General features: G+C 47.0%; 2 protein-coding genes across 4 annotated transcripts; one reads left to right on the forward strand and one right to left on the reverse strand.

Annotated features, from left to right (window-relative positions):
* Nucleotides 1-12,421: 12,421 nt before the first annotated feature.
* On the reverse strand, nucleotides 12,422-108,359 carry LOC119180726 (defense protein l(2)34Fc). Of its 3 annotated transcripts, none has more exons than XM_075875336.1 (5): nucleotides 108,225-108,359; nucleotides 15,135-15,378; nucleotides 13,595-13,728; nucleotides 13,182-13,273; nucleotides 12,422-12,521 (listed from the first exon to the last, which is right to left on the reverse strand). In XM_075875336.1, the coding sequence occupies exons 2-5, from the start codon at nucleotides 15,334-15,336 to the stop codon at nucleotides 12,452-12,454; spliced, it is 498 nt and encodes a 165-aa protein (XP_075731451.1). In that variant the 5' UTR covers nucleotides 15,337-15,378; nucleotides 108,225-108,359; the 3' UTR covers nucleotides 12,422-12,451. The 3 variants fall into 3 exon arrangements, with proteins under 3 accessions (XP_075731451.1, XP_037287754.1, XP_037287755.1); XM_037431857.2 differs by lacking the exon at nucleotides 108,225-108,359 and adding an exon at nucleotides 26,300-26,562 and having other exon boundaries at nucleotides 15,135-15,375; XM_037431858.2 differs by lacking the exon at nucleotides 108,225-108,359 and adding an exon at nucleotides 26,300-26,562.
* Nucleotides 39,776-87,376, forward strand: LOC142774902 (neprilysin-2-like). The gene is made up of 25 exons (XM_075876046.1): nucleotides 39,776-39,790; nucleotides 46,547-46,866; nucleotides 48,454-48,563; nucleotides 50,472-50,922; nucleotides 52,305-52,547; nucleotides 56,131-56,249; nucleotides 58,059-58,106; nucleotides 60,348-60,518; nucleotides 61,428-61,502; nucleotides 65,858-65,981; nucleotides 67,588-67,660; nucleotides 69,249-69,428; nucleotides 72,234-72,451; nucleotides 73,049-73,304; nucleotides 75,754-75,867; nucleotides 77,126-77,203; nucleotides 78,203-78,318; nucleotides 79,518-79,576; nucleotides 80,522-80,573; nucleotides 81,995-82,062; nucleotides 83,476-83,591; nucleotides 84,994-85,071; nucleotides 86,301-86,408; nucleotides 86,472-86,566; nucleotides 87,235-87,376. The coding sequence occupies exons 1-25, from the start codon at nucleotides 39,776-39,778 to the stop codon at nucleotides 87,374-87,376; spliced, it is 3,429 nt and encodes a 1,142-aa protein (XP_075732161.1).
* Nucleotides 108,360-144,179: the final 35,820 nt, after the last annotated feature.

Here is a 144,179-nt window from a genome sequence, read left to right on the forward strand (position 1 = left end):
TCGCGTATCATGTCGTCCGTTAGATCACCGAAATTGCATGCTCCTACAAGACTTCTCAGCGCGGTGACGTAATCAGCCGCAGTCTCACCTGGGGCCTGCGTACGTTGACGGAAACGGTGACGCGCTGCAGTGACGTTCAACGTGGTTTTGAAGTGACCTTCCAGCGTCGCGATGGCGCGGTCGAACACATCAGTACTAGGGGACGTTAGTGTACCTGCCGCAGCGCTCGCAGGCACGAGGCACGGGTCGTCAGTAGTCGTCAGAGTCTGGAAGATACGTTGTCCTTCCAAGCCCAAGCAGTTGAGCAGGATCGCCTTCCGACGAATGGCAGGTAGGTCGAAGGCGCCCGAAGCAACCATGTAATTCTTGAAAGCCTGGATCCATTGCTCCCATGGAATGTCCGAGTGTCCAGGTGACGACAGGAACGGAGGTGGCGGCTGTAGCCCCGAAATACTCATCGTAGAAGATGGTAGGCAATAAACGAGGGCACAGATGAGGTTCAGGCCGGTAGCACATGGGCTGGTGAATCCTCGTCGCCAAAATATGTTACATCGTGCATAATGAATAGCACAGCATAAACGGAGACATCTTGTTTATTTCATCTTCTTCCTTCTCCCCCGTGGCGGCCACCGAGCGCGTGCCACCGCACAGCGCTGTAGTCGGTAGCGACGCCTTATACCACACATATATCCGTCATTGTTTCGCCGGTCGTCCGGCCATCCGTCTGTGGTTGTTCTTATGTCCTTAACATCAGTCCGTGGTTCACACTTTCGTTCATTTATCTGACGTTTGTCCGTGCCTTCGTAGCTCACACTGCGTAAATCCTGGCATAGCCGATTAATTTCAGTCCTAGTTTTTTTTTTTTTGCTCTGGTGTTTTTACAAAGTCGGGTTCAAAATCGCTGCACAAAAGTTATTTAAGCAGGTCCTGCCACACTTCAGCAGAGTGGTCAGAAAACTCTGCCAATCAGTGGTCGATGCTCCTGTGAAGAACCGAGCCAAACGTAATTGCGCAGCACTTGGTCGGGAGTTTACAGTTTTCAGTCAGCTAGAAATCATTTCTTTTTTCTACAAATGATGCGATATACCCAAAAGACCATACTACACATCCGAATTCATGACTACTCTCCGATTCGAACATCGTGACCTGCATTCTTAACATGGCCGGCGAGTGAGTTCGCCACGTGTCCAAGCGCACAGGCGATCACTTTGAATGTATACGATGCACGTTCGAAAAAAAAATGTTCAAGATCATGACGCATGCGTGACGTAACTTCTTTCCCCTGTGCTTAGTTTACAGCGCGTTCGTCGAGACGATACAAGATACTAGTAATACTATTTGGGGTATCGCGTCCCACATACACCATATGATTAAGCGGGGCAAGATAAAAGGGAAGGCAAATATCGCGTTCGACATTATTGTATCTCCATTTTTACTAGGCAATTTTAAAAATTTTTACAGACGTCGATTCAGGAGGAAACATATTTTTTAATGAAGCCATACAATGTTGCAGGAACATTTTAAGGACTTCAACATAAATGTTTTGCTACGTAGTCTAGTGTCTACAGTACAAAGCTCAAGCCCCGTGTGACATTACGGCTGAGCTCTCGGCTGCCACTGGTGTGTATGAAGTGTCCACCTGTTTAATGGAAGAATAATTAGCGAGGAAGAGACAGTGCCGGGATAGAAATCCTAGCGAAGGAAAGAAACAAACCGCTCGCTCGATCATGTACTTTATGGTTTAGGACCTTCGTACCGTGGCAAACGCTGATGTAAACAGCGAATCTGGATAGCCTAACGTCATCGCAAGGCTGAGCGGAATAGAACATCGCAACGCGATTCGCCAAGGCTGAGCGGTATTTTACTTGTACCGCACTCTCTCCCTTTTTCGATCATTGGGCAGGTTATTCTTTGCCGACGGGTTTTCGGCGTATTCGAAGCGCATGGCTTTATTGCCCGCGCGGTATTTCGGGAATGTGTATAGTTTACACTCTCGTAAAGCTAGGGCGTCCCTCGGAGCGAACGCGTCTTCACCCATTTCCCAAACATTTGTAAAACTATGATCGAGATCACCTATCCGTAGGTGATTTTCCGCAGCTGAATAATATTAGCTTGAATTGTTGGTTGTTGATATCTGTTTCACGTTCTAAAGCTAAAATATGATTATGAGAGACACCGTACAGTTGAGAACTCCCGAAATTTCGGCGATCTCGTGTTTTTTTTTTCCTCTGAACCGACAACGTGCAGTACATCAGCCTCAAGAATTCCGACTAACTCGAAATGCGAGTTCCGCAACCTGCATCGAATCCAAATATTTCACGAACGTTACGTTTATATTCACAATGCGTCTACTTACTATTTGAACCTGAGCTGATATTTTCAGTTCTCGCTCTGTTTTGTTTTTCTTTTTAGTAACTAGCTGTACCTTCTAAACTCTCTCGCAGGCTGCCTCCTAAAAGACTGAAGGCGCGCTCCGGGTAACAAGGGCGCGGATTTAGTGCTGTGCTTCGACCAGCGGACCTGCTGGACAACCTTCGATTTGGCCAGCAATGGTACCGAAGACTCCTTTACCGTCTGCATTAACTCAAGCGTGGCCATCGATCTTCATAAGTCAGAAGCCAGCGATGAAACGGGAAGTTTCCCGACGCCAACTCAACATAACTTGGTCAACCATAAAAGGCGGACGAGACCGATTTGCGACGACAAACGTCCGATGCTACACCGTCACCACTGCCGACTACATCGTAAACGACGTCTGCGATGTTCGCTGGATGTGGGCCGTGTGCTCAATGCTAGAGAAAGCGTCTCAAGTCGAACAAGGCGTCCATGAGACGTCCAAAACCGGGACGAGACCGATCTCGACGACTGCGGGCACTCGCGGAAGCCAAGCCTCCCAAGTATACCTCGCACGTGGCCACGTGGTCACAGACGTCATCGACGTATTCGAGGCGACCACTGCCAGTCATGCAAAACGCCGAGGTGCGCAGAGCGTTCAAAAGGTTCGCCAATCGCCCGAGATTGCTGAGGTCTACCTCCAACTCGCACACGACCATGTCATCACCATCGGCGACCTTAACATGAAAAAGGTCTTACACCGAAAGCAAGGTACTACGGCGACCTCGGTAAATGTCGACCACTCTTCGGAGAACGGCACCCATGGCACCTTGGAGGCTGTCGACACCGATGCCGCCGTAGACTCCTCCTGGGTCTCGATTCATACGGAAGATCGGCGACATGAACCATGCGGTCTGGGCCCTCTGCCCGGTTTCCAGCCACCACGGCTTCCCGGCTTTCCTGAGTGGCTTCCTGCAAAGTGGTTTCCGCTGCACCATCCAGGACCAGCCACCACAAGTCCGTTGATGAGAAGTCGCCCGGTACGAGGGCCCCACGAGCAGACACCGTGCATGACATCGAATCGGGAATTCCGACTTGCGTTGTCACCACCACCAGTCCGACGGTAAGTTCATAAGTTCACGAAAGAAACAGGACGAAAAATTATTGACTTTATATTCAGGACATCAACTTAGATTTGGACCACTTCTGTTTTGTTAGAACGTGTTTGAGCTCATATTGCACGGTTATCCTAATAGCCGCGCATTACCACCAACTGAGCCGCCTATTACAAAGGGCATTGCAACACTTTAGCCATCTATTTTACCCAAAAGCATTCCATCATTCAGTAATGTTCTCATTCGAACATTACAGGTACGACCGCGGGCAGCCTCTGGCGACCCAAGTGTGGTGTCGTGTCGGCACGCAAGTCATCCCGGGCCGTGGGGTGGCTCGCAACCGAGATATTGCAGCAGTGCTCCAGAATTCAAGACGTGGAGGTCACTGTATAGGGCTACCATGCCACGGGGCGAGCCCGTATACCTCAGTTCCCGGTCCTCACAGACCGAAAATCGACCGGTGTGATGCGCCTGCGGCCGCCGACACCGCGGCGCACGACGACGCGGCGCAAGTTCTAGGCGGGCCGTGTCTCAGCCGCCATGGTCGCGACCTCGACTGCTTGAAGATGCCCCAGGTGAGGTGGGAGTTTCTATAACAGTAACGTTGTTGAGCCACATCCGCACTCAGTCATTCGCTCATTGATGGCAAGGGCGTATTTTTTGAAGTTAATCATGTTTTATCTCAAAGTTACACTTCGAGACGTTCAGGAGGAGAGCTGTCGGAAGCCAAACTAAATGCTTAGGCATCCGCTGTCCAGATTTTCCAGTCGAGTTGCGAGATAGAAACATGGCAAGGAGAGCGTTGGTGGAGCTGAGTGAGAGTTTGCGAATCCCAGTGTAGCGAATATACAGCCTTCCAGAAAAGGAATAGTGGCGTGGAGAGGATGACAGTGTAGAGAGGAAGAGAGCACAGGCAAAGCTGTGACTGGAGTGAAGCTCGGGCTGTGGAGAGAAGTGGCGGCTGAACGCTGTCCTGGAAAAGCTGAAGGTCTCGCAATCGTTTCAGATTGTTTGGCAATGGTAAAGCTTGATGATTCGAATGATATCTCTGGTTTAACGTCCCGAAACCGCCAACTGATTGATAGGCACCTTAGTGGAGGGCTCCGGAGATTTCAACCACCTGAAGGTTCTTTAACGCACACCCAAATCTCGGCACACCGGCAAACAGCATTTTCGCCTCCATCGGAAATGCAGCCGCCGCAGCCGGCATTTGATCCCGCGACCTGCGGGTCAGCAGCCGAGTATCAGGAACCTCAACGACAGCGCCGTACAAGAAATCACGGCGTTTTTCAATGATCATTGGCAACGTGGCACGCTTCCTCCTGAATGGAAGCACGCGGAGGTCATAATGATACCGAAGCCGGGCAAAAAACTTCAGATCGAAAACCTCCGACCAATATCCCTCACTTCCTGCCTTGGTAAACTCTTCGAGCGCGTCATCACTAATCGCGTGCAAGATTACCTCGAAGACAATGACCTTTTCCCGCACTCAATGTACGGGTTCCGGGCACATCTTTCAACGCAAGATGTACTGCTACAATTAAAAAAAGTCATTGATAACGCCCCCCAGCAAGGAGAAAACATTATCTTGACTTTAGACATTAAGGGCGCATTTGATAACGTTAGCCACCAGGCCATACTTGAGGGCCTCGAGGCCCTTCATTGTGGGCAGCGCGTCTACAGTTATGTTCACGCCTTCTTGTCGGACCGCACTGCCACAGTCGGTTTCGGCTCCATCCGATCAGATGTTATCAAGGTTCCGAACAAGGTCACCCCGGAGGGCTCAGTGATTTTCCCGCTACTCTTTAATGTAGCTATGGTTGGCCTGGCACATGAATTCCACCGCATCGATGGCATCCATCACGCAATGTATGCGGACGATATCACCGTCTGGGCCACGCGGGGGTCCCTAGGAGAAAAAGAATATAACCTGCAGCAGGCAGCCACATGCGTCGAACAATACGCGCAGGCACGAGGCCTGGCCTGTGCAACCGAAAAATCTAAGCTTCTACGAATTTATCGACGCAAGCTCCCACCATCGACGCAGAACAACCAAGGCTCCCGCCTCCAGGTTGTCCTTGCTGGCAAACAAATCCCAGAGAAATCCACCATTCGAATATTAGGCATGTGGGTACAGTCGAACCACCATGTGAATCACACACTTTCCCTTCTCCGCACCACTACACTGCAAGTGGCCCGAATGATATCTCGGGTAGCCACTCGTCGCCATGGCATGCGCGAGGAGGACAACCTGAAACTCATACGTAGCCTCGTGGTCAGTAGGGTGACATACAGTTTGCCCTACCAACGCCTCACCAAGAGCGAACAGGGCCAAGTAGACGCAATGCTCCGCAAGGCCTACAAAGCGGCACTCAAGCTACCACCGGGTACTCCTTCTAGCAAGCTCCTCGCATTGGGCCTACACAACACCTTTGAAGAACTTTGTGAAGCGCAACTCGCCACAAAACTGTAACGGCTCAAGCAAACACCTACAGGCCGTGACCTGCTCCTACGCCTCGGCTACATCAGCCAGTTTCACGACGCAGCTCGTCGCAAGCCCATTCCGGACCAACTTCGTGCCACTTATAAGGTCGCTCCCATCCCCCGCAATATGGATCCCCGACTACATCAGGGCCGGCGGGAAGCTAGAGTGGAAGCCCTCGAGCGAACTTATGCACACGAGAACACTACGTACTATGTTGACGCCGCCAACTACGACCATGCAAACAATAAGGCTGTAGCCACAGTCGTGGAACACACACTCACAGAACGTACCAACGCTTCCGTGCGGTGCCGCAACATCACCGATGCTGAAGAAACTGCCATCGCGCTCGCTCTCGCCCTCGGCTACAGACAACGAAGGTCGCTGACAGTTCTCACGGACTCTCAAGCAGCTTGCCGCAACTACCTACAGGACGCATCAGCCAACCCGCTCTCAGCGTCATCATGAGCGTTACAGACACTGGCGAGCATTCCATTACACATCCACTCAGAATTTGGCATCGGATTATATGGACTCCGGGCCACATGGGACTGGAGGGGAATCAGGCAGCGGATAGGGTAGCTCGAGGGTATGCGAGCCGAGCACCTTCCAACTCCGCTCCTGAGGAACTCGTTCCGGTCCCTTGCGACTATTCGGCCATCCTAAACCATTACAGAGGACTTAGGAAAGCTTATTCGCTATTACACCGAACACTAAATAAAGAGGAATCGGTCAGCTGGAGGCAAATTCAAACCAGCACGTTTCCAAATTTGCACATCCTGAGTAAAATGCACCCCTCGGCATACTCTCCTCTCTGCCCATGGTGTTCAGCTAAAGCCACTCTGTACCACGTCACGTGGGAGTGTCAGGTCATTACAGCCTTACAACCAGTACAAAATCCAACAGCGGAGCGATGGGAGGAGCTGCTGGCCAGCGAGAACCTGGAAGATCAATTGAGTCTGATCAACCGGGCCCGCAGAGCGGCCGCTGCAAGCGGAACCCTGGACTAAGGGCCCCCCCCACCGCAAGCCAAGCATGCCCGACTACTCGGAGCTTCTCCGCAGACAATTTCATGTAATTAAATAAATAAATATGTTTCCACCACCACCACCACCTACGTTAGCCCCTAGACCACCGCGGTAGGGGAACGGTCAAGCCTAAACCAATATTCATTAAAAATCTGTTTTAACACCAAACCGTTTATTTGGCACTCGTGATGTTAACTCAGTGTAAGCTGTGCGTAATTTTCCACGGCCGTTAACGTTTATTTGTTTCAACCAATTTTCTATACTTACTCCCTACCAGGTGCTCTAAATGCACCACTTAAAGAGTTGGTCACACCACTCCCAACAATCGTTTGGCTTGATTGGTGTGCGAAATTCGGTGTTTAATTTGTATTTCAAAAATATTCAATGTCACGCTGCCACGCTGGTTGTGACCCGCTGGTTGTGACGCTGGCTGTGACGAACGTTGTTTGTGACCCGAAGGCACGGAGCTCACGGCGTCAACGCTGGGAAAGGCACGCGAGGCAGGTGACTATTGCTGCAGAGCATGAAGACACTCCCAAAACACTCTTTGATTCCTGAGGCTGCTGCCTCTTCGTTTAGAGCGCACATCATGTCACACAACCTGATGTGCACCACGAATTTTCGAGAGGAAGAGATGATGTCTATAGTTGCCCATCAGTTTGTCTAGTTCCGAAAGGTTTCATGTAATAACACGTGACACTGTTACATACTACCGTCTTTCTTTAGCTGCGTGATGCTCTTATATAAGCGGATTTATTGTAACTGCATGATAAGGTGCTCTTGGTTATGATCGCTGCACCAAGCACACGTAATGTGTGAGCAAGGCATGCGTGTCCTACTCTAGCCATCCTTTTCCGTAATAAAAATAATTAAAATTTCCGCGACGACTCGCTAACTAGCCCGCAAGTGCGTTTCAACCACGATTAACAAATGCTTCAGTAGCTCGTGTACGCACTTGATGGTCAGACGCGGTGGATCAGTGACGACTGTGTTCGGCGGTTGGCCCGAAGGACGCGGGATCGATCTTGGTCGCGTCGGTTGCATTTCGATGGGGGCCGAAATAGTGGAGGTGTGTGTAAGATGCTGTTATGAGTGCACGGTGAAGAGCACTGTAGATGGTGGAAATTTCCAGAGGTCTGCTCTACATGGCGCGCTTCATGATCTGATTTTTGGCACGTCGAACCCCAGATGGAAAATAGTTATTTGCTAAAAGAGATGGTGTAAAAGGAGATTATTGTTTCTAGGTCAGTAGTGGGCCTATGCAAGGGCTCCGCTATGATAACTCCCAATAACTAATCAAACACGCGGTTTTTCAGCGCGTCGGTATCAATTCTTGTGTTTTATGAACGCAAATGCGAGCACTGCATGTTGTAACAACATTTTGTGTTGCGTATTTTTTTCCTGCTCCAATTACTATAGTTCGTTTTGTTGCTATATTTAAAGTTACGATGAATTATGTTTTCAAAAGCCACTTGTGATTGAATTAAATTAAGTCATTTAGTTCAACCAGTTACAAAAGCTCCCTTAGCGATGTCACCATCTCCGATTAGCAAGTCCTATGAATTAACTTATCGCGTGGCTACGAAAAAGATCTAAAGTCATCAATGGTTATTGGCATAAGCCGTCCCCGCGGCGGCTCTTGGTTTTCATTTAATTAAGCGCACGCTTCTTTTTAGAGGCGTCATTATGAAAGCACCAAGGTTTGAACCGTTGTCCATATACTTCGTTTTTTCATAGACTACCCGCACTATGCAATAACGGCCCGAGCGACTCAATTTGTTGCTGTCCATGCCAACTAGGATATCAGCTGGCTTACTTCACTCTCCTGTCTACACTAGTGACGTCTTAGTGTATTTACAGAACTTGACGCATATCATCTTTCGCTCTATCACTCGGTGTGCTATCGCTGAAGCATCGTCTATAAAGCTGCATTCACTCGATGGAATTTGGACGATGGGTTGTTGTGTAACAAGAAACAATGAGCGTAGGCGTTTCTGAAGGCCTTACACAAGGAATATTCCCAGCCAACCATTTCAAAAAAAAAAGTCCTGCTTACGGGCCTGACTGGATGGAGCACTTAGGCTAGCCGGAAGTCGCAATTTTTTTTTCTAGGCTGCCCTAGATAATAGGCCAGCTAAATAGCCGCCTTCTCCAGAAAATTCTAGGGTCCTCGCCTACTGTCTTATTTTATCACATGAGCGAATTTAAAAATGTGACTTTCGGTTGAATTATGTATGTAAACACTTCACTCGCTAATTAAACAACAAAATCTTTAACGAGTCGTGAACTAGCCATATCGGCTACAGATTCGGGTGCTTCCACGGAATTTCTGTAAATCATATTATTGAAAATAACTTTCTTCTCGTTCTACTTCCACCCGGTCTTCAACACGAGCAGCTTTGTGGACGCTGTCGCAGTTTGTTCAGACAATCAGACTAAATGAAATACCAGCGACTCTTTAAAAACAGTGTTCATCTGTGATACGTGGACGGTGCTGGAGTCGTCGCCTTGTTTTGTTTTGCACCGGGTAGCCCCACAGAGGCTACTTCTGGTTGACCTCCCCGCATTTTCTTTTTTTTTTCATCTCCAGATGGATGACAGCAGACACGTCCTAACTTACGGTGAACACGTTTCATGGCTCTACACGCAGGTCACCCGGGGCACACTTCAATTTTGAAATCTGTCGCTGGCCATAGGAGGCAGCCGTCGCCTGTCGAGCAGTCGGTGGCAGCGGCAGTCGGGGAAGCCACCCTGCGAGGTCTCGCTGAACGAAGCGGCCCTGGCTATCAAGCTTGCTCCGCTACCGGTCGCTCAGGGCGCGGCGGCGCCAAGTGCAGGTGGCGCCAGAGACTGGGCGTGCTCGCCCACACACCTGCAGGTGCCTTGGTGCTAGAAGCGAAACTGGGTCGGCAAGCCTGGCCTGACGCAGGGGATAATTTGCGAAAATGTTTTCTTATAAGATACTATTTCAGCGCGTTCATAAATGACGTTTGATTGCGAACGCTCGTGTTGTGTTTATTCATGAAGCCATTTCAATGCTTTCGTCGTGTACAGCTCCAGTATGGTCTGGTGTTAAAGCATTTAGCGGCGAGCTTGATGTGCACGCTATATTGGTTTACAGTTTAACTATGTGTAACTGAGATTTCCCCTTTCTATGAAGTATGGGACCTACACTACAGCTAATGCGAAGAGGCGACACAAAATTAACGAATGGGAAGGGTTTAGTGGATTACACCACAGCATTTGACTCCAGCCAATACTAGAGCCCTTCTCGAAAGAAAGCGTAGATTTCAGATAATGGTGCTTCAAGGTTATAGAAAGGCTCACAGGAGGGACCAGGGAGAGTGATTTTTTTTTCTTTTCAACTAAAACACCTGGCGAGTCCTGGCGACGCTGGCATTCGAACACAGACGTACTTCCGGCATCGGAGGACGACGTACAAAGCGCCACTGGTATCGCTGAGCTGCTTTACCCTTCCCTACTCCGCGGAAAGACGTCGGTCTTTAAAGAAAGTTTCACGCTTGTGCAGTTCATCAGACATGAAAACAAAATTTCTTTATCGAAATGGCACGACACGCACACAATCCGTACACTATAGGCTCGTATGTGAAAGCCTCGATGGTCTACCACTGCGGTTGAGGTGACTGTGGATACATAAACTTTTTCTAGCACGTGAAGAAAACTAACTGAACAGTAGCCACTGATAGTGGCAAAATAAACGACATCTTTTGAAGCGCGAGGCGGACCGTTTTCTTTTATTCAATCTGTACGGCGGTGGTACAGTCATACGGGATGTTTGTGCTTTCGTCTCGAAGCGCGCGGCATGCACGAATTCCGTACACTAGCCTCGTATGTGTAAAAATCAATGGTCTACCACAATTGGAAGCTTTATAGGAGCGGAGCTCCTTTGGCCCGCATTCCGCTGTCGCCGTCGAAGCTCCCAGCAAGCGCGCCGAGCAAAACAACAGGTGCGCGCTCCCGGCGACAGATGGCTCTCGCCGCGGCACGCATGCCGCGCACTCACTTGCGGTGTCCTCGCCATACAGTTTCCCACAATACTTACTAGAGGGAACTCTGGCGCTAGTGTCTATGGGAGTCGCAACACACGGCGCTTCAGCGAGCACGGGACTGATGGGTAGCACACACACATTTGACCAATTTTCGTACTTCTGGCCTGCTTCCGGCTCCGTGTGTGTTCGTGTGGCGTGGAGCTGTTTTTTTCACGAAAACATAAATTAGCAAATATTCACCGTTTGCGCTTCACAACCTTTATTCTTTTAAGCTTACTATTTTGAATCGAGTCCCTAAGTTCAAAAGGGTTCGTTCTTTTCTTTCAAAACAAAACCGTAACCAGTATTAAACGAAGCCGCAAGTACGATTCGCCGCCCGCAAGTACGAAGACTAGGCAAACGTGTGTACTACCCATCAATCCCATGGTCGCTGAACGATGGCAGCGCCAGAGTGCCCTCTATAGTTAATTTTGAGAAACTCTATGGTCCTCGCCACCAAGCGGAACAAAAGTTCTCCCCGCCTTACTGTCGTCAGGAAACCAGAGGCGTGATGCAGGCGCATGTTCATTTGCGTCCCATTTCTAAGGAGCTTCGTTCATCGGTTGAATTAGTAGATAGAACCACAAGTTTGTTTGTTTTTTGTTTTTAAATGCACTCTGAAAATCGTTGTCAACCTTTTCAAGCGACCAATGGCCGATCCTGATAGCTTTGTACCTGACGTCGATTGCGATTACATATATGCGATCCGGATCTTGCTTGGGAAGGTTTTGTGTATACGGGGCCTCTTCCCAGACGACGATTGAAAAAGTAATACACCTCTCAAAAAAGGCCGAAAAATGTGCACTGTAAAAAAAGGTTAAAAACTGAGTTGCACCATCCGTTCATACAGTTTTCCTCAATGGCAGCATTCATACGTGATTCTAGCACGATTCAAGCGTTGTACATTTTAGCTGTTGAGATTTGTAATCGCAGGAAATAAGAGCTCATAGATTTGGCAGTGCAAATAAATGAGAAAGAGAAAGAACAATTACGAACGCTTTTGATTTTTTTTTGCAGATTTTTACATATTTTGGTTCATCAAACTTTTTTGCCCTTTTCACCGTTTTTTAAGGAACATTATTATTGTTCTTATCTGATCTCTTCCTCTTTGAGCAAGTGTTGTATAAAAGATATTTACATTATAAGGTGCAGTGTGGCCAATCCCCCTTGTGGGTATGGGCCAAGATCTTCTAGGCGACAAGACAGAACAAGATTTCGCTGTTCGCGCTGTCAAGTTTTCATAATCGTCCTACGCCAACTAGCCCGCCTATGTATACCATTCGGCAAGCCAAGGCCTGTAAGATAAGCCGAAATAATTTGCCCATGCAGGCACTGAACACTAATTGCGCGTTCTCCATTTTTAAAGATAGGCCTTCTTTTGTTTGCACCGTTAGATTCCGTAAAGAACACCTATTCGCGCTGTTTCTTTAGTTTTATTATTGTTCACTGGATGAACACAGCGTCGGAAGTGATGCCCTTCCAGAAGACGTACGAGGACTGCACCACGGTGGCACTGAAAAAACGAGATTTTAAGATATTCATTAGCACAACGAGTTGAAAGATAGTTTTTTTGTTGTTTTTTCACTTCCTTCTGTTTTATCCATGTACAGATGATAGCTGCACTGGAATCGCACCCCTTCTCCTGAAAAGCGAATCGGCCTGCTAAGGACCCCAAGGTGCTATAGAGGTTGTCTGAACAGTGGCTAACACCCACAACGGAAATTCGCCCGGAATCGAGAGGTTTTATACATAGTTCCGAAAATTGCAGTGGACAGCATTTCGTCTTCTTAATCCACAAGTGATCGTTCAAAACCGATACCGTAGGATTGTTGAAATAGTGTGCGCTAATCAACACATAATTCACTTTGACTATGTTCGTCAATAGTTCCTCGCCATTGTTGGCGCCTTACTTTACAAAGGATTAGTCGGTGCCATCGAATGACCGCGTGACTGACCGCTATTCCGACCCCTAACTTTGCGGAAGACGGTGTTTTTTAAAGAAAATCTGTTTATTTTGTTAAGAAAATAAAAAGTAACGTTTATTCCGCTATTAGTTTGGGCCTTGCTTTCTCACTAGCACCTAGGTTCTGTAGGCTCGAAAAAATGATCTAGTGGGGTGCGCTGGTATTTCGGTTGAGCTAGTAAACACACCTATTTAACCAGGATCTCTCACCTGAAATACACCTGTCCGGTGTATCCGGCCGGGGCAGTCCAGGTGACCACGACCTGTGTCTTATCGTCCCTGCTGTTGTGAGTGATGGCGTTCTACGGGAAAACAACAGGAACGTTTATTGGGCGATTGTCCGATCAGACAAGGTTGCTGCATAGTCCACCTGAACAGATCGTCTGCCTATAGAGATACGACATTTTAATCAATTTTATTAGTAGTATAGCGATATCTTATAAAGAATAAATTAATATTAAGCACGTTCAGTAGCTTGAGTAAAACTGATGATGGCCTCGAAGACATCTCCGGGGATAAAAACCGAAAACGAGATCTTCATTTCATGCATGGTTAAGGCAATGAATGAGTCTCGTTAGAAAAATTATCGATAAGCTGCTGGTGTAGTGCACGAAATCGCTCACCGCGGCTCCTCCGGGGCAGTCCAGAGTCTTCGTCTGTGCGTCGGGCGTAAAGGTTCCCTGCAGCAGCTCGCTGGTGTTCACATCGCGGGCCGTCAGAATGACACCTTTGAACGGCGTGCTACCGTACACTTGCACTGAAATAGAGGAAAGCGACTGATTTCTCCCTAATATCGGTGCCTCCGGATAATGATAACGCGGTTAATGATAACATAATGATAACGCCGGTTCGTCTCAGCTGTGTCAGCAGTTCCAGATCACCTTACGGCAAGTACGGCGACGCCACACCACGGCGATTGGCCCCGAGCTGATTTAGTCGGCAATGCCTGCGTTGGCCACCATTATTCTATTACGTTAGCAAACGCATACAAACAACTCTCGCACCGAAAATTTTCTCCGATCAGGGCATGCGAAGCAACTAAACGGTACGATATTACGGGTACTTCTGAAGAAAGGTAAACTTAGACGCAAGGGCGAAGTAGTGAATGCGATAGCAACAAATTGTAATGTCAATATGTAGTAAGTCTAGCAGATTACTCATTTAGGACCCGGTCTCTTGTAACTACAAAATGATGGCTTAATGAAACAGGGCCACTCAAGCCAGCGAAGCAATTCTGCGCACTCTGTCACTTCAAAATGGGGTGGTGAGAGTACAAGAGAGACAGACGTCTAGTTCTGGACTTTCGAGAAAGCGCGCGCCACGACACCCGTTTGACAAAAGTTCGAAGTTGCAACACAGGAGACGCAGCTCTTCCCACCTCCCCTCACCACAGCGCCTTCGTGCTCCTATACGAATCCGATCGGCGGGTTTTAGCTCTGCTTGAGCTCAGCCTATCAGTAGGCTTCGTAAACTTTCGCTTGCACACAGAACGTGCGACACGCCGGGCTATGCTACCTAATTGGAAAGTGAAGATTCCTTATAATCAATCGAAGTATAGATTCAATATCCTGTAGTTCAAAAGGAAGGGCTGACGAAAAGGTAACTGAATGCCTGAGAATGAACCCATACCAGTCCAGAATAAGGTATTGCACAACACTCGGCCTGTCTATGTAAAGTGACACACGAGTATATTAAAAACATAGACTCGCTCTCTGGATTTCGTGCCGACCGGTTGTGGCCCCACGATCTCCGACGACAGCGCAGCTCTGGCCGACTGAGCTCGCCCTACGCCATCTCCTGACGCCGACAAGAGCTCTCGCTGAGCGGTGTCCCGTTTTCAGACTCGTGTGACCGTGTCCATCTTTCCTATATCCTTTTTACTTCCGCCGTTTTCTATCGTTCGTTGTCCCTGCGCCTCCCTCTCTCCTTCCTCCCTCTCTATTTCTTTATCTTTTAATACTATCATTTTATTCCCTTCTCTACCCCCGTCTCTCGTGAGCTACTGTTGAGGCGTCGTCCCCCTGAGAGACAGTTACGGGGCTCACTTTTCTCTTTTTTTTTTTCATTCAAAATCACTCACACATAGTAGAAACACAACACCTAACACGGAACGTGACTATAGAGTGTTAACTCCTGCCGCCATAAAAGGCGCGTCCTACTCACCAGTGACGCGCCCACCCTGGTTAATATTGGCGGGCGTAGCCTGGATGGCGTACGGGGACTGGGTAGCTTGCGGTTCCGCTCCGCCGTGCTTGGGCAGTTCGCTGTTGCACGCGCCGACAGGTGCGCCCGATTTGTAGGCCCTCACGGTAGTGGGAAGCAGGCAGGCCACCACGACGAGGCAAGACACGACCGCAGAATGCATTGTCCCTGGTCTCTCCTTCTCGTCAATTCACGAAGAACCCTGCTGAAGGAGAAAGAACATAGACAGATCTTTCAGAGGTCGATCAAGGAGGATTTTAAAAATATGCTGGAGTGGAATCTCCTGCAATGCCTCGCCAGCAGAAGTGAAGCCAGCTTTTGCCACTGCCAAGATGGCGGAAACGTGCTCTTTTCTGGTATTGCCCACTTAAAATCAGATGGCTTTGACATGTTTATGTAAAGGTTACGTTAGTTCTGTATTAAAAGAGGATTATCCCCGACGAAATAATACACAGAAACGAGTATGGGTGACTGAATCTCCAAAACACTTTGCCTACAGTTAGAGGCTTATTGAAGATAATTCGTAACACTAAGACGCGCTTAAAGCCCTGTGCCACCCGAAAAAGTTTCCACATTACACTCCTTGAGCATGCGAAAGATACGCTCCATTCTTAATCGCTGAACGGTGATACTTTATCACGCCCCTAGTAAGATGGCCGCCACAACCACCATCTTGCCAGGCTTCACTCCTAGGCAACGATTTCCACTCCAGCATTTTTTTTTCCCCACCTTGGGGTCGATCGACCAACCTAGATGTAAGCAGCTTGTAAATCAATGCGCAGATTCAGACACGTCTTTAACAGACTGTACAGGATAACCACAGTGGTGTGCACGCTGGCATATACAAGACGACACTGAAAACAGCAGCACTGGCGCACTTGTCTGTTCTAATCAAACCAAAGAGATGACTGAGCAGACCTTTCATCTTTGCGTCACTGGACAAGTAATCACGTGCCGTCAGTCCATTGATGTATCGTTGATATAAAACCAATCTTCTTGACAACGGCCATTACTTTCACGGTCGGCTTCACCTGGTTTCGCGGGATCTATATACTCTACTATAAATCTGACGATGTAACTACTATCGGTGTGCATCGAAACGCGAACAGAGGCAGGCATTCGCAATGGTGAGTGCGCGCCGTCCAGTCGTCACTATGAACATGCGAGCACAAGCGCAGTTACACCAAACACCCGATGTGCGCACCTCTCAATCGTGATCACTGCAGGGCAAAACCATTGCAAATGCTTCCCGCTCTTCGCGTTTGATTTTACGTCCGCAGTAGACCGCTGACTTAGCAGAAACGAGAGCGAACTCGGAATCTCTGGTATACGACAAATACAATGCTCGACGTATCATCTGAAGATATTGCAGAACTCTTGTGCCGGTAAATAATAAATAAATAAATAAACAAATAACAACATAACAACAGCATTATTAATATCTGGGATTTGCAGTGCCAAAACCACGGTATCTGAAGCACGCCGTATTGAACGACTCCGGAAATTCCGTCCACTTGGGGTTCTGCGCATCGGAAGGCGACCACCGCGGCAGGATTTGGAAGCGCGACTTTCGGGTCAGAAGCTGTGCACTGTAACGTTTGCACCACCAGCGCGGTTCGATAACAATAAACCCAACACGTGCGCGGCAACTCGAAAAGAAATGCTATCTGGTCGATCGCTAGAACTGTTCGACGCGACAGCCCTGCTTGTACGTCATACGTGTGCCTTCGTGACGAACGTTCCGCAAGCCAAGTGTTATCGGCAAGTTCTATTACTGGTTAGCTTCAAACACGAACGACCCCATTCCATTTCTTTCTCTCTCTTTAACGTTTTCTTGGTAGGCTTAACCAAGAAACAGATCGCTAGCCTCCAGTACACTAAATAGCATACTCATCACTTGGTAGGTCTTAATTTACTATTAACGCATTCGTCCTTAATGAAGTTTGCAACCTTCGCAACGTCCGTCTCTTCTCGTTCGGGAGTGTCCGATTTGTATCTCCACCTCAGCACAAGCGCTTCTTAATGGTTGGGGCGCCCTACATCACGCCGGAAACGGAGCTCGGGGACAATCGGCTACGCGGTGCGCATGCATTACTAGTTCGATGCTCGGTTCATTACGACTGCGTCTGATGCGAATAGAGGCCATCGAACGACCATCAAGATTTCTTTACCGTCTTGATCACCTGGTACGCTGATCCGACCACAAACTCTCGGCGAGGCAAGTCGAGAGTTCCTAACATTATATAGGAAGTTACTCCCACATGTCATATCTTGTGACGGGGAGTCTTAGTGCCGGGGACCTTAAGCCACTTACGTACGTATGCTATTGAGTTCCTTTTTACTCACAGTCGCATCCTGGGGAGTACGTAGGAATGCAGGGGCTTACGTACTCGAGTGCTTTAGGGCACTAGAACTAAAGATTTCGAATATATATATATATATATATATATATATATATATATATATATATATATATATATATATATATATATATATATATATTTAGTGCTGGGTCTCTAGAAGGCTTGGATACGCACGCCATCATCGAATACCCATAGGGCACGCCTAGGTGTGAAAAGGAACACGAAAGCGCTCGTACGAAATTGGCTTAAGGTTCCCGGCACTAAAGAATACCAATTCACAGTCGGCCCCAGGGTTGTCGCTGAATGGAATTGCAACGGCGCCAGAATTCAAGCCAATTAATCGTAGCCTATTGTAGCCAAGGTAGCCATGTCATTGAATATTATCGCGCAATTTGTAACAAAATAGAACAGGAATGATATGAACGGAGTCTTTAGTATTGATAAAATGAATAAAACCCTTTTGAATAAGCAAAACGAGGAATTTCAAAAAGTTAGTCAGTGAATAGCCACGACGCGAACAGGACATCTTAGTCGCCAAACAGGTCGAAAAGAGCCATCGCTGGAAACCCTGCTCGGCCCCAAGCTATTTTAGTATAGTCCCTATAATCGTCATAGAATAGAATTTTAGTCAGCAAGACCTGCGCTCAGTCTTGCTGACTACGTCAATTTTGTGAAGTCATCATATTGTCACTATGCCTTCATCGTGATATGAAGTATAGTGATGATGTCATCGCTTTACTCATCACTGGTGATGTCAGCTACGGAGCAGAAACCTGGATACTTACAAACAGGGTTCAGCTTAAATTGAGGACGACGTAGCGAGCGATGGAAAGAGAAATGGTAGGTGTAACCTTAAGAGACAAGAAGAGAGCAGAGTGGATTAGGGAACAAGCGGGGGTTAAGGATATCATAGTTGAAACCGAGAAGAGGAAATGGACATGGGCCGGGCATGTAGCGCGTAGCCAGGATAACGGCTGGTCATTAAGGGTAACTAACTAGATTCCCAGAGAAGGCAAGCGGGTCAGGGAGAGACAGATGGTCAGGTGGGCAGATAAGATTAGTAAGTTTGCGGGTATAAATTGGCAGCAGCAAGCACAGGACAGGGTTAACTGGCGGAACATGGGAGAGGCCTTTGACCTGTAGTGGACGTAGTCAGGCTGATGATGATAATGATGATGATGATCTCATCGCATGGTGTTGTCGCGTCTTGAAAGTCGGGACATCACGGAGGCATTGCGAAACCAGGCAAGGTGCAGAAAGCTTGCTGCGCCTCTGATGTTGGAAGCAGTGCGAAAAACGCGCTAGGCCAGAAAGGAAAAAAAAAAAGAACAAGGAAATAGCTTTCGCCTTCGCGTCGTCTTCATCAAGCGCGTTAGAGACACTGCGATTCCACGGCGTTTTCAGATTTCTTAGCATGCTAGCCTGTAAAGCGAGCGCGTTCAAAACGATCGTTTAGGTGATCGATAACAGGGGCTGTATGCGGACGTCGAACCCATGCAGCGCACTTGTCTCGATCATTGGGGTCATGGCGACGTCGCCTGCGTGCGTCTAGCCTCGCCGGGTCCATGACTCCATCGCATAATCACGGCGCTGCCGCGCTTGCAGGCGCACGTACCGCAGCCCAAGTAACGGACGATCTCGACGAAAGGACACGTTGTATATTTATTCCGGCAGCAACTGCTCCGTCGACGTCTCTGGAACGACTCGATCGGCGATGTATCGGTGTCATCTCGTTGTGCACAGTCTAGCACCGCCATTATATACAGCGAAGATCTCTCGGTTGGAAGCCGCGTCGCGATGAGCTCACCGGAGAAAACGAGCGCCCAGTGTTTCGACACTGCATCTCGCGCCAGTCCCGATTTGCGAGAAGCAGAACAGGCTGTCCCTGCTTCGCAAAAAGGGGACAGACGCGTCACCGACCGTTTGGCGATATATCGCTTTATCTTCTTCTTTTGTTTAGATGCGTTGCTGCGGTAAACGGCACAAAGGGCTTTGCGCATGCGTTTCGTATGAACGCAGTAGACATGCTTATTGATAATGCTGGTTTGACGTGTCATTATTGCACGCGGCGGAAAGAGAAAAAGCACGGAAGAGAGTAGAACGACAAAGCCACCTTCTCGAAGAATTAGCACCGACAAAACCGAACGCCAGGATGTGGTATTCAACGCCCCCTCCCCCCCTTTTTTTTCTCATTAGAAAAACCCGAGAGTGCCCGGTGTCACTGTTAATGAAAACTAGTACTTTATGACTAAACAACGTACCAATCACACACAAATAAGACGCAAGCACAAGGGCTGGCTGTTGGCGCCATGCATCACTTGAACCTGTTCGATGTGCGCGCCCCGCCGCGGTGGTCTAGTGGCTAAGGTACTCGGCTGCTGACCCGCAGGTCGCGGGATCGAATCCCGGCTGCGGCGGCTGCATTTCCGATGGAGGCGGATATGTTGTAGGCCCGTGTGCTCAGATTTGGGTGCACGTTAAGGAACCCAAGGTGGTCGAAATTCCCGGAGCCCTCCTCTACGGCGTCTCTCATAATCATATGGTAGTTTTGGGACGTTAAACCTCACATATCATCATGTTCGATGGGCGCATGATTTCGTACTTTGCGCGCTTTTTCATCAAATATCACGGCTCACCAACTAACCGTTCGCTATAAGTAATAAGCAAAATCAGCTCCTCCCACGTTTAAGAAGGACACTCCGTACACTGGATTCGTGCATGCAAACAAGTGAAGCATGATAAGAACTTGTTCTTGGGCGAATTGGTGTTTACATAACACGATAATTTTAGCGCTACAGAAGACGACGTACACATATGAGAAACTAGGAGCTACTAACAACCGACTTACTGCAAAGGTTGCAATGAAATGTAAGCGCAATTGTGAGCAGACTCAGTGAACACACATCACAGTCACACCACGCATCATGCAAGTTACGTGCGTGTGACGTCCAAAAACCTTAATTTGTTATTGTACAAGCAGCCAGAGGTCTCCTAACGCAGTTGCTTCCCTTCTTCTAGATATGGTACACCTCCCACAGTTCAAGAGCTTATCACGTCTCAAGGGGCGAAGCTCCTTAGAATTTCGCGCTCCCGTAGCCACCTTTAGTGTCGATAACGCTGCGGCGCTCTTTCCATTGATAATGCATGGGAGCGCATAGTGGGATCAAGGAGGATTTAAAAAATAGCTGGAGAGGAAATGATTGCGCAGAAGTGAAGCCATTCCTCTGGCAAGATGGCGGCTGTAGTGGCCATCTTACTAGGGGCATGATGAAGTATCACCGTTCAGTGATTAATAACGAAGCGTTTCCCTCGCACGCCCAACGAGTCTAATGTGGGAATTTTTTCGGGTCACATAGTGCTCAAAGTGCGTCCTACAGTTACTAGTTTTCCTCAGTGAGCCTTTGGTTGGAGGCAAAGTTCTTCGAAGATTCAGTCACCCATGCTCGTTTCTGTGTGCTATTTCATCGGGAACAACTATCTTTTAATATGAAACTAACGTAGCATCTACATAATATATGAAAGGCATTGATCTTTAGGTGGGCACTATCGAAAAAAGAGCATGTTTCCGCCATCTTGGCAGTGGCAAAAGGTGGCTTCACTTCTGCTGGCAAGGCATTGCGGGAGCTTCCGCTCCAGCAATTTTTATTTAATCCTCCTTGAGTGGGATGAACTGAATACGAGATGCCACTGCAGTGCTCGCTGCGGGCTCTCGTGTGACAGGAGACCGCGTTCACTCTTGCGTTGAAATGCGTTCGCTCTTGGCGCGCTTCCTCTTTCACCGGCGCGTCTGTGTGGTTCGAGTATGCGTGACGTATACAGACAAGGCGGCGGATCGGAGGATTCAAGAAAACGACCGCAGCGCGTGCGCGCCATTTTTACACGATGATCGGCTGGGCTTACGGAGGATTCACGGTTTCCCGATGTACCCTCCGGAGCGTGGCCCACTTATCATCATTCACTCCGGCGATATGCTGCGATTGTTTTCATATCACATGCCCGTAACCTGACAGGTGGTGTCACCGTGATATGCGCTCGCTGCGTCTACGCACCATTGTACTTATATTTCATTGAGCATTTTCAATAAGTCAGTTTTAATACCGGTGTCACACGATCACTTTTGCCCCGCCGCGGTGGTCTAGTGGCTAAGGTACTCGGCTGCTGACCCGCAGGTCGCGGGTTCGATTCCCGGCTGCGGCGGCTGCATTTCCGATGGAGGCGGAAATGTTGTAGGCCCGTGTACTCAGATTTGGGTGCACGTTAAAGAACCCCAGGTGGTCAAAATTTCCGGAGCCCTCCACTACGGCGTCTCTCATAATCAAATGGTGGTTTTGGGACGTTAAACCCCACAAATCAATCAATCACGATCACTTTTGATCACGATCAAGCCTGATCGGGATAAAATTTTCACGATCGTGATTGGCTACTTTACACGAGTTGCAGGAGGTATGGCCAATCACAGCAGAGAAATCTGATCCCGATGAATCCTAATCGCGATCAGTAGTTCAACGTGTGACACAGCCATTAGTAGCACCTGTCTGTCGTCATGAGCGCTAAAATCACCATGTTACGGAAACTTCCATCCTATCCATCTTGAACTTCAATTTTTGCATCTATCTTGAAGCGTTTATACAGCACCTGACTTCGGTTAACTTAGGCGTCGCCTTTCCCCATTTTCGTGTTCAGTGCTTCTCAATAATGATAATGTGCTTCCTGCGAACCAAGCTCTCTAATATCGCGTAAAATTCAGGGTCAACGAATCACACAGCACTGCGCTTTCCTTCCATTTGTCGATGTCTAGCGTTTCGCCGCAACGAAGTTCAAGACAAATCCCAACGAACCACCCAAACCTGCCGTCTTGCTGCAATATACCTCGTTGGCACAAGACATGCGCGTACACGCGCTGTAGCGAACTAAATCTCTGCGTTGCGGTTGCGCTGCGCTAAACGGGCCATTTGGGGGAGGCGAAATTTGCGTAATGCGCCGCTGCACTATCGGCCGAGAAGCGACAGTCGCATTGTGACGAACCATTAACCTCTCAGCGCCCGCGGCTCTCCTTGGCGCGCGGTTCGATGCAGCCGCGTACGGCGGTGCTGCATACGCATTCAAATGCGCATGCGCACTTACAAATAAATCGCTACACGGAAGGATAGTCGATTAGTGCCACTCCCCCCCCCCCCCCCCAGATAAAAAAAAACTAAGAAAACGTGAAGCCTTGAGAAGTATTGCATCATGTTAAGTTGTAACGGGCATTGCACAAGTCGGCAACGGGTGGTAGCGACCTGACACGAGCCTGGGGGTCAATGAACTTTTTTTTTTTCATGGCATAAAACAAGCGAGTCCGCCGCGCTGTTGTAGCGGTTACGATGCTCAGCTGCTGACTCAAAGGTCCCGAGTTCGATCCCTATGCCACAGCGGTCGCATTTCGATAGAGGCGAAAACACAGAGGTTGTGTATACTGTTCCAAGTCCGTGCACACCATAGGGAGCGCCAAGCGGCCGAAATTTCCGGAGCATGCCACGACGGCGTCACTCATAATCATATCGTGGTTTTCGGCCATGGGGACACGGCCGTAGAGTGCGGTTTACCTGCGTGTCATAAGCGACGTACGGTAAGCATAGCCCTGCACCATGTCAACTGTGCCTCGCCGGTGTCTAAGACGAACTGGACAGCGTGTTAAGTGTCGAAAGTTCGACTTCCGACTGCACAGTCGCGTTTCAGCGTCTACACGTAATTAGGCCAATACCGACGGCCAGAACATCGAACATGAACGGTGAGTAATTTTATAGATAGTAACGCATCTTTTAAGACGCTGCTCGTGTTTTTGTTTATCGGCAAAGGGTTCGTTATCTAGTGGAGAACGCGAAGACTGAACTTGTGTAAGGCCTACGAAAGCCAGCACAAAAGAAATCAAAAAAAAGGACTATACTAAAACAACAAGCAATGGTTACAGGTCACAACGTTGATTAGATGAAACATGAAATGCACTGGCGCAATTAAAACACAGTTGAAGGAAGCTACTTAGATGCGATGGCAGATAGCCCAGCTGTGCCCCACCGGGGTGGTCTAGTGGCTAAGGTACTCGGCTGCTGACCCGCCGGTCGCGGGATCGAATCCCAGCTGCGGCGGCTGCATTTCCAATGGAGGCAGAAATGTTGTAGTGCCGTGTGCTCAGATCTGGGTGCACGTTGAAGAACCCCAGGTGGTCCGAATTTCAGGAGCCGTTCTCTACGGCGTCTCTCATAATCATTTGGTAGTTTGGGACGTTAAACCCCACATATCAGTCAGCGCAGCTGTTTGGCGTACTTGCACTATCATCCTGATCGTTATCATCATTCAGTACTGCGCATAATTTCTCAAAGAGCTATAATTGTCGCGCTGCTGAGCTCAAGGACGCGGGTCTGATTGCATATTACGGCCTCTGCATTTCAAAGACGGACGAAACGCGAGCACACATGTGTATTTGAATATAGGTCACGTTGAAGAGCCTCAGATAGAATCAATTCACTCGTAGTTGCCCCCGACGGCTGGTTTGAGAATAATATCATGGTTTCAGCTAGCAAAACCCAATAATCACAGATTTTTTTCGTCTCTCTGCCTCAGTTTTCAAACCACAGTGCACCATCGCGTTATGTGTCCTACGTACGCATTACAAGGTTTTGCCAGGTACATTTTTGTCTTTAAACGTCGATAGTAGGACATTGGCCACGCACTTGTATCAAGCCGCCGAATCCCACTACGAATTGTAAGATTGGAATTCTGAAAGAGAGAACGAATGCCAACACCAATACTAACACCTGAATTTCCTCGAAACGAGCTCTTTAATGCTACCACGATAAAAGAGTGATTGAGATCATTTTATCCTAGGCACTGCTGTACAGCCCTACTATAGACCACTAGTTAATTACGACCACATGGCCTGCAAAACTCAATTTCATGCTCTCGTTGTCAACCAGAATATCGGATAAACCATTCTGCATTTTAATACATTCCGCTGCCGCCTTCACGTCTTCTAACGCTTTATGACTTGGTGGAGCTAAACTGAAATCGGTGTACGCTTCTCTTTACAAGAGTGGAGGAAAACTCGCGTTCAGAACCTGACGGTGCGTGGACTATCTTCAACGGTTTAAGACCATTTGAGTGTTTCCCAAGTTCACTCCGAAAGGCGTAACGTAGAAATATTTGGTTTCATGAATACGTATTGAAAGACAATTCCCATGAACAATTATTTTTACATATACGTCTTCAAGTAAACGTGAAATTCGTTCTATTGGAACGTCCCCTTTTGGTGTGGTGGTTTATTCCCATTAAAAGTCTCCAATAAGACAGGCCAGTGTTACTTCGTTTGTAGGGGATATGAAGCCTTAATGCGCCTTCGTATCTCACACTGTAGGCCCGTGTGCTTAGATTTAGGTGCACGCCTCGCCGCGGTGGTCTAGTGGCTAAGATACACGGCTGCTCACCCGCCGATCGCAGGATCAAATCCCGGCTGTGGCAGCTGCACTTTCGATGGAGGCGAAAATGCTGTAGGCCCGTGTGCTCAGATTTGGTGCACGTTAAAGAACCCCAAGAGGTTGAAATTTCCGGAGCCCTCCACTACGGCGTCTCTCGCAATCATATGGTGGTTTTGGGACGTTAGAACCGCACATATCATTAGATGTAGGTGCACGTTAAAGAACCCCATAAGGTCGAAATTTCCGCAGCTATCCCCTACGGCGTCTCTCATATTCATATGGTGGTTTTGGGACATTAAACTCCACAAATCAATCAACCAACCAACCAACCAACAAATCAATCAATCAATCAATCAATCAGGGCTTTCGTATCTGGAATATATGCCTTATTGATCTCGACAGATGCAAAGAAAATATCGAATCTAACGAACCGACTTATGGTGAAGTTGCAGCGTCGTTGCATTAGGGTTCAGTTGTAGATACTATTTGCGTCAAATTAAATGGGAATAGTAGCGAGCATTCGCAACGGTAGACTGTGCGCCGTCCAGTCATCAGCATGGGCACGTTGTGCGGCAGGACCAGAATTTTGCGCGTTTGTCGATAATGATCGCCGAACAGCGCGCCCGAAACTACTTCTAATGCTTGCCGCTGTGAACATTTCACTTGAAGCTGAGAGTTCGGGAGTTTTTTTTTTTTTTTTCACGTCTTCTGCATCGACACGAGATGTCGATAGGACAGTGTGTCGGCAAATTGAAACAGAAGAACCATCCTTGTTCACGAGGAAGTCTCCAGAAGGAATCCAAAACCTGCTGTGTCATCATGCGTACGACACGTTTTCTAGCCACCTACACTTCCGAAAGGCGGATTGCCACCGCAAAAGCTACAACAGAAAGTACAGCAGGGAAACGGCCAAGTGCGCAGACCGTAGGTACCCTGACAGGTCGATCAAAATGCACAGGGTCTGTGTGTGTGTCCAACCTGTCTGCTTGTTCTTGCTTTGCCCGTACTTCTATTCTTTTATTTTCTGCCCTGTCCGATTTCAGGAACGAACAAACGAGCAAACCAAAGTTTCATAGTGAACCGAAAGTACCGCCTTTTTCAAACTTATCTGAATCTCCGCGCACGTGAACTTTACATTCAACATCACGTGTACCAAATCTCTCGGAATGAGGCTCCGACAATGTGTCGATAATCCCATCTGACGAACAGTCCTACCTCGTGGATACATCTTCGGAGCAAAGCGAAAACCTTTTGCGTCCTCATGTATACAATCAGTCTATACGAGCAACCGACACTTCCGACAGGCTCTTACCCTTTCGGATCTCCACCGGAGCAGCGACAGCAGCAAGCACAGCGAGGGAACGGGACAGCCACAGGGTCCGGTACGCAGTAAACGGGGACACGCGGTGGCACGAAGTCGATCCGAGTCGTACCGTGTGCTTGTTTGTACGTACTACAACGGCGGTCGACCTCCTTCGGCGCCCGCGGACTTCCGTCGCCCGAGTAACTGTGGCCCCGCTCCGGTGAAGTGTTGGGATCTGAGGATCACGCTGGCTGACTAGTTTTGTGACGAAGCGCGCTTGTCTGGCCTTTTACTTTCGTTCCGGCCGCAGAGAGAGAGAGAGATACAGAGAGAAAGAGTGAATACGCTCGAGTCTTACATTTGGTTCCCTTCGAGACGGGTAGAGAAAGAGTGAAAGAAAGAGGCTTTGCGTTAAGACGGGGGAGAGCGCATTTGTTCGCCCCCAACTTCGATATTGAAGAGGAGAGAATACAGAAAAGAAAAAAAAAGGGAGAGAAACTCGGTGGAAAAGAGAGAGAGTTCTACTACAAAGTCAAGAGTGGGAAGGAGTTAAAGTAAAACAAACGGGTGTGACCTTCCAGTACTTTTTCGAAAGAATTAAGGCGAGAGACATAACACGCTTGAGTAACCACGGAGGAGGGAGCCCAATTGTTTTGGCTTTTCTCTTCGATAATGGAAAGATGGAAACTTGAGTAGAGTGACGAAGAGAAAAGCCTTTGATGAAAGCAAAGTGGAGAGAAGAACAGCTGGAGGAACTTTGACGCTCGCTGCGCGGAGAAAGGACAGTGCAATTACACGAGCGGTCTGTATGGACGACGTAACAACTGCGTCAGGACGATTACGATGTGCAGAGACAGGAGAGGGTAGTGCGTGCGCTAATGTGCGTGTGTTATAACTGTGGTCGGGTTGTGAGGAAAAAAAAGAAGACTGAGAGAGATACAAAGAATGACGCACGGCGACGGATTTGAGAAAGAATGCTTCTTCGCCTATCTTTGCGTCACTGCCACTCTTTTCACTGCGAACAGACAACGCTCTGGTAGTGCACGTGTTCTGGAGTCAGGTTATGATTACGCAAGTTCATAATGTGCCAATATGAATTGAACACCGGCCGACGGAAAGCGATAAGTGGCGACTTAATAATCTGGTTTCTGTAGCGATGCATCTCGCTTATATTTAACTATATTATGCGCATAAGTTATAATACTGTGAGGGGACCACGTGGTTCGTTCTGATGAATGATTACTAAATGTGCAAGTAGTCTCTCTTCAGTCTATTGCACAGCTCCCTCACCCATACGAGGGCTTTCTGCAGCGAACGTGATTTTGCGTCAAAGATCGTCCCACTTTTGACAAAGTGACGCTGTGACGTCATGATGGCGTCATAATGACGTCATACATTCTGGAGGAGGAGGAGGAGGAGGAGGAGGAGGAAGGGAAGAAATGAAAGGCAGGGAGGTCAACCAGACGCACGTCCGGTTTGCTACCCTGCACTGGGGGAAGGGGTGAGGGGATTAAAGGAGAAGAGAGAGAGAAGTGAAGGGCAACGTGTCTGTTGGTGGGACCTTGTCCATTGCACGCTTATAAGCGGTCGCGTAGTCCGGTCGTCTTCAGAAAACTTAGCAGTGCCCGCGTCGCTTTGCTGGCCAGCGACGCGTAGAGCCATGAGCCAAGTATCTTCTCTTCGGAAAAAGGTCTACTGTCTAGTGTCTCCAACGTTTCGCGTAGCAAATTGCGTTCGCTCGCAAAACGTTCACATGAACACAGTAGATGTTCTATTGTCTCGTCAGTGTCGCACGATTCACATTGGGAGCTATCCGCCATTCCTATGCGAAAGGAGTACGCCTTTGTAAAAGCTACTCCTAACCACAGGCGGCACAGTAAAGTTGCATCCTGGCGGGAGAGGTCCGATGAAACTTGAAGCTTTCTCGATGGGTCCAATTTGTGTAGGCGGCGGTTCCTGACACTGGGGTCACTCAGCCAAGTTTCCGACATGGTGTTAGCGAACGAGTGAAGGCCCCTTGCAGCGTCGGTTCTCGACAATGGAATTGGGGTTGTCTGGGCGTCCGCGTGGGCGGATCGGGCAGCATTATCAGCAAGGTCATTACCGACAATACCACAATGTCCCGGTAACCACTGGAACACCAAGTCATGTCCTTTCGATAAAACTTCGTGAATCACTTCTCTTATTTCATTCACGAGTTGTTGATGCTCCCGCTGTCGTAAAGCTGATTGCAAGCTCTGAAGGGCAGCCTTGGAGTCACAGAACACAGCCCATTTTTGAGGTCGGGCTTCCGCGATATAAAGTATAGCAGCACGTAAGGCGGCAAGCTCCGCTGCTGTGGATGTTGTCCTATGCGACAGTTTGAGCTTTATAGTGACCTGGTACGCCGGGATGACAACAGCACCTGTGGAGCTGTCAGCCGAGACCGATCCATCGGTGTAAATGTGGGTCCTCTGGCCGTATTTTTCGTTGAGTAGCGACAATGTCACCTGTCGTAGGACCACTGTTGAATGATGGCTCTTGTTCGTTATTCCCGGAATAGTGAGGCACACCTGTGGTTGTTGTAGGCACCACGGGGGTGACGCTGGTCTTGTTGCGGGAGTGAAGCCAAAAGGGAGGCATTCTCTATGGGCAGAAATAATCTTTGAAAAGATCGCGTGTGGTCTTTGAAGTGGCAACACTGCAACATGGTGACCAGGAACTCGGCAGAGGTGTCTTATGTGGGCTCTCAAATTGTCAGTGGTTATGTATGTTCGAATTGGATGCTCTTTTGCGATCATAATTGCCCCGTAGGTTGAGGTGCATCGCGGCAATCCTAAGCACACGCGTAGTGCTTGTCCTTGCAGACTTTCGAGAGTGCGGATGTTCGTCTTGCACGTACTTGCCAGTAACGGCAAGCTGTAGCGCAAAAATCCCAGAAACAGTGCTCTGTATAGCTGCATCATTGACCTTATCGATGCGCCCCAAGATTTTCCGCAGAGGAACCGCATTATATGGACAATGGAAGTTAGCCTTCTCTTCAGGTAATTGCAGTGGGCACTCCACGAAAGGTCCCTGTCAATAATCACACCCAGGAAGCGATGGTTCTTCTGGTATGGAATATTTTGTCCATTGATGGTAACGGGGTATTGTGTCATGGCTCTGCGGGTAAACGCAACCAATGCACATTTCTCCGTTGAGACGGAAAGACCTTGCTTGCGGAGATATGAGCATGTCAAGGTGGCAGCCTGCTGGACTCTTGCACGTACTTGTAGACGAGTTACAGCCGAAGTCCATAGACAAATATCGTCAGCATATATGGATATGAGGATGGTACTTGGCAAAATTTCACGAAGTCCTACCATCACGAGGTTAAATAAAGTGGGACTTAATACGGCGCCCTGAGGGACGCCACGGGAGATATAGTAATTGGTGGTAGGTCCATCTGAGGTTTGTACAAAAAAGGACCTTCTTGTCAAATAATCCTGGATCCATTGGAACATCCGACCACCGATTCCAACTACTTCCAACGAGTCTAGGATGGCTTTATGTGTTACATTATCATAAGCCCCTGTGACGTCGAGGAAGAGTGCCAGTGGTATGCGCTTGAGGCTCTTCTGTTGCTGCATAAATGTTGTGAGATCAATCACGTTGTCAAGAGATGACCTACCTCGCCGAAAAGCCGTCATGCAGTTTGGGTATACGTTGTAGCGCTCAAGGTACCATTCTAGGCGTGTAAGTATCATCCTTTCCATGACTTTTCCTACGCAACTTGCGAGGGCAACAGGGCGAAATGATGTCAAATCAAATGGTGACTTTCCTGCTTTGAGTAGTGGCACAAGTCGACTTATCTTCCAATCCTGGGGAACATTGCCCGCCAGCCATGAGTGGTTGTAATAGCTTAACAACTGTCCCCTTGCCTCCTGTTGAAGGTTGGCTAGAGCGGCGTAGGTGATGCCATCGGGTCCTGGTGAAGATGATCGTCGGGAAGCCGCCAAAGATGCGTCAAGTTCTTCTATAGTGAAAAGATTGTCCATTTCGTAGATGCGGGGTTCAGGGATAACACTCCTAATGGTGCCAGCAGACAAGGCGGACACACCGGCGATTCGCGTACAAAACTTATTTGCCACTTCAAGTTGGGTGTGGCCTGAATGTAGGGCTAAAGCCATGAAAGGATGTCTTTGTTGGGGAGCCGAGCGCAGGCCACGAATAGTGCTCCAGATGCGTGACAACGGCTTTCGGGGATCCAATGATTCGCAGAATGATTTCCAGCGTTCCTGTGCAAGTTTGTCTAAACGTCGTTGGACTTTTTTCTGTATGCGTCGTGCCAGCCTCAAGTCGCATATTGCTTTCGTCCGCCTGTATCTTCTTTCCGCCCTTCGGCGAAGCGCGCACAGTTTTTCCAGTTCAACGTCGAAATCTGAACGCTTGCCGGTGAACGGGAGGAGACAGGAAGCTTCCCTCATTGCCTCTTTGATGACATCCTCCAAGTTCTGGTCAGGGTCTTCACGGCATGTATTTTCCATGAGTCGCTGAAACTTGGACCAATCAATTCTTCGTATTGTGGTCTTAGGAAAGGAGTTAGTAAGACCTCTTATTCGCATATAAGTTGGAATGTGGTCACTCCCATGCGTTTCGATGTCTGAAAACCAGTGCACTTGCGACCGGAAGTTTCTGGATACCAGAGTCAAATCGAGGCAACTGCTGTACGTAAGGCCCCGCAGGTATGTAGGACTGCCATCATTTAAGAAACATAGGTCATGCTTGGAAGCGAATGACATGAGGTTTCTTCCTTTAGCGTTGATCGTCGAACTACCCCAGATTAAGTGATGTGCGTTGAAGTCTCCAGTTATAACCCACGGGCCCGTAGTTGTTGTCAGTATGTCTCGTAGTCGGTCTTGTTCAAATCGTCCGGATGGTGATATGTAGACACCAATGAGTGTGAATGACACTTTTTCCTTTTTAACACGTAAGCAGACATATTGATTGTCATCATGCGGTTGAACTGCATGATGCACATATGTGAAATCTGTGCGAATGTAAACAACCACCTTGCTGCGTTCCTCGCACGTTGAAGAAACGAAAGATTCATACCCTGATAGTTTAGGAGGTTGTTGCACGTTTGGTTCACATATAACTATCATAGGAATACGATTCATGAATATATACTGACGGAATGAAGAGATGCGGGATCTCAGGCCTCTCACGTTCCACTGCATTATCGACGCTTGTCGGACCTCGTTGCGGAAGGAGAAAATTGGTCGAGCCATGGTTGCTACTGGAGACTCGCAAATACTGGACTTAGAGCATCCAGTACTTGTAGTGCACTCTGAGCGAGTGGAGACTTCAGGCTGCTGCACAGCTTTCGCATGGCATCCAGCAGTGTTCGGAACATTCTGATGACTTCTGTGTCCTCCTCAGGCAGCTTGTCAGCGGCTGGCTGGAGTGATGTGACTGTCGATGTGCGCTTGGGATTTGCAGGTGGCTGTGATTTCGGCAATGAAGGCCAAGCTGATTCATCTGCAACTGTGCTGCTCGTTGGTTTGTTGACCGCGCTGGCCGCCTTAGGTCTGGGAGGCAAGGGCGGTGGAAGAGAAGGGTAGTGGAGTGGTGCTTTCGATGCAGCGTCTGCGGCGTTCTTTGATGAACTGCGGCGACGGTGACGCCTCTTTCGGACGGTCCTGGCAGCCTCTCGATGCGACGAATTGTCTCTGACCATTTGTTTCAATACCGCTATTTCTCTTCGGATTTTGGGGCATTCTTTTGACGAAGCTTCATGTGACCCATGACAATTCGAGCATTTGAGGGTAGTTGCTTCGCAGTCATCCACAGAATGGGCTTCCGCGCAACGAGGACACACCGTCCTATTTTCGCATACGCTTCTCACGTGGCCCATCTTCATGCACTTATAACACTGTAAGGGCTTCGGTATGAAAGGTCGCACTGAATGCCGAAAATGGCCCACCTTTACGTGTGAAGGAAGAGTGTCGCCCTTGAACATGATCTTCAAGCAGCGTGAGTTTCCCAAACGGACAACTTTTGCGATGACGCTGGCTTCGTTTACCGGTTTTACCAGAACATCGAAGTCGGAGCTGGGAATGGCAGTATCCACATCGTAGATGACTCCAGTGACGACGTTAGAGCTCACAGGAATGTAGGAGCGAACTTTCATTCCCCCCAACTCGTTGACGTTGCGCAGTACAGTAAGTGCCGCAGCATGCAAAACGTCGATGGCCAATACGTTCTTACGCGTGTTCACTCTGATGTCTGTGATCTCGTTTGGCACGAGTCCTTCCAGCATCACCGAAACAGATTGCCTGTTGAGGCGCTTCATGTTACCGTCCGGTACCTCAGGGACAAAAAGGATAGTGTTTGTCACGGGTCTCCTTGGCACTCTGTCATTCAACGTACTCGATGACGAAGATGTTCTGACGTTCCGCCTCTTCGCTTTACGGCTCAGCACCAGCTTAAAATCGTCGTCGTCAGAAGGCTCTTCGCTGCTCATTGAGTAACCAAGAGTGCCCTCGCTGTCGCAGTCGCTGTAGAGTCCCGTACGCTTCCTGGATGCGGCCACCGCCGACGCCGCCGTAACTGGCGGACGTCCGTGGGGGTCCACGTCCATCACCGACGGACACGGATGTGATAATCGCGAAGTTCACTTAAAATTAGGTGAAAAAAGAGAGCACCTACTGAAACTGCGATCTGCTAAGCAATCACTTCGTCGTCGTCAGTCCCATACATTCTGGAGATATGTAACATAATTATGAAGTCCCAACGATGAGGCCTTACGCGAGGACAATTTATTGCATTTTGTGACCTTGTTTCCGACGTCACCAATGGTCACTTTAGCGTTTAATAAGGGGTCTAAGGGTTAGGATTTAATAAGGCCATTGATTGCGGACACCTGATCTGTACTTGATTTAACCACGAAATTAAGTACAGGCAGTACCACTGAGAAGAAAGAAATTATGGGCACTAATTAGGATAGCCGGTTCAAGAAAGAGACGCAGTTTGCACAGGCAGCTTGATGCTATCGAGAAATTTCACGGCTAGCATAACACTTGTTGCGTATCCGTATCTAAATGACATACTTAAATAGGCCCGGAGGCAGACGTGAGGAGCTCCATCACAGGGCATAAGAACGCCAAAACGCCACATTCGTCATGGTGGTTCAAAGAGAGCAGTTGTCATTGGAGGGAGTGTGGTTTAGACTTCCTACAATGGTAACCAGCCTCTCCACCCACTTTAACCACCACTCGGCATACTTACAGTTTTTAACTACAGAAGAAGTATTAGCAAACTTATTTCACACATTTCATGCGGCTTCACCGCAGTAGCACGCAAGTTAGAACACGCAACAGAAGTGAGTCAACGAATATTCCGTTTCGTGCCCATGAAATGGCCGAGAAAGCAGCACCAGCTGAACGAAATGCTGATTTTTCTCGGCTTGTTGTTTGCCTCAGTCTCAACGAGTACGATTATTTATCATTTAAAAAATGATAAACAGAGCACGAAGGACACACAACACAAGGAAGAAAACACATAGATGGAGCACTGTGCGTTTTCGTACTTGTGTAGTGTCCCTGCGTTGTTTACCGTCTTTAGTGCAGTGCCAACCCGCCCAAGCTAATATTCGTCGTCGCCTTCTCAGAAGCAGCCACGATTCGTTGACAGCTGGGAGCTGTTTCCGGTCAATACGTTGCCCAGTATTCATCCGAATCCAATGTCCCAGCTGTGAACGCTTAGTACTCACCCAAGCTCTGTTAGTCTTAAAGCGAAACGACAGTTATGTCTATAGCTGAAACGTATTCCTCTTAAAGTATTCCCGCAAGCACACGGGGACAAAGATAAGAAACACAAACGGGCGCAGTCTGATTGATTGATATGTGGGGTTTAACGTCCCGAAACCAGCATATGATCGTGATAGACGCCGTAGTGGAGGGCTCCGGAAATTTCGACCACCTGGGGTTCTTTAACGTGCACCCAAATCTGAGCACACGGGCCAGAACATTTCCGCCTCCATGGGAAATGCAGGCGCTGCAGCCGGGATTCGATCCCGCGACCTGCGGGTCAGCAGCCGAGTACCTTAGCCACTAGCACATCGCGGCGGGGCCGAGCGCAGTCTGGTTTATTACTATTTGGAAAAAAGGTTCACTTAGATACCTTCACATCTGCGCGATCTCAAAAAAAAAAAAAAGAAAACATTACAGGCACACATGACACAACTTGTGATCACATGACCAATAAAAGACGAGACCCAAATTTTTCTCAAATAAGGCACCCGATGGATGGCTGACACGCTTTTATTTCAGCTTGTCCATCACTTCTCTCGAAGTTCCGTTGCGATGCCTATATTCTACTATTATAAAGGGTACTACACATTCACCACAGCATTGCAATGAGTGCGCATCTATACTCTATGTTTTAATAACACCCCCGTAGAATATAGGCATCACAACCGAACATCGATAGAGATAATGAAGTGGTATCACATTGACAAGCTTAAAGAAAAGTGTGTTAGCCACCTATCGGTTAATTTGCTTGAAAAAAGAAATTTCGATCTTGTCTTGTCTTCATAAAGCATGTGATCACAAGCTCTGCCATGTGCACCGCTAATGTTTTACGAGGTTGCTCAGATGTGAGGGCATTTAGGTGAACGTTTAAGAAAAATAAACCAGTTGTTATATTGAACATGTTTTTTCTGATATTCGTGCCCGTGTGCCTACGCAAATACTTCAAGATGAATGTGTTAGTCCAGTTGGCCCTTAAGCACATACGCTCCACTATCGCACCCTCCCCCTCCCTCCACCCTCCACAAACACACACACACACACACACACACACACACACACACACACACACACACACACACAGAGAGAGAGAGAGAGAGAGAGAGAGAGAGAGAGAGAGAGAAGCTGTAGGACTGTACAAGAGAATATATATCCCACATATAGAGGACAGGCGCCCAGCTTGTCTGTCTTCCTTCGTATTCTAGTGTGGTCGTGATTTTTGCGCGAACTTGACTATTCAATTCATACATGCACCAACTAGGCCATCAGTGAATACTACTGGAAAATGTTCGTACAGTACCAATACTGTTACAGGGACCATTCTGAAGAGCACCTGTCGATCCCCATAACTGCAGGTAGACGTAGAAAATCTGTTCGCGCATGGCACTAGTCCATCAAAAGAAGTCAATACAGTCAACCAGCAGTAGTCTTATGCAAATCTAAGCCCTTATTATTTAGACAGAGAGGGAAGTACGGACATGGCGCACACGAAAGTGTTCCTCTTAACGATGAACTCGTCTGTGCACATCACCCTTGCTACCAGTAAGACGAGACACAGAGAACTGTGTGGCTGAAGCGTCTGTTGGCTTAGCACACGCGCATTGCGATAAATTTTGCAGCCGAAAACGCACTCCTCTCGTCCCTTCGAACGTGTGGTCGTCTGCTAGGCGCAAAAATGTTCATTAAGTTACCTCCAGAAAATTTTGAGAACGCACCGATGGCACATTGTGCGCTGTCTATTCGAATCACTACTTTAGCCTGAGGAACAAGACGGATGAAATAATAACACGGACACAGCGCCGAGTACGCGTTGTTATTCTGTCCTTCATTTTATTCCGACAGCGCGCTAAAATAGTGAAAGGAATTACCAACACGGCATAGCCAACGCTCTGTCAAGCTTATTCGATCTCAGACGAAGTTACAATTTGTGGCTGCCCCTTGCTCTGTAAAAGTCCAAGAAAGAAAATGCTCAACGAGAGAGAACACCCACTCTATGTTTACAGATAAAGCACTTACGAATTTACCACAAAACACACGCACTTAACAAACACAGCCCTTTCTCCCTGTCGTCATTTGCATCGCCGGTTTACGAAACGGAGCCGCTTAGCCTTGCATGCAGCTTAGACGCGAAAGCAGCGCGAAGGTGAAAGATATGGAGGGAGGTACAGGATAATTGCGCTACAGATTATTCAACCACGATAAAAAAACGAAACGAAAAGAAATAACGAAGCAACGAAAGGCCCTGCGGCGCATGAGCAACGGTGGGATGAGGAAGGAAGTTGGAAAAGAAGGCGAAATGGCGTGTATAGAGTTTGGGTACGCCACCTCTCCCTCCGCTTACAACGCGGCCGACTCGGCGGCCGTGTTTGTTCTGCGCTGCCAGCGCAGATCTCGAAGAGGGCGACCGATGCCGAGATGTGGGCCAATGACCTCCTCCTCGCCCGAGCCGACGAAACTGCAAGCCCGGCTAACCCACCGCCGCCGCAGCAGCAGAGTCTGCGAGAGAAGTGAAGAGGAAGAAGAAGAAAGCGGTTTCGCCGGGAGCAGGTTGTCGTCGACGAACGGGACTACGTCCCGCTAACCGCGAATGATAAGGTGTCGAGACAGCTGTTAGCTATTCGGCGCGTAAGCGGTTAGGGTGGGAAGATCCGAATCGACGTTCGATTGAATCAAAGCGCGCGTGTCGAACACGGTCGACGAAAGAGGCCGGGATGATTGTAGCGGACGTTGAATAGAATAAGTATGGTAGCACCGTTGCCGCCGTGAATGGCACGCCATTTTGGGGGGGGGGGGGGGGGGGCGAACCTCCTCTTAGTCTAACCTTGCCCTGCGTCAGGCGTAACCAGCAGTATCAGACAGACAGACAGACAGACAGACAGACAGACAGACAGACAGACAGACATATAGACAAACAAACAGACCTACTGGTGGACGGACAGGCGGACGCTCGAACGGACGGAAGCATGGACGGGAGGATGGACGGACGGGCTGACGCAGAGACGGATGGACGGATTCATAGTGAGACAGACAGACAGTCTGCATTTCACACTCAAATGCATTTCACAGACATATGCGATTTTTGTTCTTTTTTTTTGTTCAATGCTTAATGACCGTATACTACTGACTTACCCATGACTTCCGTTTTCCGGGTCATTTTTGTGCTTGTATACGTGTATATTCGACTTCGCTAGAGCGATAAGGTATACTTGTAGGTCAGCGTTTTGTTTGTAGCCTATGACGTCGGGGTCCTCAGCGCTGTTTCTGGATTTATTACGTACAACCAACAAGCCCAAGCTGCCCTTGTAGTGGAATATACTTTTATTGCGATAGCAATTATTCGGACACTCTCCACTGGATTTAGCCGCTGGCGTCGACATCGGCATCGCCGTCACTCACCGTATATGTTTACGTATCTATATATATGCAAACGGAAGAAAAAAATCGAGAAAAAGACACTTGCGCGTGGGATCGAATGTGGGACCTATGAATCGTGAATGCCGGGCGTTAACCACTGAGCCACGGAAGAGCACCTTCTTCAACGTTCAAACGGCAAGCTATTTATATCTACCAATTACCACTGTTGACGGGCATGTCGGGGGAAACTATAATGTTTTCGGCATTACCAGCAAGATGGCGCAAAGAGCGCGCGTCACTACATCGTCATGACGCGGTGGCTCGCGCTCTCATCTCCCACGCGTACTTTGCCCCGGGGAGAAAAGGGGCTGGAAACTCACTCGCGCGCCCTTATCTCGAGGTGGGTAAAGTATTACGTCTTTGCTGACGTTGGGTTTTTACTGGAACGATTCTGTCGTAGTAACCGGGCACACAAAGTTCACTGCAATAGTGGCACAGTCTCTATTTGCGAAAAGGGCGCGCTTTTCAGACGCAGTGAAGTAACATCTGAAACGCTTATTCGCGTTCATCTGTACCTGTGAGTACGTTTCGTGCGTCATTTGTGCGTGAGAATCGCGGAGATCGTTTCGATTTGCTTGCCATTCTGCGCGTGACCTTCAAATGTGTTGCTATCGGGTTCATTGCTTCGCATTTGCGGCAAAGCTGTGACTTTATTCATTCAATTAGTTAGGTAAGTCTAACAAAATAAAAGTAACGCTAACTTTATATTGCCACAGCTCGACCATCCAAGAAGACGCGTGCCACGATTCGCGTTTGTAAAAGCCGCCACACAACTATAGCAAGAAAGCCGCGCCATGGAACGCCGTCCTGCACGCGCCACGATGCTACGCCACGGGACCGGCACGAGACTCGGGGGGGGGGGGGGGGGGGCAGATGAAGAGACCGACGAAGTTCGAGTCAGCGAGCAAGAGGCATTCTTGGCTGACCATATTTAGTTTTGAGTTTACGGGCACAAGTTCGCCCTAAATGAAGAGTTTATATAGTACCAGGTACTATATTTATTCGTAACAATATAAAAACTGAGGAGCCAGTTTGTGTGATGGTAGATGACTAGCAAAGGTGTTTCGCACAAGGCACGTACATAGATGACACAGAACTTTGAACTACCTTAGTTGAAGCGCAATGTTGCTGAGTATCTTGTGGACGCTTCCTTTTACATTAACCACCGTCTTCTTAGCCAATCTCCTATGGTGGGTAGTGCCAGACATAAAGAAGAAACAAGCCATTGTGTAACAAGGATCAAACAATCGACCATTATTTTTTATGGTGTAGTCGCTTCAAGTTATCGCGGAAAACCTTCTTAAAACGGCTGCTAATTGAAGTAGATTGTGTTTTATTATTTCTAATATTCTCTCTTTGGGAGCCTCCTCATTAGGTCATTGTCGCTGGGATACCTGTTTTGCTGTAGGAAAATTCCTTATCGACTCAAAGCGGTTTTCATTGCAAATCTCTCAGTTAGTAATATTTAATTTCTTCTGGACATTTTATAATTAGATATACAAATAAGATATGATATCCTCTATCTAAATACTTCGTTCTTGGCCATTCTTTCCCCACAGTGGGTGTGAGCTATGCATTTAGGCCATAATCATCATCATCACCAACAAGAGACTTAACAGTCTCTACGGCTACAACAAGATTTTTTGGCCAATCCGCCAGAGTGAGTATGTGCCAAAGTCGACAGGCCAGTAACAAACAAACAAGTGAATATCGACACCTTTTGTTCCCTTGGCGAAAGAGTTTCTGTTGAACCCGCAAACAGGAACCCGCAAACCTCCTTCCTCTTTTTGCTAGTTTATGTAACAAAGACGAAAAGAATCAAGCATTATTTTTTATCATTTAATCGCTTAGTTTTTCTGAATAAAAACACTCTCAAAGTGATTTTTACCCTAATTTGAATGGATTTCAAGAATTCTAACACTCTCTGCTTGGGAGTCTCCTCTTTAGGTCGTTGTCACGGGGATTGTCGGCTCCGCTGTAAAAAATGGTTAATTGAATAAGGGCAGTTCCAATCAAAAGTCTCCTAAATAGCATTATAAATATTCTAACCATTAAATTATTCATTTACATAAAATCCATACTTGATCCCTTTTACCTGATTATTAGTTTCCTCGAAAAACCCTTATAGTTGTTGTGAGCCATACATGCAGGCAATCATCATCGTCACAGTCGTTGTCTTCTTCGGGAACGCGACAACGTGGCACGAGACTAGGACCAGCTAAGCTGCTCCCTTTGTTGCTGTGTGCCACAGTTCCAAGAATCTGCTCTATTCTGTACTGCTGTGTCACCGCATCGACACAAGATGTGCCTGGACGATGTGAGTGAAACCATTATCTGTCCCTAGGGTTTCGCGATTTAGGTTGAATATTAGCGAGCTTTAGCGCCGGGGGCCCCAAGGCGGCTTGCGTACGCAAGTCTTTGGGTGCCTTTGTATTTTTCGTGGGTGCGGTTGGGATTATACGCAGTATAGTTTAAAGGCGTGCGTAAGAGAGACCTCGGGTTCCAAATCAATAAAACTCTCGAATTGAGTTTTAGTGCCGGATTCCTCGAGTGCCTTGCGCGCACCCGAGCTCTTGCATTAGGTAGCGTACTCCATGGGAGTGGCTGATGAACAAAAGAAAACGGCGGGAGTACAAAAGAACGCGATAGCTTAGGAACCCTACGGCTATAGACAAATTACACCGGACTTACGTCACGAAAATGTGGTGGCGCTATCTTGGTGGGCAAAAGACGCACTGCCTACCGCACTTTCTGCTGGGTTTTCAATGGTGCATGTGGTGTTCTCAGTCATGCAACGAGGAAAAAAAAACGGTATGCCGTCGAGCTGCGTCACGGTTAAATGTGAGTCGCGTCTCACAACTTAGTTTTGTTTGTTGGCGCACATCGCAGCCCTCAGCACTTGTGGCGGAAGTTACGTGCAGACGTCGCTATAATTTTATCCATAATGTCGACATCGGCCTACCTGTGTTTACAAACGTGGAATGGGCCTATATGAGTTCTCATCATTGATTAATTCTATCAGCGCGACGTCACTGACGCAGCAGCCACGCACCAAGAAAACTGTACCATTCTCCATTTATGCGGCCCCCTCTCATCATAGCCACGTCCCGCATTTTCAGTAACATTGGTAAACATTTAAGCAGCGGAGCTGCTTAAATGTTTACCAATGTTACTGAGATGTTTAAATGTTTACCAATGTTACCAGTGTTATAAGCTGAGAGTTCATTCGTCCTGGACAACAAAAAAAGAAAACCTCACTTAGACATGACGTCACCTAACGTTGCCCAACAACCCACGGCGCATATGTGCGTAGCTTCGCGACCACTTTATCATCTCGCAATCCGGTCTTTGCGCGTCAAGACAGACAAAACGCTGGGCGCAGAGTGCGCTACTGGCGCAGGGCGAGATACTCAGCGGTGCTGGTCTTACTGGCCAGAAGCTCTGAAGCTGAGCGATACTGCAGCTACCACTCAGCAACCATTGCACTCATCTCTGAAGTGGAGGCACTTATCGAATTTGAAGGCTGGCCTATAAAGTAATAGACTGGCATTTGAGTCTGGGCATCGTCTCGTAACACTTATAAATACCTTAGCGATGCCCCAGTAAAACTGAGCGAAACCTATCATAAGCTTTCGAAGCTTAGCAAAACCTCTAAACACCCGGACTTGGCTAGGTACCGATCACCTCCCCTGTGTCTCTATAGCCCTGCGCCATTAGTACAAAAAAAATTCCAGCTTTCACACTTCACTATCCCAAGTGTAGGTATTGTTACGGGAAGCATTTATTAAGTAGACGCCGGTAGGGTTAACACTGCACACACAGCGCACAGGAATGCAGGATAACAGGGCAGCTAAGACAAAGCCTCCACGTCTTCCGTTCGGCGCCATTTCAACGCCCGTGCCAGAGGTGCCTTCCGATAACCATGACAGTATGAATAACTTTTCAGTGTCATTCTAAAGACAATGAGCCGTCCAGCAGGCCCACGGAGCGGCCGATAGGCTTGCCCTTACGATCCCGACGTTGGAGTCGCCCGCTGCGCGCTGACGCGCGCCTTGCAGGACCACAATATTCTTTCGCAACCAACCAACCAATTCTAAAGGCAGTGTTACGGTCGGCCATCTCACATCCACATTTCGTGACATGTTATGATGTACGACGTGATACGAGGGCGTCTCCGATTTATGCCTGAAATAAGCAGGAGGAAAAGCATATGATAACCAAGTAGAACAAATGAAATTTTAAGCTATATGCCAGTTCGTATTTTCCCCTATAAATTGAGGCCCACTCATTACTGCCGGTATATTTACTCACTTGAGGGTTCCACTGGATACTTCTTAACTTATATTTCAGGGCTGGCCCTGAAACACACCGCGGGAAGCGAACCTGGGCTTCGGAAATCGTACCCACACTCAAAACCGTTTAGTGCTTTTCTGCACTGTACAGAATATCTCGCAATATCAACCAGAACGTTTTCTCGCGCTTCTGTGCAGAATCTGAGAAGAGTGATCATCTCCGCATGATAAAATTAAAAAAAATACATCACAGCTACTTTCACTTAAAAGTCAAAAGGGTACAAAATGCGGAGCAGTAATGAGCGCGTGTTTCCCTTCTGTTTAACTGCCCTTTTCTGTTCTTTTGAGTTCTTTTATTGTGTTTATCTTATCTTTTCAGTTCTTTTGAGCATGATGATGTAATCATATTTTCTAACCTTTTCCACTGTTTCTTTGTGATTGATTTCTATTGCGACTATTTTTTTGTTCTATGGGTTCTTCAAACTTCTCTCTATTTAAAAATCTTGGCTGCATCGAGCGCTGCGCATATAACTCCCAACTCTGGCAATTTTCCCCCGTCATTCTCTTCCGTATATCTGTGTCTAAAAGGCCTGAGCGCGTGTTCCGGTGAAAAGTGAGTGGCTTTGCGACGCGGCGCCCCGTCCTGACACAGTGGAGAGAGAAGGCGCGCGGCTGCATGAAACTGCGCGCCCTGGCACCACGTCACAAAGTCACGCACTGAAGCTCTGCGACACGTACGTGTAGTCAGGCCTTAAAGGGACACTGAAGAGCAAAATAGCATTTGCCGTACTGTAAGAAGAACAGTTTCACTACCGCGACTAGAAAATGCGCGAAAAGAAAGTACAGGCGGAGACGCCTACCTTGAGATTGGCGCACCAAACACCATGACGTCATAGATATTGAAGGGGTCTACTGGGTCCTACCTATCTTCTAATCGCAATGTTACTCATCGACGCACGTGCCGTAACGGACCGTCGAACAAGCCTTGCGCAGTCTTACCAGCATAATTATTAACCACATGCCTTCGCTTCACGGTCCTTCGCGATGTATAGAGGTCAGCACACGGTTATCGAACGTGTCTTTCCTCCTCTTGCTTGCATCCTCTACCCCGTCCCTTCTTATTCTCGGGTGGGAGTAAGCACCTCGATGCAGTTCGCTCACGGTCAACACCTTTCCTCGAAGAACGCCTCATCGAGTACCTTTTCAAGGAGCACCACCTGGTATACGCATCCCGACCACGGACGGCAACAAATGAATCGCGAATTTCCGAGACAGGACGAAGGATAATTGCGCCCATTAATGCGCGGCGGCCTCCGCCATTGACGCGAGCGAGCAACGAGGTGTTGGTGAAGGCAAACGGCGGGTGCTATTATAGGTGTGTGCGTGTGTGCGTGTGTGCGTGCGTGAGGTTGGGGGGGGGATGCAGGGGTACCTTCGTTACAAGAGAAGTTGCACGCCGTATAATGGCAATGGCGAAACGTGTTTCATCTCCTGCCGCCGATGATAGAGATGCGGAAGAAGACGATTACCGGACTCGCGCTCGCCCCCGCGACGCCGACCGCCAAGGTTCGCATTACGAAGCTGAAGCTGCTTCTCCGTTTCGGAGGTCGATTGCCTCGCTAGGTCTTTGCGTGCGCATGAAGGGTATGCAAAGCACGGGAAGAAATACTAGGCCAAACAAAGCACTGACTTAATGAACGAGTCAAGCAACCAACAAGCTGTGTTATATGAATATTGTGCAAGCACTGGACCGTGGTGTTGGGCGAGACATGGGACAGTGTTTCTCCCTTCATGGAGGGGGGGGGGGGGGGGGAGTCATGTTGATGACAAATTATCCGCGACATCATACACTTGAAATTGATACACAATTTAAAACAGTGCTCTAGATTGCATAAGAGGCAGGAATTTCAAGCTAAATTTATGAATTGTATGGAACGAAGGTTAGAAAGTCGGATATTCTTACAGCCAGTATTCGTGATATTGTAGTCAGAATACCGCGATATTGCAAGAAAATGTTTCACCAAAACTAGGATCGAAAATAAATTGGTGTTTTTAGCACGAAAGTACAATTTACTGAAAATTCAATTTATTTTATCTGTACTTTTGACTTGAAGGGCCCCTAATTAGTTAGATGTAAAAACTTAGTTGTGTTCTAGTTGTACACGAGTCTTCAGCAAAAAAAAAAAAGAGTCACAGCTTTCCCACAAAGGCGAAGCAATGAATGTGATATCAAAAAATTAGAATGTCACGCGAAAACTGGCAAGCAGATCGAAACGTGCCCCGCATTGGTAACACGCAAATTACGCACGAAACGTACTCACAGGTACAGATGAACGCGAATAAGTGTCTCAGCTGTTACATCGCTATGTGTGAAACGTGCGCCCTTTTCACAAACTGGGACTGTGCAGCGAGTGCAGTGAATTTGTGCACCCGGTAACTACAACAGAATCTTTCCGGTGAAAGCCCAAGGCGTACGATTCCCCCACCACGAGATGAGGGCGCGCACGCATGAGCGTCTACCCTCTCCCCCAAACTGGGCAAAGTTGGCGTGGGAGATAACGCATTAGCGCGCGCCACCGCGTCGAGACGATCTGGCGACGCGCGCTCATAGCACCATCTCACTGGTAATGCCGAAAACACGATAGTTCCCCGAGATCACCATTGCAAACTGTAAGTGGTAGATATAAATAGCTTGCCGTTTCAACAATGAAAGAGGTGCTCCTTCATGGCTGAGTGGCTTACGCCACACACTCCCAAACAAGAGATTGGACGTTCGATTCCATGCGCTGGAGTTATTTTCTGAATTATTTTTCTTTCTTGCGTTGTCATACTTATAGACACGTATACATATACGGTTATCGACGTCGGTCACCGACCTAGACGGCAAACGCTAACCGACGGTGTCTTTATAATTGCTATCTCAATGATAACCGCGAGAATTTCGCGTAACGAGGTAGCAACACGCGTTCAACGATCCAGAAGCGGCCTCCAGTCGCTTCACTCTTCCCTTCTCCAAGTTCATCGGCTCGTTTCTCTCCTAGCCGGAGACAGTCGGTGGATTTCGCGGCTGACGGGATCCCTGACCACGGACTTGTCTAACCGTCTCCCAATCTTCACTTTTCTATCTCTTTTGATCCCACCTTATCCCTTCCCATGCGAACCACTCTCAGGTGTCCCACTTTGCTGGAGACAGTTGCAGAGTTCACTTTTTTTCTTCATTTCCACTTTTGAATATCACTACCCTCCGCTCCTATAGCAGAGTGATCCCGAGGAGGGGCAAGCGTGCGTACCTGCGAGCACACAAACAAGTCCCTATTACGAATGGTGTGATCAAACGCGAATGTTGACATTAGAGAGTTTTAGTACTGCGGAATGGTGCTACGTACGCATCACGCAAGCGCCTTGCGTTACGTGGCGTCGTTTGCCACTAATAGGCTTTTAGTACGCCATAGTACCCGCGTACGTAACGAGCGTGAAGCGTGTTGCGTCATCTGGTAGATCAAAATAGAAGCACGTGATGTTGACAGCCAATGTGAGCCAATCCAAGTGTTATAGCCAGATTATGGCCATATTTTAAGCCACAGAGCCGGTCGGTGCTTGCCTTCCATGCCGCCATTTTGCAAAACGAAGTCTCGCGTTGTCGCGAACTTGTTCGAGAGCGGCGCGATCAGCTCATACGTACGCACGCACGCATCTCATGCGTGCGTACGTAGCGGCTGCGTACGTAACGCGATACGTGCGCGTTGCGGTCTGCGCATGCGCACTACGCAGAACGTTGCGTCCTCACGTACGCAACGCCGCCACGTACGCAGCGTACGCTGTACTAAAGCTCTCTATTACGGGCAACGCCAGGCGTTAACGAAAGGCCAGGAGAGGAGAACGGACTCGTTGTCCTAGTTTGTGGAGCACCTGCGGCCCGTAACGCTGGTGCCACGTTGTTCATCGTGAGATTATTATGAGCGGTTAAAAATTCACACAGGTGGTTTATGGTACAGCAAGCGATATACTATCCCATGTTCAGCGTCCATATGTCTCGAGGCTTACTAGCTTCTCGAAACACGTGGGAACCAGATTGAGGATAGTATATCTCCTGCTGTACGTATTGCAATTGAGTGTGTTTCTTTTATGGGCGACGCTCCTTGAGGCGTGGGTCTGTCCATCCCTTGTATGTATGCCCATCTCTTGTATGAATGTACGTAGCCACCGGTGGCACATACCCGCTTTAGAGCGGGTATGTGCCACAGGGGATGCGAGATTGGAGATGGCGGTACTTGGAGTGTTCACTAGATGGACGCACAGACGGGCGGACAGACTAGCAGACGGACAGACGGATGAACGGACTCACGGATGGACGCGCGGACAGACAAACAGACGCATGGTTGGACGCACGGACGGTCGCGCGGACCAACGGAAGCAAGAACGAACATACGGACAGAAGCACGGACGGGCTGACGAACGCTTCGCCACACTCATCATTATTCACCCCGGGGATATGCTGTGACTTTTTTTGTTGCTTTTCTTTCGCCCCTTTCCGTGTGTGCATATGTTTTGTCATGATTAAAAATTATTAATGAACAATTGATCGCATTTGTGTTGCCCCATTTTTTTTTCTACCACGATTTAGTTTTTTTTTTTTTTTTGCAGCGCACAAAAATTTACGTTGCGTACAACCAATTGACCCCCTATCCTGGCTCTTCTAGTAGTTCAGGGGCCCTTTCATTTCCAAATCTAGTGTTCTCTTATGTCATCTGTAGCTATATTGCGCTTACGCGACGTCGCAGGACTTCGTGGACCGGGAGGAGATGTTCTTCTACTACACGCCCCCCAATCAGCCCGGACAACCGGCGCAGCCACCGCACGTGGTCCCCGTCTCGGCCTCGACCACGTTCAGCCTACATACGCAGCAGCCGCTCAACTCAATGGACCAGGGCGACCTGGCACCCACGCCCGACACCCCCGCGCAAAGCACGAGACCACCGGTCACCAGGGGCATCGCATCCACAAACATGACGCGTTCAAGGGCGATGACCGAGGAGCAGGAAGCCGGGGAAGGGGGCGAGTTCCATCGGGAAACGCCCCACCTTCACCGCAGGACAGCTACGTGCGTTGGCCGTCACTATAGTAAACTAGAACCATGATGGTCCTAGTTCACCATAACCGTCCCCCTTTCCGCATTAACTTCAGTGCTGCGTTTCATTCATAAAGCGCGATGCGGTGGTGGCTAACAAGACTTGTTGCAGTGGATGCGTTCGCTATTGGTTCGCACCCAAGAAAGAGTTCAACGATTTCATAACTCTAATGCAATTTATTTCATTTTTTACTATAACAAATGCAGGTGCAATAAATGAAGACACTTTGGTTCTTTAAACAACAAACTTCGTCACATGGTTGTCAACACGTTGTTCCGGATCAAGGAGGTTGTTCTGGATCACTTAACGACTCTCCGTTTTTGTTTTGTTAGTGGCCACGCTAGGCTCTCCTCAAACGTTTACTACCGCTAAAGCCAAGCGTGTGACGCACGGACTTACACGTTTTGCGAACAGGCCTTCACGCAGAGTACCAGCGTGTTGAACCTGCTGTGTGAAACTTATGTAACACAGCGCATGTGTCTACGTTTGAATTCTAGCAGAACCAAGTGCTCGAGTAATCCACAGCGTGTTGGGCCTTTATGCAACACGCCATATGCATATTTTAGAATTATAGCAGAATTAGGTGCTGGACAACTTGGTATACTTGCTATAGCTTGGAGCAAACGAAAACAGTTGAGAGTCACGTTAAACTCCACGTGCACGGTGCCAAGAGTGCGCAAGTTGGAAAACCGAGCATTCGAGTTCTTCCAGGAGGTGATGAGTCGCAGTGTTGAATTGCAGATGGGCCGATGGGGAGGCTGGTTGGTTTAAATTTTTTAATGAAAACTTTGCGGCGCAGAAAAGCGAGCCACGCGTAGAGCAGGATTGCGCCTGATTGCGTCCTGCTCTTATAGTGTCTCGTTTGTTGGCCCTGCCAAGTTTTCATAATGAGTCCCATAAAATTACTAATAATGAGTATCACATTTCCATGAATCTTTTAGTCGGCCCGTGTGTAGGCGAATGCAAGAATAATTCCTCTCTGAGTACCGTACTCGGGGGGGAGGGGGGACGCGAGGCACTCGGTGATATACATAATGGTGGCCCCATGCATGCTGTCAACATACGTGCAAATAAAAACTGAATAAGTTCAGGCTCGTATAGAAGCTTGAAGATACATGTGAACACGGGGAGTCGTTGAAGGCAATGCTTCAACAAACGTATTTCTTGTTCAGGGCTTTCACAATGTTCACATCTCGACACGTGTGCAGAGACTTATACATCGCCACTACCACCCCACCCCTTAACCAACTTCCTCCCCCGAATAATATTCCGCACCAACTTACCAAACTCCTACTCCTTGGAGGCCGGAACGTAAAAACAACATACCCCTCCCCTCTTTTCTGATAACATACCCTCCCCCACAACCTCAAAATCGAAATCCTTGATAAACTCCCATGAACGTACTTTCACGCCTTGTCAAAGGACGTCCGCGCGCCTCTCTCTTTTCTTTCCTAGCGGTTTCTGCGCTTGATGCCTTTCTGTTTCATTTATACTCATTCCAATGAGCCGCGTTGCTCAAATGGGGCCCATCTGATTGCCCTTACGAATGCTGAACGCAGGACCAGTTTAACTCGCGGACGATTTCGAGCAGCGCCGGAGGGCGACCCTAGAGTGACTCCGCTGGTGTTCCCATATCCTGTCTGGACTCCGGAACAAGCACGCCTCATGGGTATGTATCTGGAAAGATTCAAATAAGCAAGAAGCTCAACATATACTGAATATGCGCAGCGCGAAGAAACGAAGACGAGAGAAGACGCAATAAAGGACACAGCCTGGCGCTCTATGTGTTGTTCATGTATCTTGTCTCGTCTTCGTTGCATTGCGCTGCACATATTCTTTATATATCAAGCCAATGTTCGAACTAGCCCACCAACAAATCTTTTTAGAATAAGCAACAATATCAGGCTATCATGAATATTTCAGGGGATGACAAATTTTCAGAACACGGTGTGTCACCGGAGGTGACGTTTATACCAAACATACGAAATGGCACGTCACAAAATAAAGCCACGTAGTGGAGCGGGCGTGGAAAAACCACGATATCAGTGGATGGAAAGATCCCCCCCGAGTCTCTCGTTCGTTCGATACATCGCCACGGGCGATTTTTTTTTAAATCTTTATGTAACCGGCCGGTTACACGCATAACCACTTTTCTGCGCATGGCTCGCCGGAATGTCTGGGAACTTTCCCGATTTTCTATTTAAAATTTTCAGACAACATTGCTTCACTAGCCAGTCAGTCGAGTTAGTTCGGAAAATAAGAGCGGTCACCAGCAATAACGCTGCAGTGTTCTATGCCAGGTACATAAGCAACAGAGGGAGAGGGTGGGCAACAACCCCTCTCCCACAATTTGTCCAGTTGGCCATATTTTGGGATGATTTTTTTTTTTGCTACGCAAAGATTTTTTCTCGAACAATTAGGCCTTGGACCCCCCCCCCCCCCCCTGCCTCCTTCACTCCCTCGAAAAATAAAATCCTGGCTACGTTCCTTTTCGATACTACATGTATAATTCTGAAGCACCATGCCCACTGATCAGTTCGTTGATGATCCCCGAATGTGCGCCGATATTGTTAGCTGAGGCCCGCCTTTCTTCATGTCACCAATTCGGCCGATAAAGGAGTTTCACCTTTACCAGTTTAAGTACTTGTTCTGTTTCTCGTCACAGCCACGTGGCAATATACCTTAAGGGCTTCCTAATAAATAACATCCGAAAATGAACAAAAAAAAAGCATTCTATAGTCTCCCTGCGTATCCCATTGTCGCGGCACTATTTGTGACGTCGGCAGTTTGTTCACGTGACATCAATATGAAATGCTTCCTCGATTGGTAAATATACGAGATGTTACTGTTGAAAATTGTCTCATACACTCTGCTGTATCATGCACTCATGCAGTCGTATGCGCGTTCTGCCATGTATTGCATGACCATCGTGCGCGATAAACTGGTTTCACTTCGTTTTTTGCGTTAATTGCGACTGCGCAAGAAGAGATAGCAGCGTGTATTGGAACCACGCGAAATTCAAACTCGCTCGACGCCTAGTGCTGACATTCCGTGAAGAAATCGAGATATCTTGAGGAAGAACTGGAGATAGCGCTTGCGAGATAAGTAGTGAAGGCGTAAAGAGATAGAAAGATGAACTTTTTAATGAATAGGTGGAGATGTTTGTGCGTGAATTGATATGTGGGGTTTTGACGTGCCAAAACCACCATATGATTATGAGAGACGCCGTAGTGGAGGGCTCCGGAAATTTCGACCACCTGGGGTTCTTTAACGTGCACCCAAATCTGAGCACACGGACCTATAGGCCCGTGTGCTCAGATTTGAATGCACGGCTGCATTTCCGCCTCTATCGGAAATGCAGCCGCCGCAGCCGGGATTCGATCCCGCGACCTGCGGGTCAGCAGCCGAGTACCTTAGCCACTAGACCACCGTGGCGGGGCACTAGACCACCGCGGCGGGAGTTTGCGCGTGACGGCGAGAAAGCTACTACTGTCTGGTCTTTGAAGTCGGCGTGGTTTAGGAGGTCTTTAGACGCCGCGGTAAATCATGCACAACTGTTGTCATGCGCCATGCGCAGGTTTGGCACCCCAAGCCCCCTCCACCATCATCATACCACCGGCGGCCCCAGCTCCTGCGGCTCCCGCTCCTCCGCCGCCTCCCTATCCTCCGCAGCCGGCGCCTTCCATCATCATCACGGGAGGCGGCGGCGGCAGCCCACCTTGCTGCCACCACCCACCCCCGATGCCCCTTCCACCTCCCCCGCCGACGTTCATCCCGATACCATTTCCCATGCCGCAGCCGGTGATGCCGCAGATGCCGCCCTACCCTCCGCCTCCTCAGCCGCCGGCGCCCATCATCGTGATCCCGCCGGCACCCGCTCCACCACCGCCCCCTCCACCACCTCCTCCACCCCCACCGCCTCCTCCGCCCCCACCCGCAGCGCCGGCGGCTCCGGGACTCGGCTTGCTACCCCTGTTGGAGGGCTTCTACGACCGGGGCGGAGAGCCTATCCGCAAGCGCCGAAAAGTGTACGTACCGACTGAGCGTTCAATATACCACCCGTGCATAAATCGCTCTTCTTGTGAGTAGCACGAAGTCAATTAAAAATAAAGAGTACGAACTGATAATGCCACCTAAATGCACGGAAGCTTCCACTAAAAAAAACAAAACAAAAACAGGCGCTACACGATCTTTTCGTAAGTTAGAACTGTTGAAAACAATCGTGTACTTACCGACACTTTCGGCCTCCCTTTGGTTCGCTCGTGCAAATTAAGGATGCACGATAACTATCTGTATGCGTGTGATAGATCTTTTTTGTACATGGAACCGTCAGTTATTTATTTTTTTGGACCCCAAACTAGCCTTTGGCTATGGGTACAACCAGTCGTGATGTTTCTGTATGTTTCACAGTTTGCAAATAAAGAATTGAATTGAATCTCGTAAAAAAGCTTAAATGTTCTTGCTTATATTAGTAATCTCGCCACGCTGCACTAGCTTAAATAAAATATTTTATTGTTCTGCCCACCTGTGCTCGTAGTTCGCATAACCTATATCGTTTGCCATTTAATTCTAGAGAAGACTTGTAGAAGTAAAGCTACTTTCACTAAGATGCAGTAGCGTAAGTACGCTGTTGTATGGGTGTATCACTCCTCCTTTGCTGGTAGTTGACATTTTGCCAGTGAAGATGTACGGGCCAATATCGCAAAAGCTTTTTCACAATTTCGTGTGGGGTTCTCGCGCCTCATTGTTATCCGGGGGACGCACTGTAGATTGAAAGGACAAGTGCCACCGTAGTGCTTTACCGCATGTGCATACATTATTTCCGTAAATTCTCAAAACTCCCTATTTAGCGTCGACTGGGCACCGTGTAAAGATCATGGGCATGAACGCCAAATATTTTGCGTAGGGCTTGGGGAGAGGGAAAAGGGGTCGTCGTCAGGAAAAGTGACGCCATTTCCATCGGCGCGTAAGGAAGCATGGCTTCTTTGAGACAAGTAAGGGAGTAAGGGTATAAAAAATTTGGAGGACGCTTGAACATCGCCTTCAATTATGAGTAGAATACAATAGCGTAATCGAGCCTAGTGCACATCACCTTCTCAGTTGCTAGCCTGGCTTCTTTTAACGGTATGCCTCGACCATGTCTTAAGGAAACGAATGAGTGTGCTCGAAACATTAGCCATTTGAAGTCATTCTGGAATATCCGCCACACCATAATCCTTCCTTCTGCGAATCAGCGAATGGCTTTTTTTTTTGGGGGGGGGGGGGGCATTTACACGACATGACGGCTACACCAACGGCGAAGGCCCACTCACAACGCACCTATAACTGTCACAATAGAAGCGAGATTCGTAGCCAGGTGCAATTTTAACTGTATTCAGTGACGCTCCCTTTCTTTTCGCCTACTCGACAGGGAGCCTTCAACGTCGTCGTCTTCGTCAGAGACCTCTAGCGAGCTGAGCGAAGAGCCACTGCCTCCCCTGCCGGAGCTTGCCAAGTACGTGCCTCCCGAGGAGCCCTCGGAGGCCCCCTCGGAGCCCGTCGCCGAGAAGTCTACCGTTCTCGAAGAGTGGCAGCCCCCGACACCCGAGAAGAAGGAGCCCGAAATTCCCGGCGGACCGACGGGCGAGGAACAACCGGATATGTTCCCTTTCTTGTGAGTGCCCTTATTCCCTGCGCGAGTGCCTCTTTGCACTTCGCCACTGGTACCGCTGCAGAAATCTATCGTGGAGATATCGCGGTCCACACAACCAGTATAACGCACTTGGAGAGTATATTTTATTTGAGTACCATTATGTTTTGCACCTTTAACTAAACGAACGGTGCTATAGAAGACGCATACGCATGAAAACGATTGACTTGGTGGATACGATGTTTCGTGGCTTTATTAAGTTTTGTCACCACAAAAAAAAAAGAAAACGAGACAACATCGGTTTTACCAATCCAAGATGGCGGAGCCCGGATGTCTCACGGAAAATAGTCTATAGACGAATACAGCTAAAGAAGTCCGGAGAGGTTCGTCCCAGACGACAGAAGTGCGGAAGCCTAAAGCTTCGGCGACTAAAGAAATGGCCCGGCAAATGCACTCTGCGCGACGTTCTTCCAAGGCGGGGTTACCGGCCACACGGCTCATGACATCGGGCTACAGTGAGAGCCATCGTTAATGGTGGCAGTACGCCATGTGTCCATCTGCCTGTAAGGAGGGAATGCCGCAGACTTCTAAAGTGGCACTCAACCATGGGCTACTCAACTTCTTTTGTTTTTTCATTCCGTACTCTCATGAGTCCTCTTTGATTGAACGAATGGTACAAAACGTCCAGGCGGTGCCCGTTTGGCCGGCCAGTCAAGCAGCGACCAGAACGTCAGAATGACGAGTGGGCAGAAAACGCGGTAAATTACGTCCCGTGAAAACTTGTGGAACAGCCAGCGAGCGCCCAGGCTTTCCAAAACAGAATAAAAAATGGTGGTGAAGCCAGTTCTGGAAGAAACGAAATGGTTCTGCAGCCGTTATATGACGGCACATAAAGGTCACACAGTCTCGTGCATTTACGAAAGACGTCAGGAAGGCTAAAAAAGCCTTCTTCTTTGCAGTCAATTGTATTGCCTGCCCCGCTCACACCCGAAGGTCATTCTTGTACATCAAGCGGCTTTCCTTTCCCTCCGGTATCGGTGCATCTTTCACCAAGTGGAGATATCACGTGATGACGGCATCGTTGAGCGTCAGTACGCCGTATTAACGTTACGGATTTCGACGACCTGTTAGTGATGGCGACGTAAGTTGATGACGTCATCGCGTAAAGATGATTTCTCAACTCGTGTCGACACTGTCCACTGTCACTTTTTGCATTGAATAAAAACTCGAAGGCTTTCGCCTTCGATTACGATCCACTACGAAGTGACGAGTACCTACAGCACCAGAAGAATGAGCGGACAGCAATCTTGAGAGTCCTTGCTGCTGGCGGATATTAAGTAGAAATACGTCGAACATTAAATAGAGACGACGTTGCTTCTACAGTTCGACACCTGTATAAGAGGATAGTTAGAGCGCGAGAGCAGAACGACGACAAAGGGACACGAAGGAGACGTCGTCGTTCTGCCTTCGCGCTGTAACTATCGTCACGTCATACCAACTTGCCCGAATCACCACACTCTTTTATAAGAGAGGCTGGTATAACTTTTTATTAGACAGCTGCGTATAAGTGGCACCAGTGTGCCTGCATAAAAATGAGGGTCGCTAAGAAAGTACACACATCGCATTCAGCTTATAAAGGACACCTCACATAAAAGAGAAGCATTTCTGCCCTGTGTATTTCTCTTATAAAAGGCTTCAACTGTACAACAGTAGGTGGACAACATGAGCCAACATTGGCCCTTCAATGGAGTCGTGAAACGCTCGCTGTAAAGTGACAATGCGAAACCGCCGGCGTCAACACTCCCTCAGTAGGTGACGTCAGCTTAAGTAATTCTTTGCCACTGCTTTGCCTATTGAGGATCGCGGAACTCTTCGGTACTTGCGAGTGCGTGCAACTGGGACACCCGTCATCGTCTTGGGCGCAAACTTGAACTCTGCAGCAGACGTCATATTAAGCAGCGTTCTCGTGAAACGCGGACGGCGTAAGGCCGGCGCCGATGAGCGCCTCTTGCGTGCGCTCGCAGATGCCGTAGAGTTCCGCGTGCCTCGATTGGCAAAGCGTTTATGCAGGTCCACTCGGGCTGATGATATAGTTAACGCGTGTGGCTACCGATGGTGTCGCATTGTCGCTGTCAAGCGACCTTTTTACGAGCCCTTTAAAGCACTAGCAAGAAACTAGGCAAGCGAGTGGGGATATAGTTGCTTGCAATTGCATATAGAAAAAGCTCCGCGAAAAAACCAGACACCACGGATAAATGAGTCCTTCCTTGTCGCTTCTTTGTCTATGTCCTTCAGTTTTTCCGTGAACCTCTTCAACTAGCCAAAAGTTGGCGTACACCGGTTAATGATCGCACCTTGTGACCCAGTAAGTACTATAAAGCTAATGAATCATACCGCGCAAGACATTCAGTGCGCAAATATCGCCGATGCCACTATGCTCGGAAATATGCCCATTTGTAGGCCCTAGAAGTCTGCTCACCATTTGTATACGAGAATTCAAGCCGAAACTATGCACAAAGGAACTAAAGCGTTATTTGCATATGATAACAAAGATGTACCTACACAAGCATACACAGACTTCATTTATGCTACAATTTAACTAGCACTGGGTGACGTTATATACGTGTAATCCAACACTGACCGACATCAGTCGTCACTTAGGCGATTTTTCACCGACGTCCAGTAGCCTGCGGCAGGCCACGTTTTGTTGGCGATTGGCGTGGAAGTGAGGTACGACGGGCGCTGGCCTGAGTAAATTCGGTGGGCCAGGGCACCTGTCACCCCTCAGCCCTGTGTACGGGATCAGCTTGCATATTGTAGCGCGTTAAGGCCAGAACACACATACGCGTCGCAGCGCGTCAGAGCCATGGCATTTTGACACAGCGCTGCACCCTCTTCCTACGAAGAGGGCGCGCAGCTTCGCGTGACCCTCCCTCTCTCTCTCCATTTAGAGAGGGTGCAGCGTGGCGTCAAAAGGCCACGCGCTGACGCGCTGCAACGTGTATGTGTGGTCAGGCCTTCACGTTACAGAACCGACGCACGAGCGGACGGAAGGAGATTTACGCGATAAAAGGAGTGGTGATCATATGCAGCCTATATTTAAAGAAACACTAAAGCGAAACAATGGATCAACTTAGGCGTAAATTATTCTTTGAATACACCAGGCTCCTTTATTCGGCCATCATATCTCCACAAATGAAGATGAAAGGCGGGCGCAGCTTTTATTATATATTGCGCCGAAGTCTGTTCACGTGAATTTCGTCGGGACGTCACAAATATCAATGAGTTTTTCACAAGTTTTTAAAAATACATTCGCCGCATTGGCTGAACGAAAACTTCCTGAAATGCGGCTTGCTAATCCACAGTGCTCGTAAGAAGAAGATATAAACTTTGTTTGTTTGTTTATTTACTGATTAAGAAATAGATAGTATAGTACGATATGCCAGGTCATCCAGTTAACGCGAAAATTTTAGTGCATGTTTTCACGCAAACTTTCGATTTTCTACAGTTGTTTTTTTTTTCTGCTTATCGAGCCTCTTCTTCGGGTGACATTCAGTTTCTGTAGTGCCCCTGCGGTAACTTATTTGATTCGTTCTGACCGGCCCAGCGAGGAGCCCCAATACGGCCTGCTGGCCTGGCTCTGCCTGTTTCTGGTGGCGCTGATACCGTGCTTGCTGCTCTTCTTCATCGTCGTGCCAGCCGGCGTCTACCTGGGACTCTTCCTCTGTGAGCATGACTCGCCGCCATATATATCCTCTACATTCTTAATTAGGTCCTGGCTAAATGCTGGCTATATCCAAGAAACCAGACGAAAATGTGCGGTTTCCTGGCTATAACTAGCACTTTCAGCGGGACCTGGTTATGACGGTATATTTCACATGGGATTTGAAAGTTAGCGTTTATTATCGATCGGCAGCTGTTGTGGACAGTAAACAGGGTGCGCGTATTCCGAAAAACGTCGTATAGATGTATTGAAATGAAAAAAATGTAACTGTCGTCTTGCATTAGGAGAGAAATGCCAAGCTCTCAAGAAAATTCGCTTCTAAGCGTCAGTGAACCTTGAAATGTAATTACAGCACGTTTTTTAAAAGCTAGTTTCGACTCCTACTGTACCCTGATGTCATAACACAGTATTAGCTTCTCGTCTCGTGGTCGCGCAAGCTGTGACGTTTTCATGTCATCACAACTAGCGATACTGCTATATACGCGAAGTCACCAGTATTAGCGCTGTAGCCTTTCGTCGGGGTAGTGTCGATGTCGGTATATGCGCTGTGGTAATATAAACTTTTATATCAAAATGAAATGTTTGAGCACCTGATGCGCTCCTGACTTGTTCGGAGCCGTCTCTGCATGTAAGGAATTTGCATGGCGGACTAAACACACTTTTGAAAAAAAATGATGCGAGTGCCCTTTCAAGGCCTTACCACACGACCGCGCTGCAACGCGTCAGTGCGCGGGACTACGCGCCACGCCATTTCCCTATAAAGAGAGAGGGTGAGCAACTTCACGCAGCCACTCGTCTTCCATGGGAAAGGACGCGGCGCCGAGCCTGCACACCAAGCGCTGACGCGTTGTAACGCGTGTGTGTGGTTGGGACTTCACGCAAAAAAAAAAATCGCGGGAGAATACTTAAGCCGATCATGGCTTGCGACATTAGCTGGCCCGGGACATCAGCTGGCTAATGTCAGCTGACCGATGGGAAAACGTAATCACGAAAAAATTATTGTGAATTCGTGACGCCAGCTTAGCCACGCGAGTTTGCATACACTAAATGGCGCAATAGCGAATTTTCGGGTCACTGTGACGTATGCGGGAGTCACGTGTCATTAGCATAAACACGTATGACGTCATAGCACTGCAATAAAACTCTTTATTTATTTTATTTATTTATCAATACTGCGGACAAAAAGTCGAAGCAGGGTGAGCAAAACATACAATATAAAACAAAAACAATGTTGCAAAGTGTTTTTACACAATGTTTCTGATTATAAGACGGAGGGTTACGACCTAAAAAAGAGCAATAAAAAACTTGGTCATAATACAATTTTAAGGAAGTCATAAATCAACAGCTATAGTTTGTGGGCAAAAAAATAAGTAGCGATAAGTCCAATCGAATTTTTTTCTTCAAGTTTGTATTGATTCAATGCCATTTGCAGTTAGTAGTGCTATGGGGAAGTCAGTTGACTTACACTTACTATAAATAAATCGTACTCCTTTCCTTTTTTGTTAATTTTTTTGTGGCGATCCCAAACTATGGAGGAGTACTCAAGTGTTGGCCTAATTGAAGAAACGTAGAACCGGAGTTTAACAATAGGTGGGGCAGTCTAGAGCTTGTGTCGGAGAATGCATGAAACCTGAAAGAAACGGAGGGGTTGCGTAAGCAATACTACCACGTTACGTGTGTAACCCCACTTTACCAGCGCCAGTGGTTAGCCCTTTTAATTCAGAACCACTGCGGCTATCTATAAAAAAAATAAAGCTAGCTTTCCCGCTTTTCGAATAAAAATAACCTTTTTTTTTTCTCTAATCTCACAGATAGTTCCACCATCAGCTACTGCTACTCGGACTCGTGCAAGAGCGACGGTAAGCAACGTTCGTCTACTGTCATCTATCGATAAACCGTCGAATCCTGTCCACGGACTTGCGTATAGAGGAAGTGGCAAATCCATGTCGATGAAGCCAACACACCTACCCCTTGTGCTTCCACTAAACTAGAGGCGTACCATCCGCCACGGTGGTCTAGTGGCTAAGGCACTGGGCTGCTCACCCGCAGGTCCCGGGATCGAATCCCTGCAGCGGCGGCCACATTTTCGATCGAGGCCAACATGCTTGAGGCCCGTGTGCTTAGATTTAGGTGCACGTTAAAGAACCCCTGGTGGTGGAAATATTCGGAACCCTCATGATCATATGGTGGTTTCGGGACGGTAATAACCAAACAATTATTATCATCATCATTATTATTATTATTATTATTATTATTATTAAGTTCAGCGTCTACGAATATGCGCCGTTTCTTAGTGGACATCCTAATTCCGAATATTGAAGTCGCAGTATTTGAATCGAATAGCCACTACTACTAAATGCGAATATCGAACACGGCGCATTTCTTGGGGAGAACCAACCGACTGCACTCTGAGCCGTCTCCTTAACTTAGTGTATACCAAAATTGGAACAGGAGGACATGAGTGTACTATGAAGTGCGAAAAGAAAAAAAAAAGAACATTGCGGCTTTCACTTTCGAGTAGCCTAAAAGCCTAAACACACGTACCCGTTGCAGCGCGTCAGCGCGTGGCTTTTTGACGTAGCGCCACACCCTCTCCATATATACACAGACAGAGAGGGCGCGTGGGTACGCAAGCTGCGCTCCCTCTCACTCCATAGAGAGAGAGAGAGTGCGGCACCACGTCAAAAAAAAAAGACAGGCGCTGACGCGCGGCGACGCGTGCGTGTAGTCAGGCCTCAAGGCGGGTGTCACCCACACGCGGTCTTCGTGGTAGCGATATGCGGCTCAAGACACGATGTCAGAAAACCCTCCCCCTTTCTCTCTCCAATTCCTACCTGAAGAGAGACGGGGCAGTTCTGACCGAAAATGAAAGTTTCGCTTGTAACCTTTATTTTACTGTAACTTTGTGGCAAACGCGTGCATCAAGTAAACACGATTTATATCTAATCCAGTTTTGCAAGTTAACGTCTACACGGCGAAATTTTTACGCTTTGTCTGCAACCCCCCCCCTTCCACGGTACTTACGTACTTACATCGGATATGTGTAACACTGGCTTTCTGAACCACAATGTTCACAAGTATAACCGCAGTCACCAAATCGAGGTGGCTGGGCATCGAGTTCACCGGGTGGCTGATTCGTGTGACAGACAGACATACAGACAGAGAAGCAGGCAGACCGAAATTTCTACGTTGAAATATTCGAAGAAATTCGCAACTCAAATGAACATGAGAGGGCGCTGCGGAGTTGCAGCATGACGGATTCACGGAGGTCACCGTCCCCTGTCGCTAACACAAATATTAGGTTTTCTGTAGTGTGATTGAAGTTCACGCTGTTTTTTTAAAGGGGGCGGGTTGTTGACGCTGAGCATCTTAATTTAGTCGGCACCAGTGGTCCCGCAAGCACGAGCGGCGTTCTCGAAGTGGTCACGTTGTGTGTGTAATGTACATGGCACACCACGTCTCTGCGAAATTCGTTTGCATACTTCGGGCGCCACAGCGGCATGTAGTCACTGGATACAATGGCCATTTATTAGGTTCTAGTTAGCAAGTTAACACTGGTGCCTCACCTGGAATGAAGAAATCTGCTTGGCCATTCGTTTTTTTCTTCACGGGCGGCATTATCCTACCGTACTCCTACCGTGTACGACTGGCGCGTAGACTGTTTAGACCTCAGTACGCAGCTTCCCTATACTGCCGCTAGGTGCCACATCAATTGCAGTAGGGTTGACAGGCGGGCTAGTTGGTGCAAATTCATAATGGAATAATTGGAAGCGCAAACCAACGGGACACAAGAGAAGAGACAAACAAGCGCAGACTGAAACTCAGTTTATTCAGAGAAGAAGTTATATACCAGGAAGATGAGAAAGGGAAACAGCTGGGGAGAAGGTTCCATCTTGGTCAGGTGTCGTCCAGAAACGATATTTCACAATCTAACAGTGATATAGACGGTGAACTAACACAACTATCAATATTCTTTTTTAATAAAAAATTCGCGACTCCGCATCAATTGCTGGAGTCGCGAATAGTACTGTCTTTAAGAATCTTAATGATAAGTTGGCGCGGAATGAACTTGACGTGCTACGCGATGCTTCATCTTATAGCGGCCACGTACCTCACGGCGTACCAAAACGGAGACCCATGCGAGGACTTTTACGAGCTGATCTGCAGCGACTGGGAGTACAACCACAAGATACCGCCCTACCGATACATCTTCTCTGCAGGCATTCAGCGACAAGACCGCATCGAGGCCAGTCTCAAGCGGCGGCTCGAGGGTGGGTCGCTCACTCCAGCTTTAGAACCTCTTGCTAAGCGAGTTCGTGAATGACTACGATAGTAGTCGTTGCGCATAGAGATGGGCGAACGCAGCTCTTGCTGTGGACATCGCTTTGTAACTGTTATTTATCGTTTAGATGTGTGTGTTTTCATTCCTCGCTGGCGCTATAGAAGGAACTCTCGCGGGCACCAGATAACTGCCGTTTGGGAGATAACCGCCGTCTGGGAGAGGATATGCCTGTTGTAAGAGGAGGCTCGGCCTGTTCTTAGAGAATGTAAAGAGAATATATAAGAGCGTTGACAGATATATAGACAATTGTCCGCAGCTAGTTTTTCTAAGAAAGACTAGATGGCGCCACCACGCCAAAGCACCTAAAGCCCCTAGATCTAGGGGCTTTAAAAGCACCCCGTTCTTGTTCTCGGCGGCGCGGTCGCGATGTGGCGTGTGGCGGATGTTGTCCTGCAGCCTACGGCGTAGCAAGAAAATATGTCTCGTTAGCAGTTTGCCGAGCCCTGTGCACTGCTGAGGGACGATGTGAGAGTACGTGAAACACCAGCGCTCACTGCACTATTTGCCACGTCAACACCTAACTCTAACCACTGTGCCCGCTTTGCTGGCCGGGAACCAGCAATCAACCAGGCTGCGACCGAATACGACCGAAGTAACGAGAGTTAAATGCCATTAAGCAACGCATATGCTGGCTCGGGACAAAGAAACACACCTGGATTACTTGGTTTCAAGAATTAACGCGCGTCGAATGAACGAACTTTCACTGTATACGTATGCGCGCCACTCCATAAGTCTTTGATATGACCGCTTTATGAGCCGTGATATGTTGCCCTCTCACAGTATCTCTCTATCCCTCTGGGTTAGGTTTCGACAGAAGAACATTTTCTCTGTATCGCAGATATATCCAGAACCGTGGGAAATCCAACCAATGACGTTGAGAAACTCGCATCAATGTTTCACGTCTGTACCACGGGTAAGTGCTATCTGCCTACCTACCTACAGTAAAAGAAAAAAAAAAGTTGCGTGAGCTGGTGTTGGTTCATAATAACCGAAAGGACCGCGAAATACACAGTACAGAAGACAGACAGATAGACGGACGGACGGACAGACGGACGGACGAATGAACAGACCTGCATTCCCTTGCCTACTTAACTACCTATTCGCCCACTTTTACCCTTGCCCATTATTGTCCCCTTACCTATTGGTATACATTGGTATTTTAATGAAAATTATATAATTAACCATTTAAATAATTCATTCACTTACTATTTTGTTCTATCGATTACAAAGGTGTTGTGAAACATATTCGTCGACAAAGATGTGGAATAAAACTCTATGGTTTCGCAAATACCAGAACGCCTGAATGATGGAAAGGCTGTTGCACAAGAGTTCATTATAGCAATTTAGTTGTTTTTTTTTTCACTAAGTCCTATGAACTCAACGAGCAGCGATGCTCAAGTTTAGTACATCCCGGGGAAAATTGAAGTAACTATGTGGTTGTATAAGAAAAGCATGCTAGAACCACCAGCCCGTTTGCGACGCGCGTAGTCGTTAGATTTGCATACGCATGGCCTTGGCTTCTGCGTTCGAACAATTGTAGATTTGAATGTGACCGCTGCAAGACACTCACGAAAGCGTGACCAATTGTAAAGGCACGCAAGCCTGTATAGCCAGCAGAACGAGTGTGCAAGGTTACAGGAAAAGCGAGTGTAATTAAGGGCCAGGAGGCTGTCTTGTAAAACAAGTCATTTTTATGCGTTTTTGTACGCACTACTCTCAGGAAACCGTGCAACGGCAATGAAACGTGTCATGCTAATAATGATTAATCTTGGGCTTTTTGTCTCGAAATCCCGATCTGATTAGAAGAGCTGCCATCGAGTAGGTAGAGGACGGAGGAGTATCGGACGTAGGTAGAGAACAGAGTTCTCGGATAGCATCGAGAATGGCTCCGGAGATCTCGACCACCTGGGGTTCTTTGCACTCATGCCTAAGGACATTGTCATCCAGCACCTTCATGTGCATGTTCGTCTAGCATGAACATCCAGCCTCCGATGAAATTCGGCCGGTATTCAACACCAAAACCTTCGAGTCAGGAATATCAAGCACCATAAGCCCCACACCACCTCGGCGGATGGATGCGTCAAGTTCCACAGGAACACGAGGGGTGATTACGTAGGCATACATGTTTTGCTGTCATAAAAAGGGCGTTTCAGGCACCGAGAATGAGCATCTGACATGGTAACTATCCAAACAATAATTTTCAGATAAATTCAAATGAATTAAACCCCATCAACTAGTTCGCACCCTCTAGAGTGATTTCCATGTCTATAACTAACACCCTACCATAAAAGTGTTTCGACAAACCATAACACTCATGAAATCAAAGCACCCATGTCAAGGGTGTTTTGGTGTTTCAGAACACCCTTTGTGTAGGGTGTTAGTTATAGACACGAAAAACTCCCTTAAAGGAGAAAACTGGTTTACACTGAAGCAAATACGTGAGCAGCCTATATCCACGACAGGAAGCCGAAAATGTTGTATATGATGGGCTACATGATGATATAAGTCGGAAGAAGCCAAGAAATTGTCCTTTTACATGGACGGTTCTCAGTTTAGTACCTTTTTTTCAGTAGCACGGTGAGGAGTGTGCGAATAGTGAATTCCTTAACCAAATTGAATACCAGTCGAATACTAAACAAATTGTTTTCGATTAGTGAGGAAACCAGAACTCAAAGTTGCCTCATAATGTAACCATTTCCAAGATATCCCGAAAACTTCAAAATATTTGAAACATATATTCACTTGATTTAACAAAGGAACATTCATATTATTGCTAACCGAGAAAAATAAAACAATCTTGTAGGCTGACCAGGTTCCTATACAGCAACTACTAGAGCCTTGCAAATATTTTTTAAGCGCACGTTGAAACACAGTGTTGACTCTTCAAGGTAGAATTGTCAAGAGTCTTTAAATAAATCTGAAATCAATATTAAGCAATACTTATTAGCCAAATCATCACAAATGCCATATTGAAAATACCCAGCAGATGAATGTGTTGCTGCTATGACACCGGAGTTTTAAGCAAAAACACCATCTTGTAATGCCTATAGCATCACTAGTCCCCTCAAACTTATGGTTGCACGTGTCTTGGTGATTCTACGATTAAATCTGGGAAAATTACGCCTGTTTGTTTCAATACTACTCTGAATTTTTTTTCATATTTGGGTGCACGTTAAAGAACCCCAGGTGGTCAAAATTTCCGGAGCCCTCCACTACGGCGTCTCTCATAATCATATCGTGGTTTTGGGAGTTAAACCCCACATATGGATCAATTACTCCGAGTTTTTTTTTCTTCTTTCCTGACTGCTCATTATTCAAAAAATATTCGAAAAATACTCAGTATTTCTACTCTGAACTATTCGGTTCGAATATGGAATCGAATTGAAACGCTATTCGAATCGTTATTAGAAATTGTGCAATATTTGCACGACCCTAATGGTGAGTCAACTGGTCAATGTCTACTCAACGCACTCCCCGGTCTTATTCTTTACGCCATTGAAGGGCCGAACAGGAGCAGATATCCAGACCGATAAAATACGAGAATGCAGGTATGCCTTGTGTTGGCCAGTTGGAATTCAATGTTACGGTGTAGGATTTCTCCCCTGTCCGTGAACACCTTAAAAACATTTTGAAAAGACGGTAGTCTTTGTTTGGGATACTTGAACGAAAAATATTTGGTCCGTCCGTCCGTCCGTCCGTCCGTCCGTCTGTCTGTCTGTCTGTCTGTCTGTCTGTCTGTCTGTCTGTCTGTCTGTCTGTCTGTCTGTCTGTCTGTCTGTCTGTCTGTCTGTCTGTCTGTCTGTCTGTCTGTTACACGAATCAGCCACGCGACCAAAGCTTAAGCACTTACTTAACGCCCTGCCATCTTGATCTGGTTGCGGCGCTCATATTTTTGAACATCCGATCAAAAATCTAATATTATGCATATCTGAGGAGCGATATCAATACGTAATCATCAGGCGACGTGTTGCTTTACTGGGAAACACATAGACGTGCAATTCTAAAGACCTGGAGTGTTTCCTAGGCTGCGCTGATTTTGCGAAGCTATGCACGAAAGAAAGCCGGCAGAACACTAAACTGTCTTTCGACGACATTTGAAGCGATACACGCAGATACGCGGCAATTTTTTTCTTTCTCGCTGTGTTCCCTCTGCGGTTTCGCATTCGCCAATTGCTTGGCGCCATGTCAGCGTGGAGGCGTAGGTCATGGCCTGCGCGTCTTCCTTTGCTGCTGCCAGTGGTCGTTTACCAGCAGGTCGTGGAAATAGAGCACTCGGTTGAACTATATAGGGCTCAGAACAATCACTGTTGTCCGGTAAAATGAATAATGGCCTCACGCTGTACTAGGAAGCTAAACTTGATTTTAAGTAGTGTTTATGGTGGCCCCGATATCCGAAACGGGTACTTATAGGCACTTAAACGAGTTTAGGCACAAAAACCGATAATAGGATTTTATAGGCACTATATCACACTATAAACGGCCTTCTGATTATGCTCATATATGTTGAGTGGAGCGATAAAAACGCAAAGAACGAAACAAGCATTTGCTTAAAATCTGGTCTGCAGTTTATGCACGACGCTGCCGCGCTATTCAAGAAAGAAAAGTGGACAGTAAAGCTGCCGAAGCAACGAATTTCTGCCATACAATTGGGCGCATAAAGCTGGACAATGGTTTCGACAGCAAGCAATGACACGATACAGCTGACACAACAATAAACTATGTCACCCTGTCATCTGCAAGCGAACGTGCCACACAGTTGGTGCGGGAAAAAAACGAGTTACTACATTTGCCGTAACAACTAGTTGCCCCACGTTAATTGGTATTGACCAATGACTGCTTGTGTTGGCTAAATGTTAGGCCAAAGTAGGACAGATTTGGTAAGTGTTGGATGCAAGTGTCGGCTAATGTGGGCTACTTTGTCCCAACGTTGGCGGTTGTTATATGAAATTCCGAGTGCAATCTCACTGTGGCCGAGTGGTCATGACCGAACGAGCAGCTAAAGTGCGCCTAATTCGCGTGCAGTATACTGCTCATTTACTGAACGACCATTGTGACTTAGAGCTGTGACGTATTTGCAGATGTATACGCTGGTGAATTCTTGACGAAACACATGTCGGGCCACGAGCACTTACGTATACGCTATTGGCACACGTCAATTCAGTGGAAGCAGTTGGCGATCTCCGCGCAACAGTTACCACCAGGGAGCGTTTAAGTACGAGTAGCGGTGGGCACAATCACATCTTAACCTTTGTCTTCACTCGCTCGCAGACAACGGAGACTCGGCGACTGCAGTGGCGAACGCGATGAAGCTGCTGCAATCCGAGTTCGGTCCAGCGTTCCCCAAGAGCTTCAACGACACCATCGAAGTGATCGCCGCGCAGCTCGGCTTCAAGTAGGCAAACCGTTCTTCGCATAAAGGGCGCTCACACCCCCTTCCGATAAATAACGATTGAATTGAAAGGCGAGGCTAAAGTCCACAAACTTAGTCCACAATGGGGTCAGAAAGGAAAGCGAGAATAGGGAGTAAGGGAAGGAGGCGGGTAGCGCCACCACGTGTGCTGTTTCCCGAGTCTTAGCACCACTACGGTGAGTAGCATTTTTTTAAACGTCCATAGATCGGCTCGACTTAGGCCGTAACGATGTTCGTGAGTGCCATTTTGCCATCATGAGAGATGTAATGATAACAAAACAGTCATTTGGGGGAGCTTGTATTTGTTCATTTTATTGCAAAAAAAAATAAAAATAAAAAAGGCGTGGCGCAGCATGAAACGGAGACAAAATAGAAATGATAGGTTCCGCTGTCACCCTCACTTTTCCGGAGGTGGCCAATGAGGTAGCTAGGGCTGGAGCTCCTCCTTCTGTCTGAGGCAGAAGCTGGTTTTTTTTTTTTTTTTACTGTGGCTGCGGCGAAAGATTTCCCGTGGTCAGCCACCAGGCATACGGCGCAACGACCTCTCATTGTCAACATACACTATAAGACAATCAGGAGTCCTATTGAAAAGTACTTCCAGCGGAGAGTTTGTAACAAGGTTAGAGTCAACGCAGCATACCCACTGCATGCACTTAACAAATGAATTGGAGCCAGGCGAGTCATTGCAAACACATTTTCATTCATTCTCACACTTTCGTATAGAAGTCGGTATAACACGAAAGTGAAACGTGTCCTTACAGAGGTAGGTGAGCGCTTATGGTGCATTTGTTCAGCAACAGCTAGAAATTGAAAACTCCCCGCTAAGAACAAGGACACACGAACCGAGCGCACTAATAAACACAGGACAAGCGTGAACAACGGTGACGATTGCTCCTGCGTCGAGTGACACCAGCGCGCCTCTTTAGTAAACGCGGCCATGGCTGCGTGCGAAGTGACCTTCATCCTCTCCCGAAAACCAAGTCTGATTAGCGCATGCGCAGGAGCGACCACGATCTGCGGTGGCGGCGCTTCATGGAGGCGACTACCTTTAGAGCACGCCTAACGCGAGCTCGTCGCGCCATCTCGTCATTGATAACGAAAACGCAATAAAGTTTCGAAGTCCCAAGGACTGCGAAATGGTGCATATTGTATATAAATCACTTACCGTTAGCGTTCCAGACCACGTACGTCCCGTGTCGTAGTTGGCGCCGCGCGCTGAGAATTAAGAGGTTGCTGGTTCATTTCCGAGCGACAGGTGCTTGCTTTATGATATTTTTCTTTGTCACCTGTTTGTTTTTTTTTTTTTTGAATTTTAACGTCCCTTCCCTAACGGGAGTACGTCAGCGGAGCCATGGTGGACCCTGGCATAAAACAGTTTCGTGTTAAGAAGGTCGGGAGGGATGATGCAACTGACAGAAAACATCAAGGGGTAATTTAATGCCTGGTTTCTCACACTACGACTTGTCGCGTCTTGTAAAAGGTGTGATTATCGACTATACCAAATAACGTTTAACAGGAAAAAAAGCGGGCTTCCGCTTTGAGTGTTACACACATGCGTAACATTCGGCCAAACTTTTTTTTCTTTCAGGTACGGCCTGTTCCCCATAGCCCGCGTTATGGTTCGCCAACGCTTTCCTGGACAGAAAGGTGCCATCCTCATGGTCAGTTCATAGTCCACTCTATAGGAATCATGTCATTCATATCAGCCAATCGAAGCCTTTAGCTTGTGTGTTATTCCTGTGTACCCAGCGGTGTTGAACTGCCGTACCATGGTAACGACATCATGTAACGCTTCATGCAACTCCAGTTACAGTTGTAAAATCAGCACGAGCTCGACGAAGGCACAAGACGGCAAAGACACAGTATACGAGCGCCGATTTCTTCTCGGGTACCTATCGTCGTTAAGTCTATGCTTTTCATTCAATGCCTTTTTTTAGTTTGCGCTGGTTTCCTCAACAGGCATCGCCTGCTACATGTTGACCTCTCTAAACTACCGCAGTAAATACACGCTTGTTTATTAATATTTCTGTGCATTAGGGAAAAATGTAGAAAAAAACACATTACATTCAGTGTTATGCTGGGGCTAAGACGTTGCACCAGCAGAGAGGTAGAGCACTCTTCACAAGTAACAATTCTACGTCTGCCTAGTTTATCTTGGTCCCACCAGAGGACTCCACCTATACAGCCACTCCAGTTTACGGCTATGGTATCCGGCACAACGTTTACGCAAAGAAGTCTCCTTATATACTGAAATTCTCAAAAGTTACTTTAACCTTAAAGGTTTCGCAAAGCCTCGCACACTTGCAACCTTTGCAGATGAATACGTGAAAGTAGATCTAAATAAAACGATTGAAACAGGAGTCTCCTTTGACAGCAATTAGCAACACGAATGTACTGCGCAAACTATATTCAAGTATTTCAGAAATAACTTCACTCGCTAAAGTTTGAAGAGCGCCTGTTGGCGAACATTCACGTTGTTACGGAAACTGGATCAAAATGTAGGCGGCGCTGCTGAGGGCAGGTTCCACGAATCCGTCTAGCGCGAAAGACTTGGCCACGAAAATCGGTAGAAGAGAGAACTTTTCAATAATTTCCTAAGCGTGTTGCAAAACCAATTAGTTTGCACAGATGACTTCAGAAAGGCAGTTTCTATCTGAAATGAGACTTCAGACGCTGTCAATTCAAGTTGAAATTTGGAGGTTTGTGTACCCTCTATTGTGTCGTCAGGTGACATCATGCCACTGAATACTCCTTGTAATAATGTGAGTATTTTGCCACCTGTCAGACATATTTATTACAAGATGGCTTTGGCGTTGCAATGTGGGTTCGGTATCTAATACCTCCTGCGGATTTGGCTAACGGTAACTTCTGTAGAACTGATATGGTACCTCTCACGACATGACCAAAACGAGTTTTAACTTGACATCCAACTAATTTCATTATAATCCTCATACAGGGGTCTTTAATATACTAAATCGCAATAATATACAAAGATTCAACGAACGACCATCACGTAGGCCCTGTTTATTCAGAAGGCTTGAGACGATCACGCAACAGTGCTGCTTTAAAATTTGTCGATCTTAACGTTGGGCGTAGTACACGAAGACAAGACACAAAAGGAGGAAGCTATCCGATAGGACAAAGGCTGCCCTCTCGTTGCTGCGTGCCCTGCTTTAAACGATAAAATGAGCTATGACCACCTAGCTTAACTATGAACTTCGCTGAACACATATATATGCCGCTGCGCAGCTCAGCCTTCCAGACACGACGATGCTGCCTCGCTTCTACCAGGACCCCGAGTCGACCGACGAAGACTTCTTCATAAAAAACGAGGAAATTCCGGACAAGATTGCCCAAATACTCTCGGACTTCGGCCTCGACCGTAGCCACGGCTCTAAAATCTACGACATCGACACCACCATCGCGCAGGTAGGTCGTGATGTCGCTTTTAAAGAGACACCGAAGAGAAAAAAAAGCACCTGGTTTCGATCAAAAATTATGAGAACTCTAATGCCCCATGTTTCGTTGTTATAAGTTTGCTATTAGCAGAAAAAAATCTTGAGTGAAGTTTCATTTTAAATTTCGCGCCAAAATCCGTGCACATGAAATACAATATCTAAAAATGTATTTTTCGTATTTTCGAGACATTAACTCAACGAACATTTGTGAAAGTTCGTATGCTAGGCCTGTGACACTCACAGATGGCAGGGTGCATCATGTTTTATCGATTGCAACCTACTTAGGACCCAGTAAATACCTTAAAAATCTATGACGTCACGGAGTTTGGTGAGGAAATCTCAAGGTGGCATCTCCACCGGCATATTCTTTTCGCGGCTTTTCTCGCTTACCAAGCGTAGTTTCAGAATTGTGCAATTGTACTTTACTAATACACGAAACACCGCTTTGCTTTTTAGTGTCCCTTTAACTGTAGAATGCAAATATCTATGAAGAAAGCTGGCATAAAATATTTTGATGGTTAAAAAGAAATTGTAATGCGATAATTCTTAGGATGTCTTATTATCCCCTTGAAAGAGCCAAGCGGCAGCGTTTTCTGACCATGCTCAAAAGGCGTCGCATGGCCCATTTAGAAACTGCGGTGTAATTTACTAACGGGAACAGTCGTGAATCAGAAGCTAATCACAGATTTGATATGTGGGGTTTAACGTCCCAAAACCACAATCACATATTTATGATCTGTACAGTGCTTCATGACACGTGGCACACGTAGATGTTGGTGAATGCGACGATGAGGCGAATTGATAGAGGGAAAAAAAGGACATTCGCAACTCGTGTGGCTTGAAGACCAAGCGAAAGAGAGGAAGAATTGCGCTCTTAGTGTTACGTCTTGGTCATTCAAAATAGAGTATTATTCATAACTAAATAGTAAAAAAAACTGAACTTATAAAGACATTCCTGTTCTATGTGTCCGCAAATCTAGCGATAAAATTCAATTAAATGGCTACTTTGATTATATTTAGTTCTGGTTGGAACAAGTCTGAGAAAAGGCTTGACACGCACTTAATCCTATACGCCTCGGCACACCAAATACTAGTAAAAAGGGTACTGCAAAGTTGCATCTGTCCAACGCTTCGCGAGTTGGTCGCCCTGAGCTCATCAGTGACAGTGTCAACGAGCAGGTGCTTCGCCTCCGGGATACGGGATATGCCCCTCGCATGTACTCCGAGTGTTAGCGTTGCTCGATCATGGTGCCACAAAGAACCATTTCGTCGCCTTCGAATAATTAAGCATCCAGGCGGTCCAATTTCCGGAGCCCTCCACTATGGCGTCTCTCATAATCATATGGCGGTTTTGGGACGTTGAACCCCACATATCAATCATCATTAATCAAATAATTAAGCAGCAGTTATTCCAAACATTCACGCATTTGCGCATCTTCTCAAAGGCATCGGTGGACGCGCAAGCGTTAAACTTTTTTTTTCTGCATCAGATGAACTGCGACTTTTGTGCAGATCGACTAGCACGTGTGCCCCCGAGAAGAGTGAGTGAAATAAGAAGAATAGAGCCACTTTCGTCGTCTGTGAAAGCGGTACAGTTTAGAATCTGTTCTTAATGTTTGGTAGCAATGGCCAATGTGGACGATGCCTTAATAATAACTTTCGGAAGCGCCATTTTAAGTACTTACTGTAGATCTAGCACTGTTAGGATCTCGTATAATTTCGTTTACGTCAATTGTTCAGTTGTGAACAGAAGGAGAAGTCAGTTCCAATGAGGCAGCATTAATTGATGACTAGGTGACGCATGTGTTTCAAAACCGTCAATTGCTCATTCCAGACAAGAACTACGCTTCTTGTTCTTGCATCGTGGTAAAAGGAATACTGTGCAGACGACGCGCACTTGATATGTCATCGATTTTCAGCTCTATAGCTTGTTTGCAAATATTATACCATTATAAGCAGGGCTCGTGTGCGTCAAGCCTCTTCTCAGTCTTGCAAAATGAGATTTGTCAAGGGCACTTCAACGGTTGTCGCTGCTTAAGAAAGAGCAGATAAAAATTAAGTGTGATAAAGATGCTTCTGTTATGCTATTGCAAAATAGACCTATGTATTCATTGTTCATTTCTGTATGGACCAGCTCAAACTAACAGTTACCGACAACTAAAAATGCTTCGGACACGCGTGGTTGACTCCTGCGCCGCGCAAGAGAGGGCGCCACCGCCTCGCGGAGCTCACGATTGCTCCTCTCACCGGCGCTTCTCGGGCACCCGCGTCGCTAATGTGCAGGGAACACAACCTTCAGCAACTCACTGCACATGACACGTATCTGAACTGAATTTAACCAGCAGAAAGCCGATAACACACAGCAAGAAGTAGTGGAAAAGTTGCACACCGAGTCTGCAAATCTACCAAAGACCCCACTCACACCAAGGACACCGTACACGCTTACCTGAAACAACTTCGACATCGACGGTTTCTTAAACAGGGAAGTGGGAACTCTATGAACGGGAACCGCTGCGTCACCATGCGGCGCACCCCCACAGCTTCCACAGTAGTGGAGCTGCATTTCGCTCTTTCACCCACGACAACGCCACGTAGACGCGGTGCACGAAATGGACGCACAGCCCGCGTGGGCACGTGAAATTTTTTGGCATTTCGAACGTGACCTCGAAACGAAGATCCAAGGGTTTCGCTATAAAAGGTCCAGTCGAGATGTACCTAAAGTGGCTTTTCTTTCTCCAAACCCTTCATGTGTCCGTACGTTTTGCGACCGGCGCAGGGGTACAAGACAGCGCGTCGCAGCTCTCTGGACAAGCCCAACTTGGCCACTCGCGGTGTCCAAGTTCTCAAGTGGATCCCGGCGCGAGCCTGGAAGTGGGACGTGTTCCTCGAACCCTTCAACGGGGAAAAAGTCCCCGCGGAGATGCTGGTGCGCTATGAGTACGTGACCTACTTCAACCCGTTCGATGGGATCGGCGACGTGCTGGCCGAAAACCGGTGAGTGTGCCAAGTGGTCGCTAAGGTGATCCAAGCCCGATCAAAGAAGAATGTAAAACAATACGAACCGCAAAAAAAAAAAAGAAATGCGGCCATGTGTCCGTTTCAAGCAAAGCATGATATGGAATAAAGATATCGGTGACGGCGTTGTCGTACGCGAAAAACCCGTACCCGCACCAATCACATGCGTAATTGTATATGAGGTTGTCCAATAAATGAAGTTATCACGAACGTGGGCTTGGTACCGATCATTCATTATTAGCATGGCAATCAGTTCTCTTACAGTGGTCATTTGTCGTTTCAAGTTGCCGCATTTCATTTTAGTCTGGCTGTGACCGCTTGGCCTCACTTTCATACGGTAGAAAACTAACGGGCTCTTTTAGTGACGTCATTTTTGTGACGGCAATCACGCCAATAAACAAGTCTACCAGTTTTATAGGGTCCACGCGGTATGTCTATTCAATTCTGAAATTCCCTAGTGCTCCCTCAAGTAACTTGCAGCATCAGATTTACAATGTTAAGAACTGACGTCACTTCCGTGACAGAAATAACGCGGGTTGTTATGGAACTCGGCATAAAACACCGCACCCGTCGCAGTAATGCGACTGCACACTTCCTGGCGCTGCGACTGCTCCTATGGCTGGCGCCGGCGGTGACCTCTATCGATGGAGACCCGGAGAGCCTGACAGCGTTCTCGACGATGTACGAGGTGGGCCTGCGGTATCCGGCGCGACCCAAGGACAGGCAGCCGCGCTACCACGCCTGCCTGCGAATGCTCGACCGGTTCATGACGCACGTGCTGACCGTCGCCTTCGAGAAAGTCGTCGACGACGGGAAGCACACCGCATATCAGGTACATGCGCACCTGCATGCGTATTGGCGTACCCCTTCGAAGTTACTATATTTCTACATTTCTAAATGCACAATGACTATGTGAGATTCATGTGTAGGTAACGCTGAGTAATGTAAAAAAAAATGCTGTTTTTCGCCTTGAACAGTGTATAAGACTTTATCGCATAACAGTGATAAAGTGTGATAACGATGCTTCTCTTATGCTATTGCGAATTAGACCTAAGTATTCACTCCTGTATGGGTCTGTTTACGCTCTCAGTTTCCAACAAATATCATCATTGCAGAGAGATCAAACGAAGACATTGTGGCTGTTATAAAAATCAAGGTTTCTTATGCATTCGCCTAAGACTGCTGTTTTAGGTTCTCATACGATGCGTTAACCATCTACCCCTCAACTACTTCGAAAGCTTTCATCAGCTAAAGGTGGCTTTGCACCAACCCCATGATCGAGGTCATTGCAAGCTTTCTACACTTCACCTGGTCTTGCACTATGTCTATTATCGGCCTACCTTTAACCAACCGCCGACGTCACGTAATGATGCCCTCATGTCACGTCACTTTACGGGAAAGCATAGAGGCGTCACGAGTTTGGTGACCTGTGACGTCATCGCGTAATGAATTCTCGCATCAGTCATGTTGACTCAGCGGGGGGTCAGTAGAGGACGTCGGAAGAAAACAGCTTATCTAAGCTTGACTTGGCTTCCCAGCTGAATACAATCTGCGTGCTAAACTCTAATCTTGGTGAGGAATCTAAAATTTGCGCCTTGAAGGTGCCCTGAAACACTTTCTGAGCATGGCCAGAAAACCCTGGCGATCGTTAGTAGAGACTGGGATTCGTAATAAATTATCAAAGTCCGCTGAAAATTGCTATCTCTTACCTCGACAAATGACGGAAGACGCTAAAAAATCACTCGTAAAATGCCCATCTATTAGACGTTGGCTGATTTGAACATGACGCACTAGGTCGTTACAGAGATCACCGCGGGAGGCCGTCACTTGCCCACGCGTGCGCGCGCCATCGCACTGAAAAGCCGCGTATTGGAAAAAAAGTGCTCAAGGTTACAAGTCGCGCATGACGTATTTTGTTTGACATTCCCAACCCTCCCTGCCTTGCTTTCAGCGCTTTCGTCGGGACGAGAAAAGAGAGAATGCGATTGCAGCGTGTGACAAATTTTTGTAACTCCGCTCTTACTCGACAGATTCTTAAAACTTTTGTGGCATTGAATTTGTGAGGCAATAAGCTCTTTCAGTGAATTATTTGCATGGCTACTAAAAAAGTGTTTCAGCGAAACTTACTACCAGACCACAAGAACATTGTAGCGGACATAAGTCACGTTCAGTCAACACTAGATAACATGACACAGTGCTCAATGGGGCTCGTAGCGTAGTTTTAAATAAGGTGCGCAAGGACAGCGCCACTCCTTCACAAATGGAAGAGTTCCTTACGTTAAAATTTGCAGCCACATGTAACACAGAGAGATCCTATCAGCCGGACTACATAATGTCGCACTTGATCCTCCCCCTCGCTTGATATATTGGTGAACCGGGAGCGGTTTTGCATTTGCTCACACAATAACAACACTGAGTTGCACTGTATACGGTGCCCTAGAATCAGCTTCATAGTGACCGATTTCGTCTAGGGTTGGCTAAGTATGTTGGATTACTGTCGGTAAATATCGGCCAGTGTTCACATTAGCATTGTCGCGACGCAGCCTTCGAGCACTGAGCGAGTAGCCGAGCCAACTTTGTTAGCAGCTCATCGCTCGAATCTCAGCGTTCCGATTGCCTTCACAACTTGGAAAATGAGGCGCACGCTGAATAAGGCGACTCAAACGCAACTATGCTGTTACGTGTGTTTGGGTGTGGTACTTACGAATGCATATTCTTGTCTCATTTAAATGGACAACAACACGATATGCAGCTTATGCGGCTGCGAGGAGAATCGAGCGCATTCTATACCACTGCTCATGCTATCCAACTCCACGACGTGTTCTATAATCCAGCTTTCTTGATTCAGAATCATATCAGAAACCAAGATTACGGGACCTTAGCACATGGTTTCGTTCCCGCACAAGGCCACGAAAGCCCTACAGTAATACCTGAATACGACCACAATTCACGATTGTCTGCGAACTATCAGCGCGAGTTCATGTTGTGCGTTCTCGCCAAATGCTCAATTTTCTTTCTTCTTACTCTTCCTTCTCTATCTTCTCAATTATTCCCCCTTTCCACCACACCACATGCAGGGTTCTAACCGAGCCGAACCTCCCTACGATTCTTTCTTCCTTTTTATTTCTCAAAGTAGAAAAGCAAACTTATGTAATACATTATAATATGTTTGATATCAGACTGTCTGATACAATATTCGAGATAATTTGACGAAGACTGCAGTGAAACCACCAACCACTGTACACTCACGTGCGCGCAACCCAAGTTCGTTTTCCCAACAGATGCAGGACATATTCCGCGCGCTGATCCGCCAGAACCTGACCGTTGCGGCGGACAAGAAGTTCTCCTTCAGCTCTCACACAAACGCCCGATCGAGGTTGCTCTCTTATCGAAAGGTACGGCGCGCAGTCATCCACCCGTAAATGCCTGCGTGTTAAGTTAGTCTCTCTTTTTTATGGCGCGAAGAGAGCGAGGCTATGCTGCGCCATTATCAAGCGAACGGGGGCACCCAGGCTACTCCCCTCACCGTTGTTTGACAATGTGCAAGCAGGGGTAAACGCCATCGACATACTGAGGCGCTTGCAGCGACGTCCGGCGCGTGGGCTCCGCCCAGCCCAAAGCTCGCCACTACTCTCTATGATCACATGACAACTAGAACATTAGCTGCATTCGCGTAGGGGGGGGGGGGAGGCTTTTCAACGCGCTGTGCTTATTGGCAACATTGCAGCTGCTATGCCAGTTGTCACGTGATCTTACAGGGCAGTGGCGAGCTTTGGTCTGGGCGGAGGCTAGGCACCACGACGTTGTGCAAGCACCTCAGTATGTCGACGGCACCTACTCCTGTTTGCAAACGTGAAATATGTCTATTCTTGCTCGCCCAGTACACCATGTCACTTCAGTAAAATTTGTGCTTATGCCTGAGTAGGGTTCCATAAAGTTAGTAGGGAGGGGGATGGGCAGGGCGCTCCGCGCAGCGAAGCAACCCACCCCATCCCCTTACCTTCTATTGGCCGCGTTCAAAAGAAAGAAAAAAAACGCGCTTCGCAGTGGATGCAAAAGTGAAAATGAAGTGAATCATGTACCTCTCCCAAGAGCATAAATTTGATCCCGGCTTTCGGGGTTGGAAGTCGAACTCAGTTACTCGAATCCAGTCACATAGAGGTCGTCAGACGCCAAAACCACCAAAAAACCAGCATGACTCGGCACTCTAAAGCTATTACTGCCATCCGTAAACTAAGGTTTATTTCCCAACATTTGTATTATCTATCACCCGTTCGTCATTCCGTCCGTCCCATCCACCAATCAAGACTTCTATCGTTTCTTCGCGTATGCGAATCTATCTAGTCCGCCTCGCAGACACAATGGTTACGCTGAAGGTGTCATAGCCATTCACCGAAAGTACCGGGTTCACTCCAGGGCGCGGCAGTCAAATTTTGATGGATGCGAAATGATGCGAGACCATGCACTGTGTGGTGTCAGGGCAGATTAAATAACGCTGGACAGTCTAAATTTGCGCCGCCCTCCGTTAAGGCGTGCCTCGTATTATTATTATTATTATTATTATTATTATTATTATTATTATTATTATTATTATTATTATTATTATTATTATTATTATTATATATTACTGCCTACTCTTCTACTTCGGCTCAGACTAAGAAGCTGCGGACGTTCGTCTTTCAACCGGAGAAGAAAATGATCGATGTGCTGCCTTTCATCTACGAAGGCGCCGTGAGTGCACTTTCGTGTACATTATCCCCAACGTCCTACTTTTGCTTTCAACATCGTGCGTATAACAGGCAACAGTATCAACGGTGTAAGCTTGTATGACTTTACCCTCACACAGCCTTATTCGATAATTGCTGGGACAAAGTACCTTGGGACACTGAGTGTCGGTAAAGTGTAGTTTTAACAAGCAGACTCGCCTTCTTCAAGGAAGTCTTTGTCTAACTTAGCGCGTATATCTCTATGATTCGAAACTGATTTTGCCCAAACCAAAACAGAAGAAACACTGCGGCACACAGTGTCTTCCAATATTCGCTAGAGGAAACTAAGGTGCTGCAATCATTCGGCCACCATGGGAATGATTCGTAGTACACGGATTTGCCTAATGTTCATGCTTGCGGCTTCGGACGCACCAGAGGCTTTGTTTTAGATGCGAAGCAGCTCTCTGACACGCCTGTGTAACGCTGTTTCTTCGTGCGTCCGTACGAACGCACCGCATCGCGCTCTTCTCGCCGCAATTGGCGAGGGAAGCGAGTTGCGCAACCATGACGAATTACCACGGTTGCACTTTTTACCTTCACACACATTGCGTATATATTGATTGTCTGCTTATATCCATTCTTCTCTTTCGAATGAATCTTTTATTTGCGAGAAAGCGCTTGTCCTGTGCTCCTTAGTTTTTCTTCGTTCACTTAAAGCGCAGTTATACCATGCATATCCAACTAGCCCAACTTTCGATTCTGTTGCAATGTCATCAAAATACGAGAACACACTTTGAAATCCGTGACATCGCGTAAGAAGATTTCAAAGCAACAAATTTCAAGTTTTAACAAGATGCTTCCCATTTCATAATCAACTTATGGTGACGACGCTAAAGACAGTAGAAATTTCAGAGTGATTCATCAGTTTTCAAACCGATTCGTTGCTGTACTTCAGTGTGTCTTCAAAGCTCTTATGTTTTTCTTTAGTTCATAAACTAATCAACGTATTTTCATCGGCGGTCAGTTCAACTACAAGGGAAGCACGCTCCTGGATAATTTGCTGGCGTATGCACGGGCCGGAAACGCGCACTACTGGAAGTTCATATCCGGCTTCAACGCCAGCGCCGTGCAGCTCTACATGTGAGTAAACTTGTACGCCTTGTGTTTCGATGCAACGAAATGTCTTAGCCAATGTGTAGAACTTGCCATGGCGTGCAAGTGGTCACTAATTAATGTCTAATAGCGGCCCAGCATAGGCTAGCATCGTATCAATATTGGCATATGTTGGCTAGTGCACACTGAATGATAACCAAACGACGCTCAGTGTTTGATGATATCGGCTAATGTGGGATATTCCCGTTTAGCAACATTGAATTCATCCAATCAAAATAGAATAACACTCATAAACAGCAGTCCGACGGCAGCTGCGCCTGGACGTTTTTCGCAAATTTGCATCGCCAACGATACCGTTTATTTGATCACCGCAAATCGCAAAAACAGGAGTCCAATCATTCAATAATCAATCGATGCAAATTTTCGGTTTATATGTACCAACAGCGCTGGCAATTTAACGCACGGTTGCATATATATATATATATATATATATATATATATATATATATATATATATATATATATATATAATGTCGTGGCACGCAGCCTTGACAAAGTGGAACTACAGCCATACGTAGCTTGTGGGTATGAGTTCTAACACGATAGCGTTAGGGCACATGTTTGGAGGAAATCACGTCCCGGTCAAGAGTCAAGATAAGAATCAAATGAGTGGTTTTTAATTCGGTGATTTTGGAGGAGCTCATTGTAAACTTCACCGCGCTTGCAGGGCAGAAACATGTACACATGATTAATTGCACCGCCACTTCTTTCTTCGTCATTTCCGTTCAATCTTCCTCCAGACTAGAGGACAAATTCTAGAAAGTTTTTCAGGTGCCGGGAAGACTGATTCAGGCGCAGGGAAGACTGAAGACTCGGAGGTGACGGGAAACTTTTCAACCACGAGTGCCCACTCGTCCAAGTCCCTTCCGTACTCTTCTGTCTTCGTCGTTCTTGCGCTGTAGCCAAACATGCTGCCGTACATACTAGCTCATCTTTCAATAGCATAGCTGAGTTCAACGTCACAGAGTACCTGGATACAGCCTAACTTATGATTATTTGCTCGAACTGAGAACGAGGAATAAGCGAGACAATCTCCTCCTGTGTCCTCTCACTTTTTTTTCTTTCTCAGTCTGCGTCGCAGTTCATTTTATAAGCGAAGTGTTCCATTTTATTGCACGTTCGCTTTGTGATAATTACATATTTACCCTGTATACCGATGTGTGCAGACATACGCCTTCCCTGCTCACACCGGACGCCTCGTACGTGTACGACACGAACACGTTAGGTAAGTTAGGTAAGGTGAACGGTCGCATGAAGAGTTTGTAGGTCACGTGGTCACGGTCACGTGACGTGTTTTGTAGTGCCTTGGTGCCACGCTTTATGCAGCGTGAGCTTCACTAGCGTGAGAGCAGCAGCCTTGCGATACAGGCTTGTGCACGTGTACAAAAGCGTACTTCGGATGCAATACACTTTTAAACAAGGATCGAGTAAAAATGGAGTGAAAGGAAGGGAACTCAAGATAAAAGATTATTATTGCTGTGGCACAGAAAGACACCCTGTTTACTCGATGTTTTCTTAGGGTGAAATAATCCCATGCCATTCTGCGCCCGTCCCAAGTATACCCTTTTTTTGTCCCAAAGTCAAGCTTTATAATAGTCTACCCTACTTCCAATCTTGCCCGTTTCGCAGCACTAATATTTTAAAGGATAATGACAAGTTTCTATTCAAACGATAATACGTAATTGCCGGCAGTCATATACATTAACTAGGTGACGTCAGCCTAAGAAGAGCAGTACTGTAGGGACGCTTCTCCAAGCCAAGCCGCAATAAGCTTATTTTATGAACGAGTTGCCACGAAATAAGGGAATTGTTTCTTTGGCTAACGGGCGCAAAAAGAGGACACAAATTCTTTTTAGGCTGGTGTCACCTAGTTAGCGAGTGTGGCTGCCGGCCGTTTAGGAGGAACCACTTCACGACCCCTTCAAATTACCGCTACCTCACATTCGCTGGGACATTCATTGCCGTCTTCCAGACAACACTTCGTGGCAGCGGTGACAGCTGTCCGAATGCCCTCATAAAAATAAAAATGCGCATAAAAAGAACGTATTGACTTGAGCTGAAGGTTGTATATAATAGAGTGACTCACGTATCGCATCTGTGCACTTGTATATCATCTCATTTAACGTTTGTATCCTCTAACAATTCTCCCGCCCTTTCTCTCTGCCTTCAGTGGTGCCGCTGAGCATCATGTTCGACCACCGCATCGATGACCTCGAGGTCAAGTGAGTAGCAAACTTTCGACCTCCAATTTTCACTGTTTCACGTGACAGCTTTTAGCACGTACACATTCTTTTTCTAAAGTCGTTTTGAACTTACGTTGTACTCGTGCCGAATCATTACTGTCCTTAATAGACTTTTCATTGTTATTCAGTTCAATGCCATATGCGTACTGCAATGTATTTGACGAACGGTCCCTTGCGCTATTTCGATATTATTTTCACAATAACGAAATCACCGCACTTGTCACGACAATACGACCGGTAAAATTCGTGAAAACAAAAGACGGATGGCGATGCCGTCGTTAAATTTTTGCCCCAAACTTCGTTAAGTCACCGAATTCGATTGTAGGTATTACGTAGTTCCTAACAGGTAAAATAAATGTCCATTGTTCTCGGAAAGGACGTAGACTTCACGTAGTAAGTTTCAGGAAATTTCGTTCAGTATTGTCGTCAAAATACGACGAGTATACGCTGAAACTCGTGATATCACGGGCGGTGACTTCTGCGCAGATTTAGCAATAAAACATTAACCTTGAGTTTCCCTCGTATTAATAAACCTACGATGACGAAAGCAACGACGTCGAACCTTGAGAAAAAAAGAGGGGGGGGGGGGGGGTCCACGTATCTAAACAACCAGATCATAGGCTATTACCAACGGCCCAAGCAGCACTATCACTGAAAAATCTACCCTGTTAAATAAAGTCTACCATTTAGAAAAAATGCTAGTAGACATCAGCCTACAAGAAACATATACCTAACCGACCTACCATGGACACACCATGGCGTGTTGTGAAAAATTCCATAGAGGCATAGACGGAGAGTAGCGCTACACAGCTTTACATCGACCATTTGGTATATATAGTCATAGCATCTTAAGCCACCGTTAAGTGTCGGTTGGGATATTCCTCTTCGGTGCAAATGATAATTAAACATTAACCAACTAGGCGTAAATTGATGGCGTGTTTGTAGATAGGATTCAAAGGCTTTAATAGGGACTATCCTAATATCTAACTACCCTTTAATCATCGAGCCCCGTTCGCAGGTAGCAGGCTTGGTCCTGCCAGAAGGGTCGTTTACTTTTATTCCTTCACATTTAAATTACAGCATCTACTAATAAAATCCCCTATACTTTCCTTGGCGCCATTTTATGTTAGTTCTCAGTATTATTGCGTCTAACAAAAAAAACGAGCCCTGTAAATTTCCACTTGTTTCCTTAAGCGTGCAGTGGTTTACAGTGTAATTTTTTTTGCATTGCCCCTTGCGTTTGGATCTGGCCAGAGTCGGTAAGGTATGCTACATAAATAAAAGAAAGTGGACGTCTACGCATGCCAAATTTTGAAATTTCCTGGTGGGGTTCCATGACCATCCCTTTCCTTCCCACTGGCTACGCCAATGTCTCTATATCATCTCTCCTCGTAATGCAGCGTCTTCCGCAAGGTCAAAATTGCCTTCAATATACTACGAGCCATGGTAAAACTCTACGACGACATAGGTGAGTTACATCTTACCTAAAAAAAGGGGGGGGGGGGGGTAAGTACCTTGAAAGAGAATTGATAAAACTGGCCAACAAGAAATGCCTCTAGGTCCAACATTTATATACATTATCACGTTCATACTGATGTTGAATCATGACCTTTGTTTATTATACAGGTGAGATTTATTTAAAAGCTGCCAACAAGCCACCACTTTGAATATGTCGTTACTTCTACATTGAAACCAGAATTTACAAAATATGCTGCTGTATACTAGCTTGCTTCACTGTAAGAAACAGTGGCATTATTTTCATTGGTTGAAATTAGTCGAAATCGTCTTTCATTAAAGTCTGTCAATATATGTTTGAAGCACAATGTCCTTAAATTCTCGGGACCTCTCGAAAATGGTTACGTTGCATTTTAGGACTACTTTGAAAATCGGCACCTTACTGTTCGAAAACTATGGAATAGCAAAGCAGACTCGGATTAATGCTGCATTTGGTACCACCCCTACCCAATTAATGCTCGGTTCGGTTCTAAAAGTTCGCTATTTTTGACGCCCTTTGCCATTATCTAAATTGTAGCGGCACCTAGCCGCTTTGTTTGACAACGAAAGTGACCGCAGTTCAGGCTGTCGGGCACAGACGGCGCTACCAGAATTTATTACGAAAGCAGTGCGCATATGAAGGCTCTCTCTTATATACGGCGCAACGCAGGAAAACGAAAGCTTTTAGTTCTTTTTTTTTAGATCACCGTCCCTGCAGTAATGAACGTTTCGCTGATTTCCGTAAAATCCCAGATAGCTGATCGGGAAAGTTTGAGAGCGAAATAGAAGGGCTCTAACGAAATGCTGGAGTTGTTCCCCTGGCCATTGGCCAGACATGCTTACTCCAGGCTGACTCGGTACGAGTAGCACAGATATGAGGGCGTTGAGTCAACGCTTCCTAGAAAAACTATGACTGGAACGTCGCTCTATTTTCAATCGGGAGCCTCCTGCTAGCACGTAATCTCCGAGGCCATGTCTCCCGCCTTGTGTTGCGACCGGCCACCGCGTGAGACCGCTCGCCTACGTTCCAGGCATAACGTGCAAAAATGAGCAAACGTGACGAGATTGTTAACGCGACAGCGTTGAAGAGCTCGTTTTGCATCAATTCCGGCGTCGTTGGTTGTGAGCGAAAAATAATCACCTTGTCCATGACCTGTTGTTAGTGATGGCATGCCTACTTTCTTTGGGCAATCCCCACTTCTTTCATTATCGCCCTGGTTGTCTCGGGAACTGTACAAATACGGGTAAACCTCCTCCGCCATTTAAACTATCCTATTCGTATCGGTATAGAGACTTTGCCTTCTTTGTCCCTCTGATCATACATTTGGTCCAACTCGGACGACGAGAAGATGAACGTACAGTGCATAACCGCAGCGACTGAACGCAGGCTCGGTGATAAACGAGAAGGCCTTCTTCGAGAACTGGGTGAGCGGCTACGCCCTGCTGAAGACAAACGACCTGGAACGCTGCATCAAGAGGCAGTACCAGCTCAGGAAGAACGAGGTGACGTATCTACGAGAGGCGTTCATAAAGTTTACTATTATTGATATGAAAAGCGATATTGAAAAGGGTCGTGAAACGGCCGCTTTACAAAGACAATGCGGCACCATCAGCAGCCACATGCGCTAACTGTATCAACAGCCCGAGTAGACCTGCATAGACGCTTTGGCTATCGAGGAACGCGCAACTCTATGGCATATCGAGCAAGATGTGCTCATCGGCGTCTGCCATACGCGATCCGCGTCTCACATGGACGCTGCTTAATATAACGTCTGAGTTCAAGTTAGCGCCGAATGCGAATGACAAAGACGCTGATGAGTGTTCCAGTTGCACGCACTCGCAAGTACCGAAGAGTTCCGCGTTCCTCGATAGGCAAAGCATTACTTATAATGACGTCACTCAGTGAGTGCATGTGGACGCCTGTGGCTTCGTATTGTCGCTTTAGAGCGAGCGTTTCACGACCCCTTTAAGAGGACGTTGGTTCATTTTTTTAGCATTATCTCCATCCAAAGACATGCACTTCGGTCAGCGATGCATGAGTAGGCCATTCCAGTAGGACTCTTCAGTCTCATACTTTAAATCGCGAAGTATTAGGTGCGCAGCACGTGTGCTGATACTCATGCGAGGCAGAAGGAAAAAGTCACGTGGTGCGGCGTACGTCGCGGGAGTACAAACGGAAGTGTGACGAAATTTCGTAACGTATCGATGCGTCAGCGTCACTTGGCTGCTGTGTGGGACGGACATTGCCGGTTGGGTGTTGCCGGTTGAGTTTGGATGCCTTAAGCGGTGTTGAATAGTATTATTACAGAACATAACTTTTTGTATTACGTTAAAGCTATACAGAGGCGCCCACATTTCGATGTTAGTGGTATACGCCTTTTATTAATCCATCACACTGATAATACGAACTTTATAAACGCCCCTTATAAGTACCTATACGTTTGTCTGGCTATTAACTGTGCTTTTGAGTGCATGGCAGAACCAGTAATTTCGCCAGCAAATCGAAGCTTTTACATGGGTTCCAAACAACCTCGTGTTCTTGGTAAAAAGAAACTCATTCGGGCGTATTGACGCTTTTTAAAAGAAGTTTTGGTATTTCCATAAGTTCAAGCTATTGCAATTCAGTACACAGAATGAAGTCCCGGAGACCGCATTGGCGCCTCCTTGTGAACATCTAAGCAGAATTTCACGGTCGTGCACGGCAAGGAAAGCTCACAATCGGAACGCGTAATTTTTAGGAGTGAATATGGACCCACGAGAATATGCACGACATTTTGTTTCCTTCTTCCGTTATAACAAATATTCGCTATTACACTCTACCGAAAGTGAAAAAAAAAAACGATTAGCGGATCGAAGACGTGACGAATGATCCAGCTATCGTGCGTGTCCCGTCTTTTCCCTACAGAACCCCGTTTACGGCAGACCCGACATCGCTGCGCTGGAGAACTTTGCCGACTTCATAGGCATGGCGGCGACGATAAAGGTGAGAGCGCCGCAAGAGGGAGCTCGCTCTTCAGCGATGACAATTTATACGCACGCAAAGGCGCATATGCGCCGCCGCAGTTCACGCCGGGCGTACTCCAGCCATTCCCCGTTGTCGTACGCCTACATTCACAGTGCTTGGCGCATGATCAATCGATCGATCAATTAACTAATGATTAATTAATTAGTCGATCATTTATTGTACACAATAGTGGTATAGATGTAATTGGGGATTGTACAAATACAGATAAAGTATCGCGCAGCAGAGAGCGTCTAAGGAAGCCAACGTGCATGTCCCGTAACACGCAGAGCGCACCTTTGCACCTTTTTTTTGCTAATGCTATAGGTGTGATGCGTATTGAATTTTTAAATCTTAGATCCCTGCTCACGCATACCATAGAAATAATATACAGATTCTGTATATTAACTCCGTGGCCCACAAAAGGACGATGCCCAATGTCTCTTTTGTCGTATTGTTCTTTTCATGTTGAGATTTTCTGCCTTTCCTTTCTGGCAGCTGCGCTTTTATATTTGGTGTGGCCACCCCTTCAAATCACAGTTCAGTTTAGCGCTTGTCCTGCGTTTTTCGTCCGTGTGACGCGTAGTTCGCACTTGCAGAGGCTATCGAGAAGTGACCTATAGCCTTAGTCAAGCATAGATACTTGACTAAATCGAGGCAGCGTCGCAACGAGTGACGAAGACAATTAGATCGACATGTTAAGATGACAACTCTAGTAACATTCCCTGTTCAACAATTTCTCATCGCTTCAGGCGTACATGCTTCGCTGAACTTTGATGCTGTTCAACTTGGAAATTTAAAGCGATGCGCACAAGAAGGGACAAGTGCATAAGTTCATTTTTGTCTCATTCGTGGTAAGCTGTTGCACCTAACGCCTTGATATCACACCCACGTACAAGCCGGAAGTCAACTCGTTACCTACATTTTACAGCTTACATGTACCTATATAGGTAGTTATCTATTACTATATTGGCTTATATTTAGGTTTTCTGTAACAATGAGACGAGCCTTTCAGATTCATCTCCTCTCAAACTGAAAGATGGCTACTTTACACAAACTATAATAAATAAATGAATAGGCGGGTTAAAGGAATTAAGAGGGTAATAGACTTGTCGAGGTTTTCTCTCTATCTTATCCTCTCTCGTTTTATCTTATCCTCTCTCTATCTTATCCTCGCACGTGACGCCTTTGTGTGAATGGCGTGTGCGCAGTACTTCCGCGAGACAGTGCGACGCAAGGCGTACCCTCGCAGCGACTACCGCCTGCAGGACTTCAAGCTCCTTTCATCCGAGCAGCTGTTGTTCTACGCAGTGGGCGAGGTAAACAGATCAACCAATCAATCAGTCGTTGACTAACGCGTGCCGTTCGTCCCTCACACACAGGAGTTCTGCGAGATTTGGCCAAATCCCAAGACGGAAGACGGAAAGGCGACGCTGGCGCGGTACTCGCAATCAGATTTTTACCCCAACCGAAAAAGGCACGTGTTGCTCGTTTGCTTTGTGCGGAACACGCACGTTCCGTTTCGTGGCACTTGCGATCCTATTGTCACCCAAACCGCCCGTGTTGCTTGCTTGGTTTGTGCGGAAAACTTGTATAGTCAACCAAAAAAAGCTTGCTGATCTGCGAGCGCGAGCCAGACTGCTCGTACGCGCCACCAAGCGGTGCACCATGTACCGTCAACCGTATGCCGGAAACGGGTCTTGTTATTCACTGGCCTTTCATCAACTTTCGACTGTCGCGTATAGCGCGTTGTCAGTTCGCAGTTTTTTACGCAAAGCGCGTTTATCTGCAGTATGACCATGACATTTCCACTTGCATAGCAGGATCAGAGCTATCACGTCGTGCCTCAAATGGTGTTTTCTTGGCTAGGTGTCACTTTGTGATCAATATTGCGACTGATAACAGTTACGCTCATGTTCTGATGCCGAAGCACGTGGACGCAGATGCCCCGAAGCTCGTTGCTTATCTGATTAGCTTAACACTATCTGTACCCAGTCAGAAAAGAGACAACGCATAGGTCAAGGGAGGGATGCTTCTCAGGCGCTGCGCTGCTGTCGACAACCGCTGACGTAGCGCGGAAGTGTCACGAAGAAGCTTGCGTGGTCGACTGTATACCTATTACCCCATGTCTTGTTGTCGGCGCAGACTGACCAAGATATTCGACAGCATGGAGCTCCTGCACGAGACGTTTCGGTGCCTCTCCCGCGCCGCCTGCAAGGTGCTCGCCTCAGACTACCCCGAGAACGACACCCTGCAGTCGTCGCTCAGCATATTCAGCATCTTCTGAGCCCCGTGAGCTGCCGTGTCCCATTGCGACTACGCCAGAAGACTGGCCGGCCGCATACTTGTGATCGCATACTTACGGTCACATATTGTTAACGTGCCAAATACAACGTTTGTTTCGTTTCAATGAGAGTTTATTCGATGCCGAATTGGGATTTCTGGCCCTCACCGCCGTTGAAGAATATATACCGGGCGCAGACCGCACAGCAGCTGTTTCGTTGAAACATCTGCCGCGATTACTCTTCTTGTAAGCGTTTTAATACATGCGTGCGACATTGAAGTACAAAGGAGAGTGAATCATGTTTTGATGTAGTGGATGGTTGCTCGTCGCCCTGCACTCAGCATTTTCTGAGCCTTGCACCACGTTTCCATTGCGACTACGCTACAAGAATACCCTGTCACAGACCTCGGTGTGACCATTGAAACAGCAATGATACTACATTTGACAAAACGTTTATGCTTGTGAAGCGTACCGAAAAGTAGGCAGGTTTGTTTCAAGATCGGATATTCAATATGTGTATCTTGTGTCTTTCCTTTCTTTAAAGTAAGAAAATATTCAGCCAGTATTATACGCTGTGAAAGCCGTTGGCAAGCGAAGCAGTCAGAGCGTGATTGTACGCGAGGGAAGATTATAAGACAGTGTCAGGGCGCTTTCATGTTCAGTTTGGAAAAGAAAAAGAGAAAGTGAATCTGCCCCCCTTCCTTTCCCCCTCCCTTTACATAAGTGCGCAGGCTAGGGAAGGGGGGGGGGGTATTTTCGAGTCTAAAAGAACGGACTGCCTGGGCTACCCGCCTTTACGGTTTGAGAAAGTAAGCATAGCAAACAGTTCTTGTCATACCACACAGGTCATCTGCTTCAATTACCATAAAAAACGTGCTCGGCATTAACGGTGCACATCAAAGAGTGGCCCGAATGAGTACATGCATGGGCGGACTTGATGCCCCTCCTCAGAGTGATTAGGAGGGGGCACCATCCCTCCCTTCCCATGTCGCTTTCGCTTATCCCACGTTTCAAGGCCGTGGATTTTCACATTTACCATTGCGGGCGTGTATAAAGAATTGCGAGAAAAGAACCTATTGCACGGTGGCGGCCTCGGTAAAACAAACGGGAAAGCCGACTCGTTATGAATTGATTTTTCGTCGCGTGGGGGCGCAACGCGTATAGTATGAGAAAGTACATCGGCTGATTATTTAAAGCGCTGCCTGGCGAGACCAGCCTGTCTTGAAGACAAAAACATAACGAACAAGGCGATCACAAAACGTGGTGGAATGTCGCCTGCCAAAGGGAAAAAAATATCCGGGGGCTATATTCAACACACATTGTGACAGAATGTCTGCATATTTCTACGTGGTGAGTTTGCAGAATGCAAAAAGCGCGCCGTTAAAGATGAAGCTCTTTGTTGCGCGAACTTGTGCACGGCAAAGGAAGTGACGTTTGGACCGCGACGACAATTTTCGGTAGCCAATAAAATTGTGGGCGGAGACGGAGAGAAACGACTTTATTAGAGGTCAGACCGAGACCCACAGATATTCATTCGCCAGGAGTACCATAGCCAGCTGTTCGGAGAAAGACATTGACGCAAAACGCACACGCCAGTGGGGAGATGGGCGGGGAGAATAGCGAGGGGATCGTAATGTTGCGGCACTTTGGAATAAGATTGTCATTTGCCTGCGTACGTTCGCGAGCAATACATGTTTATCAAGCGTACAAGCGCCGCCAACAGTCGAGCAAGCACTCATGAAAAGTCTCACCTTTTCATAAACGCCTCCCTGGGCGCCGCCATATCCCTCCTTGGGCTGAGCAAATTGGCGCGTCCCCTCGAAAATGCACTGACAACGCTGCGCCCTTAGCCTTTGTACTCCCGCGCACAGCCCATCATGGCGGTGTTTTTATTCCTTCCTGTGAAAAGGTGTATAGGCCGCAGCCACCGCAGCGACGAGTGCGCGCCTCAAGCTTCAGCTTTCCGCCTAAGTCGTGCCAGCACATGTCAAGTCAAGTGAATGCGACATTGTGTCTGGGACAGTTGTTCTGATCAGTTTAGCACTGTTTGACAACACTGTTAACCTGACCAGAATAATTTTGCATCGTCTAGCGTAGCTTTTAAAAAGTGTGTTAACAATAATTTTGTTACTAAGTTATAACGTGACATACGTTAATTTACACGCTAATTTCACTTTTTCCTCAAAGAAGCTTACTTTTCCGAAAACATTCCGAAATGCAAGCGGTATGATTAGGACGGCACCATGCGGAGCGATCAGAAACTACAGCTGCTTGCCATGAAGTACTTTCTCCCAAGGGCATCGCAGAACTTTATGCAGGGCGGGTGCATTTGCAGGGGTGGGGGGGGGGGGGTATCCAACATAGGAAGCCTTTCTCTCATTGCCGTGACATGACCAGCAAGATTAGCCACTACAAAGCCTCCGAGATCGCCGGCGCACGACCCGCCATCTCAGAGGCCATGGTCAGTATAACGAGTGCTAGCAATCCTGAAGGATGTTCCACGCGAATGCGTAAGATGTGTGTGTGTGTGTGTGTGTGTGTGTGTGTGTGGGGTGTGTGTGTGTGTGTGTGTGTGTGTGTGTGTGTGTGTGTGTGTGTGTGTGTGTGTGTGTGTGTGTGTGTGTGTGCTAATGAAACAGTATAACATATTTACAGTGCAGAAATGTATTATACGAAATTCCAAAGGCGGGGGAGGCGGCTGTGTCTCTTTGCACGTCCCCCCCCCCCACCCCTATACACGTTCATGCTAGCTCCGATGATTCCTCATCACCGCGCCAGCCGACCCATCGTGCACGGTGCTAAGTAGTGGATTCAACCTGAAGTAGCACTGAAGCCTTCCACAACTATTGGCTACATGTTCATGCTTCTTAGTGGATAGCGAGACACGCGTTTGGCTTGAGTGTACCACAGCACGTGTTTTTTTTTTATTATACGAAATTCCAAAGGCGGGGGAGGCGGCAATTTCTCTTTGCACCTCCACCCACCCCTCTACACGCTCATGCATTTCACATATCACACTTTGTGCCCCACGTGATCGCACCAATGGAGGTGTAATGAGCGGTTAAATGCGTTTCGCATTCCGTTAATCACAGTGGTTGTTCTCGAATCAAAGGCGGTCACACACGTCGCAGCTGAAGCCAAAATGGCCCTGAAGAAGCACCCGCCGAAAGCGGCCGTTCGCCCTGCCAAGCCCGCTTTCGATAACGAACATACAACAAACACTAGCGAACGCACTATAGCTAACACTTAACTAACAGTCGAAAACGTTTACTACAGCACACGCTACATAGCGCTGGAGCCACGCAGCTAGCTTAAATACCGCCATCCCAGGCAGTGTTTTCACAAATGACACGCACTTCCGCTGATATATAAGCCTTTACTGACTCAAAAAAAGGCTGACGTCGCGCAGAGGAGAGACAATATAATATAAGCACTCATTACGCGTCTTTGTTCCGTATTTAGACAGCATGACGTCGACTGTTCACGGGAGAAAAAGCCGGCGAACATATATGCCGCAAACGCTAAATGAATGCGCATTTTTTTCTCGCTGATATTGGGCTGTTACAAAACACACTCCGCGCCATGGAGCGTATTTATAGCGTAGCACACAGGATTATGGATGAGGTGCGCAGGTAGAACGCTTCTCAACTAATAAATATGGAGAGAAAAAACGAATACAGTTAGGCGGTACCAAGGCAAGTTAGTCGTTTATGTAAAGCAACAGCACGATAGAATCAAAATCAAATACAAAACCAAAAGCCTTTTCATCACAGTCGCTTAAATATTCGAGCGTCAGAACACATTTCCGGTTCCCGTCTGCAGAATTAGAACACGGATTCGATCAAGATCACGAGTTATGCAGATTGTCGCATCGGCTGCCAGTGAGAAAGCTAACAAGGAAATTCGAATCGCGTGAGTTATTTTGTGCTTTGTATCAAAGCTCGTAGCCATTGATACAAAAGAAGAAACTAAAGAAACACGAAAAAAAACACGCAAAACAGCGCTTGTTCTGACATCATCGGGATATGTTCCTCCGTGCCTTGCCCACGTCCCACTGCGATTTGCAGCGGAAGTTGTCGTGACATCACAACAGCCAATTTTGCTGGCGCAGTTGTCCACGCACCGCCGGCGTCCGTAACCGCTATAGCACACAATGAGAAAAGAAAAAATTACCAGGATCGAACGGGATTTCAACCCAGGCGCTTTCCGTGGCAGATGAGTACTCTACCATGGAGCCACACCGGTGATTGGAAGTTTTTTCGTAAAAAAGACCCGATACAAGAATAGTGTCCGGTAGAGAATCGCATTGACAGATTTACTATACTATTGCGCGAAAAAAAAAATAACAACCAGGTGTCACACAATCGGATTTGCAAACGAGTGGGTGGATTAAAGGTTTTAACCCATTACATAGAGTTGATTGATTGATATGTGGGGCTTAAAGTCCCGAAACCACCATAAGATTACGAGAGACGCCGTAGTGGAGGGCTCTGGAAATTTCGACCACCTGGGGTTCTTTAAAGTGCACACCCAAATCTGAGCAAACGAGCCCACATTTTCACCTCCATCGAAAATACAGCCGCCACAGCCGGGATTCGACCCCGCGACCTGCGGGTCAGCAGCCGAGAACTTCAGTCACTATAGGCCACCACGGCGGGGTCATTACAAATAGTTCAGCCTTAACTATTCGTCGTCATCCCCTCCACCACAAGCACATTGAACAAATAGCTCATTCGGCCTCGTTTCTCCACTTCTTAAAGGGACACTAAAGGCAAATATTAAGTCGATGTGCATTGCTGAAATAGCGGTACAAAAACCTCGTCGTGCTACTTTTGAGTCAAGGAAGTGCTTATATTGAAAAAAAAAAATCACGTTCCAATGGTCCACATAATGTTAGCCCACTTCAAGTTACCCACCTCGATGTACAAGCTTTCAAGTCTGTTGCCGAGCACGACGTTGCCAGGTTTTACTGCGCGGTCGCCGACACTAGTAGCAGCAGAACTAAAGCAACGGGAGCCAATGCAGCAACAACGGCCATTGAACGGCTTCCTGAAATGACTCTCGAGATGGCAGGCGCGTTTGGTTAAACTGCGCCCCGCTAGATGGCACGACCTATCAAATTTAACCAGGCAAAAATTGAACTTTTGAACCACTCACATCATTCCGCATAGTAACATGTGGCGGTGCTTCTTTCCATCAATCAAACATAAACGAGGATGCAGCATTTTATTAGCTCTTGATGCACGGAAGGTTCTTGATTTAGTGCGCATAGTTAGTGATTAAATGTAGGCCGTAACTCTGACGTCATCGAGACCATTTAGCTAATGTCCTACTCGTAGCGCGTGTGTTCTCGTTCATTTACAATATTTTTCTCCGTAAGTACGGTACAGCTGTTGAAAATATTGTCGCTTTAGATGCTGTCACACACAGTACTTCCACTCTGAGAAATTCTCATTTGACTTTAGCGTTCCTTTAAAGATCTGTAGCGGAGCGGGTACCTCATCTCTCCGCTGATTTGCAGGTAATGGCATAGTGCGCATTTCCTTACCTTCCAAAATTACGTTTTGTAACGCAGTGAGTAAGTTGCAGCTGCAATAGTATAGGAGTCACCCCACACAAGTTTACAACGAGCTCTCTCTAGCAGGCGATCCTCCTGCTTTCGCTTTGACTGCGCTGCCTCTTGCGTGGAGGCCTACATTTCTTTTCGCTGAATCATTACATGATGGTTTGTCGTAATTTACGGTGCACAAGACGCACGCTTGACGAAGCGAACTATGGGTTTTGTCTACCGCGGTAGCCCAGGACTTGCGATGCCCGACGGACGGCCCGTCGGTCACGCTTTCAGTCACGGCTCCCGTGGTTGCATTTTCTATGAAGGTGAAAATTCAGGTGTGCACTAAAGAACTGCAGGCGGTCGAGATTTCCGGAGCCCTCGGCAATGGCATCCTAATTCTATCGTGATTTTCGGCCGTAAAGTGTTAGCAGTTAATGCAATTATTGTTATTATTATTTGCTCTTAACTTTTACTATTAGTTTTTATTTCTGCGCATTAACTTTATTATTATTATTATTATTATTATTATTATTATTATTATTATTATTATTATTATTATTATTATTATTATTATTATTATTATTATTATTATTATTATTATTATTATTATTGTAAGTAGTAGTACTTTTGCCAACGCTCCAACAACTTTCCAATAAAGGCTTTATGTTTCACGCTTTCGCATAACAATCGGACGTGACTGCCACGGCCGGAATCGAAATTGCGGCCCGTGCTTTGAGTTACGCAACTCCACATATAACGACCACACACACTTCCAGCGGCTAATACTTCAGAGCCTCTAAACAGCGAAGCATCGGAAACACCAGGAGGGACGCAAGCAGCCGAGTCGCGCGCAAAACACAACGCCATGCCGGCAATTACTATAATTGATTTGATTGATTAATTTGTGGGGTTTAATGTCCCAAAACCACCATATGATTATGAGAAACGCCGTAGTGGAGGGCTCCGGAAATTTAGACTACCTGGGGTTCTTTAACATGCACCCAAATCTCAGCACACGGTTCTACAACATTTCCACCTCCATCGGAAATGCAGCCGCCGCAGCCGGGATTCGATCCCGCCACCTACGGGTCAGCAGCCGAGTACCATAGCCACTAGACAACTGCGGCAGGGCACGGCAATTACTACAAAGCCGTTACACGACATGTAACCCGGGAGAGGGGGGGGGGGGAGTGATCCGAAGTATGCGCGCAAGGTCTTTCTGCGCGCGTTTCGCACCACAGATGCTGCCGGCGCCGAATTGCACATATAGAACTTGGAAAGCCTGTTTAGCCCGGTTATATATAAAGCATTGCACTACAAAGCAACAAAACAGGCCGAGTACCCTTTCGAAACACTTTTCGATAAACTACAGCAACTGTGACGTCAGATTTTTTATTTTTTCTTTCTTTTTCTCTCTAGCTGAGTAGATTCCAAACAGCGCGTCGTCGGCGTAATCCAACCAGCCGTCCGATGCCACCGCTTCTAGCTTTCTGCCTCTTTAGCCACAATGCTATACCACCTTTTACAGCGAGAGCTGTTATGAGATCACAACACGGGTGGCCGTAACCACTACTACACGAAATAGGAAAAAAACTCACTAAATAAAAAAAACACCAAGGACACAGTGGGGCCCGAACCCCGGTTCGCATCGTGCCAGCGCACTATTCTAACACTGAGCCACGCTGCTTGGGACCTGTTCGCGAACTTGCCTTAGGCAGGCTTGACGTCAGGAAATGAATCGCGTTAATATGAGCAGCAGAGCGTTTTAGAACATCAAAGGAACAACCAGGCGTCACACAATGCGAATAGCGTAACGAGTGAGTCCTCCGACGCTCCAACCCATTACAAAAGCTTGTTTTTCATCACCTATTAACTGTGGTGCACACCCGCTTCAGGCATTATTCCTCATTGTCTTCAGCCACTGCGTGAAACGTTTGCACGAAATTCCTTGAAAGTGTTCAGCGGATACCCCGCTTCTGAGAAGTATGACGAAGGATAGCATAGTGAATGCCGGCCGCCTACCCAGAAATATATGATAATTACAGGCGTAGTGGGCATCCCACAAGTGTGCTTGTAGCAGTTACCCAAAGAGTGTTTAGAAAAGCCTCTGAGAGGCCGCTTTTCAAGCTTTCGCTGTGACTGTGCCTTCCGCGCAGACCTTATGTTTCTTTATTGCAATAGCAATAAAAAAACGCCAGAATTTATATACCGATTATATTATATAGCAATGATATGGACACCCTCGGCTGAATTTTGCCGCCGGCGCCGACATCGACCTCGGCGTCGCCGTCACTCACCGTATATTGACACCGTATATTGATATATATGTAGTTACAAGAAAAAGAAACAATTCAGAAAAAGACTCCGGGACGCAAAATAGTACATGGCACCTCTGAATCGTGACTTCCAGGCGTTAACCACAGAGCCACAGAGGACCTCCTTCAACGTTCAAACGGCAAGCTGTCTAGATCTGCCACTTACCGCTGCTGACGGCCATATCGGGGAGAACTTTTGTGTTTTCAGCATTACCACGAAGATGGCGCAATGAGCACGCGTCGCCACATCGTCATGACGCGGCGGCGCAAGCTCTTGTCTCCCACGCGCACTTTGCCGCGCGAAGAGCAGGGGGTCGACGCTCACACGCGCGCCTTTTTCTAGTGGAGGGGAGGATCGTACGTCTTGGCTGGTCTTCGGCTTTCACCGGAACGATTCTGTCGTAATTACAAAGCGCACAAAGGCCACTTTAATCATTGTACAGTCTCCGTTTGCGCAAACGGCACGCTCTTAAGACACAGCTAAGTAACAACTGAGACGCTTATTCGCGTTCATCTGTACCTGGGAGTACGCTTCGTGCATCATATGTGTGTGAGAAATGGGGGGGGGGGGGGCACGTTTCGATCTGCTTGCCAATCTGCACGTGACCTTCCAATTTGTCGATATCGTGTTCATTGCTTCGCCTTTGCGGTAAAGATGTGGCTTTCTGTATTCACGCGCCGCACGCTGAGCTTCCCCTCGTACTATCGAAACTAAATGCTCAGAGATTGACTGAATATGTGCGACGGCCTGACATGATCTGGTGACTGTTGTTTACTCCAGAAAAATGACGACACCTGCATTTCGAAGCATCTACAGTCACGTATAGTTGAAAACGGTCACGCGTAGAGATCACAAGTTGCCGTGTGACCTCGATATAGCTGTATTGATTGATCTGTAAGACTTAACGTCTCCCTCCCCCCCCCCCCCATTATTATGAGTGACGTCGTAGCAGAGGGCTCCGGAAATTTCTACCACCTGGCGTTCTTTACCGTGCACTCCAACTTGAGCACACGGGCCTACAGCATTTTCGCCTCCATCGAAAATTCAGCCACCGCAGCTGGGATTCGATCCCGCAACCTGCAAGTGAGCAGCCGAGTACCCTAGCCACTTACCACCGCGGTGGGGCTATACGACTTTATACGTCTTCGCAGCTGTTACACACGCACAGAGGGTGGGGGGGGGCATACAAAAAAGCCGCCATGGCCAGTTGACCTTTGTTGTGAATATGCACGATGCGTCAATGCACTCCCCCATTCTACTCTGACAGCAACGACATATTTATATAGTATGTGTATGACATACGTGTGCTTCTCAGAACGTGCACACGTCAGGCGACTTAAATCCTCCAAATACGACCGCAGCTGTCAGTGTGTCATTGCGACGTTTACCGGGACGTGACTAATTGTATAGTCGTTACTGATCGCAAACATCCGTGCGATCACCCCCATCGATCATCTGCTCAACCGCGGATACATTTCCCAGCCTTAACCAAATCCTACCCCTGCCTAGAACAAACCAGAATCCATGCTTGATGACATACTGAATAGTGATATTTATTGAAATTACCAAATGTGATGAAGTTCCAGTAACTGACAACTGACAACTCGCAAACATTTTTGCCCCGCCGCGGTGGTCTAGTGGCTAAGGTACTTGGCTGCTGACCCGCAGGTCGCGGGATCGAATCCCGGCTGCGGCGGCTGCATTTCCAATGGAGGCGGAAGTGTTGTAGGCCCGTGTGCTCAGATTTGGGTGCACGTTAAAGAACCCCAGGCGGTCAAAATTTCTGGAACCCTCCACTGCGGCGTCTCTCACAATCATATGGTGGTTTTGGGACGTTAAGCCCCACATATCTATCTATCTATCTATCTATCTATCTATCTATCTATCTATCTATCTATCTATCTATCTATCTATCTATCTATCTATCTATCTATCTATCTATCTATCTATCTATCTATCTATCTATCTATCTATCTATCTATCTATCTATCTATCTATCTATCTGTTTCAACTCACAAACTTTTAACATCATCCCCAGGTGAAGAGTAACGTCAATGAGCATGTCACATGGGATCACACGCACAATTCTTTATCCGGACTTGAAGTTTAAGGCGCGAATACGACACGGACGAAGAGGGACGATGCACACGGAGTACCTGTCTCTCTTCGTCCGTGTCGTATGAGCGCCTTAAACTTCAAGTATGTTAAACCAACAAGCTCACCCTGCCAGTATTACATTGTACATCCGGGCAACGATATGAGAGCCCACAGGCACGTGCTATACGAGCAGTCTAGCATACACACTCGCACATTTGTACAAATCCAAATTGCCTATGTAATGTTGCACTCACACTCGCAACGCATAACACCTATTATCGTTCGGAAAACAGGCGCGGACGCACACACAGGCGCGCAGTGTATCGTGCGGCGTTAGCGAACAATGCAAAGGCGCCAACGGGGGTGGAATGGTGGGACTTCATCGACTCCGCGAGCCCGGCGCAGATTATGAAAGGCTCGGGCCTGCCGCGTGACTTCGGGGGCGACGTTACCTCAGTACACGTGCGCTTACGTAAAGATCACGTTGCCCCGCTGTTACCTAAGCGAGCACATGTCGCCGTGTATTAAAGGCAACAGCGGAAGGAGGCCCCGGCAGAACAGCCACGAAGGCGGGAGGGAGAGGGTAGACATAAATCTAGAGACGGAGAGGGGGGCGCGGAAGGGCAGAAAGGGAAAAGTTCAGTCACGTAACTTCGGCTTAGTAGATCACTCTAAAATCTTTTGTTTTTTTATCTCCTATCGTTTCTTTATTTATTTACTGATGTATGGATGGATGATATCCCCTTTATAACGGAGCGGTGACATGTGTGCTATCAGGCTTGCAAAAAAAAATCTAAAAAAAACATTGTTTTTACGTTGGACCAGTGCTTTATCTACTTGGAATAAACCGATCTTATTGTAACAAAGAAAAATATAAATTTATGTTACATCTCTCTGCCTCTTCAGACATAATGACCTCATTTCCCCCACTATTGATGTCCTTTGTCTTCACTTCTCAGCCATCAATGGTCGGTCTCTTACGTGCTTCTATCGCGGACGCATTCAGCTTTCCATGTTTGTGCCCAAAACCCAAAGCCTCATGTAGGCTTCTACCCACTCGTATACAGGGTGGATATCGTCCCATTCAATTACCAAACGTGTACATGTAACTACAGCGCCCTCTAGGGCCACGGTTGTAGGGGGACAAATATGAAGTACATACACGTCAACGAAAGCAAATTGAGTGGTACAAAAAAAAGTAAATCACAGTAAACAATATACGTACAAAATGCACGCGCTCGACAATTGCGCTTTGCTAAATAAAAGACATTGAAAACACACTAACAAAAATACATATTATGTAACAACAAACTCTTTTAAAAGTGGAGGGAACGCTGTGTGAGTAGCGGAAACTTGCTGGAAGACTTGCTGGAATACTTACTGGAAGATTATTCCAATCACGTAGTTTTTGGAGAAAATAGTATTTACAAAAGCGGTTCATACACCATGTCAGAGGCAAAGGTTCAACAAGGGATGCATATAGACAAGACAAGTGCTCGTACTGCCTACACGTGTCCTTCGTTTATTTTTCTCGTTGCCATGGTGATTGGGTGCTTAAAAAGAACGGTGGTCACGACATCTAGGAAACTTGTACTCGGTTCACTTTCATGAAGGCCGGAAAAAAGCGTTTTCTTTAGCTGAAGTTGGTGGAAAGCTTTAGCTAAATACAATCTTTATGTGATGACCTAACCTCCTACAGACTATCTCGTATGGGAAGATCGACGGTGTTGGCGTGTCTTTGATCTGAGTTTAGATGCCTAAAGACTTCTACGAATGTATTTTTTTTCCCTTTAACTGCGAAGCTCTTTTGCTAAGGAGACCAGTTACGAAGTTTCATCGTAACCATTGTGTTCCAGGCTGGCAGAGGCCGAGCACAACGTACTGGTAGAAGTGGTGGCGGCAGTAGTAGTAGTAGTAGTAGTAGTAGTAGTAGTAGTAGTAGTAGTAGTAGTAGTAGTAGTAGTAGTAGTAGTAGTAGTAGTAGTATAGGTACCAGGCGGCTTAAGTGGCAACAGGAGGATTGAACAAAGCCATAAAATGAAATGATGCTCAAGGAGAAGCAGCCGCAACAAAATGGAGGGGGCAGGTAGGTTAACCACAAAAGACATCCGGTTGGTTACCCTACACTGGGGAATGGGGTAGGGGTCAATAAAGATAAGACCGAGGGAAGAGAAGAAAATCCTCAAAATTACTATAATGTTCATGACGATTTGTCGTACACAAAGCACGAAGACGATGCGCACTTTCCTTTTTCATTAATTATAGCCTTACTTTAACTGTCACAAACTGCCCGGTTACAGCTTCACTGTCCAATGTTTTTCTTTTATTTTTTGCCAAGCATGAGTATATCTTACCGTCATTCACTAGCCTATCCGAGATAATTAGCGGGGCAACCGCGGTTTATTATTTTGATTGATTGATATTAGGGTTTATCCTCCTAAAACCACCATATGATCATGAGAGACACCGTAGTGGAGGGCTCAGGAAATTTCAATCACCTGGGGTTCTTTAACGTGCACCCAAATCTGAGCACACGGGCCTACAACATTTCCGGCTCCATCGTAAATGCAGCCGCCGCAGCCGAGATTCGATCTCGCGACCTGCGGGTCAGCATCCGAGTACCTTAGCCACTAAACCACCTCGGCGGGGTAATACGGTTAATTGTGTGTGTGAGAGAGAGAGAGAGAGAGAAAGCGATGAGGGCGAGTGTATGTCGAGAGGGAAAAAAGGATATTCCTATAGATGCCACCGAGCTTTTAGTGTCATGCGTGCGGAGTGGTAAGCTGTTCTGCTTCGTTGCCGCGTGATCGATTACATAAGCTAAGGAAACTTACGTAATGTACTCCAAAACACGGTCACGTGTGTCAGCCGTGGCTCGTTCCTGATCGAACTCATATCCGTCGGCGCGGCATGTAAACACGCCTTTTCACAGAGCACCGACTTTCTCGCAGTTCGCGAAACTTATTGCGGTTGTTACATCACTTAGGCAAACGCCCTTCCAATAAGACCACGACAGTTAGCGCGAAGTGGGAGAGATGGGTAAGAAGGAAAATGCCCGGCCTGCGTGGAACATGTACGACGCACAGTCACAGCGAAAACTTCCAAAAGTGGCCTTCCTTGAGAACCCTGCGAATTCTCTTAGGGGCGACTACTAACAGCACACTTTCAAGGTACTCACTACGCCATAACTGAATGTAATTTCGTGAAGCAGGAGATCATCTACTATACCATCATTCTGCAGAGAAACGGTGAACCCACCACACATCCGTAAGGAATTACGTGCAGTTTCTTGATTCTTTGGCTGATGATCATCAAGCATTATGGCTAAGCTCTTCATAATGGGCGGGAAGCCTTAAGCGATCAATTCGTTACGCAACTCGCTTCGTGCGGTGCCTGATGTTATACTCCTGTCACACGCAGTGTATTTTTCTTTATTTTTTCACCCAGCAATACGCTAGCGTAGGGTCTTATCGCGAAGAAGTTTCAAGAAGGTGCTTAAATAAAACGGATCATACTTTCCAACCACCAAGCCACATGCTAGCAATTTTGTTCGCCTGGTAAGATAATCCTGTTGTGCCCGTTAGTGTGAGATAACACAGAAAATTGAACGGGAAAACCGGCGTGGCATAGTGGCAGACTTCTCGACTGTCGGGTATATAGCACGCATTGATTCATTCCAGCTCGAATCATTGTTTTTTTTTTTTTGTCCATCCTGTGCGAACAATGTTACGGACACCGACGGCGGCGGTGGACGACTAGGGCAAGAGCGGCTGTTGAAGAAACACGAATCGCCGACGGGCGTTTATTCGCGAGCGTTCCATGATGTTTGAAAAGTGTTACGACATATGAGACACAGTGATTTGTCACCGTGATCTTATAAGTTATACTTTGAGAGACTCTGTCGGCTCATTGCGTAAGATGGTTTTACTATCTGTGGCGACTTTTGTAAAGAAAGAAAAGAAAGGGCGCGCGGGGAACCAGTATGGCCACGGACGCTGGCTTGTTCTGTTGCTGCCCCACTGAGTCAGCCAGTTTGCCCGGTTTGATGTCAGTTCCCCTCGTTAATCAATCAATCAATCAATCAATCAATCAATCAATCAATCAATCAATCAATCAATCAATCAATCCGTCCGTCCGTCCGTCCGTCCGTCCGTCCGTCCGTCCGTCCATCCATCCATCCATCCATCCATGTATCTATTTGTAAATTTTTGCCACCTGCAGTTCTTAAACGCGCACCCGAATCTAAGTACACGCGCATCAAGCCCTTTCGCCTCCATTCAAATGCGGCCGCCGTGGCCGCGATTCAATGCTGCGAATGTCGAGTCAGCAGTCGAACACCCTAACCAGTGAGCTCATCATTGAGCTCATCAATCAATCAATCAATCAACCGCTGGAGCGAAGGTGGAGAATTATGGGTCACGGTCACCGAAAAGAAACAAAATTAGCGTGGTTACACTAATGTTTCGATTGCAGTACACGTACTTTTACTGAGCCATTCAAAACAGCGAAATATCAAGAAAAGGATCGACACGGATAAAACGGTAAACTGAGGCGCAGCTGTCGCTATCGGCCAGCTCGGCCGGCTTGCGTAGTCGCCACGTTCGCGCATGTGCCACATGCAACACGTTAGATCAGAGAGTTCAGACCCGCGCGGCGAAGGTCGAGGCTCAATATAGAACACTGCACGCGGCTGCACGGTCACGCAATCACTGGTCAGCTCCCCCCCCTCCCCCCTCCCTTCTACCGACGAATCCTCTCACATTGTTTTTTCGTTGTCTTCTTTTCTTTAAAGTCACTTCTCTCAATCTTTCTCACCGTAACCGCGCCGTCGTGTTCAGTCTTCGCCCTCACCTTCACAAACACAGTTCCCTCCTCTCACATTTTGAGAGAGCCACCGCCGGAGCTCGTCGCCGTGTTGTAACAGTCACGTTTCGCCCCTTTGGTCACGCGTAACACTCCCAACGTGCTGCGGCGCAGTACACGCCACAGCCCACGTGTGGCACTGCTGAACTCCCACTCCCCTCCGTCGTTCATAAGAGCTTTATACAATACAGGATTACCAAATACAATCACGCATACACAGAGTTTAAACGACGAATCTTCTCCTTTGGGGATAAATTCACACTCTGCGACTGGAACACAGGGGAAACGAAGGTGGTCGTCTGGTTTGAAAATCACCGAACGTATTTTAATGGGGGCGTGTAGCGTTTCAGAGAAAAGCGTATCCCTACTGATTATAAGAAGCAACCTCTGTTAATTGATTTGTATGAACAAACTCAAGCCTGCTACAAGGGTCACTGAAAGAAAGCGAAGCTTACCAATAGAAAGATGGTGAAAGCAGTTCTTTGTTGGAAGACAGCGATTCTTGTTGGCATGTAGAAGGGGAAATGATAGGCGTAAACACAACGAACAAGATTAGAGCACAGTAGGTCGGGGAATAAACGGGTTTTAAGGACATCTTAGTCGAAATCACGACCAATAAATTAGCATGGTCAGGGCACGTAGCGGGTAAGTGGGGTAACCACTGGTCATAAAGGTAACCGAGTAGATTCCAAGAGAACGCAAACGCGTGAGGGGCAGAACGAAAATTAGGTGGTCAAATGAAATGATTGAGAAGTTTACGGTTATAACGTGCCCGAATAAAGCACAGAACCGGGTTGATTAGCGGAGCATGACAGAGGCATTGCCCTCCAGAAGCTTAATCAGGGTTAAGAAGCAGAAGAATGAATAAGCTCTGCAAAACGACAATGACGTGCACGAGCAAATGTCGTGCTTAGGTCTTTGAAAACCTCCTCATTAGCTCGTTGACACCAGTATATCAGTTCACCTGCAGAAGGATTTTTAATTGAATCAGGACCACCTTGATCGTGAATTTCTAAAACCGTGAAAATTAATTTTCTTTCAACCATTTTATAATGCGTTAGATATACAATTCATAAGTGATCCCTTTCACCTAACTATTTGCTCATTGTCCAATCACCCAGAGTGGGTATGAGTCATACGTATAGGCCATCATATCATCAGGTGGAGCGAGATAGAGGCCAGCAAAACCTCGAAGACCTGCGCGAGTTCACGGCGCAAGCTACGAACGTTGGGGAACACTGGAGACCGCAGTATGCCACATAATCGTCCGCTACATGGGCTGCGGTTTGAGGGTGTCCTCCATGTTGCCCAGACTTCCATGTGTGGCCCACTGGATGTATGGACAGCATCAACCGCATCGACCGTTGACCCCGCCAACATCAGCCAAGTGGGCCGGGAGTTGCGCCAGGGCTAAGTTGAGAAGCAGAGGCGACCACACAGCGCCCTGTGGTGTGCCTCGCGTGCCCAGTCGATAAGGTCCGAATTACTGATTTCGGAGGAGGCTGCTCGGTGAGTTGGAAAATATCGGATGTAGTTGAAGGCGCGCTCATTGTTCATAAACAATCGCATTCATTGTTTCGCCCTTGCGGCGAAACTACGTACGTTGGCGAACGTCAACCATCACTCGCTGAAGACAATAATATCCGACATCACATGAACATCCTAAAAAAGTGTTTGTGGCGCAACTAAGAACAAAGGGGGGGGGACGACGTAAAGCAGGACAAAGCACTCTGTACTTTATTCTTTCACGTTTTTTTTTTTTCAACACGAAAGTGTTTTATGATGGAGTGCATCATAGATCCACTGACGTCTTTCCATCACGGATATGACAAACTTGTAAAGAGCAAACACAAGAAAACGTTCCGTCGCCAGTCATCGAACCTACGACCTCTCGCTCTGGAGCGCGCGGCACCCAACCACTAAGCCGCGCGACCCACGTTGTCCAGCCTCCCGAAGGCGAGCTATTTATGTACACCATATACTGTTGTCATTCTTCTGAGCTCAGCAACTTCAGCGCGTTGTCGTCATCAGTAGCCAGATGGCGCGAAGGTCGTCGCTTTACGTGTCGCGATGCGCGCGCGCGCTTATGTCATGATTCCGGCGCTTTGCGTCTATAGTTCTTCCACCACAACTTTGTTTTGAAGTTAGAGTTTAAAAGAGAGCATGAAGAGTCACTTCGCTCGCTACCGAAGCTCGCTACCGAAGCCGCATCACACAAGAAGTTATAAGAATGGTGAAAGTTGCTCGAATGGTGAAAGTCCTGTGTACACTTCTGCACTTGTTTCGTGCGTTGTTCTTTCTGTTTGATCGGCGTGTGCCTAGCTGTGACAGTTGTTAGTCCACGCTCGTCTTTTGCGTGCTCATTTCATGCACGCTTTCTGCTTGAGATGGGACCTGCAAGTTTCGAGCTGCTCGCCACTCTTTGCATGACATTAGAATTTATTGCCGTAGCAATCATTACCCAAACTACTCGCCCGATATGCGACTACTGTTGGTAGGAGCTGATTATGATATATGCACTGATAAACACATATCATACGGTTCCACACAAGCACACGTACAATACACTAAAAATGTTTCCTAAGGGCTGAGGCCGGTAAGAATAACACTATAAGGAGCTGCAAAGAAACGCATTCGAAGAAACACTTGAAGCCTGTTAGCCAATCGGGTCACACACGTGCTTCCACTCCGAAAGGAGGCACCTTCGGTGGCCGTAAGCCTGAACAATATGTCAGCATCTCTTGTTTACTGCCTTTCGCACCGCGCCATAACGCTTACTCGTCCGAATCAATGTAATCCAAAACGGCCCGCGGGATCCAGGCAACGAATGCAACTGTTCGCCACGCATCTACGGGCCAGAAGCAACCTCCATCTTTTTCAATTTTTTCGCCACATGCCGACTCCACCGCCTACGGCACGGACAGGAAGGACGCACGTACCATCGTATAGATGACTCTTTCATAACTGCTTTCTGGCAGAAGCGAATTAAAAGTACGCTCGAACCCACGTGCCCGACTTTAAATTGCTTTTCGCTCATTTTGCCATGTTTTGCTGCTGTTCAGCATGTGGGAGGCTTGTAAGTACGGCAGCGCAAGGTTTAATTATAAGGGCACTAATAAATTGTTATGTAACGGCCAGGCCGTTTCACTACGAGTGGGACGCACCTAGAGCGGCTTGTAACGGATCCCTGCATTAAACTTATACGGATCACAACACAACAATCGAGGTATGGCCAGATTGAATTGTGTTCAACGCATTTTCTTATTTGTTTTTTCAAGAAGTATTTAAGAAGTATGGTTTCTCAAGACGACGCGCTTTCTTAACGTTTTGTCTTTTTATGCTCAAGAGCAAGTTGTAAACACGTGGCGACAGTGTTGTCTTAAAGTGTGTCGCTACGTAAAAAATTTCAAAGATCACAAGGTGCACACGCGGCAAACAGCGGAATAATTTATGTTTCCACGGAGGCGTCCGTTTCCGGGTGCGAGGCGCCATCGGGTGCTGTCGTCGAGTTCAGAACGGTGGATCGTGGGCGGCGTTGGAAAAACGGCAAAGCGAGAGAGAGAGAGAGAGAGAGAGAGAGAAAACCCGTGAGCTTTCGTTGCGGTTCGTATAATTGATTTCTACATCTGAGCCTTTTGAACAATAAAGCGCGAACTCATTGTGTGCTTACGTGGTTGAAGGTTTCGCGCACAGCGTTGCACTCTGAAGAGCCACGGACAAGGTAAGAAACGAAGAGACACAAAACGAGGGTGTTCGTTGAACAATTAAATATAATATTTACAATATCTCGGTTTGTACGTCCCAAAACCACGATATGATTATGAGACACGCCATAGTGGAGGGCTTCGGAAACGTGTACACCATTTGGTGTTTTTTTGAAGAGACACTAAATGGAAATTATGACGTGGCCTAAATGAATGAACTGCGCTCTGAGAACTTTAAGATGATAACTTTCACTGTCATATGTTTGTTATTAACGGGGATAATAAATGTTGATGTTTGATTGTTGAATTTCTCGCCGGAAACTGCACGCGTCATTGTAACAAATTCCAAAATGTATATTTTGAATATTTTCCCGACAATGACTGGACGACATTTTCTGAAACATCGTGTGCTAGGCCTATGCCACCCACAGATGACGATGTAGTTCAATTTTATCTATTAGAAGCTACGTAGGACGCAGAAGACGACTTCGAAACTGATGACGTCATGATTTTTGGTGCGGAATTGTCAAACTGATGTCAACACTGGCATTTTCTTCTCGCACGTTTCCTGCTTTGCCAAGTGTCGTATAGCGATTAATAGTGGTGTTTTAGGGATTGTAAAATTGTACTTCACTAATGTAAGAAGAAACCTTTCATTCTTCGGTGTCTTTTTGAAGTGCACTGACATAGCACAGTACAGAGGCCTCTACCATTCCGCCGTACCGCCTCGGTTGGAATCGAACCCACGATCGTATCTTCCATTAAGGCGGACGGAACAATTGAAACAGAGTCCGTTTATACGAGAAATGGACCCGTGCAGGCTGCTTCCTACCCGACACAATAGCCTAGTAGTGGTTATAAGGTGGCCACTGATGAACCGAAGGTGGCAGCCTCCAATACCGATCGTGTTTCGATGCAGGCGAAATGCTGCACATTTGAGCGTATACTTAGCAGCGTTCCGTGGCGGCGAAAGTCACGGAGCGTAGCGAATTCTTTCACCGACGGACGCCGCGTCCATCCATGACCGAAAATTCGGAAGCGGGCGCGCACAGTTGCCGCGAAGTGCCCCGCGTAAGTAAGTGAACACTGAGAGCCGCCTACACCCCCGACAGCGTTGTAAGATTTCATGTGCGACAGCGAAATGAGTGGAGAGTAATTATTTCCACAAATAAAGGAACTACTTGTAAAAACATTAGGATGCATCTCATTCACCGCGTGAAAACGAGGGTTTCTTTTGTTTTTTTCATCAACCTCTTTTTTAGTTTTAATACTTGCTGCTTCTTGCCTCGCCGAACACGTTGCTGAAAGAAACCCACCTAGTCTACGTAAGGTAACGTCCAAAAGAACCTTAACGCGCCATTCTAATTTTTTTACTATTTCAAAAAAACGAAGATTCTGTATTGCGTATGAAAGTTGTATCTGTATGTGCGCACATGCCTGTGTGTGCGCGCGCGTTCGTAGTCGTAGAATACGTAGTAAAACCCGTAGTCGGTTACCCGCCACAGCGATCCAGTGGTTAATGGTGCATGACTGCTGGCACGAAGGTCACGGGATCAAATCGCGACTGCAGAGGCCACACTTATTTAAAAATGAAAATGCTTGCTACCGATGTACTTGGATTTATGTGCAGGTTGACGAAGTCCAGGTGGTGGAAATTTTCAGAGCCCCGAAATTTCAGCACCTCCCATAATCAAATCGTTACAATTATTACTGCTGACCCGCAGCTTCTCCTAGAGAATTCCGCTTTGCCAGCAGTGCCTCACGTTGGTGTTCTGTCAGTGCTTGGATGGGTATTGTATGTCGCTTCCTGTTACATTCGAAGACAGTATGCCAGAGGACGCTTGGCATATAGCCGAGTTTTTAGTCTCTTGTATGTTTAAGGAAGAACTGCGCGTAGCAGAGCGGCACTGAGGTAGTTTCCCAGTGGAAAGTCAGCGCAACACGAAGGCTTCTTATGCGACCAAGTTGAAGTTTCATGCTCCGAATAGCCACCTCTTTTCCTGATGGTGTTTAAGAATACCCCGGCACTTGCTTTTTGCATCCTTTCTTCGGGAGCTTTTCGGGATATTGTGCATCGTCTAATCTTTCCGCAAAAAGTTTAAAGTTGGCTCTGCCACGCAAATACAACAATTGCGGTGGTGCACCCTTTACAGGCAGACTTTAAGAAAGACTGTATACGCGCTGAAAGGAAGAAAGGAAAATGCACAAGGGCGTTTTACAGTGCGAGGACAGATTGTATTGCTGGCTGTCCACAGTACGAGGACGCCACAAGCAACTGACACGCTGTGCGCTTCGGCGATGAAACGTATTTACTTACTTGATCGTGAAGGCTATCGCTGGTCAGCAACTCCTCCCGGCACTGCACACTCACTTGTTCAATGACCGGCAGGTCGGAAACGGCCCGAGAGATCCACGTTATGCGTTTTCATCTGTGTTCCTCAGCGCACCATGGCCTGCATTTTATTCAGAAAATGCAAGTTTCGATAAGTTCCGCTCTGGAGGGTGTCGACATTTTCGGCACTTGAAAGTGTCAAATATTCATACGTAGACGTTGTACCACATGTAGACAATACCGGCCACATGGAAGCTTTTGTATGTAGACGTTATAGGCAAAATAACAGAGTACGTAAATCGGCCATAAAATGGGCACTCAAAAATTAGCTGTTTTCAGCGAGACATAGAAGTAAAGTGTCTATGAAATCCGTCCACGAGTTTAACTCTTTATTCATGGTAGTACATGTTAGCAGTTACTATTAATTTGTTTTCTTTGATTAGTACAAGAGGTCCCTTTCCAGCATGGAACTTCGGTATCTCTTTCTGTATACTATCATGTTGCCATGTTACATTTTTTGAACGAATAAAAAATCTTGCATCTTGAAATTTTGCCTATAGTAGGTCAGAACGAAGCTTAGAAAGTTGTGTTGTTCGTTCATCTCCTTTGTCTTTGTTTTCACCTGTGTCCTGATTGAAGGTGCTTCCAAAAGGAGAGCGAAATCTCATCGCAGCACCCCGCCCGTCCGTCCGTCCGTCTGTCTGTCTGTCTGTCTGTCTGTCTGTCTGTCTGTCTATCTATCTCTACCTACCTATCTGTCTGTCTGTCTATCTGTCTACCTACCTGTCTGTCTGTCTGTCTGTCTACCTACCTGTCTGTCTGTCCGTCTGTCCGCCTGTCTGTCTGTCTGTCTGTCCGTCTGTCCGCCTGTCTGTCTGTCTGTCTGTCTGTCTGTCTGTCTGTCTGTCTGTCTGTCTACATGTCCGTCTGTCTACCTACCTGTCTGTCTGTCCGTCTGTCCGCCTGTCTGTCTGTCTGTCTACATGTCCGTCTGTCTACCTATCCGTCTGTCCGTCTGTCTACCTATCCGTCTGTCCGTCTGTCTACCTATCCGTCTGTCCGTCTGTCCGTCTGTCTACCTGTCCGTCTGTCCGTCTGTCTACCTGTCCGTCTGTCTACCTGTCCGTCTGTCTACCTGTCCGTCTGTCCGCCTGTCCGTCTGTCCGCCTGTCCGTCTGTCCGCCTGTCCGCCTGTCTGCCTGTCCGCCTGTCTACCTGTCCACCTGTCCGCCTGTCCGCCTGTCCGTCTGTCTACCTGTCCGCCTGTCCGTCTGTCTACCTGTCTACCTGTCCGTCTGTCCGTCCGTCTGTCTACCTGTCCGCATGTCCGTCCGTCTGTCTACCTGTCCGTCCGTCTGTCTACCTGTCCGTCCGTCTGTCTACCTGTCCGTCCGTCTGTCCGCCTGTCCGTCCGTCCGTCTATCTATCTATCTATCTATCTATCTATCTATCTATCTATCTATCTATCTATCTATCTATCTAGAGGATAGATAGATAGAGGACGATAGATGAACCTGTGGTCCATCTATCATCCTCGTCTCGCCATCCACAGATAACGAAGCGAATGCCACCCCGTGTATTTACGACAACGCCAAATATGACAGATGCACAAGTACGCCGAAACGAAAGAAATAATGCACGCATGAGTCTTACGACTCATAACAGTACATAAACTCGTATATTTGATCGAAAACTGTTTCCACAAATGGCGACAAATATTTACACGAAGTTCACCATCCATTTCGAGTTTCGTCCTTCGGCTGTGCGGCCTTATAACCACGACTCACTCAATACTTAACCGTGGCCGTGTTTGTGGTCCCCGTAATGCAATTACTCGTCGGCAGCAATCAGCAAGAACCCCCCCCCCTCCCCCTGGCAGATGCGGTAAACGCGCGGCGCGCCGAGCAGGTGCACTGGATGTGACGAAACACGGGACCATGAAATAGGGAGGAGTAAAGCCCGAGGTGCAGAGGAGGAGAGGAGATGGCGAACAACATCGCTTGCAAAGCGGAATACCGGCCAAAATTGGAGGAGGAGGAGCCAGAGGAGGAAAGCGAGACGTCTGGGTCAATGTTTTCGTCGGGACCGGCAGCGCCGATAAAAAGCGCAGCTGTTTACGGACGTTCGCCCCGGCGCAGGGGAGTCTGCCTCGTTCTAGTTCTTCTACTCCCAAATAAGGAAAGAGTCTAGGGAAAGACGGGGGAAATGTGGGAAGAACGTCCACGATAGGAAGAAATAAAGCCAGACGCCTCGTCGGGGAGATAGAGCGCGTGAGTGCATCGGTGCGTTTTGGCATGCCATACTTCGGTGGTTTTTGCATCAGCTAAATAATTGGGTTTTGGGAACTTTTGGGGAAATGCAGTAGGGACGGGTCGAATTAAAAACCCCGTGGCTGAGTTGGAGTTGAAAGACCACGCGAACTTCGCCGCTTTCAAAAATTTGACGCCGAATAGTCGGATAACTTCTGTTTTCCCATACGAGAGTTTCCGCTAACCTAAAATGTTGCGGAAGAGAGTTGCTCAGAGAAAACCTCTGCTGAGCAGGTACTCCTTGAATTTGTCTTGATTTCATTTGGAAGCTTCAAATTGAAGAAAATCGTGTGATCTCCCCGCCTACACGCGTGTCCCGCAATTTAGTGGACGTTTTTCGATGAGAAACAGTAGGGAAAGTACAAGTCATTTGATTTCATGCGAATAGATTATTCGCCACTAGAAAATTAGCGTGAAAAGAATAGGAGAAAATGGGGAAAACATCTAAAATCGCCACAGCTGCTAGATAGCGACTGGGACATAAGAAACGCTATTAAAAAGGCATAATTATTTGTATAGACATCTGCCTCAGTGTTTTAAACTCAACATCTCCTCAGTGGTGAAAATCTAGAAAACCTTCGGGAGAGAGTGGGAAAAACATGGAAGAAAAGTGCGGCACGCTTACCTAGAGGCCGTGCTGCAGAGTTGGAAGTACCAAAGATAGGCAAGTGTTCCAAGATCCTCGCTCCTGACAGACAGTCGGATTTGTTCTCGCTTTAAGGCTTACCGATCAGAGAGAAAGATTGGGGACAGTTTAGGGAAACGTGCGAAGAGCGCACATCGGCCCATGCAGGCGTCTGGGGAAATGACAGATATGGTGGTGCTTGTCAGCGTGTTTACAAACGTCCGCTTGGGCATCAGACAGACTGCGCTTTCGAACACTTTTTTGGAGCTTTCCGCCGGCGTGCGGAAAAAAATATTGAGGGAAGACGCACCGGAACCGGCGGCTTGAAAAACACATCGACTAAATTGTGGGACGCCCCTGAAGACTGCAGAGAGACAACGTGATTCCTTTTAATTTGACACCCCTAAATCAAAAAAATTATTCTGAGGAATGCGTGGAAAAAGAACTGGAATAAACGAGAGCGCGTCTAGGGCCCACTGCAGACGTCCACACGCACATGACAAACATTAGTTCAACAACTCGGTGCGCACGGAATGCAACACTATAAACTTGTTACATTGTTTTCGAAAGTCTGTCCTTAGGGATAATTTTTGATTGAAAAATACGGATGGAAACTTCCATCGTGTATGAAGTAAGGTGATGAGCGGCCAACTAGTTAGTGATTTTTCTCAGGCATGACATAGCTAGCCTAAGCTTCGTCTCTGCGTTCCGCGGTCCAGCCATTCACATTACAATGTCAACGAAAACAGGAGCGTGTGCGGCTATATTAGAATATTCGGTTGAATATACTTCATAACGATTGCTTCAATCACTGGTCGTTAAAATATTTTGAAGATAAATTTTCCTAAGCGGTACTGTCGCATACACAGTACAGCGAGCGAGTCATGTACTGGAGTTAGCTTAATACAGTGACATTTATTTTTTTAACAATGTCATAAAGATCAATATTATTAGCACGCGCTAGCAAACAATTAACCAGCATTCAGGAAATTACGTATTAGGCCTCTATGCAAGAAAGTAGAGATGGCTACAAGCTATTTTTTTCAAATAAACGAATATATTTGTGCTGCTATACGTCGAGCTACAATGATTGAAGTACGAGGAAGTATGTATTCATGCATTGCGACGGCAGGTAAGTAGGAAGACTGCCAGAAAACCGGTCCCATTTCGATCCTTCAAACACTCCGCTGTTGTTTACCGCAATAGTGATTTGCAGTACCGTGCGTCCGTATGCTTTGAGCTACTCAATAATTCTCACTCGCGCTGACAATTGTTGGCGTCCTGGTAAGCTCAACTGGTGGAGCGACTGCTCCGAAAAATGTTTGGTGCCGTTTCGACACCCGGGCCATGACCAATTTTATTGCGATAGCAATTAAATGGGGGCACTTTCTAGGGGTTTTTGCTATCGACATTACCATCATGTTCCGTATAAAATGCAAATTGATAAAAACGCTCAATTTATCGCATATTCTACCCGCGGATAAGCGCGCACGATTGAGGTCGAAGAATGCAGCTGAAGCAGAGATCAAACGAGGTGGTCCATCTCTATCACTCAGACGGCGAGTACGATAACAACCCCCTCCACCCCCCCACCACCCCGTGTGTCCCTTCAAAAATAGGCTTTCTTTCTGATATACTCGTACAATTTCTTTTGTGTGGCTACGTCCTACAAGGAGGTGGTTGTTGAATGTTCCTACCATAACCAATCCGCCCTCACCGGGATTCCATCAACCTCATTTACAATAATGACGATGTCGTAACCTGGTCACGTGACTTTTGGATACGTTTTTTTATTCACGACGACGCCGAATGCCACATTTTTTTACCCGTGAGAGCATCAGGCTTTCGCCTTAACAAAACGAATTTCTATAGAAAAAATTGACAGATCCCAGGTACAGTGGGAATGACGTTTGAAGTATTACGTTTTCACTGCATTGTATCTATCTTGCCCGACTACCTTTTTTTTTCACTTTCTGTCATAATGACTGTGCTGCTTCGGTGACAAAGAGCCCAACACATGACATACAGATTCAAAGAGCACACACCCTTTTTGTTAATTCCAGTTGGGCTTAGCGTTCGCCTGACACAAACTATGTATACTCTCAAAGCAAACATATATAGACGTTTTAATGCTCTAATAACCTAGACGCTTATGATTTTTTTTTTTCACGCAGCCTACGGGCTCGGCCTGAAAGTACATTTCGCTCCCAGACATGCAGCAGACTACTTGACTAAAACACCAGCAGAAAACAGCAAATCGCCCTTAATACTTTTTCTTTACTATCCAATTCGCAAACTCTCCGCAATCAAATATAAACACTTTTGTAGATAGAACAATTGTTAATAAATATGATCGATAAGCAGGTTTTCCCCCCTTAATTTCACTAATGTTAGGAGAATCTAACGATTTTCCAGTTACTTTATGACAAAGGGTCACCAGGGAAGGTTCTCTCGGTCAACTTTGTGCCTTAAGACAAGCTTTTGCTGAGCGAGCAGCCATAAGTTCATTACTGATTTTAAGGTGCGAAAATCCACAATCACATGAGAGGACACGGCATAATGCCTGTGTGAAAGCACCCATTGATTGCGCAGATACATTTTGAAGGCAATATATATATAAGCAAGGCGAGGTGGTGGAGGGGGTCAATATATTTTCGCCGAGCGCATCCGATATTAGGCTGATATAAATAATCTAAGAAGCCCACCTCAGCTTGACCCGAGTGAACTCTACTTCGCGCTAGGCAATAACGAAGACGTATTGATTGAGCGATGCTTGTCTCATTTTTAAGTTGATAGCTCCTCTCCCCAAAGCAGACTAAGGGAAGGAGTCGCACCGCATAGGAAATCGCGCTCGCTAGCGGAGGGGAGGGGGGAGGGGTCACATGTTACACGGTCCCACCAATGGCAACGCGAGGTGTACGCCATCGAACATGCGCATGCGCAAAACTTGGGCAACACGAACGAGGGAGAGAAAGAGATGATGCGAGAGGAATGTTTTCGTCTGCCACGGTGACGTCACAAGTGTTTACGATCGTCGACCTCGTCTGGCGCCTCAATATCGTGGTTTCACAGCATGCCGTCTTGGCGATATCGCTGACATGCAAGCCATGTGACATTGGAATTCAATAAAGCCGACCGAAGTTGCGGCAGGGAAAGAAAAATTTCAGCAAAGAAAGGAGCCCAGTTTTTTTGCCATGGTAGGCGCTACACGTCTCTTTGCTCTTAAAGAGAGATGTCCATGTAACAAACCGATGTCATTCACAATACAAAACAAATACAGTTTCAAGGCTTATTCACTGAACAACGAAACAAAACATTGTGACAGCAACCGGTTAGTTCATTCAGTTACCTTACTCTGGAGAGAGTATGAAAATTGAGGCGTGAAAAAATCGTAAATCGCATGTGAAAGCACGAGCAGTGTTAGCTTAAAAGTTAAATTCTATTTAGTGTTCGAGCAGATGCAAAAGTCATTTAGATATGCATCGTTTCCAACCATAGCCTTTCGCAAATTGTTATATATACAATCACAATTACAACACTACACTTTGCTGACTAATTATTCAAGAGACTATAAGCGAACCTGAAGAAAATATTTTCGTCGACGTGAAAACTAAAGTTTACTAAAGCTGGAAGTTGAGCCACAGCGCCATTACTACAGGTAGTAGCGTGAAAATTTGGGCGAATCGGTCGATGCGTGGTGAGGCAGGGCGCAAAATAGACACGAGAGTGATCTGAAAAACGACATTCAAAGCACTTTGTGAGTCCTTCCGATCACCTTCGACTCGGTGTTGCGCTGTGGTTCTCCATAGTACAGAAAAATGCGATTGTGTTTCCTTTTATTAAACTTAACGAGAGACGTTCAGTGATGCTCCCGCGTCAAAGAACGAAGGAATATTGATTTCTACTGCACGCGCTCAAAAGCGCATGTGTTAACGCGGTAGTGTTAAAGGGCTCTTTTTGCAGAAATTTAGGCGTCTTGAAGTTGGTTTTAAGCGAACAATTATCTTCCCCATGGGCAGGGAAATCGAAAAAGAAGATAAAATAAAATTAACAATAAAAATTTTCAGTCTGAAGTGACAATAGAACCAAGTCGGTCTGCGTGGCAAGCCAGTGTTCTACCACAAAGCGACATTATTTCTTGATACTGCTAATAAAAAAAGGGGAGGGGGCTCTATATGAATGTCCTGTAGCAAAGGAGTGTCCTTAGCGGATTGTCATGTTTGGCAGAATCCAAGAATCGCACCAGCTGTCAGAATCACAGGTCGCCGAACTCACTCACTCGAACTGACTCAGACGGAGCCGTGAGTCCGAGTACGAGTTCGTCCGGACGAGTGAAGTGTCGGTCAGTTGCGCAACGTGAATTTGCGCAACGAAGAGGCTGTTTTAAGCCGGCCACACATTACCGGGGGCGCAGCTGCGCAAGCACACGTGGATCCTTACGGTCGAATAGCGGGTACTTGGAAAATTAGGAGAATTAAGAAGTGCGGCGTAGTGGGCGCATTAGCGACTGTACTTGGAGCATGCATCATAGGATAGTTTGAAACGGCCAATGTTACGCAAGCGTTCATTATTGTCCTAGCGGCATGCTTGACGGTAGAGCGAGCCCCAATGACGCCATCACGTTCTATCCCTGAAGGCGAAGCTCAAGTGTCTTCAGAAGTATTGTGCTGAAGTAAGATGTCCCATTCCGAGGAAAGGATGGTCTAACGAAGCGAATGGCATGGACGAGTTAAAACAGTAAAGAGAGGTGGCCACTCCATATATCCCCCAATGCTTTCCTTAAAGCATCCGCAATCAGAAAAAAAAAAGTCAATAACCCTAGCGAATCTAGAAAAAAAAACTAAATATATTTTCGCGCACAACCTGAAGACACCAGTCGTTCTAGGAAACATTCCGTCTTTGTGAACTCGGCACATTTTTCGCTACAAATTTACGAGAAACGATTGCGAGCGCAACTTCTTCAAACGAACGGCTGTCGCAACCAATAAGAGCGTGAAACGATGGCGAAGAAACGGCTGGGCGTATCAGGTTATTCCCCAATTCCCTGCAGCGACGCCGTATCCACCAAACTGTCGCAAGGCTCGTCGTCGTCAGAAGTACGTTGTTTTAGAGTTTGCTAACAATACGCACCAGAGGTGAGGATGTACACGCACGCAGACAGACAGACAGACAGACAGACAGACAGACAGACAGACAGACAGACAGACAGACAGACAGACAGACAGACAGACAGACATAGACAGACAGAGACAGATATAGACAGACAGAGACAGATATAGACAGACAGACAGATATAGACAGACAGATAGATATAGACAGACAAACAGATATAGACAGACAGATATAGACAGACAGATATAGATAAACAGATGTAGAGATGGACAGATATAGATAAACAGATAGATAGACAGATATAGATAAACAGATATAGAGATAGACACAGATAGATATGTAGGTATATAGACAGACAGACAGACAGAAAGACAGACAGATAGATAGATATACACAGACAGACAGACAGATAGATAGATAGATATACACAGACAGACAGACATATAGATAGATATAGATATAGATATAGGTATAGATATAGATAGATAGATAGATAGATAGATAGATAGATAGATAGATAGATAGATAGATAGATAGATAGATAGATAGATAGATAGATAGATAGATAGATAGATAGATAGATAGATAGATAGATAGATAGATAGATAGATAAATAGATAGATAGATAGATAGATAGATAGATAGATAGATAGATAGATAGATAGATAGATAGCAAATGTGAAATATTTCACATTTTCTATTATTTCACATTCTATCAGGCAACAACCACAATAAGATAAGTTCCTACCAAGCAGGTTTCTACGCGGCCAAGAACCTAATAAACCCGGCTGACGCGAAGGCACTAAATGTTGCACGTTACTGCAGAGGGCGACGTGGAGCCACTGGCAAAACAAAAAGTGCAGTGCCCTTTCTTAGCCCGTTTCCCTAACGCCCGACAGACACAACACCGGGTGTCGCAAACCGCGACGTCGCCGGGACTTCCCTTTTTTCTTATCCACACCACCGTCGCGTCGACGACCTCCGGAAACAACGTTCGAGATCAGACATTCCGCCTCTCCCCACGTACGCACGCATGCACACACACACACACACACACGCACACACACACACACACACACACACACCAGTCCCTTTTTTAAGATCGCCGTCACCGAGACCCAGAAAAAAACGAGGGAATCAGAGCGAGGGAAAATAGGGAAGAAGGGAAAGGACGTCTGGGTCGGCCGTGTTTACGTCGCGAGCGGCGAGCGCCAGCTGCGCAGTGTCAAGTGCGTCGACCCCGTCGACGCCTGAAACGGAAACACAGATGTACCCATTTCTGGCCCACGCTTTGAGAGGGAACCTAGGCACAGGGATCCTTCTGGGGAATAATCGGGAAGAGGCAGTATTTTGGTCCAAAATGCCAGCCTACGTAGTTGGTATGATTGCCAACAATCGGCCGGAGTTAACACATCTTTGGTTGAGTGGTTTAGAAAGTTCATATGCGGATTAGTCATGAAAAATTGGCCATTTGACAAAAAAGGGCAAGTGGCTTCCATGCCATAATAGCGAGTCTTTCTTTAAACTTGACGAGATTTTGGTGCAGTATGCAACTGCGAATGTTGGAGAGACAGAGTAGCCCTAGGTATCATTGTGATTGTAGAGAAAGTTCGGGAGTGCACGCACAGAAGCGAACTGCCTTGTCGCACCATAACAAGTTTCTTCTGCATTTTACAAATTTCTGTCATTGTACTGGAAATTGGCGCAGACAGGCCTGCGAACCTAGATGTAGGGATTGCTTCGGCAAGCTTGGGGAATCCGCACAGGAATGTATAGTTTCTCTGCTGTCAGATTGTTTTTTCTGAGCTGAAATTATTGTTTGTTCAATGAACACACCCCATCATTGCATGGTTGGACCAAAACTGAAATAATCATTTTAGGGGCAATTTCAGACACGCAGGAAGAGAGCACATATTCTTCACACCATTCTTACCATAGCAGTTTCTTCTGCATTCAACTGACTTTCTTTTCTTGGAAGAAACTGGCATGCATCAATTAGATCAAAATCTCGGCGAAAAAATTAGGTCGGCGGTTTGTAAGCGACATTATTAGGTAAATCCGGCAATGGTATCAAGCTTATTAGCTGAAAACTTATGCGGGTCGAATAGTTGAGCGTAAACTTTGATATTATGCAAGCTCATCAGTGACGCTGCAATAGCCAGTTTTAGAAAAAATATATATCTAGAGAAAACACAGAATAGAGCTGCGGTTCTTCCAATCTAAAGGAACACAGACAAAACATTATTTAATAAAGATCAGTCAATAACATCCGACATTGCATGTCCTTCCTGGCCATCGGCCGGAAGGAAAATATACGTAGAAAACGTGTGAGCTTGAAAAAATAACTAAGATCTGAACTCATCAATTTCTGCATTAAGGTACCTCTAAAGGTATGAAAATGTGGTGCAGGTGGCGCTGTAGAAACAGGTGATAAAAACTGACAGCTACAATGTCCACTATGCGTATGAAATGGTGCAGCGTGAGAATTTTGAGGACAGCTTTTATTTTCAATCACAGGGCTCATTCATTTATACGACAGCTGCTATACCTAATAAACGCTGCATTGCTCATATGCGGTGTATATTACGTATAGGAATGCTCGAATAATAACTGCGAAGTCCTGCGAAGTCCCGAGATAATTGTTCCGTATAAAACGCACTACACGTGAAACTATACGTGAAACCGTTTTTCAGAGGCAGGTATGCAGCAGGTTATATATTATGCCTGTAAATGTGCGACGTGGACAACGAACATAACGAAACTTCGCGCGTTATCACCTCTGTGCTCGCCAAATAGCAACGAATCAGTAAAGCTAATTGATTGGACTATATTTGGTAGTGCATGAACGTAGGATGCAAGTTGGTGGTGTCGTGTAGTGGTAGCAACAACTTCCTTCTGATATCCCACTGGGTTGTCCCTGTTAAGGATTCATGTTGATATTTTCAAGCGCCTATTCCTGCTAAGTAGTAACGGAGAAAAGATTACACATTTCACATTAGAAGGAGAGGTGCCTTTCCAAGCCGTCGCTATCCCTAAAGACGTGATCATAGGGATGAATCGGGGAAGCAGTGACACTAGGGGGAAAACAGTTGGTACTGAATTTTTAAAGGGGCCCTGAAACACTTTTTGAGTAACCATGGAATTAATTCACTGGAAAATGCCTCACAATGTGGTATTGCCTCAAAAATTCAACACCACAAAAATTTTAAGAATTCGTCCAGTAAGAGCGGAGTTACAAATATTTGTCACACGCTGCAATCGCATTTTCTCTTCTCTCGTACCGAAGCGCTGGAAGCTCAGCAGAGAGGGATGGCAGGGGCAAACAAGAAACGTCACGCGCGCCTCGTGACCTTGAGCATTTTTTAGGGGCGAAGCTCTTTATAGCGGCACCCGTTCGTCCCTCGTGGCCGTTGTAGTGTGTAACAAGTATAACATTTCGACCTCCAAGGTGGTGCCGGTGAGAGACTTCTTCTGTGCGCTGTTGAACAATAAAAAATAGTGCTAAATGTACATGCCAATGGCTGCTAATGGAAAATGAGAGACATGAGCATTCGACTCTTAGTGAACGCCCACGCTGCGATCCCCATTAGCAGCCATTGGCATGTACATTGAGCACTATCTGACAAGAAAAGGTTGCTACGTTATAGTCGCTGGGTGTAACCTCCTTAGTTTTAGAAAGGTTTAGCGAGCGTTGAACTGCAGTGCCATGAACACAATGAACTAGTATATACCATGAACTCGAGGTGGTTAAAGGTGGGAAGTAGATACGAAGCGCAAGCCGTAAGAAACTAAAAGCCGAATTCTCCTGCCTCTCATTTCCCATTAGCAGCCATTGGCATGTACTTTGAGCACTATCTGACAGGAAAACGTTGCTACGTTATACTCGCTGAGCGTAACCTCCTTGGTTTTAGAAAGGTTTAGCGAGCGTTGGGCCGCAGTGCCATGAATAGAGTTAACTAGTATATACCATGAACTCGAGGTGGTTAAAGGTGGGAAGTAGACCTGAAGCGCAAGCCGTAAGAAAGTGTGCGTGTGCCACCTCTCGTTTAGTCCTTCGAATGTCCGCTGGATAGCGGTGCTTCTATATGGGGAATATATAACGAAAAGCTGCAAGATGGTGGTACTTGGAGTGTTGAAAATATGGACGAACGGACACACGGACACATGCATGGATGGACGCATGAACGGACGCAGGGGCGGACGCAGGGGTGGATGCATGGGTGGATGCATGGACGGACGCGCGAACAGACGCACGCACGGACGGGCGGATGGACGCATGGACGGTCACACAGACGGACGCATGGACGGACGGAAGCAAGAACGAATGAACGGACGAATGCTTTCACCCCACTCTCCATCATTCACTCCGTGGATATGCAGCCAATTTTTTCTCTTTTTTTTTTCTTCGAATACGTGGCTTTTTCAGTGCGATCGCGCACGCACGTGTGGATAAGTGACAGCCTCTGCGGTGATCTCTGTTCTCTGTCATGTTAAAATATCCAATGACGGATAGATGGGTGATCTCTTATCTCGGTGATCTCTTATCTCGGTGATCTCTTATCTCTGTCATGTTCAAATAAGCCAATGGCTGATAAATGGGCTTAGTACGACTGATTTTTGGGCTTACTGCGTGATTTGTCGAGAGAACTGAAAGCAGTTTTCAGCTGACTACGATAATTTATTCTGAATTCCAGGCCGCGTGCTGTGCTGTAATATTTGGCTCGCGTGTTGTCGGGAGCTTCTACTGACGATCGGCAGCGTTTTCTGACCATGCTCAAAAAGCGTTGCAGGGCCTCTTTAAAGATAATTGGTTAAACTCTGCGTATGGTAATACAATCAACGTCTCCATCCAGTGGTAGCAAATATAGATATCTTCATTTTGAACATGACCAACTTCTTGTCGAAACTGGGGATTCATTCGGGCAAAATTATAGGGTCTGTTCATGCAACAAATCAACCAAGAAAAACTAAGTGGCCGAATTCTAAATATTACAGTGTATTTAAACAAAAGGTCTCATTCCAAGCCGTCGCTACGAGAGGATCGCATAGGGATCGATTGGAGAGGCAGCAACAGGCGAGAAAAGAAGGCAACGATAGTGTGAATCGAGCCGCATATAGGAAATCGACCGCGTCTAAGCAGTAAGGGGGCTTCCAGGAATCGCGCTCACCGCCTTAGGTGTTGCCGCAAGCGAAGTTCCGATTGCGAAAGAAACAAATGATGGGCTGCGTGAATGATTAGCGTGATCACTTATATTCAGTACCTGATTACGATCCATCCACATTCCCCAAGCAGAATTCCAATAGTTGGTTGTCAGCGTTACTAGATAACTAGTATACGTTTTTTTTATGACTGCCAGCAAAGTTACTTGGCAAATTAGTAACGTCTTTGAAAGTAAACAATATCCTGACAATGGAAGATGGGACCGATGAAGGAACAAAAAAGAGCGAGAGAAAAAAAAGACAAATGGTAAAACTACTGATGCGGGTGCTTCGTTTTTCCGACCCACTCGCTATCGCGCAATTTTTCGTTCATTACATTTCGTAACGGAGGTTTGTACTTGCGTTACACTTTCTGTGATTACGCTTTGAAGGTGAAAAGATCGCTGCTGTTTACAAAATGCATCCTTGATATTCGGCTCTTTAGGAGGGACGAGAGCAGCTGTACTGGTTGTACGTGGCCTCCCAAGAAGCGAGGCTGTATGAACAGGCCAGCAATCTTCGGCGTCGGGATTCAAAAAGCCGTGTTGCCAGATTCACCAAACCAATGTGTTGAATAATTACAATCAACAAAGGCAGCATCATTCTGCCGCTCATGTTGCAAAGTTAACAAATACAGACACTACGCACCATATAAGCAACGAAGTGGAATGAACGCACCTTTCAGACCAGAGCGAACGCATCGAGGTGAACGCACCTTTCAGACCAGAGCGAAAACTACTACGCCACCATGTCTATCTACCAAGGTGACTCTTCGCGTCGGAATGTCCTTTGAGCCACCCGAGTACAAGCGTTACCATCGTGACTTCCCGCCACGTGATCAACTCCGGAGAGGCATCGCAGCTGCTGCGGCTGGCTCGATGTCTCGTCGGTGTTGTACCGCGTGAAAAGGCGAATGTTTAATGAAACGCCGAGCGTAAACTGCAAAACCATGCTGGCCATGCCTTTTGCTCGCGATATCCACAGGTTTAGACCTGTGCCGAACCCGTCACAGTGGAACTAGGTTCTCGACCGCCGTTCCGAAGGTTACGGGTTCGATCCCGGCTACGGCGGTCTCGTTTCGAAGGAGGCAATATGGTAGAACTCCGTGTGATATGCGATGTTAGTGCACGTTAGAGGTCACCAGAGGGTCGAAATTTTCGGAGCCTTCCACCACGGCGCCCCTCATAATCATATCGTGCTTTTGAGACGTGAAACCCCAGTTTATTATTATTATTATTATTATTATTATTATTATTATTATTATTATTATTATTATTATTATTATTATTATTATTATTATTATTATTATTATTATTATTATTTTAGAGCACAGTCAGTTTTTTAAAGCTCAGTTTTTATGCACGCCGTTAGTCCGGTTCGCGATTATACAAGAAATTATGGTGCCGGCACGGCCACATCAAGCGAAGTTAGGCACACCTAGCTGTGTCTAGTTAAGCCAAGTTAATTCGAGACAACCCAAATCAGGCCCAGTTGAAGATTACAATGACCACTCATAAGGGCACAGTTAAGCGAACTAGGTCAGGTCCTAATCATTGCTAATTATCATTTGAAATTTCCTTGTGCCCAGTAATGTCGAGCTCGGCAATATGAGCCGAGGTGTGAGTAATCATGACTGAGTTTAGTTCTTAGAATTGGGTTCATTTCTAATTTACTTGGGATGCAAGAATGGTCACGCATGTGCGAGCTACAGTAAACTAATTAGTATAATTAAGGCAAAATGTCAAATGCTATAATTTACCAGCTATACGCAATCTAACCCGATCAAGACTTATCCAATCAATACTCGCGATTCACAAAGACAGCCCGAGAACACTTTGCGGATCGGCGTGTGAATGACTCGCGCCTGTTCAAGCCAAGACCAGCCAAATGCCAACCAGTTCTGCCCTGCATGCTTTCAGAAGCCTTCCTTGATTCAGCGCAAGTTCCACATTTTTTCTTTAGTCCGAACGGTTCGCATGAACAATCCATCGCAATACCAGTTCTCCCTTGAGTATTTTTCCAACCGTGAACCGAAAAACACGCAGCCGAAAACTCACCTTCCCCCTTCTTTGGTTCTTCAACGGGTGATTTACGTACAGAGAGAATAAAGCGACACCTGGCGAAAGCCTGGAACCATGCCAAGTTCAACGCCGGAAAGCTGCTTTTCCGCCGTCCCAGTTAACGAGTTTTGCGCAACATCGCCCTTCCATGCTCACGAATGCGGCAGACGTTTCTTCGTCATTAGCTGAACTAGTCGCGTACTAGTGCACGAACGAATTCTGTCAGGTGTCTCGGGTCGGTGGCACGGTAACTGCGAAATGCAAACTACGAAACAACTTAGCTAACAACAAGCGGAAAGTTACTGCGCAGACAGGAAGCCCTTGTTTTCCTAAAAAGAAAAAAAAAACGCCGACCTTGACGTGTCCCGATAGCAAACCAACGCCAAAGGCCATGTCACAGTCTCGAAATATTTCCGGGAAACGGTCGCTGAAGCAACAATGACGGAGCGGCATACAAAGAAATGATAAGAGTAAAATCTGCTTCCGGAAGGAAGAAAACAAAAAAACTGGATAATGTAATGGTTAGGTAGTTCAGTATGAAAGAGAAGCGGGCAATCAATCTGCCACAACCTTTCGGGAAAGCCGGCTCGTTCCAAGGGGAAAGAGAAAGCACGGACTAAAAAAAAATCGAGGAGGAACGCGCCGACAGGGGGAGAACTGGGTAAACATAACGACTCCCTAACGGGAAATCGTTTCTCCCATTCCCTTAAACCTTTCGTTTCGAGGAAAACAAAAGAGAAAGGGAGAAAACGTCTGGTTGAGGGTGAGAGCGGCCAGCACAAATACGTTCCCGAGGATTACGCCCAGCCTCTGTGCTCATTCTGAGCGCTCAGACGCGACGGAAGCATAAGGGAGAGCGATCGAAGGAGAGGCGACGCCAAAACGAGCCGCAGCAACAAAACGGGAGCAAAGCGCGGGAAAAAGGGAGAGAGAGAGAGAGAGATACGAGAAAAGAGGTACAGGTCAGACGCGTGCCAGACTTGTTTGCCGCGCCAGGGCGCGCGCCTCACCAGTCTATTGCGTCATCGGCAGTGCACCGCCGCTGCCACATTTTTTATTTCTATGTATCTATCGCCCTCGAGCTATGCTCTCGCGCCCCCTCTTTCCCTTTTCGGGCAGCGAGGTCGCTTCGATCCGGCGCCGGCGCGCGCACCAATCCTCTTCCCTTTTCCCCTTTAACTCGGTGCGCCCTCCGTGCGCCTCACTTTGCGGCAGTTCGGTGCACCGTCACGCAATTCTGGCGATGGAAATACAATAGGCTTCATATTTGAAATGTCGATAGAAGCTTACGAGCCACGAAAGCACTGTTCTAGTTTAGTTCTTGCGGGCCACTAGGTTTTACAGAATCTCGTAATATAATATCTATATCTGTGTATGTGTACACACACACACACACACACACATTATATATATATATATATATATATATATATATATATATATATATATAGAGAGAGAGAGAGAGAGAGAGAGAGAGGGTGTCCACCAGCGCGTTTGAAGTGGAACCAAAGGGGAATACGAATAGCCAAGCTAACATCTTCAGCGTTTCACTGAAGTATTTTTCATTTACTCTCTTTGTTCGTCAACAAGTCGTGCCTCAAATTAAAACGCCACCTGCTCGATTCGTCGGCCATGTCACCTCTGCAGCCTGGCGGTAAGCCAGCGAATTCAGCGTCACAGTGATTAGGCACGAGTAGATAATCCCACTCTGCTAACATTAGGCTTCTCTCTCCGCTGCGGCCGGCTGTCTGTACCAAGGAGGTTTTAAAAAATGACCTTGGTCTGGACCGCCGGACGAACAAAGTGCCTCCGTTATAACCGATCTACTACATAGAGCGAGCGTTGTGGCAAACAGAAAACCGAGTTCCGACGAGTAAGCAGATCGAAAGGCGAGCTCCGTTAAACTTCGAAAAGTAATTGTTCGCTTTTCCAGCGATAGAGAACAATATGCAGGAAGGGTGACCATTTTCACATCCGGTTGATTAATTGATACATATTTGGGGTTTACCATCCCAAAACCAGCATATGATTATGAGAGACGCCGTAGTGGAGAGCTCCGGAAATTTCGACCACCTCGGCTTCCTTAACATGCACCCAAAGCTGAGCACACAGGCCTACAACATTTTCGCCTCCACCGAAAATGCAGCCGCCCCAGCCCGGTTAAGGTACCACGACCTCTCAGGTCCAGTTGAATGCCCTGCATTAAATAATAAATAAGAAGGGGTGTAGTTGCACAAAACGTCACTTTTCTGTACGACCTAACGTCTGCAGTGAAGGTGAAACTACTTTATGTGACGCACCACGCCCCTTAACTATTATTAGGCTTTCAAGGCATTCTGATCACTCGGTATCACCAGAAGTCGCCTAACGCACGCAAAGGCAAAAACGATGCGCAGGCCATGTCCTAACAGTTTATTATGAGCGAGCTTTTACGATCTGCCACTATACTGTCAACCCCTGCAGAGTGCTAGGGCGCCGAGACTCCATCGCCGTTGATAGTTGCCGTACGGCAAAGTAACGTGAAGTCAAAGTTCTTCTCCGCCATCCTCTTTTTTCCCTCCAATTAATAACATGCGGTCACAACCACTCACACGCAAATACCTCTTAGGAAAACGTCTCTTATCCACTTCGTCACATACGCTCGTTGCTCTTAGGGAAACATTGCGCTAGCAACTCAACGTAAAGAAGTGGATGCTTAACAGAACGCAAGCGTTATTTTATAACAACATCAGAGCGGATGTTGTTATAAAAGCCAAAATTATCCAGCACTGCGGCACACATTATGCCTGTTTTGTGTTTAATGGGTTATTAATGCGGTAAGAGTGACGCAGTAGGACTCGTAGAAAAAAAAATTATATATCCCGCTCTATATTTCACCTTTGTCTGTTTTACGTAATAGTACATAAGCCATAGCTTGAAACATCAGAGCCTTCTTTCGTAATTTCCGCTTGTCAAGTAGTCCCTGTGATGCTGGACAAAAAAAAATTCAAGACCTCAAGTCATACTATTGGACTTCCTTCAAATGGTTCACACCAAAAAAATCATAGAACAACAAAGGTAGATGGGCAGTACTAGTTCATCTTGCAGAGAAACACTACCCACGTCTTCCTACGGTGCCATTATCCGTCGCGTTGCACGCATTTAGAGGGCTTTCCCCGTAGCACCACGAAAATAACCCTTTCCCCAGGAGCCCACCCTCAGCGCGCGCAGTTGGAAACAGTGTTGCAACGCGAGACAGCCCGACGTCTCGTTTTATTTCGTGTTATTGACGCGACGCAGCGATGGGCTCGCTTCTGCAAGCGCTACAGAGCGTTGTCCTCTAGTTATTCGTGTTCTGAGGCAACCTTTCGTTTACTCACCCGTTAGTTTTTCATTATCTTTTATCCTTGCGTTTGTAGTTTCCGCTCTAGCGGTCGAACCATTTCTTTTCCTTTTTTTTTATTCAATAGAAAGCCTCAGATGCCTTATTAAACGCAAAAAAATGAACCGTCAGCGTCATTGGCGTCAACACTACTCCAGCCAAAATCGTCATTGCGTGACGACGTGAAGATTACGTAACACAGATTATTTTGCGACGTCATCATGGTGTCGCATAATATGCCGTCCCACGATGACGCCATCACGTGACATCATCGACCCGCCACGATGGTCTAGTGGTTACGACTCTCAATTGCTTACCACCAGGTCACGGGAACGAATCCGGTTGTGGCACCCGCATTTTCGATGGAGGCGAGAACGCGTAAAGCCCGCGTGCTTAGCACTGTGAAAAATTAGCAATGGCTTAGATCAGCTATGCCAGAATATACGTAGGATAAGCTACGGACGGGCTAGCGAGCGAGCTTACGCGACTCAAGCACCAGCCCACTAGTGACACCTCACTCGATCGAGGAGCTTCCAGGCTTTCTCAGGACGCCTGCTGTGCGCAGTGTGACGCCGCTGCTCATCGGGCACGCGCACCACGGCTCTCGATAACCCGCGCCAAACAGCTCAAGCTCAGCCAGTGTAGCTTACGTGACAAAAGCAGTATATGCGACTTCTTTCCGGTAGTGCTGGCAGCCCACGTATACGACTCTCCTAAAAGAGGCACGTTGACTCTCTTGTGGGCAACATCACCCTCCGAAAAGAGTATATTAACCCCCGAAGAGAGTTGACGTGCCTCTTTAATGAGAGTCAAATGTGGGGCAAGTCAAGGATACCCGAAAGGAGTCAAACGACTATTTTAAGGGGCGAAGCTCCATAAGACATGGGTCTGTACCATCCGTGCATCCATCAGTCTGTCCGCGCATGCTTCAGTCCGTGCGTGCGTCCATCCGTCCATGCCTCCGTCCGTTCGTCCATGCGTGCGTGCGTCCGTGCTTCTGCCCGTTCATCTGTCTGTCGATCCGTGCGTCTATCCTGTGTGTCCGTCAGTGGTTCCTTTCATCCATGCGTCCGTCCATTCGTGCTTCCGTCCGTGAGTCTCTCCGAGAGTCCGTGCTTCTGTTCGTTTATCTTGCCGGGCTTCTCTCCATCCATTCGTTGTTGCTTCCGTCCGTCCGTCCGTGCCTATGTCCTTCCGTCCTGGTGAACAGACGGAGAGAGGCACGAACGGGCGGACGGAAGCACGGAGGCACTGACGGACGCATGTACGGTCGCACAGACGTACGGACATACGGACGCAGACACACAGACACACGGAAAAACGGACGCTTAGCCCCACTCGTCATCATTCACTGGATAGATATGCTGTGATTTTTTTTCCTCCTTGGGTTTACAGTATAACGAACTCTAAAGAACGGCGCTCGGAGAGTGTTTTCAAGTGAACGTGGTCGTGTCACCGGCGTACTTCGAGAATCAAGAGACACAGTCCCCGTCGTGGAAAGAAGGCAAGAAAAAGACAAATCGTGAAGGCGGAAGCGATAAATCGAACAGGCGCTAAAAGACATCTTGCGCCTGCGGGGGCGAGGCACGTGTCGTGGTGAGCACCGTTCTTACCGTCGCCCACTCGCGCGGGTTCGTCCACTACGCTCTCTCTCTCTCTCTCTCTCTGGATCGATGTGAGGAGTACTTCGTTGCTAACCAAGTACTGCTCCGTCTAGACGTTTCCTTCTCTACCCGCGGCACTCGGCTCGCTCTCCCACAACTTTCCTTGAGCTTGTGTCGGAGTTAACGCACTGCTCTCCACCTCATTTCCCTCCTCTTTCCCGAAGAAATCTCCAGTCCCGTCGGAGCGGTAAGCTCGCGTGAAGAGCTGTAGCGAACGGAAGGTCTGAGGTGCGCGCTAATTGATTGATTTGTGGGGTTTAACGTCCCAAAACCACCCTTTGATTATGAGAGACGCCGTAGTGGAGGGCTCCGGAAATTTCGACCACCTGGGGTTCTTTAACGTGCACCCAAATCTGAGTACACGGGCCTACAACATTTCCGCCTCCATCGGAAATGCAGCCGCCGCAGCCGGGATTCAAACCCGCGACCTGCGGGTCAGCAGCCGAGTACCTTAGCCACTAGACCACCGCGGCGGGGCCTGAGGTGCGCGCTAGCGAATGTTTTCAGCGCGTCCGCTTTTCCGGTATGCGCCCCAAAAAATAGGGCTTGCGTAATAAAACGTTACAAAACGACGCTATAGCAACACATGTTGCGACGCTAAGTTTCATTAGCTCTTCAGCAGCAGCGCGTACAATTCTACACATCGAATTTAGAGGCACACATCACGCACCGTGTGTTTATTCAAATAGCCTGAAACGTAGTGTGCACATTCGTACTGGTTCGCTGGGTGGACAAATACCGGTCATTTAGCTTCTTTATGCTGCAGAGAATGACTTTGCTGGCAAAACTACCATTTTCGACGACCAGTTGATGTGTAGTGTTCCAAGAACCGCGTATATGATGATGATTGAGCATATGTACAGGGGATTCACGGTTTACCGGATGCAACCTCTGGAGCAAGCTCCTTTATCGTCACTCAATTCCTAGATATGCGGGAATTTTCGTTGTGTGCGTTGCACATGCGAGCGTCTATGTCTTTTGTACTACTATCTGTGCGTTGTGCGTATGCTTGAGCGACTGCGTTGTGCGAGTGGGTTGTGTACATGCTGTGTGTGTCACAGCAAAAGCTAGAGCAAGGCAGAAAGATAGAAAGAAAAACTAATAAAGTGAGAGAAAGAAACAGGGGGAGGCAGAATATCACAATGATATAACGAGTTTTGGGGTTGAGCGTCTCAAAACCCACCATGTGCTTATGAGACACGCTGTAGTGGAGGTTTCTGGAAATTTCGATGACCCGGGGTTCTTTAACGCGCACCCAAATTTGAGCAGACGGGCCTACAGCATTTCCGCCTCCATCGAATATGCGGCCGCCACGGCTGGGATTCGATACAGAGGCCTGCGGGTCACCAGCCGAGTGCCTTAGCCACTAGAACACCGCGGTGGGCAGACAGAGAATGAAGCGAAATAATAAAAAGAGCGAGAGTAAGATTATATATATATATATATATATATATATATATATATATATATATATATATATATATATATATATATATATATATATATATATATATATATATATATATATATATATATATATATATATATATATATATATATATATATATATATATATATATAAAGACGGAAACGCAACTCACTGCTATCTCCCTTCAAGATTAGCGCCACTAGTGCCAAGCTGCTACATTTTTTTTTAACAGCGAAGGTGTTCTTAAGCCTGTTTCACATGCGAGTGGTTTCGCCCCAACCGCGGGGCGGCAGCGGTCCCACGAATCAGAAACAGGTCTTCAGATCGTCTACTAGACGCTGCGATGAACATCTCCAGAGTTGGAAAATTTCGCTCCCGGCAAAGCGTCTGACCAATGGAGTCTGACAAAGGTCGTGGGTTCGAATCTCGGCCGAGGCGGTCGCTTTTTCTATAAAGGCAAAAACTCCAGTGGCCCGTATACTTTGGTTTAGGTTCACGTTAGAGAATCCCAGGCGGTCCGAATTCGCGGAGTTCTCTACTACATTATTCTCACAATGATATCGTACTTTATGAGACGTTCATAACTTATATTATTCTGTTTAACTTCGTCAAAGTAGAGCCGAAAATTATGCACAAATATATTTCAGCAGAGCTCGCTGCAGAGAGCCTAAACTAAACAGACACGTCTTTTGCTATATTAAATGGACAATTGAGAAGCGGAGCAAATCAAGGAAGCTGTAATGACTTCGCGTAGGAGGAGGATTTCCGAAAGCGCATAGATTAGAAACACTGTCGTCTCCATTTTGCGTTTCGGCTCTTCGTCTGCTTCCCGTCTGACGAGATTTCAGATGACTTCAATAGTCGACAATAACGAACGAATCTGCAAAGGTGTGTATACACAATCACCTGAAAAGGGATTTAGGTAAGATCCGCTTCTGTTTTACTGCGTTGCTACCACTGCGGAGCGGACATTAAACGAACGGAACACTGCGTCTGCCTACTGCTTCTTTCTCAGTATAGAGGCAGCAAAGCGTGTCGAGTTAATCACGCACCATGTTAACCTGTTTTTCTATTGGAGCCCGCCTCGGTGGAACGCAGGCTATGGTGCGCGACGGTTGACGAGAAAGTCGCCGGTTCGATTCCGGCCGCGGTAGTCGTATTCCGATAGCGGCGAAATCGTAGAGGTTCGCCTACAGCGCGTCGTCAGTGCAGGTCAAAGAACGCCCGATGGTCAACGTTAACAGAGTCCTGCCCTATACGGCGTCTCTCATCATCATATCGTGGTTTTGGAACGCAAAACCCTAGATATTATTACTGCTTACCAATCGGACGATCGGTGTAGCCCAAAACATCTGCCTGGAAAACGCAGTCGATGTGTGTTTAGTGGGAACTGTTAAGGAGTATTTATATTTAGGCTATAATGTGAAAGAACACGGAGAATGTGTCTGGTATCGTATCCCGGAAAGCTCTGCTTTCAATTAATCCTCTTGCACTGATGTCTGTTTTTGCGCCCGTATTCCATAAAATAGTGTATCAATCTAATGAGGCTGCTAAAAAAAATAAGAACACCGTATGCTGTGGATCTGTGTGAACAGTACCTTGTTGATAACAAAGTATTACAGCGGGGGCTGTTACAAAATCACAACGGGTGATTTCCGCGCAGCATATAGCGGTCCGCCACCGCTTGTGTCCGTGGAAGCTGGTTCATACCGAACGCTGGGCGGCAAAACGGCCACAGGGGCGTTCCACGCACTTCCCGCACAGCCGCAACACACGTGCCGTTCCACGCGCTTCCCGCACAGCCACAACGCACGTGCCTGGACCCCTACCGCGCGCAAGCGGGGGACAAATAAGCCAATTGGCCACGCTGTTGAGGGTGAAAGAGCGTCGCCAATTGGCCTATTTATCCTCCGCTTTCGAGCGGTAGGGGTCCCGGCACGTGCGTTGCGGCTGTGCGGGAAGTGCGTGGAACAGCCCATAAGCAGGTTTCTCAACGCAACGAGGCAGCGAGTGCGGACATCTTTTCAGACCGCACGCCTTTTGCTAGCCGCACGGAAGAAGAGGGGAGAGGCAGGCATCCTGCGCTTTTGCACACGTGTCGTTGTCACGCGACAGTGCGTCTCTCAAAGTTTCACCAGCGTCGCCACCGCATCACCGCCGCATGACGTTTAGATTGGCTGCGGCAATGCAGCGAGCCTCTCTAAGCGGCGATAAACTGCTCCGGCAGCAGTCGCACTTGTCGCCTTGTTCACCGCCAGGAGATGAGGGTTTTCTCCGCTTTCTCCTTTGACGCTTTAACCACCCCGCCTTAAATTAGAAAAAAAACAAGAACGGACGGAGCCACAGACGGAGATGCAACGCGCACCTCCGTCTGTACACTTCCTTGATTGTATCGCTGGTAACGATTATTAAGTACGCTTGAACCCTTTCAAAGCGTCTCTCATAATCATACCGTGGTTTTGGAACGTTAAACCCCACAAATGAATGAATGAATGAATGAATGAATGAATGAATGAATGAATGAATGAATGAATGAATGAACACTTTCAAATGAGTAGGCAGCTCTAAACCACCCGCTCGTTGTACAATCCACACGTTTTGACGCTGGGTGCTGTTGAACGCTTCTGCAACGCAATATTATACGCACTAAAAAGACCCTTCACGCTACACGACCGCTGTATATAGCTCTTCTCCGAGGCAACTTCAATCACTGACCTCACTCTGCGATACAACAACCGCTTGCCACGCGGAAGGCCTGGATTCAGTTGTTATTTGAGCCGAATGTTTCTTTTATTATTATTTATTTGTTTGCATCCATCTCAGTTTTTCAGTGACGGACAAACTCGAGTTTTCGCAGAGAACGAACGACGCTAGCGCCTGCGTTTCCGCGAAATGAGCTTATTGACGCCGACGAGTTAATAACACAGATACACGCTTTCGGCTCCTCCTTCGAACGGCCCGAAAACACGAGCTGACAACTTCTAGCTTTACTATTAGTTCCAAAATTTAACTGTCTTGACATAATTGGACGTGTGGAGTGTTCCAATGTTCTTTAGGTTCATAGGGGGCTGAGCAAGTAAGCAGAAAAAGGGATGTCGCGAAAATATACAAATCACAGTCAGGCGGACGTTAAATATTCAATTTGATCACACATGAAAATCAAAATTTAATTAAGCGAAACCAGCAATGCTGTGAAACAGAGGTGTAAAAATGACGCGAATATAAATTATACACGACAGATATTGTGCAGACACACATTATTTAGGATACTCAGGGCGCACACGTGATATGAAAAAAAAAAGAAAGCGCGAGATATGAACAAACTAGAAGTTGAAAGCAAATATTACCTCAGCTTTCTTTCGTAATCATTATTATAAAAGTGTCTTACTAGGCGGCTGAAGGTGATAAGAACTTCGAATCTGCTAAATTATTTCTAGCAAACAAAATACTAGCTAACGTGAGTTCCTGGTTTAGTTTTTCGAAGAGTGTCGGGCAGTTACCTACTTTTTTCCCCCTTTACGAACAACAGGTTAACAAAAACGTTCACGAATCTATGGACAGCTTATCAAGTTAGGTGCGCTATAGCATAAATGAATAAATTAACTTAAAGAAGTTCGGTAATCACGCACTGTCTTCGCAAATAATGAAATTTCCGGCAGCTATTCACTGAGAACAGCATATACTATACCATATTGTTTTGTAAGACTACATAACAATGCTAATCGATTTATTTTTCGCTTTTAGCACAACAAACACGCAATATATCCGGCTAAAAGTTCAACTCAGCCTTCCACAATGTGAAATGGCGTACTGCCACGTTGGAATGTTTCTAGCCCGTTGGAGAGTATACATCCCCTATTCTTACTAAAATGCCCTCAACATGCACTTTCATCGTATTTTAGAAAAATATAGAGAACTATTTTGATGGGGAACTGGAAGGCAGTACTCTTTGGATTTCCAAGTAGTTAGCTTGCCAGAAACTGGTCGTTAACTAACCACTAAAACACTTGTATTATATATTATATTAAATAATAATTTGATCGAATTAATTACAATGTGAGCTTTCAATCACAAGCCGCCACTATACACAAGACACTTGACACAGTGAGGACGTGCGGTTTAAATTTAACCATCAGGGTTTCTCGATTCTACACCGAACTCCAAGAGCACTTGTGTACTTTTCAAAGCGATAGCGCTAAAAGGTCCGCGTTCCGAAAATTCCGGTTTCGGCGTCAGCGGCGGCATCGTTACTTGTGTGAGCGAAAAAGCGGTGTTGTCCGTGAGCGGAGCATCGGCATTGGTGCAAATAAGTAAATCAAGGATAAAAATCTTCGACTCTAGTAGCATTCTAAACACAAATTGTTTGGTGCCACCAGGCACTTAATGACACAGCCACGCCATGCTCTCATGGAAACTGCTTGGAAGAAATGTCCCGCACATGCAGCTTGCAATTGCCAGGAATTCAACTCGCTGGTGCAATATTGGCAGCCTCTCACTTGTATGTTGTCTTGTGTGTCACGATCAATGTCATTATAAATGACACGTTTAAACTCGCCCTACAAGCAAAGCAGCTGCGTAGATGGTTATAGAATTACAGCTGGCGTAACACCATGTGAATTGCTCAATCTGGTCGCTTAGAGGCCAATACATCGCCAAATGCTCCGACATAATTAATCATTGTTAACTGTAGCATTAACAAAGTGTTCCGCTGCGGGTACTGCTTTACGGACGCTTAGTGGGCCTTCGGCAGCTGCACGTGCGGTAGGCACGCATTCTAAAGAGAGAAATTTAATGCGAGAAGGCAGAGGTGTTTACGAAAAAATTAAAAGAAGTCATAGTTTCGCCACAAGGGCGAAGTAATGAATGCGATAGCAATAACTTGGAATGCAACGCTGGGAATGGCTAGCAGATCGAAATGTGCAGCATGCTGCTCACACACAAAAGACGCAAGAAAACAACACACACAGGACAAGAGCCAACTAACAACGTTTACAACTCGACGCTTAACGCGCTGTTTAAAGAAATATTGATAAAGCTGAAAGCACGACAGTTCCCCCTGAGATGCCCGCCAACAGCGGTAAGTGGTAGATATAATTAGCTTGCCATTTCAACGATAAAGGGGGTATCTTTCGGTGGCTCAGTGCTTGACGCCTCGCATTCACGACGCGTGGGTCCCACATTTGATTCTGCGCACCAGAGTCATTTTTTTAGTTTTTTTTCTTTGTTGTGTTTTCATATATATAGATACGTATACATATACTGCTCATGCCATTGACACTGACGCCCACGCCGACGGCGAAATCCAGCCGAGAGGGTCCATACAATTGCTATCGCAATAAAAGACGCACGAAACGTAATCACAGGTACAGATATGAAAGCGAACTAGTGAGTGTCCCAGTTGTTATTTCACTGTGTTTGAAAAGCCCGCTCTTTTCGTAAACGGGGCTTGCCCCGCGAGCGAGGCTGACCTTTGTGGCCCAAGCAACTAACGCAATCATTCCGGTGAAAGGCCAAGGCAGACGATTCTGCACGTGTGGGAGATAAGCAAACGTGTGCGATTCGCGGTGAGCTGGGTGCCGAGCACGGGTGGCTTTTTTTTTTCTTTCTTGAGCTTCCCTATGTATAGATTCGTATACATATACAGTGCATGACAGCAGCTTTGGCACCGGTAAACACCAGCCGAGGCTGTCCATATAGTTTCTATCGCAATAAAAAAGCTGGAAGACTACTCGTACCTAAGAAATCGATGTTATGCGAAGCATGCGGAGGGAAGGTGACTGTGTCGTAATTAGCAAAACATTACGAAATGACGCAAAATATGTTGTGCATACGTTGAATAGGTAAATAGGTTTTACGTAACCAGTTCTTTACACTTCCGTAACGATGCCTACATAAACATGAGTGTGAGCAACATCATAAGCTGATATGCAGCGCCTGTTCTCGCGAGGTTGGTAGCCGTGGACAGTGCTACATAAATCAAATTCAGTGGATGGCGCTTTACAAAAAGTTACCTAAAGTCACGACTGCATCATAGGAACACACATGTAATGTTTATAAGATTGCGTAATCAGATTTGGAACCGCAATTGACATTTGCACCACACACGTTCCTAAACGACAGCCCAGGCAATAGGCGGCATGATAACGGTCGGCTCTGCATGATCAGGGTAACCTCGATCTGAAATTCAGTCGTCGATCCGGGTCCCGAAACGTCCCAAACGACCGATGTTACGCTCACAGATGTTTCTTTCCTCGCGGCACTGAAAAGCGAGGAGCGAATGAGAGTACGACGCGAACGGAGCCTGATTACGCGATCACGTTCAACTCTTGAAGCCCGAGCTCAAGCGTCCTTGATCATACCGCGATTCGTACCCATCAAAACGCCTCAACCGAACCAGCCTCGGCTATCGAACCCACTCCCTCGACCCTTGGCAGTGTGAGACTTCATAGCCGTTAAGCTTACCATCGCGGATAATCTCCATTTATAAATTCCTACGTTTCTCCCGAGGTAAACGTTTCAAGGAAAGCAGTAAGTGGTTTCATTTGGCTGCTCGACTTTGGTAATCATAAAACATTCAGTTACGAGGAGCCCCGCCACAGTGATCTACTGGTTAAGGTACTCGGCTGCTGACCCGCAGGTTGTGGGATCGAATCCCGGCTGCATTTCCGATGGAGGCGGAAATGGTGTAGGCCCGTGTGCTCGGATTTGGGCGCACGTTAAAAAAACCCCAGGTGGTCAAAATTTGCGGAGCCCTTCACTACGGCGTCTCTCATAATCATATGGTGGTTTTGGGACGTTAAAGCCCACATATCATTCAATCAGTTATGGGGATTCAAGGGCGCAAAACGACGCTTTCGTGTTGCGCCCTTCTACGATGCGGCATGTAGGCTGCGCAAGAAAGAAGCGCCTGACATGCGTTCGCAGGCATGATCAATAGCTGCAAAAAAGCAAACAAAGTTTGTCGTGCTCTTTGCCACGACGAGGAAAAAAAAAAGCAGCAACCACGGGACTGTTTTCGTGCAGCATTGGCCACGAATAGATTTCGTGAGCTATTGGCCATGAAAGAACGAGCCAGCTTCTGCCATTTTCATTCAAAGACAGGCAACCACAGTTGCCCTCCTAAGGACATCACTACGTGATGATGTTTCCATGATGCATGAATTGCAGGCCGGCGACTAAACCCCGTATTCTAGAACCTCCCTTTAATCAGCGCTTCGCCTTCACTTGAAAAAGCCGATTGGAGCGCCATCTCTAGGTACGGCAAATCACTGCATACCAGCAAAAGTCTGGTGCGATTCTTCTGTAGCGCGGCGTCATTTTCAGCCGAGTGGTGGGGCAGTGCTCAACTCTGTCAAGTGAAGGGTGAAAGTCGAGTCGAGGAGCGTTTGTGAATACGAGGGTAATTCTCTTACGTGTCGTGACAGAAACCGCGAAATAAACTTTCCACGCTTTTTTGTGCCTATGCTTATCGTGTCTACGAAGGCACGCAAGGTGCAATCTCTTAGCTGAATCATGTCTCTTACTTGCACAGCATGCGTGCAGCATCGCCTGAGCGCGCAACGAGAGGGTCGTCAGCTGGCGCCGCAATATAAGCTTTTTTTTTTCGTGCGCGGTAGCGAATAGACAGTTCGGTCGACACGCGAATGTTCGTGATTCTCGCAGCGCCAAGCTGACAGTGTACAAATGGCCGACCGTTTGGCAAACAGAAAGAGTAATCCTGCTTCGTATATGTTCTCCTCCTCGCTCCATATGCCACAATGCAACACCTTGGTTCCACAAGCTCATGTACCATCGGCCAAGCGTCCTATTTCAATCCGCGTGTACTGAACGTTGTAACTGTAGCACAGGTTAACGAACACGCAAGGCCAACGATTACCTAATACCGCACCCAGTCGACACAAGCCAGCACGACTTTTTTTTTCGTGTGATAATTTCCCGCCATCTTAAGGAAATACTTTAGGAGACGGGCTCGCAAGATTGCTTGCAGTGACAGCACATGACTTGACAGAAAGCAGCCTGGCGTTGTTACGCAATACATTTCCAGGGACTAAAGATTTGATTATGCAACGCACCTTGTTCACGTGGCAGCGTTAAAATGGCCTTTTAGGATCATTCGTTTTAAAAATTGCGAATCGCAGCCGGCTCTCGTGTCTCGTGCAAGAAAGTTTTTGTTGCGTGGGACTACTCACAAAAACTGCCACACTGGAGTTCTATACCCGCTCGTGAATTTCTTGACAATAGATGACATTCGTGAGTTCGGGAGTAAAATACTGCAGTTAATACGGCAAAAAGAGTGGCAGCCCTTCAAACTTGTCTAGCGCTATAGCTTAATGAGCCGTGATGACCTTACAGTTTTGGCCACAGATACTTTAACCATAAAATAAAATGCGTAAAAAGAAGGGAAATTGTAGCTTTCACGACGGTAGGAAATATGAGCAGCGGTAGCGCATGGAACAACCCAGGTCATCCAAACTTTTGTAAGGCCGTTTTCATTCATTTTTAAGTAAAAAGAAAATGGCCGCTTTGGCAATTCATTTTCTTCTGGGCACATGCACCGACCACATGAAAAAGGACAAAACTCACCGGAAACATATGCCTCGCATAGCCTTTCACCCGCTTTTTGCGAGTTCGCTTACACGCCAAGGAGGTTTACGTGAAACCAAAGGCCATTAGTTGGCACCACTGCAAAATCTTTACAAGTGAGCACGGAGGACAACATTCTTTGCTGACAGCAAGCTAGCAATGCTGTTTCGATGCATGAAATATAATTACCGATTTCAAACAATTATAGAGAGCTCGATCGTAAACGGCGCGTCTTCGTCTTCAGAGACAAAACTAACAACAAAACGTGCCTTGCCTGTTTTGCCTCGTCGCTACAAAGCTGTCGTAAAACATCAGCATAAGCTGCCACAGTGACAGATTCTAATTTCAGCCCTCACTTTCGACTAACACGGCTCAACACCGCCAGGCTTTACCGCATTACCACACAATGAATTTAAGCTTACGACATAAGCAGGTGAGGGTTTACGGAAGAAAATCACGTTGGAGTGGAAGTTGAGGGAAGCACAACCAATCGATTCATTGATTTATGGGGTTTAACGTTCCAAAACCACTATATGATTATGAGAGACGCTGTAGTAGAGGGCTCCGCAAATTTTGACTGCCTGGGGTTATTTAACGTGCACCCAAATTTGATTACACGGGCCTAGCACATTTCCGCCTCCATCGGAAATGCAGCCGTCGCAGCCGGGATTCGATCCCACGACCTGCGAGTCAGCAGCCGAGTACCTCAACCACTAGACCACCGCGGCGGGGCAGAAGCACAAGCAATCTAACACGTGTAGGATCAATGCAAATGTTACGCAATGCATAAATACACAACGCTGACAGCGGCGCGACAAAGCCTCGGAGTAAAATGGGCGACCAAAACTAACATATATGCATGCATGGGCGAGACGATCCAACCTGACAGAGCCGTGGGATCTTAAGAAATAGACGCCGTCGCCGGCGTCGGAGCTCCAGCGACACGGTATCGCAGTACACCAACTGTCCACCATAACTGCAATGTGGCTACACGAGCCAGTTACAACAGCAAAAATAAACGATAGCAAGAAAACGGAAAGCGGTGGACCAGGCCAGCCATTGAACGAAAACAAACTGCGCATGCGCACGTCAGTGGCCGCCTTCGAAGAGCAGTACCACAGCTTTTCCGCTTCGTCACTGATAAGGCAATCCACACTAAAAGTCGCATGACAGGTCGGTGATGTCGAATGTGTGAACGGCTGCTGAATACTGTTGCATCACAATCGCTAAACGACAAATTCAGAAACTTTGCTCCGCAAGATATATGTAGGGATTTCCATGTTCTTTCCAGCTCCATGCCGGTGGCTACCAATCTCTTTCACAACCCATTAACCACCTTGGGCATTCCGCAGCACTCCTTCGCGATTCCTTAAAAGCTGGTAAACCCTTTCAACCCTTTCCGCGACACGTCGTTACCGGCTTACTACCGCTTCACGCGAAGCACCCGGTTGCACAACCTCTCCACCACGTACACACATTTAAAAAAAAACACCAAAAAAGGAGCACTTGTTTTGATCACTCGCCGTCGTCTCCCGTCGCAATGCCCTCGGCCCGGCGCGTGTCTGCTGCCTTGGCAACCGTCGCCGGAAGAAAATGAATCGGGGAGAAACGCCTCTCCCTTCCTCCTCTCCCGTCTGTTTCCCCTTTTCCCCTAACCTTAACTCCCTTCGAGCCCTTTTCTTTCTTCCGCGCGCGGGCTTACATCTCTGGAGAGTTTTTTTTTCATTTTTACTATACTACTCGGAGTCGCTTTATAGTTAGCGCTAACTGATCCCCTGAATCAGGTTCGGGCTGTTTTTTTTTCTTTGCTATGTTTTCTTTTCTCATTAGCTCGTTTTCACTGAATTTTTCTAGAGGAATAGACAGAACTAAAAGGGAAAAAAGGGAAATAGCGGTGCGTTTCCCACCGACATGTTTACTTTCTTGGAACTTCCGTGTTCCTTTCCTTTCTTGCCTTCTGCATGTGGTCACTGAGCTACTCTGCTCTTTCTTTTTTTTTTGTCCTGATTGGTTCTTTTAGATACTTTTACGTGCTTATCTCGCAGTTTTTATAACTTTTCGTTCCTTCAATCACGGGAACTGCTTGCTTGCTCCGCGAGAACAGAACCCTTCAGACTTGGGAAAACAGGGACAGCCCGCTGCGTGAACCTCATTTGTCACGACACGTTTCGTCACTTCCCATATTCCCAAAGTCCGTTTCGCGCTTCTGAACCCTTGTTTCTCTTCCTGCATGAGCACATGTTGTTGCTTCTTTTGTCGTACTAGACATTACTTTCACATGCTCTTTCAGTGCTTCCTTAACCAATTTGTATTGCTCTATCTCACGCAAAATGTTTCAGATTGACTGGCAACGTTCCTCTCCCGATTCTTACCCAATAGCAATCAGTCTAAGTGACTTTTCCCTAAAGATAAAATTTCGCAGTGCCGCAGTTTCCGTACTATCGCAAAACCAAATGTCTGAACGCATCCCGATGTTAGTTATCTGACGCAGCTATGACACGTAAACGAAAAACAAAAATCACTGTTATTCCCGTTACGCGGAGAGCGCGAGTCAGGTGACACGTACCACTCACCCTGTATCCAAGCTTCCCGCAACAGAACTTCTTAGTCATTTTTCGTCACTCGAACGCCTCCACTATGACGACGCTGTGCTTTCCTCCTTAACATACCCAGTGCCGTCAACAAACCAAATACCATCTATTTCCCTCTTTTCTGTCACACTGTTCCGAGTGCTACGGAGCTGCCGGAGTCCCGTTCCCCAAAAACGTTTCCTCGCCAGACTCCCTAAGTCAAATCTTCCCAACGTCTGGCTCACGCATTCGCTGCGCCAGGATGGTGGGTGCCACGACGCGTTTCATCATCCCTACCAACCTTTCCATTCCCCTAGGCGTGATGAAACCTGTTGTCGCATCTCTTATGCCCCACTTTCCCTAAATCCCGCTTTCATTTTCCCCTCTCCCGCTTTCCACTCTCATGGGCGCCGCCCACGCGTGCCGGCTCCCACACTTTTCGGCACCGATTCAGGTGTGCTTCACAGTCCCCCATCACCAGATGACCCTTTGTTTATGCCTCGGTTATAGTTAGCGTTTCTACCCAAAAAGGCGTACGAGGACATGATAAACGACCTCGGGATGGGTAAACGTTTGTCTTTTCCTCTTACTCTTCGGACCATGAAGGCGTGGCCGATGTGCATTTCCTCGCACCTCAGTCGCAACCCCACCCCATTCGCGTACGCTGGCATGAATTTCCGGATTTAGGTTTTAGCCAGACGCGATTCGAGAAAAAGAATAGAAGCTCTGTTTTTTTTCTCCCGAATTTAGGTACAATGTTCAAAGAACGCTATCCGAAGTCTCAGGAGGCGCGAGAATGAATGCCGGTGCATAACATAAGGACGCGGCTGGAAAAAAAGGGTGGCCCGCTTTCTCGGGCTTCCATTTTAGGAAAGACGGCGGTGAGAGATACATTATACACGGAAGTCGGAAAGGTTAACCAGAATGTAAATATCCGGTTTGCAATCGTGCATAAAGCGATGGAGTAAGCGCCGACACTCAAAAGTTACAAAGAAAAGCAGGAAAATATGCTGAGGTTTGACGTCAGTCTAGGGACATATAAAAAACTTTGATACAAAAGAAGGAACTTATTATCACTAATCTATATTCGGTAAAAAAGTACCTATAATTAGGCAGCGACATAATCGCTAGTGTTGGTAAAGTGTGTCGTTTCATTGTGGTATACAATGTTCCCACTTTTGTTTCTGTATATTTTTATCTCTTTTTTATGTGCAGGACTTGCGTATCCGTACTAATATAGGTCTATTATGTTTTGCTTTTTTTATTACTACATTTTCGTCAGCGCGTATGTGGTACATGACACGTCAAAGTTTTGTTTGTTTGTTGTATCTGAAAAATATATGTATTTGCGACGAACTACAGGTGCAGAGGCCTTTGTCAGGTGTATGAAACGTTGCTTCTGTATTCAAGAAATGGGGAAAAAATCATGCATTTAAAGAAATGAAATAAAATTACTACTACTAAAAAAAGGGCTCGAATAATACAGTCTTCTAATCAAGAAGCTGGCGAGATGGTATTGGAAATTGCGCCATCATGTGCGCGCGCTTCCCGGCGCGCACACGGAGGCTCCCTAAAAGACAATGCCAACCGCATCTGTAATTTAACCGCGAATGCACACGAAGAATCATTATGGCCTCCTAGATCCCTTCGCATAATCTCGGAGGCTGCGACATGCTGCTCACGCATCAACTTGTGGCGAAGGCGCGCATGTTCGCACTTGGATTCCTGCGCGCGCGTATGATCACCGCGTCTTCCATGACAGCGCGGGTAGCGTACTGCACAAATCAGTTCGCATCGACCGTGATCAACTGGATTGCATGCCAATAGGCCTTGACTGAGACCACGGGAAAATTAGTATCACCCCGGAACACGTACGAGACGTGAACGCATCACCGAGGTTTCACAATAAATATTTACGAAATCTTCTTCACGAGTGATTGTCCCATGTAGCTGTCTGAGAAAAAACTTTTTACCACGTGACACCGCTGTTTATCATGTCTCATTATGTGCTTGCAAAATATGTCTCCTTAGGGCTTTTTCACTTTCGTTTTGCGACTGAGTGCGATGAATGTCACTGTCCGAATTCAACTGCTGCATTCACTGTTATATAGATTACAACGGGACGGGAAGAAGTAAAGAACATGTCCTTCCAAGGGCTTTTTTTAATGAACAAGCGCTTTGGTGAACAGCGGCAAAGTCTTATACCATAGAAGACTTTATCTTCTATGCCATAGAAGACAAAGTCTTCTATGCCATAGAAGACTTTTATGCCTTGAACGGCTAGTTATCCCCGACACTCTTTGTTTGGAGAAAAAGAGAGAACGATATCATACGCAAGAGAGTACTTTACGCTTACGCTACAGCTGCAGCCGTACAAATATTCCTACCCACAACGCGGTGTACGCGCAACGCGTCTCGAGACCCAAGTGTTTCGTGCCCGAGTGACCGTTTCTAAACCCGAAACCCCACGCGTGTGTACCACCATGTCTATACGCACTAGTCCGACACGGTATAGTCACACTCGGGCGGCTACGTATTGTATGTCCAACCAACGCCTCCTACATTTTCAGTGCCTGTCGGATGAACGCGAAAGCTGGTCATCTATGGCGGCGCTGCCTACGTAGGGGGTAAGGGTACTTGGCCTTGGAGATCGGCAATTTTAACGTTTGTCACTAATTTCAGAGGATGCCTTGTATTAAAAAAAGTTGTTTGTTGAATGACGGCGTCACTTACATAGGGTTAATAATAATTAAGTTTCAACTTTTAAAAACTGTTTTACGTTATTTTTGTTGCATATAAAATCCGAAAACGTAAAAACCTATTTGAAGACACCCCCCTACTTGAGTGGCGCCACCACCATAGTTCCGACAAGCGCCGCTTCCCAAGTGACCACCGATAATCCGGCAGGCACGGGAAATCTAGGAGGCGTTGGTCAACACGCACCTCGTAGTCGGCGTAGGTCGAAAAGTGCTCGGCGTACACGTGAGCGACAGAGGCCGTGCAAAGCCTCGACGGTGGAGGAGGGGTG

The sequence above is a fragment of the Rhipicephalus microplus genome, chromosome 10, assembly GCF_043290135.1.
Source record: "Rhipicephalus microplus isolate Deutch F79 chromosome 10, USDA_Rmic, whole genome shotgun sequence".
Taxonomy (NCBI): domain Eukaryota; kingdom Metazoa; phylum Arthropoda; class Arachnida; order Ixodida; family Ixodidae; genus Rhipicephalus; species Rhipicephalus microplus.

Excerpts from the sequence above, each read along its gene's own strand:
- LOC119180726 (XM_075875336.1), bottom strand. The coding sequence starts at position 15,336 with ATGCATTCTGCGGTCGTGTCTTGCCTCGTCGTGGTGGCCTGCCTGCTT. Across the intron at positions 13,729-15,134 it reads CCAGGGTGGGCGCGTCACTG|TGCAAGTGTACGGTAGCACG; the intron begins GTGAGTAGGACG and ends CCTCTATTTCAG. Across the intron at positions 13,274-13,594 it reads ACTGCCCCGGAGGAGCCGCG|AACGCCATCACTCACAACAG; the intron begins GTGAGCGATTTC and ends GTTTTCCCGTAG.
- LOC142774902 (XM_075876046.1), top strand. Across the intron at positions 52,548-56,130 it reads CCGGATATGTTCCCTTTCTT|CGAGGAGCCCCAATACGGCC; the intron begins GTGAGTGCCCTT and ends TGACCGGCCCAG. Across the intron at positions 80,574-81,994 it reads ATCGATGACCTCGAGGTCAA|CGTCTTCCGCAAGGTCAAAA; the intron begins GTGAGTAGCAAA and ends CTCGTAATGCAG.